We start from the raw sequence: 144,179 nt of genomic DNA on the forward strand, positions 1-144,179 counted from the left end.
TTTTGCTACCAGACTTGAAAAGAATGTCTCTCCAGTTGCTAACCATTGAGAATACACCATAGATCTAGCTGCAGAAATTCAGTGCCACAGTAATAACTCTTACAGTATTTTCATAGGTCAACCAAACAGAGAAGAGAAAGTGTCATAATGTTCACATACCAAAGAAAAGGTAATTTTCAGAGATAGCGTTTCTCTTCTCTGGCTCAGTTAAGTGCCTGAATCTACAACTTCACGCTCACTTTCAACATTTTTCATTGTTTTCATGCACAGTAAAGGAAAAATAACATGCAAAGGTGCATTGTGATTGGCAGAAGCAAATGAACTTCTTGTTACTGACTTTGTGATACAGGAAAAGGAAACAATCTACAAAATGAACTTTTATTAAATGAAAGAAAATCTGTTTTGCAGGTCAAATATGAAATAGAATATACAAAAACTTTACATCAAATCTCTTTTCAAAGAAATTAAATCCTATCTAGACTGAAGCAGCACTCGTTCTTTCCAAGAACACAAATGGGTGAATATGCTTCTTATGGCAGTACAGGATCACACAGTATGCTGTGCTAAATTTCTGGTTACAGAGAAGAGAAGTTAAAAAACTAAAGTGTTTCCCTAATGAACCCAACTATTCCACAAAGTAACTTAAAAACATGAGTTCTGATCATTATGTACTCTTTTAGAAGCAAATGACAGGTGGGTCAAGTGTAGAGTTCACAAAGCTTGCATATCACATTCTCTGTTTCTATACAAATATAAATTGTTCTTTCTTTTTTTTTTTCTTTTAAAAATCCTTTTATATTTGATAGCATTTATTCATGGAAAATGATGATCAGTTCATCAGGTTCCTGCTGTATTACTCAGACAATTCCATCTACTTTCTCTCTTAACCCCCCCCTTTTTTTTTTTTTGAATATTGTTACCAATAAACCACAAACTGCAATATTTTGAAAAGTTGTTGCATGTTAAATCACAAATCTTTGTATTACTTTTTTGTAACTGTCCTGTACATGAAGGTTCTGCAGAGCTCATAACATGTCTTTGGCATAGCACACCAAGTCCCATTTAATACTTTTTTTTTTGTCTAAAAAAAAGGATATTTTCCTTTAGTAAAACATCTTAAAAACATCTATTTCTGATTTTGTAAAATAATGTGTCAACTCTCGTGTTGCTTTGCAAAATATACACACATTTTGGAAAAACATTGAGTACTGACATAAGGGACTCATCTGAAGTCTTATCTGCTTATGAGAAGTAAAATATAAATACAAATTCCATCTTCTGCATGAATGTCACATGAAGTCATTCAATTCAGCTTCAAGTGCTGCTGCCATTTCATCTGCTTCAGAACTGCTTCCTTCCTCATCTTCATTGCTAGACTCTTTACTGGATTCACTGGCAGCATCATCTTCATCCAGTTTGCGCTTGTGACCCCTGTAAGGGTAAACAGAGATAAAGTCTGTGAATTGAGAAATCTGATTGCTTTTTCAGACCATTATTATTTGACAGGAGGACAAAAAAAAAGGGACTAAAGGACTCAACTTCTTTTCCAGGTCTAGACAAAAACATAAAGCAATTACTTTTAAGAGGTCTAACTACTACCTCCACAATTGATTTTCTAATTGCTGCTAGTTACTGTCTGATGGGGGTGCAAACGAAGTTTTGTTAATTTTATTTCTCCCATTTCTCCAAACAAGGAATGAAAACAAAGTATAATGCTTTGAAAAAAAAACAAACCGCAAAACACAGTTGATTTACTTTCCCCTCACTTACCAAAAGAAAGAAGAAATATACCATGTGAATGAGAGAATACCAAAATACATCTTTTAAAATCATATGACTAAATATAACTGTCTTCTTTTCAAAAACAAACAAACAAAAAACTTAACTGATCAACCATTCTCACTGCACTAGCATCTAAACTTGCATGCTTGCAAACTTGGGGTCTGATTCTTCCCTTTTATGTCTCTTTGAATTAGCACTGCTGGTCTGAACAACACATTTCTTTGCATCTCCAGAGAACTAACCAGATTAAACAGGAACCTTATGTGCACCATACTCTGTTGAAAGAATCATATTCCTGGTTGTGAAAGATCTCTGAGGAAGATCTAATGCTTTAACTGGGACATAGCCATAAGCAAAAGAATTTGGATTTGTGGAATCCTAAAATCTCTTTTCTTTGCCAAAAGGGAATTTTATATCAGACATACTTCTGAGGCAAAAATAAAAGTTGAGACTTTCTACAGAATTCATAACGAAATGTAGAAATACCTTCAAAAATCCTTCCTTGGTCATTTGATCAAATTTCAAACAGAGAAATATGTGCAACGTGGGTCTCTCCTAAATAATTGTCCTTTTCAACACCACGTAGGGTTTCATTAAAAACAATGCATTCACTTGCAGTAACAAAAAATTAATAAAGTATCTTTTTGTAAAAAACAATTTAACCATTGTACCTTTACTTCTAAGAGCATAGAAATGTATCATTACAGCAAGAAATACCTTTGATAAATACCAAGTTGAACCTCATATACCCAAAGGAAACAAATACAAATATTGTAAGTCAAATATGAGTTTCTAAGCAAAACTGAAATACAAAACAATTTCTATTTATACAAAGACATTCTTACTGCCACTTTTCCAGAAACGTTAATTCTCAGAAGCCCGGACTACTTGACTTGTTGGCTGGTTCAGCCTGACCTTCCCTTTCTCAGCTTTTCAAGGAAACTGACACAACAGGTTGTGAGGCCAGGAGGGAAGTCTGAATCAAAATGCTAAGAGAACAGTACTGTGGCACCCTGCTTCTCCATTGTGCTGCACCAGTGGGACCAAAAGATACACAGCTGCTGCTTTACTGACTACCTCCTCACAGTGATGTTAGATTTATTTTTCCTTCAGTACAGGGTGGTAGGAGCAAGTTTGCAGATGATATAAAGTGGGAGGAGTGGCTGAGGCACCGGAGGGCCGTGCTGCTATCCAGAGGGATCTGGCCAGGCTGGCCAGCATGACAAGAACCTCATGCAGTTCAGCAATGAGAGGTGCAAAGTCCTGCACCTGAGGAGGAACAACCCTAGGCACCAGCATGTGATGGGGGCTGCCCAGATGGAAAAAAGTTTGCAGAAATTGACTCGGGGGTCTTGATGGACACCAAGCTGAACATGAGCCAGCAGTGTGCACTTGCCACAAAGAAGACTGCAAGGATATCCTGGACAGCAGTAGGTAAAGTATTGCCTGCCAGTTGAGAGAGGCCTACTTGGCCCTGGTGAGGCCACACTGGGAATAGTGTATCCAGCCCTGGGCTCCCAATGGCCCTAATACAACAAAGGGCCATAAAGATGGTAAGGGACTAGAGCATCTCTCCTATGAGGAAAGGCTGGGAGAGCCTGGATTATTTAGCTCAGAGAAGGCTCAGGGGGTCAATGTATATATCAATGTATATAAATCCCTGAAGGGAGGATAAATGAGAATGGAGCCAACGGTGCCCACTGACAGAACAAGGAACAGTGGGCACATACTGAAACGCGTGAGGTTCCTTCTGAACCTGTGCACAAGCACAGGTATCCCAGAGAGGTTGTGGAGTCTCCATCCTTGGAGATCTCCAAAAAGCCATCAGGGCATGGTCCTGGGTAGCTTGCTGTACGTGCCTCTGCTCGGCCAGCGGGGTTGGACCATTTGACTTCTGGAAAGCCCTTCCACCCTCAGCCATTCTGTGATTCAGTTATTTTGTGAGTAACAATCCAGTAAGTTAGGGCTGAAGCCCTGGGATTCAATCTGGGGCGCAAATTCTTAATAAGGAAAAATGGGGTGAGGTAAAAGCATTTCCCACAGGTTTTGCTACCTCAACTCAAATGCAACCTGATGAGGGAATCACAGTGCACAAAAATCAAGCCTAGTACAGAATAAAAATCAGCTTCTCAGGCATATTGGTGCCTTTTATGCAGCCTACATTAGCACACAGTTCAGATGAAGAAGTGCCTAGACTAAAAATGCCTGGTCAGAAGAAATCTTAGCACATTTCCATTAAAAGTTATATAAATGTATGGAGCTTGAGTTTCACTTGCTCAGTTCACAATGATTTCAACCTTCAGAGATACAGCACTATTTTAGTCATCGATGATACTATTAGCTGGAAAAAAGCTGATTGCGTATTAAAGAAGAAAAAGAAGGAAAAAGTTGCTTAACAAGTAGTGGACCAGATGCATACACGTAGTGCTACCCAAGCAATAAGATAAATAAAGACATGGGGGGAAACTATAGCACAACGTTCACAGTTCAAAATATTCATCTGTTTACAATATTATAGAACACCGTCAGTTTCCGTAGCTATCAACCGAAAAACAAAATGTAGTCTGACAGAATATACTGCAAATGCTGAGAGTTTGTTCATTCCTAACTCAATAGCAAAGATTCCGTAGAAAAATATCTGTGAAGAAACCAGTATTTCATTGCCAGTTGACTATTTCCTAAAAATACGAAACTGTTTATTTACTGAATAATTAAGGGAAAAGCATTTGGAATTACTAGTCTTTGCAGCAAACCCTCCTTTTTATTTAAATCCACGCCATAGCAACTACACTTTGTTGAGGACAATCAGCAAAATACAGGGACCTGAAATACTGTTGTGGTTTAACCTGGCCGGCAGCTAAACACCACGCAGCCATTCGCTCACCCTCTCCCCTCCCTCTCTGGGATGGGGGAGAGAAACGGGAAAGTGAAGCCTGTGAGTTGAGATAAAGACAGTTTATTAAGACAGGAAAATAATAACAACAACAACAATAATGCTAATAGTATTACTAATAATAACATGTACGAAATAAGTGATGCACAATGCAATTGCTCACCACCCGTTGACCGATGCCCAGCCTATCCCCGAGCAGCCGGCCCCCCCCTCCACCCCGGCTAGCCACCCAAAAGGGGCGGCGGTAGCCCAGTGGCCAGACACCCCTATATATTGTTCAGCATGACGTCAGATGGTATGGAATACCCCTTTGGCCAGTTTGGGTCAGCTGTCCTGGGTCTGTCCCCTCCCAGCTCCTGCTGCATCCCTAGCCTGCTCGCTAGCAGGACAGAGCGAGAAGCTGAAAAGTCCTTGGCTTGGTGTAAGCACTGCTCTACAACAATTAAAACATCAGCATGTTATCAGCGCTCTTCTCATCCTAATCCAAAACATAGCATCCTGCCAGCTACTAGGAGGAAAACTCTGTTCTAACTGAAACCAGGACAAATACTCAATGTAACCAGTTAATTTAAGAATGGTGTACAAGTCTACAGAAAGACTTTCCAGAAAACTCTAAGTCCTGACATACTTCCATCCCTCATTCAGCTGTATTAAACATTACCTTTGGAAATGCAAAAAATGAATGCTATCTATTTTGTCAGTCCTTGTTCTTTTGAAAATGTAGAATGACAACTCTATTCAGTCTAGATATGAAAACTTCCTCACTGTCTGGGAGGAAAAAAATAATAAAGAAGAAACAAAACAACAACAACAAAAAAACACAGCTAAGAGTTAATCCTCTGCTATAAGAAAGGAAAAATCTCTCCAGAATGATTGCTCTTATTAAGATATAAACACCTTTCACTACTTGTGTACTGTAAACTGCAGCTGTATAGTTATTCCAAAAGTATTTAAATACATTTTTTGAAATAAAACACAAAGCTAACTCTGATAAAAATATGGAGGAATAACATCAATAAAATAATGCTGCTTTTTTTATTTTTGAATTCGGTAAAGAGCAATAACATCATATTAACGATTACTGTCTTCAGAGTAAAGCAGTATATCCCCATGGCAGCATATCTGTTAAGAGAACAAACAATATAAAATGTATATTTTCCTCATTATTTTGTGCCCACTCCTTGTTATTTCAAGCATCCAAGACAGACTGCATAACACTTTTGTGTGGAAAAAGTTATGCACATAAAGAATTCCTTCTTAATATTCAGGAAGAATGATTCAGCTCTACATTACAGGTTTCCATTAGCCTGATTTGTATTTTTAAATGTAATTTTGCTTGATTGCTATTAAACAACAACAACAAAATAACTAAGTATTATTAACTTCACAAACAATTAAATTTTCCAAAAGACTAAACTTGGAACTTTAAATACCTGACAGCTCTGTGAAAAACCTGTACAAGTCATATTTCCATTGCCTATGCGTTAAATATTTTTCCATTGTATAATCAGTCCTAGGAAGCCCACCAGTTATACAATTCTAGACTACAGCTTTCCTTCTTATGGTCCAGTTCATCTCAAACTCTCTGAAGCCAGAATTCTCAAGTCTCACCCCCTTTCTTTAAATCATAGAAAGAGAGGCATTATTTTATTTTTCTTATCTTGGATGGAGAAATCATTTTAAAAGAGAACTGCATTTTCAGAAAAGTATTTAAATGAATTATCAACGTATTTAAATAAACATCAAGTAGAATCCGTGATGATATTAAAATATAAAACACTTAATTCTAAATGCAAAAAGGTTATTTTTAGGAAAATTTAATCTACAGAATGCTACTGAGCACTAAATACACTTAGTGGTACTCCAAAGGTAGAGAGAGGAATAGAAGAAACTACGAAGTTGCAATTGAACATCGTGTACGCATGTGAAAAATAAACCATGAAAAAATGCTTAAAATAAAAATGCATTGTTAGAACTGTTAGAATGATCACTAAAATATGGTTGCCAAGTACAACTATAGGTCAAATGAAAATTCCATTCTTTTAGTTTTCACTCAAATTTAGTTCTCTGGAAGAGTCATAAGTAACGAAGCAGTGAAAGGAAGTTCAGTATTTGTTGCTTCTATCACCCTTAGTTTGTAGTTAGCTGAAAATAAATAGTGTTGGATTTTTTTCTCTCTACTAATTGAAAGGCAGATTCTGTCAAGTCTGTTCAACATCTTAATGGAACCCTTTTAAGAAATACAATGTTACATTAAAATAGAAACATCTAATAAGCAAAGCAACTAGAAGGACAACACAACTCTTGTTTTCAACCAAAGCAAAACTTTTTTCCTTGTTTCAAACAGCTGCAAAAGAAAACTATAGAAAGTATTTAAATAAATCATCACTTTAAACTCCAAACACTCACATCTCCCACCCCTACTCTGTTAAGCAATAAACTTCTAAATCATTGCAAATCGACCTTTTTTTTTTTTTTTTTTTTAAATTCAGTAGCTCCTAAAACAGGTACAGTAACAAATAAGAGCCTGCAGACTAAACTTCTTTAGTCTTTAAAACCAATCAGCTCATAGCACTGACATCGTAAATGAGAACTTAAATTTGGTAATAAATATAGTCAAGCTACTCCGACGAAAATACATAGCACCTATAAGCAGTTTGGAAGGCAATTGTTTGAAGAGGGCATTTTACACCAGCTGCCACCTTCCAACAGCATGCAATTCCAGCACAGGCAATACCACTACAAGACAAAGCCCATGCACACTTCTGAAATCCAGTGTGGAATGCCTGTCCTGGTTTCCACATGTATTTAGTCCACAGCTTTCTGTAAACTCCTTCTGTAACAGAAAGAAGGGTGATGCTGAGTTTTACAAAGCAACAGGAATTTGACTGCCTTCCATAGGACTTGGAGTATGAGAAGAACGGTTTCTTTAGATAAACTAGTTCTGTTGCAATATCCTTTGGTTGCCATGAATCAGACCTCAATCAGCAAAACTACTGTTTAACCAATTTTAAAGATGCTGGCGCAGTACCTGCCTGACAAGATTTAAGGATGTGGGAACTGAGAACATATTAATTGAAAAATCAATGTTGTGGGAATTAATGCACTATATAGGACAGACAAGATGATTAAACTTCCACAGAGACATTCCAAGTTTTGCTTGAAATACTTAATATATTTCTTGATGTGAGACACGAGACAACATCTTTTATGTATGGTTAACACAATCGTAAGCAATTGTCTATAACAGACCTGTAAAATAGAAAGCTCATGTGTGTACCTGAGGCAATTTATGTCATCCATCTGTGCAGGAATATTCATTTGTCTGTCCTGGCGCTCCTCCCTGGCCCTGGCATAGCATGCTGCCAAGCACATGGCTTGAGAGCAATGAATAGTCTTAACCCTCTTTTTACAAACCAGAGTGCATGTTTTTACCTTGCCCTAATGCTATCACAACCAGAACAATGTTTAGCGTCACAGAAAAATGACATACGCCTCACACACTTTTTTGTGAACTTGTCCAACATTCTTTGCAGGATTACACAATAATCCAGAAATCAAATATGGAGAAAAATGCACAGAGCATGTTTACTGCATAGCACCAGTATGAAGAAAGAAATCCTGCAGTTGGATGTCACTGAACAGCATGCTTTTAATGTCCTTCATGGAAACGTCTTAGTTGGAATTGGTGGATTTCCTCTAACAGCTCAAGAACGTATTTTAACTAACACAACGGTAAAGTGTGATCTAATTCATTTCTATTGTGGCTATACATTTTCAGTGCCTTCCTGCTTTAAAATTTAGCACACCTACATATTATTCCAATGGTAAACAGCTATTCTGAAAACTTTAAAAAATGTTTTAAAGGCAGTTTATACATCTCTGAATATGCATGCTAACGTGTATCTAAACTGAAAGGAAGATTTTAAAGTCAGCAAATCATAGAAAGTTTAAAAGAAAATCAAAAATTACTATTATGTATCAATAAGAATATTTCACTAAATTTCCTGGTATTTAGACTAAAAGGAAAAATTAATAACCCTCTCCCTTCACCGAAAATTTTTACTTCTTAAGAATTAAAAATTTACTTGCGTTATTTCAAAAACAGTGTAGCAATAAAGCTTTGAAATGAGACTCCATTCATTTTCTGTGCATTTAACTAGTAATAATTAGATTGGATAAAGCAAAACCAAAAAGCTACACCTACAGTTTTGCTTATACCACTAAGTCACAGGTAAGTAAACTACACCTGCAAAATATTGCCTATTATTTCATTAACTTCAAGTTGTTTGAAAATAATTCATGTAGTAGTTAGAAGAAAACATTTAAATCTCATAACATGAAATATTTTTTCCAAAGGTAAATATCACGTAACAAATACTCTTGTCACTGATTTACAGAAGACAACAGAAAATTAAATATCTTTTTCAGTATGTGAAGCACCAGACTGTTAACTGACACTTTCATGATGGTAACTACAGAAGCATTCTGTCATATAATCTCTTAATCCTATTATAAACTAACAGAAACACCATGATCTATTCACTTTTCATCAGCAACCTCACCCTCTTCCTAGACTTCTGCATTTGAAATAACCTCTCAACAGGGGAAAGAAAATACACGTCAATTAACATATCAATATTTTAAATGCTAAAACAGGCCTTCATTGTTTGAATCAAGTTCTCTCTCCAGCTTTATCTAGTTTACAGATGTTACCCATTCTGACAACAAATGTCATTAACTTGTGCTGCTAAACAAGTGCTGGAAATAGTCTATATACATATATAAATATATAAGGCCAAGAGAATTTAACCACAGTTTTGAAGACATAGTTTTGTGTTTGGGCAAAACTGCTATCATCCCTACTAATATACAATTTAACAAATGCCATTTAAATAACAACAAGCAAAGATTGTGTAATTTGCATCAGAAGAGATACATTTAGAGAAAGTTACTTGCCGATCAAAGAATGAGGGAGCAATGGTATTGCAATCCGTGGTTCTGAAATAGTTTCATCTTCCTTCAAGTTGCTTACCATTTCTAGCTGCTTGCACGACATCACAACCTATAGTGCTCCTAGCGTAAACCTGTGAAAATCTATGTTCTTGTCTGGCACATGTTGATTGTGAATAGGATGGTAGATACACAAGTTTGTGGAGATTCTAGGTAGGTCTGGGAGGCTACAATAGGAGGCACCAAGGATCATCAGAGAGCAAAGGATGTTTCAAGCCTTCCTTCAACAGTGCTTAACAGATACCATACAGCAACTCTATCTGATTATTAAATCTGAATCTCTATGCTACTGGGTCACTTAGCACCACAAATTCAATTTGAATCAAAATGGCACATCAGCATATTTGCCAAATCAAATCAGGCTGCAGAGAATTCACTGTACCTGTTGTTTTTATGCCGGCTGCCATATGACAAACTACCCAGTAGAACAGACCACAGCTCTGCTGGCTAATAATACTTGAGCCCATATACAGTTTGCTCTACAACTTTTTTCTGTCAATATTTCTGGAAATTTTTGAATTGGCTAAGGCAGTTCATACTTATCTGTACTTTATGTTGTGTAGTTGCAACTTTTTTTTTTATTGTGCTGTCCAAAACCAAGATTCTTTATACTGTTCAGCTACAGCCTTTCCTGTACCTCTAGTAAAGATGCTTCATAACTATTATCAATACAGAGTAACAGATTGCTACTGAGCCTCATCTTACCTGACGTAGTAGTACCAGTCACAGGCATGTATAAAGTACAATTAGCAAGTTATGTAGATAATATGATACACACAAGAGGAACGTGTAAAAAGTTATTTCTCTGTGCTCCAAATGCTACTTACACTTCTGAGAGAGCCACAGAACTTCAAACAAGTTAACAAAAATTAGGGCTGCAACAAATTTTCTCTTTCTTAGAATAAGAAAATCACACTAGTACAGACAGGAGCAAGATGTCAAGCAGGACTGGACCAGAGGAAAGTTGCCTTACTTACCTCTGTGTGACTTAGGGAATAAAATCACTTTGTAGACACTCTCCCAGTTGGGAGAGACTGTGAGCACACTACATAGCTGAACTGTCTGAAGCAGGACTCACTCATGTATACTACTGATCCCTTCTTGGTAGTGCATGTGTAGCAGTAGAGGTGGAGAGGCCTGTCCATGCACCAAGGTTTTATAGGCAGTCCTAGTTCCTCCAGCTCAGGTGCAGTTTTTCCACTCTTTGTAAAACTTGGAACCCTAAAAATCTTCTTGTAACACTCTGAGGTATTACCATTCAAGGTTAAAGACAGACAAAGACGTCTGAAGTGAACTACAGTGTCAGCAGATATATTTATCTTTTGATTGCTGTTGGTCGTGTCTGCAAGCTCTACAGCTTGCCTGCCTAGCATGAATGTATTTTTATGAACATTCAACTTCAGTAACTCAAGGGCTATTTCCTTGTAACCAGCAAATCAAATACTGTCATCTATTAAATTCAATTTCTCAGTGGATATTTCCTGGGATAGCTAAAGGCACGCACAAGCCACACCAGCAGTTTAAAAGTGGCAAAATGAGAAAGGGAGACGCTCCCTTCAATGAAGAGGAAATCCTTCTGTACAACGTGGTTGCAATATGCATGAAGCACATAGCAAAAGACACTTCTGCCATTGTGACATTACTGTGGAGTGGGGACTTAAATCACGGGTATTTTACTTTTCACATGCTTGGCTGATAACAATGCAGGGACGATTCCGTGCAATCAGCATATTTCAGAAGTATATTATGTCAAGCTCAAGTTTTCTGCAAAATCTGACTTTGCTTTTCCAAATGGAAAAATCTAGTAGGAGTTCATATGATCAAGAAACTACTCACAAATGGGGTGATCTGTCCATTTTAATTTCTAGTTTTTATCCTCTGTATTAAGAAACAGCACTGCTTTTCTTCTCCCAGTGTTTTCAGAACAGCTTTAAGTAATCATTTTAATTGTTGATATATACTGCTGTTTAACAGCCATTACAGTCTGTCAGGGGTCAAGATTAATGTACATTAATTATTATGTGAAATATAAAGTACTTTTAGAACTCTTTAGGGAAACTAGAGGGTTGTAACATATTAGCTATTTTTCCTGATTGGAACAACATTGCCTTCACAATATTCATGTTAATATTCCAAGGTTTTAATAGTGTCATGGAATGAACGATTAAAACCCTTTGCTAATAGTTGTTAATGTACTTCTTGGTTTCCTTATTCTCAAGAGATATTTAAATATCCATATATTTTACTAAGGAAAAATCTTAATTGTTTAATAGCTTATATATTGCAGTGAAGCACTCAGCTTCACTAAAGGGAAAAATGCTGGCTAAATTATTTTATGGCCAGGCAATTCTTCAGAGGCTTCACGTCAACTTTCTCACTGGTATGTAAATTAAAGCGGTATGTTACCAGTTTTCCTTACTGCGAATTTCATGTCCTTCTTATCTCTCACCACTCCTTTCAAGTCACAGTTACAAACGACTGAAGTGGGGGTGGTGCTAATAATAAGTGCTTAAATATTTGCCCAGTGCTTGGGGAGCTGTTTCACTGACAAGGGGGAACAGGATACCAGAGATTGGTAGAGCTGATTGCTCCTGTGGAGAAACAGAAATAACTCCAACTCCAAAACCATCTGATACTTAGAGGCTTTTTACCATCAGACAGAGGAACTGGAACAGTGCACTATTTTGTGGCACAAGTGCTCTGAACTGTAAGATAGAGTGAAATGGTTTTCCCACTGCTCCCCTCATATGAAAAGGGACCAAACACTAAGAGCTCAGGGTGGATTATGAGAAATGGTCAGAAATTAACACTTTTTCAAAAAAAATTAACATATCTTGAGGGTAGAATACAAAAGATTGTCACTTCCCTTGCCCTCCTCCCCAGCACATCTAATTGGCTGGCTTTAGCTGTTCACCACCAAGCAGGGTGGTTTCCACCCCCCTGCCCCCCCCCCCCCAAATTAACTCAGATTTCCAGTCCTCCCCCTCTTACTATGGCAATCTGGCAAGCCAAGGTAGAGCCGTGGGTAATACCAGATGGCAGAACAGTAACACAATAAAACCTTGAGCAGATAAAGCTAGGAACTCCCAACTCACTTCCTTGTTTCTTGCAGCCTTCATTTATTCAAACATAAATAGTACTTTTGGCAAATTTTTGATCTAGGGAATATATCAGTAGCACCTCTCCCAGACTGGCTACAGAGCCAGTATCATCTAACTGCTCTTTGTGTATTGTTCTGAAAACTCTCCACTTGTACCTGCAAGATTGTTTTGAACAATCCCACAGACAGGAATATCAAGGGGTAGTGTTACATGTCAAGGATTCCACCTATCTGGGAGCTCCTCATTTCTCTGGGTTGATCCCAGAGATGGGAGATCCCATTTCTCTGGGTTGGGGTTACGCTGGGATCTCATCAGCACTGATTCTACTCCTTCATCTCATGCACCCCGTTGCAGGCTTCTAAGTCCTTGTCTTGGGCTCTTCTGACTCCCAGGTAGCTTATGCATACCCTTTCCTTCAACTCTGACCCCAAAGATGCTTATTTTACAGTTCATTTAACAGTGATATGCTAATTAAAGTAAACAAAAGACTTGCTCTTGATTCTAAGACAAACTCATTGTTACTGCAGAAGCAAAAGAAAAACTGAGCTAGATAAAAATCAGGCATGTTCATCTGATTTTTTTTCTCTCATTAGTCTAGGATGCTCCTTAAGCTCAATGTTGGGGTCCTCTAAGGTGGCTCAGATCCTCCTCTCTGTGCACGGACTCTTCTCCAAACTGAAGAAGTGGTGCTTTCAATGCTTTGCACTTTCTTCTTCAGCTGGCTCCATAGTTAAAAATGAATCCTCTGCTGAAAAGCACATCTCTTTTCTCTGTCCTTTTTCTCTGATTTTGTGAACGTCTCATCACTTTTCAGGCCTCACTGTTTCTATCTAAAAGGACAATAACATACTTGATTTCTATAGTCTGCTTCTACAAAATTCAGCTGTTGTGGACTGGTGCTTCTTGCAGATGCATTATAAAAATTATTTTTCCTCAGGCTCTAGCCACTCCATTGTCCCAGGGTAGAAGCTATTAGTTAATGGCTCTGCAGTGATAAAAGGCAATGACTACAGAAAGACTTCTACTTCAAATGCATTGAAGCATTAATGATAAATCAATTTCATTACTTCACCCAGAACTCAAGTTACACAGATTCACCAAATCATTACAGATGGTAAGAGTTAGAAAAAAGAAAATGTAAGAATAACAGCAATTCCTGTATATGCTTTAGCATTTATTAGAACATTTCATGAGAAAAGGAGAACAAGGTAAATACTCTTAATTCTTGACAACCTACATTACAGTTCCAAACTTCTGCTGCCGTATAAACTAGAAAAAATGAATATTTTAGATTCAGTTCATTTTGCAAATACTAGCACGCTTCCTACGGGATGTCTAAGTGAAGCCTATTTAGTACTGAAGTAATCAAGAAAATAAGGATCTCTTGTAACAGCACTTCCCTAACTCTAGTAACAGGTAGAAGACTTCAAATCACCTAGCCTTCCCCTAAGCATTAGGGCGGTTAGTACTTATGTGGCATGTAGACTTACAAGGTTAAGACATAGTACTGAAGTAGGAAAACCCATAAAGAAAAAATGGCATTGATGTCTTAGTTCATTTTAATGAATTCTCTATATAGTAAGATGACACACTAGTTTTAAAATGTTACTGCAAACACTAAGTATAAGAGAGGTTTATGCTATTTTTCACATTTCCAAAGAAACTTCTCTTCCCAATCTCAAGTGCTTAATCATTATCTATTAACAGGTGTAACCTCAGTGATATTATCTGCAGACAAACAGACGTTTGCTGGATAATACTGCATTATTGTATAATATATCTAAACAAGTATGTATCAACACAGAACAAAATGTATCTACTCAACTTCTGGGCATTACAACATGGAATAAAAGAAGCCAAAGGCAAATGGTCACTCTAACCAGACTATTTCAAAGGATTTCAGACTTTCTACCTGATGTGATCTAATACAAAACACAAAGCAATGACTGATAATTACTTGCACTGCAAGAAAAGCAGTGCTGTATAGTTTACATGCCTTTTAGCAATTTGCAGTGACGTAAACCCTTCATATTGTGGAGAGAAACGTGAAGATAGCATAGAATTATGTTAAAATGCCTTGCACAAGTTGAAAGTATCACTGTTCAGCTTTTTACTGACTAGTGAATAAAATATTTAGGGAACTGTAACAGCATACTTTGTTCTTGATGTAAAATTAACCATGTTTAGGTTATAGTTAAAGTGAAGAACACCTTGCTTATTAAACCACCAAATTCTAGAGGAACTTGGCAAAAGTAGTATCATACCCAGATGGAGAGAGAATTGCTTTGGAAAAGAATATTCCCGGCAAAATGAAAAAGTTTTTAAAAAATCCTGCTGCTATTTAAATTTGATAGTTTTGAATTGAAAAAAACCACACATGTTTTAAGGATATGAATTCTACTGAGAAGCAACATATATTCAATTGTTTAAGAATACTATTCAACAAAAGTAGTTCAGATGTTCTCTCCAAAAAGAATAATCTTGGGAGAAGCCAGCAAAACCCAGTGACATACAGCCAGTTCATTTGAAATTCAGCTATGGCACCTGTCACGTAAGATTTCAGGGGGAAAGAGAAAAGAACTAGTGATGATACTGAAGTTTATAAGGATGAGAACATTGTCACTGCCCACACAATAATAATCACCAGCATACTCCCATGCTAACTTCATTCTTTGGCTGCAATTATGAGCAGGCTGCTCTTGGAGGCCAAGGAAGCGTTGACATCACAGGCTAGAGAGCACAGCCAGCTCTCTGAGGACAAGTGCCAGGGATAAGATGTGTGAACTACAACACTGGGCACATTTGTCACTTACAGTTGCTGGAGTGGCCCTTCTACACTTTAAAAAACTGTCTTGAGGCTAACCTAGGCAGTAGGGCAGTCGCCAGTATAATAAAGCTAGTTGCTTTGTGCATTAATTCTGTACCAAGGCTTGCTTGGAAGGGACAGAGAGTTTTAAGATTGTATAATTAGTCTGTCTAAAAGACTTGAGGATAAGGATCTCTATTTTAGAGGAAAAAAAAATTGCAATAGAAACTTATCAGCTTGACACTTTTAGCAAGCATGCAGAAGCTGTGCACTTCCTCCTTGTAGGAAACAGAGAAATAGAAGACCCATTTCAGTCTCATGATCTAAATGTGAACCAGCACCTCAGTTAATTTTAGCTCTAGCTAATAGTCTAAATGTGTGAAAGTTTACACTCTCGCTGTTCTCTCCTGTAACTTTTTTTCTTATCCAGTTAATGATCCGATGCTTTCCAAAATGCATGTTTCTCTTTAATTAACAGATATTGCGTTAGGCCTTTGTAATACCTCATCGATTAGCAGCTCAAAGCATTTAGAATCCTAGAATGGTTTTGGTTGGAGGGGGCCTTAAAGATCATCTGGTTCCAACCCTCCCCCTGCAATGGATAAGGACACATCCACTAAGACCAGGTTGCTCAAAGTCCCATCTAACCTGGCCTTGAATGCTTCCAGGGAGGGGGTGTCCACTTCTCTACGCAACTTATTCCAATGCCTCACCACCCTCATAGTAAAGAATTTCTTCCTTATATCCAATGTAAATCTCTTTTAGTTAAAACTCTTTGTCCTATCACTACACTTGCTGGTAGAGTCCCTCTCCAGCTTCCCTGTAGGCCTCTTCTAAGTACTGGAGTGCCACTGAAAGGTGTCTCCAGAGCCTTCTCTTCTTCAGGCTGAACAACCCCAACTCTCTCAGACTGACTTCACTGGAGAGGTGTTCCAGCCCTCTGATCATTCAGAATCTATAAGCAGCAGCTACAAAGTAAATGGCATCCTTCTGTGATTTCTCCTGAGATTATCTCTCATGCTACATATCAGTGATGTGTGCTTGCAGCCTTAGAACAAAGACTTTCAGCTTAAACAACTGAATAAGCACACCTTTGTTTCCCTATTGATTTATGCATCTCTCAACATACAACGAGGTATACTTGCATTTCTCAGTAATTTTTCAGGATAATTTTGAGAGGTTGATTTTGTTGTAAGTGGGAATAGAACACCAATTTGAGTATCGGAACATCCCCCAGCACAATGGATTTCCATTATCTTTCCTTGGGCATTGATTAAATTTCTACACTACTAAATTTCTTAACTATTTTACAAAGGAGAAAAAAATCAGGATACAGCCCTGACAAACATTATATTATGTATATTATATATACGTGTGTGTGTATATATATATATATATATTTAAAACAAAAGGGGATTTGAGAAAAAAATACTAAATCTAAGAGCCGTATTGATCCCTGAAAACTAGCTTATTCTGAACCTAAGCCCTTTCCATCACAGCACAGACAGTGGCATTTTAGAGGATTAATCATGCACCTGCATCATTTACAATACTTCACTGGCACCTTACTTTCTGGTTAAATAAAAATCCACATTTAAAGAGTTGCCTACTTTAAACAGCCTTTTCCTCATCCACCAGGCAGGTCACCTGGTCACAGAAGGCGATGAGGTTGGTCAGGCAGGACTTGCCTTTCATGAACCCAGGCTGGCTAGGCCTGATCCCCTGGTTGTCCTGCGTATGCTGTGTGATTGCATTCAAGATGACCTGTTCCTGCACCTTTCCTGGCACCGAGGCAAGGCTGACAGGCCTGTGGTTCCCCGGATCCTCCTTATGACCCTTCTTATAGATGGGCATCACATTAGCAAGTCTTCAGTCATCTGGCACCTCTCTGGTTGACCATGACTGCTGGTAAATGGTGGAAAGTGGCTCGACAATCACATCCACCAACTCCCTCAGCACCCTCATGAAACAATTACCAGAAATCTTATGATCAAGTGAAAAGTCTGATGCCAAACAAGTGTTAGATTAGACCTGCAGAGATATGAAATCATTCACAATTTCCCTGTTATGGGATCCAAGTGCTGAGTACCTTTGGACACATCTGAGGGCCAGCAGACTGAGTATTCACCTGTGGTGCTTCCTCGTCCTTACCTCTTCTCCACCCAAATACATTTCAAATCATTTGGAAAAAAACAGCTGCATGCTGGACCAGTGTTTACAACAGTACTAGAGCACAACGATGGGCAGACAGTTAAATGACTTGCTATAATATTTACTTTTCCCATCCTTTTCATCACCCATTATCTTAGATATCACTCAAAATAATTTGGTGCTCCCTATTGTTTTCCAGATCTTTCTAGTAACCCCTTCATTTTCCCCAGCTACCATAGCTTCCTTCTGGAAGAAGGAAGCAGCTTTTGTGATATATGGCATTTGTAACATGTTCCTAGTCCGTAGCTCATTTCTTCCAGTGACAGCAACCACAGAGAGAAGCAAAACTATCTTTTCAACTGGACGTGGAACAGCACAAGGTAAACCAATTACATGCTTCCCAGGTGTTGCGATACCAATCATAATCAATCATCACACAGTCTCTAGCGTTTTACAGACCGATGCATCAGCTCTCACAGTAAAAAAAAAAAAAAAAGAAGACCAAAGCTAAACAAACATGGGCTATTCATTAAGATGTGATACTAACAGATCAATCTTTGTAACCCTCCTGAAAATTTGAACCAGTTCTCCCTGCACAACTATACATGCCAGAAGAGCACGGAAAAGACAGAAAACAAGAAATGCTTCATGCAGTCTGAAAAAGCTTCTGAAGTCTTATCTGTCCTCGATCTGAATTTGGGAGGTCGGAGGGAGGAGTGTTCCTTGCAGAATTCTGGAAGGCAGAGAGTTTTCTCAAGGGCTGATTAAAGTTTCAGATCAAAGTCCTACAGAAATCAAGGAACACAAACATCCACTGGCTTTCTTTCCAGGTGAAACATTCTTTTTGTTCATCTCGACTTCTCTAGCACCTTTCTAGTTTCAGGCCCATATTTTTGTATGTGGATAAAAGTAAATTTCAAAGAACATACAGCACTGAAAACACTGAGATTATTGTAATAAATGAATCTATGACACTACAGTAAGACAAGTGAATAAATGAATCACTATACTTCCAGCTTTCCAATTTTTTCAGTGTAGCTGCAGCTCACCTACCTAAAACTGAAGATAATTATGAACTGCTTTGTTCTTGGTTCCTGTGTGAACGTTCACATAGTATTCCTGCTGTCCATGAAATCATAAGTCACAGTAACAGTCGTCTGAGAGATATATAGCCAGATAAAAGGCACTCACTGTAAATTTGTTACTAGCAAGAAGTACCGTCCTTCCAAAAACCAAACCTATCATTTCTTGGAACAATCTAAATTCTAGCTGATTCAGGGCTAGAAATAAAATGCAGCTTTGCCACAGTCAGATGGGTTTTTAAGATTACATTATCATCAAGCCTAATATATATGAAATATTGTAGTCAACATTTGACTTACCTACATAAAACAATATTGTAAGTAAGAAAATATTTGTAGTTTACAGATTAACTCAGCTTTGTTCAAAATTAAAACTGAAAACAAAAGCATGCTTTTATACTTCAAAATTCTGCTGGGCTTCTTGTTTTCCCAGACAACCATCCTAAACAAGAACTTAGTTTACTGAGAACTGACTTTTGAATCTGCATTTTTCTGAATAATTGAGAACCGATTGGGTCACCTTTAAGTCTTCCTGAAGGCTGCAAATATAACTATTACAGATAGCCAAGAGAAAGCTTTCTAACATAAACGTTATCTGTTCAGTGTAATTGGATGCTTTGAGGTTAATACTGTCATTGCTTTCTAAGAACAACAGAAACAGTATGATTTTATCTACGACAAATCCAAACCTTTTTAAAAAAAGGCAAGTAATGTGCTCACATGCTTGACAAATGTCATGTAAAAAAGTAATTTCTGCCTCTCCATCAAAATATTTTTTTTACCAAAAAGTTTCTATTTTTCATTACTTTAAGAGCTGCTAAAGAAAACAAATATGCTTTTTTATTCAACAACCTCAAAGCACTTAAGCTCAAATTCAGTCAACTAAAAGGTTAAAAAAAAGATAAACTATGGCATATTTTCAAGTACAAAGATCTACTATGGCATATTTTCAAGTACAAAGATCTAGGGTGTCTCTACTTTTTGGTATAACAAAATTCTTACAAACAACATATTATAGGGGTAAAGCTAACTGTAGCACTGCTCAGAAAAAAGCCATGAGGCCAACTGCAACCACTTGTAACTCCAACTTACTGATCATTTCAGATTCACTTTCTGAAATATTTCTCTCACTATTTACTTGATATCCACACACACACTGTGTACCAACAAGACTAATCAGCAGCTGGAAACACAACTGTAATTTAACCTGGAAATTAACAGAACTTGCAGGAGATATATTTTTAGTAACAGCTTGAAAATTTAGGCCATTAAATTCATTAACAAGCTTGCAGATATGAATATCTCATCTACTTAATTGAGTGCTCATATAAAAAACTAACCCATGTGCATATTTCATTATATAGCTGATTTTACCATTCAGTGATGCTCTCATAATTTAAGTAATTTCCCACTAGAAATTTTAAAATATAGCAAGGTACTGCAATGTACCAACATTTAAATTATCAAAAAGAAACACAAAAATGTGGTTACTGTATACTTCTGATAGAGACTATCAGAAATGATAAAACTAGGACACAACACTGAACACATAGCTAAGTTTAAATGGAGTATCTGAGTTGACTTACTGTTGCCCTATTGACATTGTATGTAGGGAAGAAATACATTTGGCATTGATGCATATGAACCTTACAGCTGATTAAAGACAGAAAATACAGAAATAGAGTTTTACTTTGGACTATTATTCAATCCACATTCTCATCTTGTGGATTAAATGTACATTTGCAACTGGAGCACAGCAGGCAAGATCTTGCAGCTAAATCCCAGCTTACATTCACCTAAAGGAACTTGTTTGTGCATGGGACAAACCCTTTGAGATACACACCAAAGCACGGTAAGCAGTGACAACCACTTGCTTCAAAGGCACACTACTCCTGACCTGAGCTAAAATATCAAAGTAGATAGGACCTTTAAGTACCAAAGCGCACTCTTGCCACCACTGTTTGCTCCTCCTGAGAGCTGTGTGCCTACCATATACAAAGAGATTGTTACTTCACTTCTTACTACTACTTTCAAACATTTGCTATAGTTTCTTCTCTGATTTATTTTTGAAGAAATTTGAATGAAAGAAATACATCCGCACAACTCTGGCATCACTGCTTTAATTCACCAAGAATCCCTACTCCCCATCCAGTCACGTCATCATCATTAATCCGTCTTTGGACTACACCAACTCGGAAGAGTGACCATAGAAAAATCGCTACATCTGAGACTACCCAAGCATGAAATGAAAAACAACCAACACCTCCACAGAGAAAAGAACCTACATTTTGTAATGTCCCTTACAAACAGAAAGCTATTATAATTTTCTGAACAAAGCAAAATTTTTATATTATACTTGATTATAATGCTGGCTTGTCATGGTGTTAGTACATTTGGAATATGGATTATTATATTAATGAAATCACAGTTGAAAATGTGATTTGATAGCATATAAAGGAGCCTAATTCTGCACAGCTCAAGTGATAACATCAAGCAGCAGTGGTACAAAACTTTCCTTTTCTTTTTGGAGCTGAATGGCATATAGAAATAAACCAGAAGATTCTTCAAAACCAACTGTGGATTGAGTTATAGCCCCATTACTGATATTTATTTTATGCTTTGCTTTTTTTTTCTTCCTCTGAACAGCTGGATATTTTAATCTATGATTTATTAATTTTTAGACTTGCCCACAAAAACTTTTCCATGCAAGTTTAAAAAACTTAATTCCTTTAATTTAGGAATAGAATGAAAACCTTATTTACCACAGCAGCAGAAGTAAATTAAACACAAAAGCTAAAAAATAAAGATGGGGGGGGGGGAGAATCACACAAACCAGCTCTGAAGATTTTAAGATATTAATAGCAAGATAACTTCTCTTTAAGAAACAAGCAAATAAGTATATATCTCAATCTCATATCTCAAATATCTCCCTGCAGAACAGTTTTCTCACAGTATATAAGAGCAAATGAAGAAGAAAAATATTTTTCACTGATAATAAAAAAAGAAAATACAAAACTCAAATTTAATTTTTATTAGCGTTTTCTACTCAGCCTTCCTGAAAATAAATGTTCAGTGCCAAGAACCTTTTATAACACTATTTGTGGCAGGTCTCCAAGATAATTTCTTTCAAATTTTGATAGCTTTTTACTTCCTTATTTTAAGAAATTTAACACTCCTTAAGAAATCAGTTTAGTCAGACATGCCTGACTTTTTCTTGATGGGTAGCTTTAATATCAAATAAAACAGCACCACACATTTATGTTCCTTACACCACATCTACCTCAACATCGACCTACCAATAACTTTCAGCATCTTTTCACCTACCTGTGGGGTTACAAAGGCATAGAAAACCCAATCCTCTGCACCCTCACTTAATACTGGTAAAACAGGGATGCAAACACCTCACAAAAGTAGGTTGTACTCACTTCTCAACCCGGCATTTTTGTATGATTTAGTTAGCCCCCTAAATATGACATACCATAGCTATACCTCATAGTTTTGAAGAAGGAAAAAAACCCTCTAGTTTTATAGCAGATTTGTGACCTAATTTAATATTGAGAAAAATTTGAAAAAAATCAAGCATTTGCCACAGAAGGACCTACAGAGACTATCACCTTTCTGCTAGCAAAAACTTTCTAGGAAGGTTATGTGGAACACAGCACAGCAAATTTGGTATAAACTTTTCACAGAAATCAATTCTGAATTCTTCTATGAAAGGAAATTTATAAAGCATTACAACTCCTTCTGTGCATCTAACGAAGAAAAGACAAATAAATGAGTTAGCCAAAAGACATATTTCAGGCACAGCAAAGTAGAAAGAATATTGTTATTCTTCAGGGTAAAACTAATGTTGGATCTTCCATATGGTTATGGTACTTAAATAGACACAGACTGAAAGATTAACTGTTTTATAAGAGACAAATGACAAGTAAAACCAAGGAAAGCTTTAAATGATGTAAATCATTTCATAAGAGGAAATTCTTGATTTGTTAAGAAGTCTGTACATTTGCTGTTACAATGACTCAAGTCTACTGAGCAATATATTGCAAAATTGAAATGCAAAAGTCTTTCAGGCAGTTAATATGATTATTTTTCTGTTTTACACAGGTATGATGTAACCCTTCATATCATCAAAATGGGATTTTAACAGACATATTTTATGGCAAACATGCATACAAATTTAGACTTATGACATTCAAATAGTCATTTTTTCTGCACTAGAAGTCTTCAAATAGATCTGCAAAAGGAGCACTGGGTTAGCCAACTGCAACATTGCTTACACTTGCAAATGAAACAATCTATTCTCTATATTTTTTTGTAAGAATGGAACACAAGAATTATTATTTTTTTTTAAAGTATGTTTGTGGTCAAATGGCATCCTTAAAAAGAAAAAGAAATCTAGTTTAAAGATAGTAAAATGGATGATGAACAGAAGCATGTATGCAGGTGGATGCAATTTTAAGAGTAAGACTTCCAGCTTTCTTTTGATTCTTTCTTCTACTTTTTAAGTTCTCCACCAATGATTATAAAATGAATCCAATATAACAGCCAAGTTTGTCAGTGGCTTATCTAGACATTTGCAATTATATTCTAATATTGTTGAAGCTTTCCCGCTACAAAAATAATTCATTTTTAAAATAAATGAGTAAAGATACCATTAAAATAACTTGTCAGTATATACTGTATCATAAAGATTGCTCTGGGAAGGAAATCACTTAAAAAGTTGGGAGAGCATTTCACTCTGATCAAATCTATTTTTCATAACCAAGAGACAAAACGAAGCATGGGCTGTAACTACATTTTTCATAGCTACGTTTTTCAAGTATAGCTACCCTATGCACGGTTTTCTTGTAAAAATAATTTTTTGTGCCTTGAAGCAGAGAAGTATTAAGGAGTGAGATTTACCCTAGTACATGTAAACATTCAAATTAGGTCAGAATCACTAGAATCCTAGTCTATTCTCCATTAGAGTACTTGTAAGTTTTTCCAGCAGGAAATACTGGGTATGAAATACTTTACTGATCATATGAAGTGTTAGTAAGGATGGCCTAACACATGCCTAACAAACTTTTTGGAGAAACACACATACTTGGAACTTAGATGTATTTGGTCAACTTTCATCAGGGACTGAAAAAAGCACAGACTTGGTCCATAGGCTACCTGTTACCTGAGATCCAACACTCCAAAATCAAGGGTTAACAAGCCACAAGCAGTTCTTTCCAAATAATGAAGAGTTGTGTTTTTTTTTAAAAATAGAATTTTCTCCCCTCAACTCAAGAGGCTGAACCATTTTTACTAAATTTTTCCAAAAGCAATGAAGTGTGAAACAGAGAAAATCTAGAAGTGTTTTAGCTCTACCAGTTTATGACTGGCAAAGACACAAGCCACTGAAGTGGAGTTATGTAAGAAAAAAGTGTTGGGCAACTGAATGTGACTGATCCCACCTATTAAAATGTTTATCTGAAGACCATTTCTGGAAATACAAATGTCTTCAATTGTAATTATCATCTTCCAAAATTTCCCTTCTCTCCGGTTTGCTTTTTAGATCTTTAAGCTAAATGCATCTAAGAAGGACTGGGAGTCTAACAGGCTTTTAGGCATGACTGCATTGTGTATCTAATTAGTACAACAGCAAAAAATTTGGGTAGATAAGTATTTTAGATCTTTGACCCATGTGAAAAAGCTTTTTTTTTTTTTAAACAGGTTGCAATTTAATAATTCTGCAGCAACTCTTTGCTACCTACCTCCTCACACTACTAGACATGGTTACAAGACATAACTGCATGTATATCAGGAAATATTTTGGCAGTTTTATAGCCATATGTATTTTATTACAAGCCTAAATAAGGACAATTAGGACTATTATTCTGAGAACACTAGTACAAAAGAACGCGAATACTTGGGGTGAAGATGGGGATATGGCATAGATCCTTGAATTGAAAGTTTTCTTTATGAGAAAGTATGTATAAAAACACAAAAGATTTCTGGGCTAAGAAAAAAAAAGGATAACGATAGCTTTCAAGTAAGTGTTCTTAAATAGAAATATATACTTAATGTTTACAATGGAAATTCATTCAATAATGGTAGTTCCCTGATAGTTAAGTACAGAAACAAATTATGTTTTGCATGCCCAGAGGCCTCTTCCTTCTTAGAGCCTTCAAAATCACTTCCAAACAGAAGTGACATTAACGTTCTGCAGAACATCCTGCTCATGTGAAAACAGCAAGTTGTGCTGCCAACAGAAGCACTTGTCTTTAGAAGCTGGTCCTGGATTTCAGTCTGGAATGTTTCACCGTTATTTCTGGGAAAAAAACCTAGCTGAAGCTGCAGTAATTTTTTAGTTGCCTATGTACGCTACATACAAAGAATGTTTACTTTCAAAGTGTTAGAAATGCAAGGAATTTCAGCCATTTAAACATACTCTTAGCTTGTCTGAACTATAGTTATATTCAGATTAAGTTGTACCACCAGGGAACACAAAAATTTTCCAGTTTGGAATACACATACTGAAATGCACACGTTTGGCAAAAAGGAAAGTGGTAGAAGTTTCAAGTCTTGATGTTTTTTGAAAATTTATTTTTATTTTATAGACTTTGGACACATTAATAGCTAAAATGTGAACGTGAGGATGATTAAAGCAAGTTGTGAAACAATGATTTAAATCCAAGGGTAGATTTACATAATTAATAGTTGGGGTGGGCCTTTGCAATAGGCCTGTTTTTTCAATGTGGCAAGAGGTGATGGTGTTCATGGTAACAAATAAATTGCAACTCCAGACTATATGACAGAGCAGAAATAACTGAAAATTACTAAATATAATTTCAGCCTTGTTATGCTCCTAACACCTCAAGGATGCCAAATTTCAGAACAGAAACTTCTGATCTTGCTGTATGCTTGTATAGCACTTAGTTTTTAGAAACGTGGCCCCCAGAAACTGTAACTATTATTTGTGTTGGAATGGACGAAGCTCCTGGTTATTTCAATCCTGCTGTTTAACGACTGTTCTTACATCTTCTCTCTGGTACCATTACCACATATAACACTGATTGACCATAAAAAAATCAATTGAAGACTTCAAACTTAAAATGGAATTACGATGACAGACTCCTTTCTATCAAGCAGAATTTCCTGCCTAGGAAGCATACAACATCAACACCTGTATCAGCACTTTTTGAGCTGAATTCCTGTTTAGTTAGATCTTATTGTTCAGAAGGCAGTAACTTCTAACTTGGACTGTGGTACTTGCTTTAATCTTTAAGCAGATGGCTCCAACTTATCAAATGAATAGCCCACAAAAGTCAAAAAAATGTAAATAAATCACTTAAATCCTACTACATACATTACCCACTACTAAGGAAAAACTATTAGTCCATTTAAGCTACTGAGCTTAGATTCTTACAACAGAAAACAGTATGTTTTCATACAGATAAGTGAGCAGAAAAGCTACAGTGCATGTCTTTGTATTTTTAATGCTTGGTGGTACAGGATGATGATCCCAGCAATTCTAAATTAAAACTGATACGATCTTCATCTTATATTGTCTTCTATATATTGTCAGGCTTAAAAACTTAAGGAGTTGCAGATTGAGAACCTTTCCGCAATGTATTTAAAATAGGCATTTATTTCATCAAGTTCTAGTTTACCAGCAAATTGGTTTCATAGCCATTGTTCAAACAATCAACAGTGGGACATTAAGATCATTTTTGCAGAAGAGACTAGTAAGTTTAAATGAGTTTCTAACCTCATTTTTATGAATTTCCCACCAAAAACTCTCAAAAATTCAGAATTAAAAAAAAAAACAATAGCTTCTCAAAACTGTACTTAATATTTCACTTAAAGTAACTCTACAGAGGACATTGTCCCAAATCTGATTAAAGATCAAGACTACTTTAAAATAAGCACAGGTTAGTGATCTTCAGTTCTTTCAAAACAGATGAGATCCTGGTTCTCAGTAGATATTTATTACAACCATTTCTTTAAAACAATCTCCAAATATTGCAGAGATAAGCAGGGCAATTTCAACTAGCTACCAAAAAAGTTACCTGCACACTTAACAACAACAAAGATTGCATTGTCAAAAAACACAATAAATAGTGCAGGAACACAGTGAAACATCATTAACACTTCTTTTTACATTTGAAAAAAACTCATACCTGGGTACACTGCTTGTTAAGCTTTTCTCACTTGATGACGACGATGATGACGATGATGATCCAGGTCTCTGATCTGTTTTCATTCCTATAGTCTCTGTTGCACTAATCTGAGGTTTTTCACCTTCCTTCTCTGGCTTTTTTTTTTCACTATCACTTTCATCACTGCCTTCTCCTAAGATGTCATCAACCTGCCAAAGAGTAAAGAGTCAATGTATCCTCTAACAGACTATAATTCTTCTGTAATTACTAGATAGCTCTTAAGTAATCATTAAAAATATGCTTCAAATTTTCTTGACTTTCTCTTCAAAATTCATATTAAACACCAATAGCTTGAATGAAGTTTCTGTAACAGCTCTAGCAACATTCTATTCAAATTAAGTATTTTTAGTCTGCTTAACTTGATAAGTATATATATATACACACTCACATACATGATACAGTTACATTTGAAGGCATTTGCACTTAACTATAGTAATACTCAAGCTGTAAACAATAAACTATATTAATTTCTAAATGGACAGCATTTGTAACATAAAGGGATAGATATTTTATACTAAAATTTATAATATAACATATATAAGCAACCACTTGTGCAAGGCAAATTAAAGTCTCTAGCTAGTAACTATTCTTATATTTTCAGATATTTCTAGATAGATATGTAACTTTAAAGAAGTGTATTCCTAAATACTACAGTACTAATGGAACTGAACATAATGAATCCTGCTGTAACCAATTTGTCTGCTTATGCTAATTAATAAATGCAAATTTATGAAAATGTTTTATGTATTTCATTAAGCAATTATTTGGCCTTTGTTTCTAAAAAGTTAGCATTGGATTTCATACTCTTCCAAAAACATGTTACTTTGCTCTGTCAGGTCCAGAACTGCTGAAACTAACACTAAAAGCAAATCATACTCATGATCCACCCTGCTGAGTTTCAAAGGCTTGTATCCTTTTAGTTAGCATTCAACTTTCAGAAAAACAAGAAATCATGAGAAAATATAGGCGAAGATCCCACAGGAGGATATGGAAAGAAGCTAACTGTGAGCAGTCCATTATGGATATTTTTTTTTTCCTAAAAGCAGCTTTTCTCAGCATAAATTGAAATACATCTCATTAGTCTCAATTCTCACTAGTGCCACATCTGCTTTTTGAAGACAAAGAAAACCTCTGTGCATGAACACTGACCAAAAGATTTTACCCTGTTTAAAATAGATTAATTCCAAAAGGCAAACAAAAGCCATGAAATAAGAAGGGTCGCTTTATATCTAGTGCTTCATAAATGCACCTCCATTTTTTATTTTTATTTTTTGTTTTGTTTGTTTACCTTGATATGCATGGCAGGAAACTCAGAGCTACTCTGTTTCTCAAACTAAGTGCAAAATTCAACACCTTTCCAGTATTCCATCGCAAATATGGTAGAGGTAAATGATATACCATTTTTTCCACAAAGAGAACTCAAGGGAGAGTTTGCAAGCAAGGCAGGAGAGGAAACAGAAAATACAGAGTTTTGTTATCACCAGAAGACCTATTCAATTTTTTTTTTTTTTATGATGTCCTATGAGAGAGACAAGACACATGACTCAAGATAATGAAGTTGCTCCACAGGGCAACTTCACACATGTAGGTGACTCCCACCATACTTCCTCTGTTGACTTCAGAAAGATAAAATACGTAGCATTTGTCTTCAGTCCTCTGCTAAACAGACAGATTTGAGGGATTTATTAATCTTTCTAATAGCCAGTAGTAGTCAGCTGCTCCTGTTTGACCGAACATTTTTCTTCCTTGTGCTACTTTCCACTGAGGATTCTAACCATCTATATAGATGCAAGTTAGAAATGATGTAGAATGATGATTTTGAGACTCACCAGCATAAGAGAAAGCAAAGACATTTTGTTATAAAGTATAGTCATCAAAACTTTATTTTTAAAGCATTTAATTATTTCAGGGATATGCAGCTCAAGCTTTACAAAGTGGTTTTAAAAATCAATGCTATACTATCCTGGGATGGAATGATTGTTAAACAAAACGAAAAGTAACCTGCTAGGTTCTTAGAGCTACGGTATAATCCAGTTTTCCATTGGCCTTTGTCTTGATACATTTTTATTACATGAAATATTGCTAATACCCAGCTCTCTCATTGTGAGGGCTGTGGAGAAGCCATAATCAAAAAGAACCACCTACGAGCTTAGTGCATCTGAACACAGATGACATTTTCAGGTAGAAACTGCAAGAATTACTGTGTCAAATTAACAGATCTCATTATTGATGAGATACAGCTCATCAGTATTCACATATTAGACAAGATGCAGCTCATCTAATCCAAACTGCTTTTCCCATGACCAGAAGTTGTCACACATGTGGAAAATAAGAACCATGGAATGCAAATTGATGGTCAAAGAGACTGAAGAGACTGCTAGAGATAAGTGGACAGTGAATCCTGCAGAAGTGTGTAAACTATATTTTGGTGTGTACAGAAAACACAAAATCTGAAGTGTTCTAGTACTACAGTTCCGAGATGGGATGGCAGGAACACAATGTTTGTATATCTTTATTAAAATAATACTCACCATAACTAACATGTCCAGGAATTAATTGACAGTCAAATGATGGAAGAAATCTACAGCTATAACAACTCCTTTCCAGCAAGTCTTGTGTTTAAAATCGCATACCCTCATTGCTAAAGCAATACTTCTCCAAGAAGTTGTATTTTACAGATGTCTCTCACAAGCAAATATTCTATTTTTTTTCTGAATAGTGAGTCCCATCTATGTAAATCTTTTAAAAAACACAGAGTTCTACATTCAGGTTACAGATTAGAGTAGCAGTTGTAAAAGAATGCAAATTTATGCACTAAAAAAAAAGAAGACTTCCTCAGTTTATTTTCTACCAGTGTTTAACTGGCTATAGAATTAAAACAATTGTTTCAAAATAAATTTGCAAGTTAATTCACAGCAAGAAACGTATCAGATGCCGAAGACCAAACAGAACCACATATGAAGTGTAAATACCAAATCACAAAGGAAAATTGGAAAAATAAGGACAGATTAATAAGAACATAGGGGAAAAGGTTAAAGAAAGAAGTTACAATATCTATAGACTAGTAAAAGGACTGGATGAAGAGGAAAATAATTATGAGAAATGACCGATTAAAATTATCAGAACAGTCTTCATTATAATTTGTACAGAATAAAATTCATACATTTTGAAAAAGGAACTAAGTAAACTCTGCAACATTAATAGAGATAATGCTGAAAGCTAACAAGAGCTCTAGACTATATGCATCTATCTATATAAAAATATTTTCATAAGTATACTTGATATGAATATATTTTATTTGAATATAAAATAACTATATTAAGAACACTTCTATAGATCTACTTCTGTAGAGCTAAATACATAAAAATAATATATTCTATATATAATAAATATATAAAACATTTAAATATTTTAATATAAAATATAAGCTGATCCTTTTTTTTTTGGGGGGGGGGGTGTTTAACTACTTGAAGCTTGTATGTATGAATAATATCACTGCAAGTAGAAAAAAAATCTGGGCAACAAAAAATTGAAATGTAGGTTTAAATAAACTAATTTTGTCATAACCTATTGAGTGCTGGATCAAACAACACCTTGTCCAAAATATTCAACATAATAAGGAAGGGATTGGGGGAGGGAAAAAAAAAAAGACCAGTGAGGACAGGCTCTGGATACTAAAGCTATGATTAGTCTTCTAGATAGCTTCCAGCTTTCTGGGTTTTCTAGCAGAACACTGCCTACCAGAAGTATTGCTTCCCTAAAATACTGAAAGAAAAAAAAAATGGACAGACTTACACACCCGAATTCTGAAAAATAAGCACATAAAGTCATTTTATAAGAGGATAAAAAAACCTCAAACACTAGGTCAAAAGTCTTTAAATTTCCAAGTGAAAACTTGTGGCCCACAGTGGCCCACATAGGTTAAGTATTGAACCATGGCTAAAACCAAATAAATGCAAAGGAAAAAAAAACAGTAATAGTTATTGAATATTAGGGTGTTGACATTCTGGCTTTTTATACAGAATGGTATAAAATTAAGAAATAGAACTGTGGTGTATTTATACTTTTTTCTTGATATTAATTGTGTTTAATTATTCCTGCTCCTGGTTCTTATATTTATGTATAAATACACCTTTTGTTCTTTTTCTTTCAAATATTTGTCAGGTCACCTTTGTATGCTGAGATTCAGACTCTCTACCTTTCAGAAAAAACCCACAGCACAAAACAACACAAAAACAGCCCCAGAATGAATTTCTTCATTAACAATCATGGAGCTATTAAAACATTTTACTGTGCTTTTTGAATACAACGATATGAACTAAGTAATCAAGTCTCCATCCATCACTATCTTGTTCTTCAGTGGCAGAAATCTCTGAATAAAAGCAATCTTCTTTCTCAAAACGTGTTATTTAAAATATCTTATTTTTCTAAATATCCTATTGTATATACAGACAGAAGTTGGATGCAATGATCCTTGTGGGTCTCTTCCAACTCAGGACATTGTATGATTCTATAATATTTTTGTGTTGCAGTTGTTGCCTTTCTTCTCTGTGAAGGGGTATTGCATATGGATAGATAGCTCTCTTGGTTTAAGTGGCAAAGAGATTTCTGAGTTACTTTAAGAGCCAGGCCTTTACAATGAGAGCAAAAGAATCCATGACATGTGCTTCCCAACCATTGTGGTGTGGAATTCCTTTCATCTAAAGTTATTGAACTGCACACTTAAAAACCAGCAGCCTTTAGTAAAAGACATACCAGTTTTAGGATGAAAAGCAATTATGTGGGAAAAGAAGCTTTAAGCTTTCGCTCTACACTGAGAACATCTACTGCTACGATAAAATTTGAAAAACAACTTAGAAGCACTATGGAAAAGTTACTTAGAGGAGCTCTCATTGGCAGTCACCAGAGATTATACTTGGACCTTGCTAGGGAATGAACAGTGGCAACAGCAGTCCCAACGGATGTAGCTCACAGTACTGATGCACAGCACTGGCTATAAAGCCTGCATACATTTTAATTGCAACCTTGGGCAATAATGTATACTCTTAAACGGCAGATACCGCTAGGAAAAAAACCTAATGAAACAAACAGGTTGCATATATTAATCGGACAACTTAATGTTTGCAAATGAAAAGGTAATGTAACTGTGACTAGAACTGTACAATTCACTGCATGGTTTTCACTCCACAATTAACACTTAAACTGGAAAGGAAATATTACCTAGAGGTTACACAACAGCACTATTAGTAAAATGCAAGGCTAATAACAATTCTGCATCCTAGTTTATGATAAGCAAGACTGTTAGCCTTTTAAAGAATGCCATTCAGAAGTCCTGAATGTCTTTGAATTTCCCAGCTGGAAAGCAATGTCTAGATTTGAGTAGAAAGTTTGCAAAAATTCAAGATCTTAAGGACAAACACTTGAAACCACTAAAAAGAAGCACAAGCTTGAGTCTTTCCTTGGTAATTAGGGTGCCTCAAGAGCTGATTTAAGCATTCTGTGCAGTTCTTCTACACACCAACATTATTATTAGCATAATGAAATTGCTTTGAAGCAGCAACACTTCATGATGTTGGAAAGAAAAGAGCCCATTCCTAACTACAAATTTTGGGAACATAAATTCCCATGGACTAAGAGTTACTAATTGTAAAAGTCACAATGATCTTTTAATTCAGTCTCCAAAGAGAAAACGTCTCAAGAGAGATGGCGTAATAGCTTCTCCAAAGTCTCCTGAGTCAGCAACACATCTGCAGCCTGGAAACTACTGCTTTATCTGATTACAAGGCCATTCATACCTGTAATCTCCCTTTCCCTTACTCTATTTTCAGAAGAAATCCTCTGACAAAAGATTGTTAAATTGCAATAAACTACATCATTGCAGTAAACTACATCATTTTTTTTTAAATGGTGCAGTCTAAGAATAAAATAAAAGTGACTGCAGTACCTATGGCCAGAATACAGCTGTTTATCTATCCTAGCAGGATATTCTTGTCAGGAATCACTGATATACAAGACCAGCATTTCAGTTCAGCTCTGACTGCACATTATCTTATGATTGTGATGGAGAGGAAGGATAGATTGAGTCTACCAGAGGCAGAAAGGATAGAGCCCTCTATTTCTTTGGTTGCAGCACTTCCAAAACAACAATACCTTAACAGAGATAAGAGATCTCTGACTTCTAAATGCAATAATTCTTCAATTTAGACTCCTGAATATATCCAGGCTAAAATTCCAGAAAGTAATCTTCTCCAACATGAATTAAAAGCCAATAAAGTGATCTACAACTATACTTCAAAGAAAGAATTGTTTTTAGCCTGTTGCTGACCTTTACTCATGAAAAGTTTTGGCTTTCTGTTAAAAAAAAAAAAGTGACTAGTATGAAGAGGGCTGTCCTTGAGTTCTTTGAAAGGAACCATTCCTCACATAAAACACGGGAGGAACACTGCCTCCTCAGTAGGAAACACACTTTCATTTTAGTAACATTGTTCGACTCTCCTATACTGTCATGCTTAGTTTTGCAACACCACCTTCATTGCTTCCCCATCACTACTTTACCCAGTCATTAAGCAAAATGAAGTTAAGAGTCAAGTAAGACACATTCCTCCTCTCCAAGTTCAGTCAAGTGACCACAGAAAGCATGCTAGAAGAGACTGAGACCTCAGGACTAGAATACTTTGACATACTCTGCACCACTTGTATCATTTAGCCACAAGACATTGAAAAATTTTGACATTGGAACTCCCCCCCCCCCAATATGGTAGCTAATCTAATAAGTTACCCTTGATCTTAACTGTTTTGTTTATGAAAACTTTTGATATTGCACTTTGTCTCAATGAACTGAATAGATTTTATATATTTTTCTGAACTCTTATGCTTAGGAACAGTTATCTGAGAAGCATATCTTCAAGAAAAGATAGGAATTTAAGATGCTTTTAGAGGTGATATTTAACTGTGTGTGTGAATGATTAAACTTTCCTACAATTTAATGAAAGTCTATATTAAGAGATCTGGACTTACGGTATTTTTAAATAAAATATTTCCTTCTATAAAGATGTCACTGGAAGGTTAAACTGTTGGAAGTAGATTTGGACTTGATTTTTTACAATCATGTATATTTATGCATGTGATTAAACACCCCTTTCTTTTTTCATGTGCAGATTTTCCTGTTGTCCAACACAATTACTACCGGCTCATTCAGAAGGTGGTCAATCAGTAAAATCACAAACACAAAAAGAGCCTTATTATTATTTTTTTTCACCCTGATAAAATCTTTTCCATTAGATCAAAACTGTCTTAGTACTACCCTGTTTTTGACAAAGCATGTTGGCACGCTTCAGGTTTGAAGATAAAGCCTGGCAATGCTGTTAAACAGTCTAATTTGATAGACTGAAAAACAAATTTCATGTAAACATTTTAAGGAATATCACCAAACCTTAGAAAAAATCTTTTAAGATATTTCACAGGTCGTTTATTTAGATATTGACTTTCATGTCTTGGATCACTACATTTAATTTCAATGCACTCTGCTGGAATAGTTGGCAAAATCAAAACAGGTTAGAGAAAAGGCTATACACTTACATACACGGTCATGAACTGCATAGTCTTCTCTATTGGCTTCCCTACTGAAAATCATAGGATTTGACTGGTAAACAATCTCAAGAGTTTGAAAGAAAAAAGTTGGAAATGGTAGTCTTAAATTCATACTCCTCTTCCTTTCAGGTTAATATGCTTTTTATTTTCTGCTTATCAGCTGTTGTCTACGGTGTAACACACAAGTACCAAATATTTTTTTTTGCATTCAAAAGTTTCTAGTATTTGCCTCGTGATACTACAAAACACTTAAAAAACCAGACACGTGGTCTGAAAAGCAGAAGAATTACACTGAAGTCATACAAGGCTTTTTTGTTTGTTTTAAACATAAATGGCTTATCTGAAAAAAAAAAACAAAATCTAGTCAAAGATTTTTCTTCAACTCTCTCACCCAGAAGTCTCATTATTAATAAAAAACAAGTTTGTTTAAACACTCCAGTTACAGTTTACATATAGCAATTACATGTTATCAAGTGCAAACATCAAAAAGCTTTTGCCTTGAACACCACAATGTTTATGATAGATGGAACAAAAATAAATGGTAGACATTTATCCATAAAACCTCCAAGAACTATTTCTTTTCATAGACTTCACTGTATTCCCATAGAAATTAGGTTAATTGGGCAGCAAGGCAGACTGTCTACAGAATCTACAGTTTTGTCACTTCCAAACACTGTGTCTCTCCCTCCCCCTTCCAAAAAAGGCCTTTTTCCCCTTCTTAGAACAGTTAATATTAAAGGGTGGAAACTCATTGTACGCCTGGTTGTATTAGGAGAATAAACACATAAGCCCCTGCCCCAATGTTCTCTTGTACAGTTATTTCAGAAACAGTTTCATTTTATCAAGGAGTTGCTATTCTGCATTCCTAAGTTTGCATATGTATTTTTTTGATTACATCCAAAACAACAGTGATTACACTGACAATTAAACCCCCCCAAACTCCAGATGGGCATTGAGAACTGGTCAGACAGAACAGGCTGTCCACGTTATGTTTAAAGGTTAGGGGAGCTCGTACATGCAGAGTGAGCAGAAGACCAAAGATCAGTATTTCCTTCTTAAACAGATACTGAAGCCTCTTGCAGTGCATGGAACAAACTATCCCTTAGCAACTGTACAGATGAGGAGCTGAATGGCTAGGGAGCAGCTCTACTCGAAAGGACCTATAGGATCTTGGTGGACAGCAAGCTGACCTGGGGTGGGGGGGTGGGGGTCAGCAATGTGCCCTGGAAGCAAGGAAGGATAATGACATACCGGGCTGTACTAACAAATGTGTAGCTGGCAAATTAAGGGAAGTGATTAATTATCTTGTCCCTATTCCTCTTCGGCACTTGTTAGATAACAGCTAGAGTGCTGCATTCAGTTTTGCAAACTCCCCGATACAGGAAAAACAGTGACTGTACCAGAGCAATTTCAGCTGAAGGCCACCAAGACAAGCACTTGCTGAGGAACTGGAGCCTGTTAATCCTGAAGAAGTGAAAACGTGGAGGGGATGAGAAGAGGGACCAACCTTATAGTACCAAAGACAACATTTGTTGAGAAAACTAAGTCAGGCTCCTTAGGGAGGAAAGCACATCACAGCAAGAGCCAACATTTGCCAGCTGAAACAGGGGTGTTCCAGCATGACGTGAAGAAAATGTTTTCATCATGAGATCAATCAGGCATCTGATCAAGCTATGCAGAGAGAAGCAGAGTCTGTCTTTCAAGGCTTTCGAGACCCAGCTGGACAAAGCACTAAGCAACCTGGTCTTAACCTGCACTCTGAGCAGAAGGTTGCGCTAGATGATTTCTTGAGATCCCTTCCAATCTTAATACTACTATACTGGAATCAGTGTGCAAGAAGAAAGGAGCTCAGAAGATGAGAAGATACTTTGTTGTTTGACTTAGAGCATGCTCTCAACAGGACAGAAAATACATGCTTTTCAAATTAATGACTGGAAGCTTTTTTGGAAGTATTTACACCATAAATACCATTTCAGTGTTTGATATAGTGTTTGTGAGAGAGCCAAATAAAGAAAAATTACTGAACGAAAACTGCATCAAAAGGGAGGAGGAATTTAGTTTGCTTTATCCCAATTTTTTTCCTGCTCCCCTGTGTAACACTACCTAGCATCAAAGTGAAATAATCACTACACATTCAACAACTAGATAATCAGTTTAAATTTAAGTACAGATTTTCTGATCTTGCAAGATGACCTCTAGAAGCAATCAGAGCTGTCACCTTCAGCATCCTGCTGCTGGACTGGATTATCTCATTGCTTGATAAGCTACATCTCAGTGGTATTAACAGCTTAATTACCTCTGAGTACCTTTTTAAGGTGGGTTATTGCCTACACAAGTTGCCTGTCCCATTTCACAATTATGTTATGTCTACACAAGCATCCATGCCATAACGATACGTGACACCAGCAACAAACAACTGTTTACAGACTTTGGATAAGCATCTATGTTACATGCATAGCCAGAACTTGAATAGTGGAAATCTGCAACAGGAAGCAGACCAATATCTTGGAAAACCCACGTTAAAAGCATTAGAATCATAGGATCAATAGGGTTGGAAAAGACCTTCAAGATCATCTGGTCCAACCATGCCCCAACCACCAATAGCACTCTCTAAATCATGTCCCTGAGTACCATGTCCAACCTTTACTTAAAGGCCTCCAGGGATGGTGACTCCACCACCACTCCTTAGGCAACCTGTTCTAATGCCTAACCACTGCTTCTGAGAAGGAATTTATCCTAATTTCCAACCTGAACCTCCTCAGTGCAACATGAGGCCATTCCCTCTTGTCCTATCGCTAGCTATCTGCGAGAAGAGGCCACATGCTCTCTCAAACAACTTAGAATTTAATGAACTCGTGGACCAAACCATCTGCTCCTTTTGCAGCTTACTGACATTATCAGCTGATTATGATGTTATGGATAGTAAAATCTGTGCCATTGGGTAATCTTTCAAATTTTCCCATATCTACAGATCTTAAACAAACCCAAAAAACCTGCAAAGGAACAGAAGCCTTAGCTGCATGCCCTTAAGAACCATACTTTGCCAAGCTTCCTGACTTTACTTTAGACTAATCCACATCTTAGAGGAATGAGCTGGTGAGGGAATCTACAGGTAAAGTCTTTGGAGAAAATTCCATTGCACTTTTTTTGTAAAGAAAAAAAAAAAGAAAAAAGCATTATCTAAACATCCAGAGACTAGAAAATCTACAGAAATGTCTACTGATGCTGTCAAACACCTGTTGATAGTTTGTTCTCAGAGCTACCATTCCTACTTAAACTGTATTTTGCAGACATACAGTATGAAGCTTTGATAAGACAAACTTGCAAAATTTTAAAACAATCTAGTTATTACCTAAGGCATAGCTCTGCCATAAGTCTTAATATTTTTCTTGTTCGTAAACTTTTACGAAGCGTCATGCAAAACTAGTCTAGGGATCATGACTTTATTAACATAAATCAATCTAATTTGCTAATGAAAGAACACTTGCAAAAGGAGTTTAAATACAATCAAAACATGACACAAAGGTGGAAATCATAACATACGAAAACGACATAACATACGAAACGACACAATTGCAATTTGAGGGGACACGGCTTCTCAGCTCTGAGTGATCTTTTCTGACACATTTCACTGCCAATGGGAGCCACTTGTAGTAAGATGCTAACGAAGTGCTGAAGGCAGTACAGTAACGGGACTTTAGTATTAATGGAGCATACTGTTTCTGAGCTCCTATTCTGGTTTTATGTTATAAAAAAACAGAAAAAATCAATGTAAAATTATTTATTCTACTTGTCTTGCTTCCAATCATTCCCTCAAAACATTTCTTCTTTGAATATAAGCTTCATTGTACAACAATTTTTTGATCAACAAAATATGTTCAAGTGCCTTCTGACAGCGTTTATTCTCATGAAATTCCACCAAGAAATAAAACAAAAATGACAAAATCGATAGACAATGACTACATCTATTATGGTGCTTACGTCCACAAGCATTTTGTAGAGGACAACATATTGATTACTCAAATTAAAAACAAACAAACATACAATAGGATTCCTAGATAACAAAGACTAGAATTAAGTATAATCTATTGCTGAAACTCACTCCCATTCTAGTCCAATTGATATCATGTTCCTCAACACAGGCAGTTTTGTAGAAGTGTGGGTAGAATTCTACCATCAATCCATCTTGTTGTCTGTCCAATTGGTTTTAAAAACAGAACAGGACAGTCTTCTACAACCTTCTCTATGCACTCACTGGTTTATTTTATCTAGCAAAATCTACTGAACTTGTGGAAGAGTTTTTTTTTTTTTTTTAATGTGGAAAATGAAGTTGTTTTTGCAGCTTGTACTTCTAAACATAAATTCTCAGCTGTTGTGAAAAAAGCACCAGAACACTAACCTACATATTCTCTTTCAATTCATCAGCAAAGGCATTATTTAATACTGCAATAAAGCTGCAGGTACACTTACTACCTAGCACATTATCCTTGAAAGCTTCTGAGAGAATCATTTTTTTTTGTTATTTTAAGAAATCAAAGGGTGGCAGGGAGCTTGATTAGTACTAATTTACTTTAATCTGAATTACAGATTATTTAGATTACATTTAAGGCTCTAATGTGCTTCAGCACAGGAGACAAACACTTCCTGAAATGCTGCGACCAAAGAAACAGTTCATTATTAAACAGTATCATAACCAGAAAACTTTGCTTTTGTAGAAGAATGCAAGTACAGATTTTCTGTATCACAGCTGCAAACGAACCTAAATTACCACTGTGTAAATCCACCAGGACACAGTAGGACTTATGGGCTCCAAAACTTTGTGCTACATAAATGCAGATATGCTGTCTTCAGTGTAAGTTTTTTTTCCACATACTATGAACAAACCAGTAAACCCTCCCTGATCCAAGCTATCTGTAAGCATAACCAGCTTGGATGTGTCAGGACTTCATTTTACCTGAGGTTAGCATTACCATTACCAGACATCAGCTGGCTTCATGAAGCACTGCCTGGTCGTCAGTGAACTTCCCTCTTCAGCATACCTTATTAGATTGGTCTCATTATCATAATAGCCAACAGACATTTATTACTGCATTCAAGCTAATAAAGCCATTGAAATAATGAACATGGAGGAAAACTATTTCTAAATTGGCTTTAATGGAAGCTTAAAGAAGATAGTGAAGCCAAGTTGGTTTTGAAATGGTTCCTGCTGACCTGGGCAATGTGACTGTTGAGTCTGTATAATCAAAGCATGGGGTTTTTAAACAAAGCAGTAAAGTGATATGGGCACTGCGTCTGCAAAAAGTGCCTTGCATAGCTAGACCACTCATTCCATGCTTAGTTCTGGATATTTATAAAAAAACACCAAACAAAAAAAAAAAACAACCCACCAAACACAGACACAAAGAAGATAAGTTCAGGCACTAAGCAGTGGTCAGTTTCAAAAGTGGTGGGCTCAATATGAAGGTGATGCATGCTATACAAGTTTTGAGATGATCATTGTGTCGTGGTATGCCAGCTGTATCCAGTTCTCAATACCTCTGATGAAAGAAGTTTGATGTCAGAGCACTAAAATATCTGAGATAGGCAGCTGTCTGTGCTCATCTCAAGGAAAGCAATATTATACTTGCTATGCGGAGTGACAGAGAACATAGTCTACAGTTGACTGTAACCCCTGTTATGAAAAGGTGCAAGCTCATATATAAAAAACAGAACAATATAAGAATACCAATTACATTCTCTCAATCTAAAATTAATACCACTATGGTACACCAAAAACTTAGAGCAACATGGTTATTCTGGTAATTATTGATTTTGTGACTGCCTCACATCATGGAATTTTTTGCATCAGTAGGGGCCTCTAGTTCTGCATTTTTTTTATAGTCTATGTTAAAGTTGTACACAGAGTGGAAATATTCCTGATAATGTTGACAAAGTAGCTAGAACACTTGCAACTGCAAGACTAGCACACAGAGAGAGAGCTGAGTGGCTATATTCACTGCTGTCTGATGCCAGCAGCTGACAAAAGACTCCACGAAAGCAAAGAAAAGCTATTTTACCTCAAATATGCACATTTCTAAAAGTATTCCATAACACCTAGCATATATTATGCTATACTGCCTAATATTTTTTCTTAGGTTGAAATACCAATATCGGAGCATCTTTATAAAATAACAGGCATGAAAAAATAGTTCAGACCTGGACCAAGAATTCAACAGAAGAGTTTAAATTTTATTCACAGAGAAAAACAACTAAAATTTTAGTGTAAAAATAAGCTCAGATATGTGATGAGGCTCAGTTAGATCCTATATACAGAATGCTCAGAATTATGTTAGTGATCAGCTTCCAAATTGTTTTATATTGCTCAGACTACTCACTTTTAACTAAGTCCAAGTAGCGTTGACAGCCTAGCTGAGTTTGATTTAGAATATGGAGTTAGATGCATATGTTCAAGCGAAGTTATTGAGCTACATTTAGAGAAATTTAGCCCCATTTTCAGTGAACAAGCAGACAGTTGAAAAAGACTTATGGCTTCTCTTTACTAAGGCAAAACACAGAAGGCTGCAGATACATAAAATCCTATTCAGCATTGCCCAGAAAAATCAAACACAGAATGTATGGAAATGTTTTCTTCTCTACAGAATATTCAACCTTCACTTTAACACCCTGTAAATATATTCTATAGGTGGATGTTTATAGATCCAGTTTCTATTTCAGTTAGAGTAACTTTAGAATAAAATATTTGCTACACAGCAGGCAAACTTTAAAGGACAACAAAAGTTGTTTACATCCGCAAAAACATGAAGAGCTTAGATTTAATCTTATTTGCATAATAATTTCTACTCTATGCTTCGCAGAAGTGCTAGAATGATAGTGATATATAAAAAGAAGCTACTATTCTCAATACTTTGAGAAAATCCTCTGAAACGCCAAGACTCCTTACAAAAACAATTTTGAGAACAGCTTTGAAAGAATGGCAGAGGATCTGAATAATATTTTGATTGCATCAGAGAAGTATGAAAAACATACAAGATGGCAGGAACGTCTTTTATTACAAGTAAATCTAGTCAATCATTGACTGATTGTTAATAGAATAAACAGGGAAATCCAGACAGAACTCAGGCAATCAAAATCTTATTACTATACATACAGTTCATCAGATTCCTCAGAGGTCAACTTTGAAGTAAGCACAGCTGCCTCTTCAGTTAATATTTGTTTAGTACAGCCCATTAATAACTGTTGTTGTAGCATAACCATTTGTACTTATCTCCTGATTAAATTACCTGTTAAGACATCTGAGCATGAGAGAAGTGAATCAGCCTCAATCATACATTACATTTTCTCTTAACAATGGCCTGACCTGCCAAGAATTTGAGTAATCATATTACACAGAATCTTGTGCAAAATGAATAGCACCTAATTATCAACTTTTTTATGAGTGCCATCTAACTATTCCTTACATATAGGTAGGTCCAGTTTTTAGCTACAAGACTAAAGTATTAATAGTATGCTGTCTGAATGTGCCAAAAGGTTCCAGTATTTTTTTTTTTTTATGAATTTTTATTTGTATGGAGGAATAAATGTAAGATGTCCAAGTACACCAGAGACTGTGAAAGCGAGCTTAAATTATGTTTTCTAAGCAACCTCTGGAAGCAAAAGCAGTCCAAAATCAATTGCCTACTTGAGTTAATATCAAAGTAGATAATAATCCTTCTTCCTATTTCAGTAACCAGTTATCTCCATGTAAAACATTACATCAAAAAAACCCAGAACTATTTACAAACACTTAAAGCTGCTACATTTAGAACAAGTTTGGACCATGATGTCCTCCTAATAACCATAAAAAGTATCAGACAGCCAGCTCTATGCAATTAGTGGGCAAACTAAGGCTCTGCAGACAAATATCAAACTGAGAAAAGATAAATAAGTGTTTCACTTGCTGATAATTTAAATTTCACTAGCTTTAGCTAAACTACATTTTCAGAGTTCTTTCAACTGCCTGAATAACAGTCAATCTCAATGCTTCTGATAAGGATGACATACCTACAACTTGACCATTACCTATACTGACTTAAAATAAATATTACATCTTCTGAAAATTAAAATAAAGAAAAAAATTGCAGAGATACTTTTTAGAATTGCTTCTGTTTTCAATGGAAAATAAGTTCTTTAAAGCAAAACACAAAATAGCAGAAGCAAACAACTGATATCCAGCTTCCTTTAAATGTTTGACTTTCCTTCTTTCTTCTCTCCTTTCCACTGTAGCAAACTGCACACAGTACTCAAAGGAAGATTTCTAAAAGAACACCAAATAAGCAAGTTGGAAAGAATGATACATGGACGTGTTTCAGGATTTACCCTATTTGAATCAAGGAAATGGAGGTGAGACCGTGGCTGCAAAAATTTGCCCAAGATATGCTTGGCAAAGAGCTGTCTGAGGTAGCCTATCAAACAAACCACACGGTGTGATGTGAAAGGAAGAGGAGATGTGGGATAGACACTGATTTAGAAATGAGAAAACACAGTGGCCTCCAGTCTTCCCTAAAGTGTTGAGAAAACAGAATGCTGACATTATTTTTCATGATCATTTCATCTAGTAAGGTGATGAGGCTTAGGGACACAGTAGACTTATGTCCTTTGCTGCAATAACTTATTGATCTTTTCTCATCAATGCATATAAATATCTGAAGGGAGGGTGATTCCGTCAAGAGGATGGAATCAGACTCTTCAGTTGTGCCCAGTGACAGGCTGAGAAGCAATGGATACAAACTGAATATGAGAGGGCACTTCTTTACTGTGAGGGTGACAGAGCACTGGAACAGGTTGCCCGAAGAGGTTGCGGAGTCCCCTTCTCTGGAGATACTCAAAACCTGCCTGGATGCCATCCTGCACAACATGCTCTAGGTGATACTGCTTGGCATGGGGGTTTGGACTAGATGATCTTCAGAGGTCCCTTCCAATCTTGGCCATTCTGTGATTCTGTGAATCTCTTTCAATTCCACACTGATGATTTCACTGCTGAGTTATTAGAAGTAGCACTGGACAAATTTCTTCAGCTTTCTCTACTAATCACATAAGATAACGGATAAAATAATTGCTTTAACGTAATATTTTAACATTTAATTATTTCTATGTTATTTAACCTCTTAGAGATGAGTGAATGTCAAAATCTTAAACAACAAAAAGCAGCAAGATTACCTTCCTTATTTTACAATGGCTTTGGGCTATGTTCTTTACAAAACCAAGTAACTTTTCTTGTTGCATCTGCCAGCCACTTCACAACAGCAAGTGCTCCATGAACATAAACAGCACCAGCACACTGATTCCTAGCATAACAGCATCATCATTTCTCTACAGAAAACTAACCTCAGAGTGAAGAAACCCAGCAAGACTAAATTTGTCACTTGCTTTAAGCCACTTGAAAACAAACGCTTCACACTGAAAATGAAAAACTGATTAGACTGGAGAATTCTTTCCAGCTTCCACACTGCCTTGTATAAGCTTTTTTTTTTTTTTTTTTTTTTTTACATTTTGCAGACTACATTACCACACATATTCCTCCTTTTTCATAAGCATACTCCCACATGACACCATTAAATCCCATTTTATTACTTAAATTACATTTCTTGTTCATGAACACATCTTCAGCAGGATGAAGGTAACAGTCACAAGACTACTCTGGAAAGGTTAGTGATGACACTACTACTTCCAGCTCAACCTCCATGTTATACATCTTCCATGCACTTTTCTCCATGTCAATGCTAACGTTTGCTCCCTGATCAAACCATGCTGGGGAGGTAAAATACCAGAAACACGCCACCACCCACCAGACAAACCCAAAACATACACCCTCAACAACAACAAAAAAAGTTTCTTCTGATTCAGCTGCCTGAGGATCAGAGAAATATAAATGTTACCATAAAGACACTGCTGGTGGGAACAGAGACCATTGGAAGGAAAACCTTTTGGCAGCAACTGTAACCTCAAATCACATTCTTGGAATCCACGCTAAGTCAACTATGAAAACAATGCCCTGGAAATCAGGCTTAATTTGTTCTGTAGTTCACCTAGTCTAGTTTTCCAAATATGCAAGCTAAATAAAATGAGAATTTAAGATAAATCATAATTTAAGATATTTATATTTGTAGGATAGGTTGAAAAACTTTCATTTCTTTGGTCTGTAGCAACATAAAGAGTAATGAATCACGAAACAAACAGTACCAGAAGCTCTGGGTTTTAGCAAGATTCCTGAATAGCATCTTGAAAAAAACCAAAACTTTTTGCAGCACTTATGAAAAACATGCACACTCTTTTGGCTAAGCGCATACACCGCAACAGCAATTCATTAATGTTTTCCAAAAGCCACACCATTACAAAACATTAGTACTCAGACATAAAAACTACCCACAATAACAAATTGCTTTAGGTGCCACTGAAAGCACCGAAGGAAGAAACAGTTGGGTTCAGGAACTGGCACCATGATAAGAAGAAATACTTTTTCTTGTGAAAGTCTTAGATAAAATGGGCAACAAATAAACAAGAGAAATCAAAGTTGTCAACTCCAAGAGTTACTAGGCAAAGTTAACAGCACTGATGTGAAATTCATGTTAGATTATTGCAGTAGTTAAAAGTTATTGGACTTTCCCCTAAAATATCAGCTTGAAGTTCCTCCAGGATCTCTCTAACAATAGCACATCTCGAAATTATGGTATGTTATATACATAAAAGTTTTCCTTGACAAAGCGTGCCGTTTCCTTCTCATGTTTTTACTATATTTTCTGAAGATAACTCTGAAGGCCTGTTATGGCTGGAACCTCATAAGCAACTTACTGCCAGAAACCAGCAAGTTATCCACTCCTGTCTCCAGCCCTAGTTAATGATCTAGGCTCACAGATGAATTAAAGTTCCAGGATCACTAGATTTTACAGTAGAGTCATGTACACTGTAATCACTTCATGAAAACACAGCATGCAATGATAGGATTTTTTCCCTTCTACGTATCGTTTGGTATTATACAGGAAGGCAGTTCATTTGAAGAAAGTGCATATGAAAATAACTGAAAAAAACAGCTAGTAGAGGACCAAAATCATTTTCAAACAGTGTGGTAGTGAAAAAAAATACAGTTCTTTCTGTAACAGAAAGCTCCCATCATCTGCAGAACTATGACACTGTGACTTAACAGCATTGCAATTACACATTTATGGATAATGAGGCCCCATTCTCTTCTTTGGCTCTTTGATACTCCCTATAGCCCGCGCCCTTTATATGCAGACCTCTCTTCTCCCGTCCTGCCACTGACTTGGTCCAAATTATTTGCAGATTTATTTTGAAGTGAGACCTAGCAAAACTTACCACACAGCAACTCTGCTAAGATGTTTCTTGATACAAAGCTATACTAAAATGAAGTTCTGCTTTCAAGGCCTACTTAAACATATGAGTACTCCAATTCCTGAATTTATGTTTGCTTTGTAGAACCTAGTTGTGTTTTAAACCAAACTGTACTTCTTAGTCAGCTACAGCTTTTGTTTCAGGTTACTACAGTGGCATATAAGGTTGGTTCACATATATGCATAATTTAACAGAAACTAAACTATTATGCGTAACTAACAATCATTATATTAGAAACCTGTCACAATTAGTTATGCTCACCTCTTTATCCATACTCTCTAAATCCTCTTTACATAGGGTGTACAGGGGCATCGTCTCAGACATACTTGGCTGGCGTTTCCGCTTAGATGGACCAGGCTGCTCTTCATTTCCACTCGCTGGTAGGTCATCTTCAAAAATCTGCTGCTGGTGTGGTTGAACAACTCTGAAAAATTTCAGGGGTCCCACATAAGAAAGATTTACTTGATTTATAGCTTTCCTAGAAATAAAATCCTACACACATTTTATGGCTACTGACTATTGGTGACTTTACTTAACAGGCTTCAGTGTTCTTCAACAGAAAAAGTCTTCCAATGACACAGCTTTTATTTTCAGTCTTATAGCTCAAGGTCTTATTTTACCATTGACAAAACACTCTCCTGTCTCTTGTTGTTCTTTTAAGCATCAAACAATTCATGAAGCTAAGAGCTTCATTAGCTGCAGAGGTGTTTCCCATAAAATACTTCAAAGTTTGTCCATCTGACACATTTATCATTTATAAAACAATCCCTATATTCTAATAAGGTTTTCCTGATCTATGTTATGCGTGTATTCTTCAGTCTTAAAGTATACCTTTCTAATTCTCAACCTCTCAAACAAGAGGTTTGCAGGTAGAAAGCTCATATCTGCAGCCTCAGTCTTCAAACGTTTCCTAGATGCTAAGTCTAGATGAGATACAAAGCAGACCATATTTCTTTTTGGCTCGTCTATTTAGACATGGTAGCATTTTCTTTTGATTTGAGTTTTATCATCTCATTAGTTACTGTACTTAAAACCATACACTTAAGTACAAAAAGAAATCTCAAAATATTCTTCAGAATAGATAAAATAATCATAACTTCATGGGAATTGCTATGTAGTAGTAACAAAAAGCTTGACAATATCTAGAACAACAGAAGACTTCCACCTTTCTCATGTAATAATGGCAGGGGGGAAGTTACCTAACTAATAAAGACTGATAGAAGCTAAAACTGCTATGCAGTACATTTAACTAAGAATATTGGACTTAACATCACACTAATATTTTCAAACACATTACAGCAGCTCAGCACCACCCAGGGTCCTATTCAAAGATCTCAAGGTCATAAAAAACTCATGGGTCATTAATTCTTTATGCTGGCCACAAGATTTTGTGTGTGGAGAATGATTAGCACAAGCAAGTATAAGAGTAGCTGTGTATCTGAAATGAGAAGCTGTTTCAAGTTGTAGCAACCAGGTGAGATACCACTATCAAGCTGCTTCTGACAGTGGTGGCAATTCAGAAAAGAGACAGCATAGTGTCTGCTGACAAGTCTCAGTGCAGCATGGCTGCTTCTTATTGAGTTTGCATTGCCAAGAAGCAGCTTTAGAGCACAGGTACAAGCTCCATCCAAATAAAAACAACCATGTACTAAAGATTCATTAAGACTGTAAATCCAGTCACATGTAATTTTCTACAGCATCATTTTTTCTGTCATGAACTTAACAACTTCTTGAGAAGGCTAAGTATCCTAAGTAACAAGACTTCTTTCAGATCAGTATTTCAATCCCAGAATGCATGAAATCCGAAAGCCAGATGAAGCTGTTAATAGAGCTCATTTTGAGGACTCTTATTTCCTAAATAGGAGTCTGATTCCTGCCAGATCCCATGGACAGATACTTGAGATGTGAATTAATTTTTTAAATTATGGGTGGGGGTATGAAACTCAAGTCAATTGACATATTGCCAAGAATTGCATTGCATGTTACAGAAGGTTCACATCAGCTCAACACTGCTCAGCAACACATCAGAAGTCAGATCCCTCACCTTCTTTCATTTCTATATACTAGAATTTTCTATGAAGGGAAAAAAAAAACAACTTGGATGTTGTGGAAATGAATTATCCAAACCTGTTTTACTCTTATTTTAATTTTAATCACAGCTGAACAGTTTTTTCCTCCCCCCACCATCCAGAAAATGTTTTCTGTTTTACAAGACTACTTTTCCCTTGGTATTAAACTCCTCTTGGGCAATACTCTTCATTAAAGAAAAAATACAATATTCCACTGTATTTTCCAAAAGGGTCTTTAATATGATTTCCATGTCTTTTTAACAGGTACTCTAGCCAAGAGAAAGGTGGTGATGCTATTTACATTCTTAGTAAAACAGCAAATGACAAAACAAAAAGGTATAAGCATTTTACACAACTGTATAAAAAAGCTTGACTATGCCAAGTATTATACACCTTAATTATATGTAGCAGGCAGGCAGCCAAGCAGATTTTCTTATACTAGAAGAAAAATCTAGTCTATTTTTAAGGAACATATCATACTGATGACAGAAAGAACTTCTTTTGCAGTTTTTGCATCATTGTATTCTTATGTATATACTTTGAGTACTTTAGAGAACATTACCTTCACCTCAAATGCTGGCAAGACAGGAATTATTTTGCATCATTATTAAATGAAAACTATTTTGGACAGTTTAATAACGGAACTATTGCATTCAAGAGAGTTGGCATGTCTATGAAGTTCTTTATTCTGAAGCAATAATATGCCGAAATATTAATAGTCTCAGGTTAGTCTTGGAAGACTCCACCATTGGTTAAAAAAATAAATCAAGAATACAGGGTGAGGTCAAGCTTGATCACATTATTTTACACACAAATATTAACTGTGTATAACTATAACAGCTTCTAAAGGTTTCTGACAGATTTTTTCCAGTATTTTCCAACAGCTACTAGGTAAGCAAGCACTCCAAAAAGCAATATAAAACAGACTTCTCTGAGGTTTGTGACAATTTTTTTTTTTATTAAAAACATTTTTCAGGCTTTACATTTTCATCTGTTATGTAGACTAAAATTTAAGGACATACAAATGCAGGAATTTACATTTATTTCTTATGAGATGAGATTCACGAGGACTTTTTCAGAAGTGACACAATATTCAACCCAGTATAGGTTGGTTGATACTTGTTAGTCTTACAGGCACAATTACAAAAACATGTTAGCCCCCTGCGTGCTGGCTGGGTTCAACATCTGTGGAAGTAACAAACATTTTCATTCTTCAATTGACAGAGTACCAGGGCCAAAAGATACAATATTATCATAAAAATGTTTTTAAAAAGTTCTATTCATCATTCAAATTTTGTACTTTGTATTTTTGCTGTCAAAAGTAATAAGAAAACATGTAATACTGAGCATGTAAATTAGACATGAAATTTTAAAAGTGAAGTTTACATGAACCCCCCCAAAATTACTTCAGCCATCAGTATCTACTTGAGCCACCATTTCAAATCAAACATTTGGTGGATCTTCGCATTTTTTTGATATCAGAATGATGATTTTAACTTCTCATATGTAAGTTACACCTATTTTTTCAAAGCCTTGCCTTACCTGTGAATGTATTATTATTGTTCACTAGAAAAACTTTGACAATAATAAAGAAAAGATATTACAAGATGTCAATTGCATTTCTTCTCTAGGACAACACTAAATTATTTATCTCACAAACTGTTACAACTATAGTGGTTCCTATGTTTTTTTGTAGAACACTTCCCATTATGGAAGTGCAAGTTGTTGAGATACATAAGCACCATCAAAGCTCTTTGTCTATTTTTTAAAGAGGTATCCTTACTGTTCTCAGACAGGAAGAAAGGTATTGCTAGCTTTCAGAAACAATCAATAAGCGTTCCGATCCTTTCCAGTACAGCCACAAATTCTTTTTCTATCCTTCTATTTAGACTGCAACAACTACAACAAAAAGCAGGTGTTCCTGACTCTCACAGAACCAAGCACAATGTCAAGATCTATACCTATCAGAGATGACTTTGACTAAAAGAACCACGTGAAGTTCACTGTAAATTGCTTGTAGATACTTAAAGCAATCATGTCCTACTTCAAATTAGTTTCTTTACAGAATTAAACTTAAAACAAGAACATTAAAATCCAAATAGAAAAAGTGAGAATTGAAAGAATTAGGAAATTGTTTTCAGATAACTCATAGCGCTTTTCAGTAAGTAGCCTTGCAACAGGTTATCTTCTAAGCATAACAAGGTCTATTCTTGAAGAATAGAGAATATGACCAAGTATCGCTGCCATACTGTATGTGGCTAACTCCTCAATGGTTTCATTACACATCAGAGCAACCTTGTTACCCATTGTCCAGAATTCAGAATCAGATAAGATTTTTAGAAATTAACAGAAAACATTACTGCAGGCTTTAACTACTCCCTCACAACAGTAGCAGCTGCAAGGGATAACAATTTTATCTGTGCTTAAACTCAATGGCTTAGTTACAAATACTCTTATATTTCTGTAGGATGTGAACATACTAATACATGAAGTCTGTAAGGACACAAAATGCATTGCCCTCTACCAAGAAATTGCTGCACTAAAGTAATATTCTCTGAAGTCAAGTATTACAACAATTTTTAATTTGCCTCTGAAGCATTTTTCTTAAATTATCATTGATGTGTTCAAAAAGAAAGGTGATGATATAGTTAGTACTTCTGCTTCAGCTCTCACTCAGTTAAAACACAGTATAGCTGTTCACACAGCCTTCTGTTACTTACAGCCTTTGTGTTTGGTCTGCATTGTACATTCTATACATTAAAAGTACTTAAAGTAGTATTTGGTGACACTCTCCTCTCAGCTTTTATCAAGGTAATCCTTATAGTCATAATCGAAGATAGATGAACTGCGCTGAGGAATACAGACATGCCCTAATTCAGGGATCGGTGTTTACAAGTCAGTAATTTTACCACTAGAACTAAATCACCAGGAAATTATGAAAATACTGTGGTGGTGTTTTTTTTCCCCAGCACACATCTTAACACTAATCTTTCTTACAGCTGCTTAGTTTTGTGGAAAAGTTGCAGTAGTGACTAACTTGATCCACTTCCTTTAATTAAGCCATGTCAGCCCCAAGCACTGGCAGTCAAAAAATGCTGAAATGAAATTAAATAAGGGCATGGGAAGGAGATACAGTCTCATTCCACCCCCACAATCTATCTGGGTCCCTGAAAAACTCGGCTAAGATGACAGCTGATCTTTAAGGTCCCTTCCAACCCAAACCATTATGTGATTCTATGATTCCATTTCTCTCCTCTTCCATAAAATGATTAAATGAAAAATCTCTGCATTAAAGAGAAAAGGGTTTAGTCGTGGACAAAACTACTCATTAAGTTGTTGATGGACAAATGTAGAACATGCATCAAGAACTACACTTTTTAAAGCATTTAATGATTAAGATCAACATAAACCATCATGGTGAAGCATCTTAGGTTGTGTGTATACAACTGTCATGATACTTCTTGGCAATATTTCTAGACAAACCCCTCTTTCCACAAGAGCTGACAAAAAAAAAAAAACAAAAGCTTTTGCTTCTCTGGATGCATGTTTTGTCTTGACTATTTAAAGTGTTTCACTATGACAGGTTAAATGAATGGGAAAAAATATACTTTAAAGACAGTTAAAAAGAACTGAAAACACAAGAGACTCAAACTCCTGTGTTGACAGAAACAATGAAGCTGAAATAAGTAAAAATCTACAAAAAAAACTTGAAAACTGAAAAATACACAAGTAGGCCAAAATCATTTAGCAACAAGAAAGTGGAAATATAACAAGCTATGATAATATACAAAATATTTACAAGTGAAACACCTCAAAGGCAGGAGATAGGATAGAAAATTTGCATTTACAATTACAATTTGTATTTTTGTAGCTGTTAATGATAAACTGTTTTATAGTAACTGTGTTATTCTGATTACATTGTACAAAAAGAATTTTGATCAAGGTTTACAAAACAAAGCGTTTGGCCTACAGCTGGATACTTTGGTACCACTGGAGTCCACAAGACCTGCTAAGAGCGCTGTTAGTATTTCAGAAAATTGAGTGTCTTACACAAGTACTTAGGAGGGGGTTTTAGATATTTTATGCATCCGTAAGAGCTAACCATTACCTTTGTAGCTTAACCAAATCCACAAGTTTTGACAAAGTCCAGATGCTAGCCTCATACTTCAAAAAACAGGCCTCCACCTGTTAGATTTAATGCTCTAAGGATTACTAACTAGTACCCAATAATATGGTCTTATTAAATAATACTATTAGCTACACTCCTCTTCCACCACTGCTTATATTCCTCAAAACAAAACAGGACTAATGCCATAACTGAAGAAATTATTAGTCAAGAGGAAAATTTTACAAACACAAGCCAAATGCTATCAGATATATTTTAGACAAAACACAAATTCAGAATACAAAAACTTGTTAAAAATGAGGATGCCTCATTTTAGATTTGAGTTATTCTAATATTCTTTTTGAGCACACAAGTTACACACTACACACTACATTTATCTTTTTTTTTTTTTTTTTTTTGAAGTTTCTACTCACACCTAGGTGAAGCGCAAAAAGCATCTGGAATTCTAGGATCCCAATTTCACTGCAGCTGACTATTCAGTTTCACTCATTTCCTTTTGCTAATTATTTACACTCTTTTTAGAAAACAAACAAAAAAACTTAGGCAAAGATGACAATTTGATCAAAAGCAAAGATAATGACTTAAATTTACTACATCATCTGAAAATACAGTTGATGTGACTCTTAGCTATGCTTTATGTACCTGAAGGACGAGTGTTCACCATGGACTGGCAAGGTGATGGGAGGAGCTGGAGACTGGATGTACATAGACTGGCCAGAGGTTTGAGAACCTTTCCTGATTAGCTTTCCTGTGTTAGGATCATAAAGTCGAACTTCAGGACCAGGTTGAGACTTGGGATGGATGGGTGTTGGGTGAAACAGAGCTGTCTGAAATGTGCTGTGTGTATCAGGAAACGTGGCAGGGCTATTTTCTCTGTTGGATGAAGTTCAGAAAAAATTGTTTTAGAAATTGAAACGGACTATCTAAAAAGAACATAAGAAGTAGGTATTCTTTTATTTTAGTGAAAGGAATAAAAAATGCTTTGGAAGATTTCTGAGATTCCCTTTCTCCCCCCATTAAAGTCTCATTAAGATTAAAACAAAAATGCAAAGAAAGACAAAGTCATACTTACATTATTTAAAAAAATATTATATGTACCTTAGAAATGTTTTAAAATTACTGAAATTGCCTCCTGGTAGGAGCAACTACACAACCAGAACAGCACAATAACCTGCATATATATCACAAAGAGAAGAGCATGCTATTGTATCATATCCTAATATTTGCTCTTCAACTTGGCCCTGAGACAAGATAAACACACAGCATTAATTTGCAAGTCATCCAAACTCATTTGTTAAAATACTACATCACATTTGATCACCCTGTTGCATTCTAAAACAATTTTAGAAGCATTAGCAGGAACATTTCTGGAGACTAAAACAACTACTATGGCAAACTATCCAATTATGATTAAGTGCCACAAGAAAAGGAAGCAAATAGAAGCATTAAAGAAAAAAATCAGATGAAGTAGCATACTATATACTATGAAACCAATGCTATAGAAAAAAATTACATTACATAGTAACAAATATTAGCAGTGCCACACAGGAGCTTTTAACATAGACTTTCATCGACAACATTTCTGAAGTCGTCTGGTTGTAGAAACAATATTTAAGGTCAACCAATTCCTAGTTTGCTTCATCTTTCTCCTATTCTTAAACACATTTATATTCAAATATTTTCTCTGAGTATATCCCTTACTTAGTTTATAGCTCTTGGTCAGTAATTACTATTTCAGACAGCTTCATTAAGGAGAAAATCTTTTCCAATGAAGTTGTACAATTTGGGTTAATAAAGTATTTGCTTTAAGACAGATTTCCCTAAATCTTCAATGAGCTAGACAAAGTAGGATATTAAAGTATATTTAATTTGAAACAAAAGCGGAAAAAATTATCATCATGTTTCAATGAAATAAAAGAGTAAGTTTAGATAGGTTAGAAAGTCCTACATTCACCTAGACATCAAAAAATGATGCTTGCAAGTTACTGCCCACTGCCAGACACCAAGTTTTCTAGTAGAATCAGGCCTCTGTGACAAGTTAAACATCTCATATAAACATTCCAAAGTGTTATTTAAAAAAAAATCTGATAGCAATTTTTAAAAACAAGTGTTCTAGTCAAGCCACAAGTGAGCTATGTCTCTTTACTAATTTTTAGGGATCCTGGGTTTCCACCCAATCTCCCGTTCGATAAGAGACTTTCAATGTTTCTATTTCTGCTGTCTTTGGCATTTGACATTACACAGGCACATTTTGCCCTCAGAAAGCAAATCTGTAGCCTGTTCAGTCATTTAATCGCACTAGCATTGTTTTAATACAGAAAATATAATATGCTATGCCCCTTCCTGCTTAAACCTAGAAGGGAAAGTCCTCTGATAGGCTTGCAAGGTGCTATTAATGCAAGTCTATCTAAACTGATCAAGCCAAGAAGCAGAGACTGGCTCTACAGTATGTTATTGGAAATTACTTTAGTCATGGCACTTTCCTAAAGAGGACTGCCCTTAACAGTTTTTTGACTTCCCATGTTAATATAGTTTTTGGCTGTTTCTTCCTTCTATTTGCTGACATCCTAATGCACTGATTATTTATAACACCTTCTCCTTCAACACATTTTGTCATCCCCAAAACTCGTTCTCTTGCTACTCCCTTTCTTCAAGTTTCTGCTTCTATCTTTACACTTTCCAGCCAGCACTAGATTCTTCTGCTCTAGCTTTCTGTTCCTCCATTCCTCCTGAACAAGCCTTAGAAAAAAACAAATGCAACACTTCGATTTCTCATGTTGTGGGAGTGTATGGTATATTTTAATTCTCCTTTTCTTCATTTGTTGGTATTATTGCTCCTGCATCTTGGTGGCATTCCCTTCATTAGCATGTAGATGAACTGACAAAGTCAACTGCTCCAACTGAAGATGGCTAACGAAGACAACTGCCAAAGAAACTAAGTACCACAGGTTTCTTCTAATTCTGTTAATTGCTGAACTGCCTCTCAGTCCCTTAACGGTCTTCAGTTTAAGCATCATAGAAATAAACAAAAAACAGTTTTCATTGCACATGACACTGAGCTTATCAGAATCTAGTTTTATAGCTGCATTAACAAATTCAAGTAACTGTATGAATAATCTATTTTCATGGTCTCTACTTCCCCAGGCTTCCATTTACCTGTGTGTTTTGATGTAATCATCCTTCAAAGGAAAAAGCTGTTCCTCAACCTTGTCCCAGCGCTCCAGGCAGCTCCACAGCCAGTCAGGGTTTACAACATGGAGGTCTTTGCAATCCTGAGCTTGTCGTACTTTTTCTGTGCCTATTACAAAGTCAAACATAACAGTGTTCCCAGATATATACACAAAACAGTTTTAAGTACACACTGGTTTAAGAAAAAGCATTTTTGTCACTAAACTTAAAATATAAAAACCACCAAAACAATTCCAACTGATAAAAGTGAGACTACATAACACGTGATACTGTCCCACTCAAGCTAGATGAGGAACTGGCACCATGGAAGTACTCCACTAAAATTAATCTTTATGGAAAGCCTCTACATGTCTACTTTAAATAAATAACACAAAGTTTTGTATTTCATCTTCTTCATTTATATTTGTCAGAGTCTAAGCAGCGATAACTCTTCAATGCTGTTATAGCCTAGGACTAACTTGCCATACTATCTTTCTTATGCACAGTCTGAATACTGGAGTACACTATCATTTGACAGCCAGCCACTCACTCAAACTGTTTGACAGATGCACATTCAAAGTAGACAAATGGATTATTTATCGCCAAATGGGAACAATGAAGGTAAAGTTAAACATGGCAGGCTACAACACAGTCCATATGAAGCCATCAGCAACACAGTATATAAGTAACAGGTGTTCTCAAATTCCACCATTTAGAAGTAGAACATCATCTTATTTAAAATACACATCAATTCCATCATTTGTACATACTGTCTTGGTGCAAGGGCGTTTATAAATACATTATTGCACTACTTTTAGTTCCTATTTCTAAAACAAACAAAAAAACCAACACAGCCCCTTCCCCACTAAAAACTCTAATTGAAGCCTGCCAATTCTGCATGAAGGCCTTGGGATTTTCACCTGCAGGTACTTAAGAAAACTACAACATACTAGTCTCAGTAACTTATCTTTTTTTTTTTTTTTTTTTTTTAAAAAAAACGATGTGAAATGTTTATTTTTTTTTTTTACATTTAAAATTTGAATTTATGAGCCCTTGAGCTATTTGATATGTGCCTTCAGGAATGAAACCTCCAGAAAAAAATCACAACAATTATGACAAGGAAGAAAGAGCATTGATTTGATGGTTTCAACATAGTTCCCTAGAATTTTATCTGTATGACTCTCATCTAACACGACTTTACTTGGTTCAGTTAAAAATGAGTCTAGAAGTATCTCAATTCTGCACGTCATTTGAAAATGAGAATGAACAGTTAAGTGCAAATATCTAAAGGTCTGTGTACAACCTGAAATAGAATCTACCAGCACAGACAGATGCATTTGAGGACTAACCTACAGCTGCACAAATTTCATATTTCATACTGAATGTACAATGAAGCTCTAAAAGTATTATTCTTCCAGTGGTGCATTAACACAAAATTAAAGTTGGTAATATGAAGAGCACCATGTAACCAAAACCACTTCCCTAGACGCAGACGTCTTACCTCTCTCAAAACTGCAACTCCCAGTCTTTCTGCTTTATCCCCATTTCTAAAGTGCAACTGCCTATTGCATGATCTAGCATACTGTAAATAGCATGAATTAATACAGTTGTGTCATCTCAGAGGCTACCTTCTATTTCTAACTGATATCTTGACAAAACAAAATTTCGTACATATGAGGTTCTTTGAGCAAGATTTGGCAGACCACTACAGTTTAACTGGATAGGAGAAATAGTACTGCAATGCTGAATATCCTTGCCTTCTTTTCTCTCTCTCATTGGTGCAACTTTACCATTCAGAAGCATACTTAAGAAACCATTAAACAATTAATGGTTTTATTATTTATTTTATTTTACAATTAATATTAACCAAGAAAAAATTAGTGTAGCAAAAAGGATTTTGATCTATCCAAACAACAGTACTTCCAACACAGGTAGGAATATCTGAATCACCCTGCTAAAAGTCACTAGAGAAATTGTGTGTTTTTTTCTTTCTGGAACCCCCCTCCCGCCCCAGTTCTTTACTTCAAATTCCAGTCTAAAATTGTTTCAAAAAGTTAAGAAGGCATACATGCCTTTCCATATGAAACAGCTAGGCACGGTTACAACTGGAAACACACAACATTGGCAGATTATTTTGAAGCAAGGGTTTGACCAATTCTACTACTGAACTTGCAAACAGAAGGTAGAAAAAAACCAAAAGCCTACTACTAACCTTAACAATTTGTTACTAAAAAGCAACTAAAATTGACAATGTAAAAATAAACTCTTACAGATGTTCTTCAGGAGATAGTTTTATTACAACAGTTTACTTTCTCTTACCTGAGGTATGAAGATGCTTCTGAAGTATGAAGGCACTTGAGCAACAAAGATAAATGAGACTTAAGCTGTACGTTTATGAAGTGTTATACTGCATACTTGGATATGTTCTCATTACCAAATAGCCTATCCCAACAGGGAGATCTGCAGATCAAAACAGGTGCTGAAGGACTGATGTCCGCCTCATAACAATTTCAGGTTGTTTTGCCTTAAATTAACCCCTCCTGGTCCTGTGGACTGAATGCTGGCAAGCGCTCACTGGCTGCATCTTCCAATTCACTTTCATTCAAAAGGAATCCAGTCTGCATGCTCGAGACTGCTTCAGGATGAGCCAAAACACACTAAAGGGAGCGACCAGATCTGCTCTCACAACTCCCCTGATTCCAAAACCATGAAGTCAACATACACTTGTTACAACTTGTAACCAGATTACTAAACATTACTCTGAAAACCTGACTGCTAGAAGTTTCTCTTCAGACTTATTTAAAAAATATAAATCTGCCTGATTTATGATCAAATCAGGGTGTTCATCTTCAACAACATCGACTTAAGACATGCCATACAGACATCAGGGCTTTGTCCTATGAGGATTAAGTGACTACAAAATGGTGATAGATACACTGTTAGGAGAACAGGCCTAGAGTTACAGACTTAACACTGTACTGTGCTTTGCCAGTGAAAGGAACAGCTCTTAACTGGTTTGTGCCCAAATTTAGAGCAGTGCAGCAATTTTATTTTTATATTAGTGACACGGCATTTGAAAGATATTCTTCAGAAAAAAAATCTGCAGACATTACTGCTATGTTGGGTGAGTTCTTGCACCAATTCATAAGACAGCATTACTGAAGTCTTGTTAGCCTAACAGCTGGCAGCTTTCTCTTCCCTCTCAGCATCTCAGAGCCAGACTCCGGCATAAGCATTAAGTACAGAAATAAGGGTGAATAATGGGAGCTGTAGTTCATAGGGCAATGGCATTTTAAGCAACCTGATATTTAATAAAATTGACATATACTAAGTCACCAAGAGTAAGGCAATGATGCCGATATAGCTTTCAAAGTATGGGAAAAGACGCAGAATGAAATATTTTGAAAAATAATAGAAAAATTGATGGTCTAGACTGAAAACTTTCCCTTTCTATCCAACTAGAAAGAATTTTAAAAGACCTGAACAGCTTTATCTTTGCTTTCCAAGAGCAAAAATTTAGTAAAAACAAATACACACACACAAAACCACAATCAACTACAGTATCTTTCATTAGTTTGGGAAGGAATATAACAAGGTTTATGAAATATTGTGGCAACTGTTCAGTCAAGTGTGTATATGGCTAAAACAAGTCATCATTCAGTGTAGTTTACTGTTGCTTAAAGCAAAGAGCAGATGTTTTAAAAAATGAAATAAGACTTGTGCATCATATAGGTAGGGTGGGAAGGATTACATGGTAGCCTTTTCTCAGTCACTCATCATTTAAACAGCTTTCTTAAATCTGAGTATTCCAGGCAAATAGTATTTTTCTCTATATATAATGAAAATTAAAATCTTAATTTTCTCTAAGAACAAGGATTTATTTTAGAGTTCAAAGTATCTGTATTTTCAGAAAAACTAAGTGCCTGTTTGCAGAGAAACAGACAAGTGTATACACACTAAAAGAAATTTAAATTATTTACTGCAATAGGCTGCAAGGATGCTGTAAATACAATCCCAAATGGTACTAATTAACTGTTCATTCCATACACCATGCTATGATGTGTTCACTTGGGGGCAGGGGGAACCTTCTCCCCCATCCCTCCAAGTCTGAGGGGATGCTCTGTTTTCACATTATCAAAGGAGGTGAAAGGGAGGAAGTCAAATTCTCTTCAAAACTCAAAAGCTAGCACTATTCACCCCCCACAACTGCTGCACATTAGGAACATGTCATTTTACTACAGCGCAACTAACGAACAGTAATCTTGTAAGTTAACTTACTTGGTCTGAGTCCTAAGTCTGCTATTCTTAGTGGCACCATCCAGAAGCACCCTACTGACAGCTAAACACCATACTGATGGCATAGGGTGGGCCCCACAACTGTTCTGGTTTCACTACCTAAGAAATTTATTTGTGAATAAAACTCAAAACTTCCCTCCACCCTTTCACAAGCAATTTGACATCAAGCAGTACTTCACATGTTCACCATGGGAGCCAGAAACTTAACATCTGTGTGGCTTACATGCAATAACAGACTTGCAGAATTTACCTTCTAACACCACAAGAATCGCTATGAAAATCACGTTGACAGTTGAATTATCACAAATCCAGCTGCGACATAATTTATATCCTTAAAATCTCTGATTAAACAGAGATTCTCTCTTGAAATTAGAATGATACAGCAAAATTATTCCCATCTAACCAAATGTCTGAGAGGTCTTCAGTTGAAACAAACAAAACACATCACTCCTTTGCAAAACCAAAACCACATGCAATCCATGAAAATCTTACAAGGAAAGGGAATCAAGAAACATAGCTTTTTCACTCTAAATATTCCTATTTCACTGCCATTGTTACAGAAATAATTGCAGAGTGCTGATGAAAGATGACGACAGTCTCTCTCATTAGGCAGAAAAAACTGCCAAGTTACTTTTTTTTTTTTTTTTTATATTGGTGCAATTCTTTTCTCACAAAAGACAAGTCAGCTTCTCCATACTAAGTTTTTTCACCCCCCACAACTCAAGAACAGCAGTATTCTGGTGATTTTTAGCTTTAGTTATCTTGCAATATTTGAATGGATTTTCCAGTGTTAAGTTTCAAGTGCAAGACCAACATTACATGAACATCCTTAAAAAGAGTACGGGTCTTGGCGAAAAACTTGGAAAAATATAAGCCACCCCACAATTCATTTATTATTCAAAAGAGCACTGAAAAATAGTTTTCCATATATTAATGAACTAGATTCAAATACTGTAAAACATGAATATAATCAAAATCTAAAGTTAAAACAGTTTTTCATACTAAGATCTGTATCAGTGGACAATCCACTAAGAATGTTCAAGGCAGTGAGGAATTTGCTTAAAAAAAAAAATAGAAGCCAGGATATGTTCATACATACACATACTGCTCCCCAACCCTAACCAGTTGGTCATTCTGAAGACAAGCAAAAAAGCCTTAACTACTTCTCATTTTCACTTGCTATGCACCTTAACCTAATCTTGAATAACACTTTTTTCCCCTCCAGAAAAGCATAGGGTGAGGGACAGAGTCCAATTCACCTACATTTATCCTAACAACTTGCCACACCATATAATAGTTGCATCCAATGTACAACTACATTCAAGAACCATCTAATGCAAACTATACCAAGCAACCTTGAAACAAAGCATCTTATGATTTGAAACTGGAAAAGCCTGAGTTGTACTGAGTCATTTCTCCGATGAAGTACGGCAAATTTGTGTAATTCTTTGCTGGTAAGTTTTGCTATTACTGCAGTTTTAAAAGAGCTGTTCAGCAACTTTAGTAAAACTGCAGAGTCCCCAGCTAATGCACCCAATTGTCATCTTCCTTGACAAATACACACACAACTCCCAGATGACTGGAGACTTGCTAATATGACGGCCATCTATAAGAAGGGTCATAAGGAGGATGTGGGGAACTACAGGCCTGTCAGCTTGACCTCAGTGCCAGGAAAGGTGACAGAACAGATCATCTTGAATGCAATCACACAGCATATGTGGAACGACTGGGGGATCAGGGCCAGCCAGTACGGGTTCATGAAAGGCAGGTCCTGCCTGACCAACTCCTTCTATGACCAGGTGACCTGCCTGGTGGATGAGGGAAAGGCTGTTGACATAGTCTGCCTAGACTTCAGGAAAGCCTTTGACACTGTCTCCCACAGTATGCTCCTGAAAGAGCTGGCAGCTCATGGCTTGGGCAGGTACACTCTTTTCCAGGGATAGGTGTTGGGGCCCATCCTCTTTACTATCTTTATTGATGATTTGGATGAGGGAATTGAGTGCACCCTCAGTAAGTTTGCAGATGACACCAAGTTGGGGGGAATCTGTCAATCTGTTGAAGGGTAGGAAGGCCCTGCAGAGGGACCTGGACAGGATGGGTTGATGGGCAGAGACCAGTGGGATGAGGTTCAACACGGCCGAGTGCCGGGTCCTGCACTTTGGTCATAACTCCACGCAGCGCTACAGACTTGGGGGAGAGTGGCTGGAAAGCTGTGCAGAGAAGAGGGATCCGGGGGTGCTGACTGACGCTTGCCTGAACATGAGCCGGCAGCGTGCCCAGGTGGCCAAGAAAGCCAACAGCATCCTGGCTTGCAACAGGAATAGTGTAGCCAGCAGGACCAGGGAGCCGATCGCTCCCTTTTATTCTGCTCTGGTGAGGCCGTACCTTGAGTCCTGTGTTCAGCTTTGGGCCCCTCACCACACAAAGGACATTAAGGCCCTGGAGCATGTCCAGAGGAGGGCTATGAAGCTGGTGAAGGGGCTGGAACACAAGTCCTGTGAGGATCGGCTGAGGGAATTGGGGTTGTTTAGTCTGCAGAAGAGGAGGCTCAGGGGAACCAACCATATTGTTCTCTACAACTACCTGAAAGAAAGCTGTGGGGAGCTGGGGGTCAGCCTCTTCTTGCAGATAACCACTGACAGAACTAGAGGGAATGGCCTCAAGTAGTGCCAAATGAAGTTCAGGGTGGAAACTAGGAGACATTTCTTCTTAGAAAGAGCAGTCAGGCACTGGAACAGGTTGCCAAGGGAGGTGGTAGTCACCATCCCTGGGGGTGTTTAAGGAAAGGTTGGACGTGGTGCTTAGGGACATGGTTTAGTGGGTGACATTGGTGGTAGGGGGGATGGTTGGACCAAATGATCTTGAGGGTTTTTTCCAACCCTAATGATTCTATGATACAGAGAGTGTCAGGATATCATCAGATCCCTGACTCAAGATAAATTGTATTCCATACAAAACAAAACCGAATCATTACAGGTGAAATCTGAAAAACTAAGAAAGAAATCACTTCTACAGCTCTATAGCAAGACCACTAATAGTTGTAACAGAAAAGTTTGTAGTTTTATATAATGTACATAACAGTCAAGATCCTGATATCAACAATTCTTAACCAAGAATAGATATGCTACAGAGATAATTTAGACTGTCTACCTTTCAACAATTAAAAGTCACACTTGGTCAAAAAGCAGCAAAAAAAAAACCTTTAAAGGATTTTTAAGCCAACTTAAGATCTATTCTTTAATTTAAAATTTAATCAGTTAAAGTTTGTAGCTTACACAAAAAAGAACACACAGCATGAACGGATTCTCACAGGAAAAAAGCTGATGGAAAATCTGAGTCTCATTTACTTACCTGTCCTTGCTGCAATGAGATGTGTTGCTTTGTCAGGATCATCAGCACTTAGTACTAGATTCTTCACAATTTTAGCTCCAAGTGCTGTAGCATGGTAGTGTTCCCGTGTTTTCTCAATAGGAAAGTTTGTTGGGTACAGTCCACTAAATATTATGGTTACATCTGCCAAAACTTTGCTTTTCAGCTCTGGTACTATTTTTCTGATGTCTGGAATTTCCTCAATCTCTTTTTTCAGGTATTTATCATACTTGGTATAATAATCAGTGTGAACCCGCACAAGGATTTCTTCGAGGTATATTAAATGATCATCGTCATCAGTATCGTCCTCCTCCTCCTCTTCCTCCATACTCTGGTCTAAGGACTCACCCATTGTAATTCCAGACTGTTCACTATTCTGAGACTCTGTTTCAGCTTCTTTCTTGTCTGCACACCCATTTCCTAAATCAGAAATGCTTTCCTGTTCACTTTCTTCTTGTGCTTCAAGATCAGTTTTGTCATGAATATTTTCACTAGGTAGAGATTGTGTCCCCCCAGAGTGGTTCACCTGACCATCCTTTTTCTCAGTTGCATCAGGGCAACTTCCTTGCTGTAAATTTTCATCCTGCAGAGGTTTTTTGGATTTCTTCCAACTTCTCTTTTCCTCGTTCTCACTATCTGATACAGAAATGGGCGACTTTCTGGTATCCAATCCACCATCACTTTCACTGTCACTAGAAAGTTCAAAGTCTAAATCACTTGTTGTCTTCTCTTGGGTTTGCTGTTTTTCTAACACTGTCATATCAACTTGTTCAGAAAAATTCTGAGATTCCTTAGTACTTGACAAATTGTTAGTAACCTCACAGTCTATTTTGTGATCAGTGCTATCATTTAAGGAGTCCTGAGCATTAACTTTATCACAAGAACTCAAATCCCACACAGATGTTTCACTGCTTACAGAAGTATTTCCATTTGCAGTGCAAGTGTCCTTTGTAGCTTTCTTGAGACCATTGCTTTGTTCTTCTATACATGTTACATTCTTCACTTCTTCAGCATCTTTTGCTGATGTCACTGTTGAATCCTGTGCCTCTGGTTTAGTAGAGTGGTTTACTAAGACAAAAAAAAGGACATACATATTTTCTCAGTTTTTTTTTTTAATCTTGACTAAGCTTTTATTTAAATTTCCTTCTGCCTTCAGGCCATTGACATACAGTTGACACACAAAGTTAAGACTTCGCTAAGCTCAGTAATGACAACTGACAACTAGGCTTCTCAACGCTGTTAAGGTATTTCATATACCAACTATTACTAGAACCAGCAAGCCTAACAAACTTCACCTTTGCAAGGTAGCTGTTTAAGGAGATTATTGTTTTTAACCACAGAGGTCATAAGTCAGTTGTCAACCTTGCAAACATTAAAGACATGTTCTTGTAGCATGACTTTGGACTACATTTCATGGGAAATCAAACTACTGCAGAGGAGATAAACAACAAAAAACAGGGCAGAATTCACTTGAGATGGCCCTGGTCCAGAAACTCAACTACAAGAACTTCTATAAAAATTCCATGGCTTTCATTATTTCCTGTTTTCATAACTAAAGTAACTGCATTTTTAGAGCTGAAAAGATATATTTTGCCTAGACAAGGATACTACTCAAAGTTCATTTGAGATTCTGATAGAATGCAAGTAAGGTATAATGAACTCAAAACAGAAAAGTAGTTCAGGTTGTCTTCATCAGATGTCTGAAGACAGAGATAATTAAAGAAGCCGCAGACATCCAAACCGTTGCACTCATACATTCATCAGGAATGCTGGATGAAGTCATCCCACTTTGTCCCTCTTTTCTGTGTGTGTCCCTGCCCTTTAAATAATGATACCAGTCAAGGACAGAAGTTCCACGCCTTGATTCAGCTGGATTACATTATTATTGTTTCCATACTGGATATTTCTAGTTCACAAGGGAAAAAATGGTATCATATATTAAATTAAATTAAACAAAAACACACAAAAACTTGACTAAACTGGACAAAAAACAATTATTTCTTAGACATCACCTTTCAAATACATTTTCCCCCAGAACAAATGCTAATTCAACTCTTTGTCCATAATACTACTGCCAACATCCAAAATACTACTGCCAAAACTCTACTTTAGCTGCAATGCCTCACCAAAAGGAAAGCTATTAACAATAGTCCAGTTCTACTGAGCTGTTTGCGTATGTGCTGCATGAGCACTCTGTCAACTACAATAAGCCTAGAATCATTCACCTGAGTGAAACAGTGACACTATGAAGACTACCACCACGAGTTATATTAATCATGTTTGAAAAGTGAAAAAAACATTAAGATTTACAAATTGTTTCATTACTTTTCTTCTTCACTTGAATTTCTCTTGATCCAGGAGGTGCATTAATATCTCCTATCCCCTGAAAGTAAACGTATTTCTTCACGGTTATCAAATTGGGTGCAAACTTCCAAACATCCTCTCTGTCATCAATGATACAAACCATGGAATCCCCACACGGGAAGAGATCTCTAAGAGACAAAATAGTTGAAATTACAGTTTAGAAATAAATACCATTGCTGAAAACAACTACTGCTGCTATTTTGGTTTATTATGGGTGTGTCTGCAGGATGTGCAGATATATGAACCTACCAAAACAAATCAGCTACATTAAAATTACAGAAGTCAAAATACAATAGTCAAGCTAATTAAAGTTAATAAAAAACAGCTGTTTTTAAACCCTCACCCCACAGGCCAGAAGCAAGAACCAACAAGCTTGAGCAAAACATTACGTTTCAGTCTAGTTTTCACAGTTTACATTGACAAACAGCCCCAAGCCAACTATCACACAAATAATACAATATCTATATAAGTAGGAAAAAGACAAGAACAGTTTTAAAAGAGTAGACTCATTCAATCCAAGACAAAAGAAGCAAGAAGTACTAATATTTATATCAACCACAAGGAGTAGCGATCAAGATATGTAAATGCATATGAAAAAACATAGCAAGAAAAGAAAAAAGCTTCTCATCCGCTACAGTCTGATGAGGAGTGCACAACTGTTTTTAATCTAGCTTCATGAATTAACAAATGTTTGTCTTTTAGGAAATGTCTTTATCCTATAATAAAGATAATAATCTATGATCAGAACCTGAGTTTAGGCTAGAATATGAATTCAAAGGGTCTAGATGACCTAAGTTCAAAGAAAGTAACAAACAAGAAAACACCACTGCAGAACAGACGCTTCTAGATGTACAGCACATTTGAAAGCCAAAAAAACTAGATACGCATATTTGAACTAACAAACTGAGAATTTTGAGGTAATTAAAAACATGCAATATACAAGTCATTACACAAGTCCACAAGCAATAAAATGGCAATATAATTATTACAAGAATAAGAACCGTAAGTGAAAAATAACATGCAATTGCTTCACATACTTGTTGTTCCAGTGCCAGAGAATACATTAAATAGATGAAATGCTGCAAGGCATAACATCTCGGTTTTACTGAGGCAATGTTGATATTTAAGAGGCAGAAAAGGAAGCACTATAAATGAGCTAAGTACAGAGGGAGTAAATTTCATTAAACTGATAGTATTCTCTCTTTGTTCTGTTTAAAATATAAGACCCATATACATACCTAAGATTCCCAGTTTTAGAAAATGGATCAATACATTCATCCCTTGACAATATCCGATGGGAAAATAGCTTCTTTTCAGGGTCCAGAAATCCTTTTGGAAGAAGATGGCACAAGGTCAATACTCAAGACACTTGTTCCTTTGTAACTGTTCTATATAATTCACCTACTTTAATATGTGCAAAGGCAGTTTAACAATCAGACAATTTTAAGGTAATAGATTATATATTGTGTAAAAGGTAAGTACAGTGCATCAAATATTCCCAACTAATGCAGTGGGATTCATTTTTAAAAATCCCATCATTTTCTTTCAACATAGCAACAAATTTGATATTAAAATAACTAATTTGTGACATCCAAACAGATTAGGCTGAAAGATACAGCAGGTGATAGATACACACTATTTTCGTAACTTACATTTATACCTCAATAGTACTTTTTTTTTTTTGCTTGTTTTTAAAGCTAAATGCTCTCCCTAGCTCATTATGCCTAGGGACTGCAGAGAAGTCTCACAAGATTTGGCAGTGTGCTGCAATACTTAAGCACAATAGGCAAGTTAAGGGACGGTTTTAGCTGGAGCTCTAGCATTTGTAGGTTTTAAGTTGTACCTCTAACGCTACTTTAATACATTCACATATAATGAATATATCTCAGAATTCTTTGAAATATTTAGGCTTGGTTGTAGTTACTTGTCTGACTATACTCTAAAAAAAAAGGAAAAAAGAAACAAGAGAAGCTGTGCTAGCTGACTTTAAAGCAAAGTAAAACGCCATTATTTAGGAAAATGGTGACAGGTGTACAAACACATGCACATGCTTCTGAACCTATCCTCAAATAATGAAGTTTATCTTCATGAACAGATGTCACAGCTACATAATTGCATGCTAACCTGGATCTGTAATTTCACCAAATTTGCTCTGAAGCAAGCACCAACTTCTCACTATTCTTATGAAAAATACAAGGCAGTCAATACTTACTTAGGAACAATTTTTAAGTTTTTATTTTATTAAATGGTGGCCATCTTATAGCCAGAAGCAGAGTTCAAAATGACTACTGACTTTAAGGACCCACATTTTCTTTCAAGGAGCTTTGGTATTTTCCACACGCATACAACTCCTTTTCAGAAGTCCAGCTCCCAAGGGGTATGTTAAGTTGGGTCTTCAGAAACAGAAGGTATAAATGAAAAATAAAAAGTAGTCACTTCTGCAAGGTTGATCCTGTACGTATTTAATATTACTATGGAATTGGAATAACTTAAAACCCATAAAAGCAAGAAAATTCCGAGTTAAGGACAGAGGTTCAACCTTAACTCACCCGACTATGCTTAAGAATTGCTGCAAACTCGTAGAATCATCCCCTGTAGTGAGACCCTTGCAGTACCTAGGCATAATGAATTGAGAGAATTAGCTACAAAGATTTATTGCCGTAAACACATATTTTGACAAACTACATTAGCTGTCATACAAGTTGCTGTTCTCCCCAGTCAGATTCTCTTCTGCTAACTATCTAAATACAGAGGGACTCCCTACAGTAAAGTGGACTGGAGGGTACTGATTAAATGGCAAAACCAAAATGAGGCATTTAACTGCAGTGTTGTCTAGCAAAAACTGTGTAAAAAAAATGGAAATTAAATAAGAAAATCCAAACACAGAAGCCCTTCTTACTGCTAGGGATTACAGATGAAGTAGTGTTCTAGAGCTATCCAAGTTGGCTTTAGTACAGACTTACAAAACGTAATAATTCCTCTGCCTCCCCTCACCCCCCCCATTCACTGAAAATACACTGAGGATATGGGTAACCAGAGACCCACAAACATCTAAGCCCATCTTAAAAGCGTTGGGTCTTTCAAAACTAACATATTTGAATACCAGTATGAAAACACAGTACTGGTCTTGTAAATAACTTCTTTAAATGTCTTAAATTGTTTTCTTTTGGATGTTGCTTAACAAATCAAATCAATAAACAAATATGTTTATGTTTTCATGTTTCATGGAAATGGCAAATAACATTTCATTTATCACACGATTTTTATTTTTTTTTCCAATGGAATGTTAATATCTTTTTAAAATCTTTGAACAGGCTACGTTAGCTATTCACTATTGCTATTCTATGCAAGGGTAAATTATGCCTAGTGGCTAGATCACATACTGTCATTTAAAACATTAACTTCTATTTGCAATCATAAGCCAATAAAACACAAGTCTGAACAAATAAAAGCTTTAGATTAAAAATAAGTAGATGTGGATGTGCCCTGTAAGATAAAACAATAGCTAAGACTTAAGTTCTTTATTAAAAAAAATTGCTATACTGCTTTCAGTAACAAAAAGAACTGGGAAACCCTCATTATGAAAAACTAGCACCCTTAAAATAAGTCTTTTCACACCAAAATATTGAAAGATTTAGAATTTGATGATACCATACTGGGTGTTAACCTTATTATTAAAGCTGCAAGTTTCAAATGTATACCTTCCAAAGTATTGGTGGTTTTCTTTAAGAAATGTTAATACAGACCGTCAAAAATTTTTTTATTTGCCACTTTTTTGTGGGGGCATTTTGCCGCAAATTTCTATGACTTGGGAAAGATGAAAAGTCAAATACACAGAAATAGCAGAAGTGTTTCCAAGATGTGCTATTAACTTTATTTCATTTATTACCATCCTTTTCCCACCACCACATCCTAAAAAAAAAATTTATAGTCACAGCTTGCTGCTTTAGTGTCAGTTCTGAATTTTATTTAATTGGAGAAGCATCAGTTTGCTCAATTCATTCCAGCAGAAGGATAAATGTTAATTAATTTCACAGTTCGTAAGCATGCTTAGAAGATCAAAAGCTTTTGCAGAAGTCAAAATGATTGGTCGAAGCTTGCTCTTTCAAATCAAAACTGACCTTCTACTTATTCTCATAAATTAGAGTAAGTGTGCTTTTAAATAGTTTCAGGTTTCCTGAAAACAAACTGAAGACCCTATCGTTATCCTGTGACTACCATATTACTAGGGACTATTCAGTGGACTTACCTAGCGAAGACTATTCCCCCCCAATGGTTTGTTTTCGAGTACCTCAGACTTTGTACATGCAGACTTATCAAGCTGCATTACCTGATTTTGTATAAACCCTCAGAAAACCACACTTGTAAACAAGTTAAAAACAAAAACAAAACCCAACACACTACAAGACAATGTTCAAAATTAAGTAACTCATTCTGGGGAAGTATCAAATCTTAGAGAAAGGTTGAGATGAATAGTAATTCCAAATAGAAATGATGTAACACTAAGATCCAATCTGAATCTGAAGAAGTCTTTTTAAAAATTCATCTGATTTAAAACTTTTGAAGAAACTAGTCACTTTCAGTTCTATTTAGGTCCTGTGTTAGAACCAGGAAGGAACCAACCGTTGATCTTTCAACAGCATTTGAGATCTTCAGATACTAGCAAGTACATATACATACATTCTGTGAATTATATGAGAAAAGAAGACTGAGGGGGGATCTTGTCAATGTTTATAAATACCTGAAGTGTGGGAGACAGTGAGATTTGGCCAACCTCTTTTCAGTGGTTTGTGGGGACAGGACAAGGGGCAATGGCCACAAAATGGATCACAAGAAGTTCCGCACCAACATGCGAAAGAACTTCTTCAATGTGAGGGTGACGGAGCACTGGAACAGGCTGCCCAGGGAGGTTGTGGAGTCTCCTTCTCTGGAGATATTCAAGGCCTGTCTGGATGCCTACCTGGGCAACCTGCTCTGGGGAACCTGCTTTGGCAGGGGGGTGGAACCGATGATCTCTGGAGGTCCCTTCCAACCCCTACAATTCTGTGATTTCTTGAAATACATACTGTAATGAAGCATATTTATTATGTAATATAAATACCCTCAATTTAGCTGTACTTTCTATATGCCACTATAAATCTTCAGAGTGATCTCACGTTGCATTATTGTTGATTAGCAGCCTCCGAGGCCGTATTGGGTTAACTTGTCAAGGTTTTGGTAGCAGAGGGCTGCAGGTGCAGCTTCTGTGAGAAGAGCCCAGAAGCTGCCTCATGTCAGAAAGCGCCAGTTCTAGGCAGCTCCAAAAGGGACCCACCAGTAGTCAAAGCTGAGACAGTGAAAGATGTTGGTTGTGCCTCTATGAGAGCAGATTTAAGAAAGGGAAAAAAAAACTGCTGTGCAACAGCAGCTGGGAGAGAGGAGTGAGAAAGCCCTGCAAACACCAAAGTCAGTGCAGAAGGAAAGGAGGAGCACCAGAGCAGGAATCGCCCTGCAGGCCATAGATGAGACAACAGTGGAACAGGTTGACCCCTGCAGCCCATGGTGTATAACGGCAGAACAAATATCCACACTGCAGCTCATGGAGAAGCCCATGACGAAGCAGGTGGATCTGGCCTAAAGGAGGTTAAAGCCCATGGAGAGCCCCCGCAGGAACAGACTCCGGACTGGAGCTGCAGGCTATGGAGAGGAACCTACACGGAGGGAGGGGATCAAGGGGAGCTGCTGCCCGTAGGGAACCTGTGCTGGAGCAGTTTGCTCCTGATGGATGGACGCCGTGGTACAGACTCATACTGGAGCAGTTCTTGAAGAGCTGCAGCCTGGGGGAAGCTCATGGAGGATCAGCTTGGGAAGGACGGCATCCCGTGGGAGGGACCCTTTAGGGGAAAAGGGTGAGGAAAAAGGAGTAGCAGTCAAAACATTATGGACTGACTGCAACCCCATTCCTCGTTCCTCTCTGCTACTTGGGGGGAGAAGCTAAAAGCAGGTGACAGGGGGTGAAGGTGTTTTTAATTTGCTTTTACTTTCTTACTGCTCTAGTCTGTTAGTAATACGCAATAAATTATATTAAATCTCCTTACGTTGAGTGGTTTGCCCATGACAGGAATTTGTGAGTGATCTCTCTGTCTCAACCCTTGAGCTCTCTTTTTCATCAGATTTTCTCCCCCTCTTCCTTGTTGGGGGGGAAGTAATGAGAGAGCAGTTGTAGTGTAGTTTAGCAACCCATTAGGGTGTTGGGGTGAAACCACCACAGAACTCAAAATTCAGTGGCATAAACTTTTACATGCTGCTGATGTTGGTATTAAAAGATCATTAACTTCTCATATGCAGAAGAAAAAAATTAAATTGGTCAAAATAATCATATAGAAGAGAAATACTACAGGAAGTTCTAGACTTGAAAATCTAAAGCTTCATAGATGTACAAGATACCCCTTTGCAAGTATGTCAAATTAAGAAAGGGCTTATGATAAATGACTTCATCAGACAAATGGTATTTACAAATATCTTCTAACCCCACTTAACAGCTGACAGGAGTCAATTGGGGTGGCAGAAAAGGACTGATTCGATGTCATCTAGTTTCAAAATGAGGGAAAAGCATTCCAGAACATGGAAGCAGCAGCTCAGAGTTCACAGATTTCACAGAAAAATATAGACTGTATATAGAAGTGCTGAGAAAACAAGTAGGGACCTCACAAAAAGATTCCTGGCATTTTATTACAAGTCCTTCCTTTATGTAGCATGGGGATAATTTTAAAGTATCAAGCCTACAGCTTCCTGTGAGAAATCATTTAACCGATACTGCCATCAGGTGGTCTGTATATGTATTAACACATATATTTCTCTTAATGCATCTTGGTTATGCAGGTGAGCATGTGGACCCAAGGACGTATCAACTGTCTCTCCATGCCATCATATTTCAGCAGAAACTATCATTATCACTGTAAAAAAAGTAATCGACTTGTGTTTCAAATGCATCTGATGAGGTTAGACAACTTTAGGAAAACATGCAGAAGTCCCGAGATGTCAGGAAGCTGCAATAGCCTGATGTGCTCACGTTTTGGCTACTTCCTCTATTAAACAGATGGAGCAGGTCAAGTATGATGCCCCCAAAGAGGCCTGTCATGCAATAAGTATCAATCTGCCAGCACGGGGACTGTAGGATAAACAAAACTTTAGCTCAGAGATTAGAATAAGCAAACAGAACCAAATCACACATTCAGAGAACAGCAATCATTAGCTAATAGTAAGTGCTTTCTTATCTTTACAGTTCATTCTTCCCCCTGACTCTGAAGCATATGTGGTATGCATCTTTGGACTTTAGGCCACAGGCGTATTTTGGCAAGCAAGTCCATTTCAAGAAGACTGGCCATCCACTTTCTTAATATCAGGTATTTAGATCTATTATATAAGAAAAACTAAGTCCAGTTTTGCTAAAAGAAATAACCATGCTCCACATTAAGGAAGACACTAAGGTACAACAGTGCTGTGCATTAGCAGTACACAATGTATAGTCCACCAGTGAGAATGACAAAGCTTTAGGAAGAACTTCAAACAGCTCAGTCAATATTGAATAACGTAGAAACATTCACTTGGATGGGCAGGAGAGGACATGACTCTCCCAAACTTTGTTTTGAGAAGGAGAACTAGTTGGAGACCACAAATAGGTATCACTTTCTGACTGTAATAATCTCTTATATTTGTCATTATAAGCATTTTTTGTGGCATATTTAATGTGCATGAAGAATTCTCTAATTATACAATTCCTTACTAAGACCACCTAACTAGGATAGTTAGCTCTCTTTTGAAAGTTTGCTTTCTTGCCAAGAAGTGGCTATTTTTCATTGTGATAGTATTGCTCACTGCACTCATGGCAAAATGACACCAAAAATCAGATGTTAAAGACAACTGAAGTAGATGGGTAGGGTGAGCTAGGTGAAATGGAAGAGCAGCAAGTATAGTTTGACATGCAGAGCCACAACCTAAAAACATTGTTAATGATATTGTCTTAAGACTTACAGGCTATTAATAAAGAGAAATCTGAGGTGAAAATGATGTTCTACCAAGAAGACTAAGATAGAGTGAAAGTTTCTTTTTTTTTTTCTTTTTTTTTTTTTTAAAAAAAAAGAGAAAAAGGAAGTTTAAACATGTGGTCACACCCCTAACATTACCTTGATCCATATACTTGCTTAACAGGGTAGCTTTCTTTTATGTATGGTGGAAAAGCAAAACATTTCAGGCAATGATCCACATCATAGACTGTTATTGCTATAAGCTTTAGAATTTAAATGCAAATTTTCAGTTGCAAGGAGAAAAGATGAGTTTTTGAGAAGAATACATGAAAATACCTTTAGATCCCTCCCTTAGCCCTCCATTAAGTGCATCACAACTCCAGGACACAAACAAAACTTCTTTAAATTGATACAGAGCAACCAAACTTCCTCTAGTGAAGGGAAACAGTAGGTTTCCCCCCTGCTCCCCCTCTCCCCCGAAGGAGATAGTTCCATAAAAATCTGCAACACAGAACTGTAGTTTTAGATCTCTAAGATCAGTAATGTTGCACATTATTATTAGAGTCCATCAACAAAACATCTTACTTAATTCAATAGGAAGGCAGTAATCGTCATGCTACAATCTGATTCTTTAACTAATCAGGGAAGCAATAAAAAGCATGCCTGGTTAAAAAAATGACTATTACAGGCCATACATGCATAGTGCCTAAATTCCAAGACAAGAATTCTGCTTAGAGACAGACTATTTCGGAAATGTTTTCACAAAACCAAAGAACAAATACTTGAAAACAAACACTGAGGGACAATGAATTGTGTGAGTATAAAAGGCAGACTACTGAGCTACTGCTAAATATAATATACTACTCACCTGCAATTGTATGTGCATAAAGTCTGCTGCCAAACGTAAAAACATGCAATTCATACAGCTTGGCAATTTTTTCCAGGAATTCCTTACAATGTGGACGCAAACGAGTATGTAACATAGGCTCACCTCGACCTAACTGGAAGTGAAATATTCCCTAAAAGAAAAAGCATGTTTAATATCATCAAAATACCAAACAAAAATGCCAACATTACAGAAGCGCCCCCATCTCATCACTTCCATTTTTATTCAGTTTGATTAGGCTAAAGCAAGTTTCCGCCACAAAGATTATGTGGATAAAATCCAAACCACATTTTTGTTCTGTGCAAGGCAGCCCAATATAAAATTTTGCAAAATCAGAAAGCTGCACTGTTGAAATGTTTATGATCAAAATAACTTTCATTTAGAAGTTTTAGTTATACCACATCAGTCTCAAAAATGTACCTTGAAAAATTTCTCAGAAAGTTCACAATCTCACTCTAACTAGTACTAGTCCATGGACTTCACTCAGATTAATTAAATTTAGAGCTCAGGAAAGACTTAGCTAGATGACAAATACTACATCTATGAAATTATACCATTAGATAGCAAACCACGGAGGAACTTCACAGAAAAAGTCTCAAATAAAAGTCTCAACATCTTTTTAAAGATGCTTTTCTTAAGACCAAACACTTGTATATGTGAAGGCCCAACCTTTCAAATACACAACGGTTTTGAGTTATTAAACTGAATGCTCACTATTCTCTTTCATATCAATTATATTTAAGTACATTTACAGTTTGGTTTTGCTAGCAGGTATGAATGCTTGCTTAACCTACTGGACATGAGAGAATGACAGGAGAAAAGAAAGATGAACTAAGCAACCCCAGGTTGCATAACACTGAATTGGAATTTGGATTGGCATCTTTCTGTACAAGACACTGAAAACACATTCCAACATGCTTCTTGCTTTAAAGTTTCCACATTGGAAATACTATAAACAATAAGAGTCCCTATCAATTCAATGATAGGTGTTTAATGAAATTAGACAGTAACATGCAAGAAAACAAGCAAACAAAAGAAACAGAAGAAAAAAGTGTTAATACACATTCAGGGAGGAATGACAGACCTAGTAAGACACAGAATTACCCCAAAAGGGACTTCCCATGGTAATTCACTATATACACCTCACACTTGGAGGAAAAAAAAAAGTCTTATTACTAGGTATTCAGTCTGATCTGTACAGGAAGGAAAGCTGAGATTAAAAATAGCTACCTGAATATTTTTTGCTTTAAGAAAGTAGAATGGAAAAGCGAAAAGTAACACAAATGGAAGAAAAACCTATCAATTTAAACAGGGGTGGGGGGGAGAACAGAATGTATTTCGGAAGACGTTTTTAATTTTCTGTTATTCTTCAGATAGCAAATACATACCTTATTAGACATTTGTTGACAGTGCTGTTCAGTGGTATGGATCAATGTTTGGTCCAAATCAACCATAAGCACCAGTTTTCGATTTCGGTGTAGTCGCTGTTGATCTTCTCTTCCTAATTGTTCAGCTTGCTAAAATGAAATATTCGTAGACTAAGCTTGATTTTGAAGAAATAAACTAGGATTATTGGTGTCTGTACATTGTGAACTTGAGAAGAAATGTTGCTACAAACTAACTACATAAGAAATAATGCTTCAATGTAAATGAAGCGAAGGCAGCCACGTCAGCAATTTTTCCTATAAAAATAATATTCCAAAGGTCTATACTAATCTATACGATACTAACAACTTTTAAAATTGATTTACTCAATAAATAACTTTCTATATATAATAAGTAATCACCAAATTCATTTAAGGCCAAGGTTCTTGAGACTAGCAGCTTTGGGGTAAAACATGTTCGTCATTAGTTCTGAAAACTTTTGTTATGAAATGACTGAACATAGTATCCATTAAGCATTATACTGTTGATGTCATTAGGTTGAGTTTTAAACTGAAGGTGCTGATGATAGATATTGTAACTCTAAACCTAAACCTAAAGTCTATATAAAATATATCTTCATATATTTTAATCATGTAGTTCTATGCAGGCATTGATTAAAAAACATTTTCTTGTAAATTTGAGTTGATTGGTTTTTTTTTGAAACTTTCAAAGTACTGCATTAAGCTCTGTGTTCACTTTAGTCACTTCTAATTGCAAGCTGCAGTACTAGCCACCAGACAGCTAAACTTAAAAGTTAAGTGGAACATTCTAAAGAAGCAGGGGTCAAGCACTAACTGCCCTTTGAAACACTCCTCTACAATGGGAATGGCTTCTAGCTACTTCTATCTACACATTTATTCCCACTGGCATGCTTTGAAGAGTTACAAGAAAAAAAACAACAAGCAACAAAATAAAAAGTAAAAACAAAAACAAAACACCACAAAAAAGTCCCTATCATGTTGGTAAGAAAGATGAATAGGATGCCCATCTTAAAAATAAACACGCTTTTTCCTCTAAATAATTTGACATGAATATTTTGGTAACTCATCTAAATGAAATCTTTAAAAAATAATGAAATAAAATTAAAATAGAGGTAAACTGTAAACAAAGTATCTTGACTGTATTTCATAGGACCAATTTCAAGGTTCCTGACTAATCAGGGTGAACACAAGTTTCAAAGACATTGCAAACTTTGAACATATTTCAGATAGTGGAAACTGAATTTTCCACAAACTGTCCATTCTTCAAGACAGAAATATGGAAGTTATAAGTTTTCTACCTACTGTCACAGAGGTACCATCTTTTCACTGCACAGCCCTAAAAAAAAAAACACTGTAAAACCTGATACAATCAATCTGCATTAGGGTAAACACACAAAAACCCTGGGCTACAGACATTCATCACCAAATTTCTCTTCAAAAGGAAGCCAAATATTTTATATAAATATATACAACATTGAAGAAACTCCTATAACTAAGCTTTTCAACTGTGGAGCTACAATGAAAGGTATGAATAAAGGAAAGCATGACGGTACTTACCTCAGAGCTCACTTTCAGTTCTGGGACACTATGAACCATAGACACAGTTGCTGTGGATAACGGTACATTCTGTTTTCCATTCTTGCTTTGTATCCTAATCACAAAGGGAAAACAGACATCAAAAGAGCAAAACTTTGGTGAAGGAAAAGTTCAACACACTAAAAACTGTAGTACCCAACCAGTCACCACCAAAAAAAAAAAGATTAAAAAGAGCTACTTTGACTAATATGCTCTTTCAAATTCTTGTTAACGCAGGTTATTGGATTAAAAAAAAAAAAAAGGATAAAAAGACCAAAGAAGCTCTCCATAAAAACCTTGCCAAAAAATTGTAATTAGTTATGCTTCCATATAACCTTGTATAATGACACTAAGGTAAAAAAAAAAAAAAGGCATCTATGTATTGAGTATTTGAAAAGTCATAAATTAAGTATAACTACGAAAGTTAAAACTTATTTTCCTTTTTTTTTTTTTGTAATCATTCAGCATACAATTGCCTACACTTCTCCAAGCCAGACTATGAAATAAATCTATGCAAATGATAGGCAAAGTTACTCTTTATGTGTAGCAGAGTGACTTACATGCAACTGGCTGCTTCAAGAAAAGCAGCCAAAAAACCTTATACATATACCTCCCTTTGGCACAGAATGGTGTACTATGTGTGAATTATAAATATCATTCAGATGTGCATATGAGTGTGTATATAAGTGGATATGTATTCATACACATAGAATTATATCCTCTCATATACTTGATTATGTCTATCTATATGCATATGTACGTGCAAATATAAAGTTACTTGAAAATGGACCAAGTAACTCCATATAGCTTCAGTATTACTAGCTTCCAAGTAACACAAAAATTTGTTGCAAACTAATACCCAATTCAAGACATTGTTTCTGGTTCATCTACACTAAAAATACTACTGTACAAATTTTGCAGCATGTGACATGTACTTTTTAATTTTTCCATGTACCTGTCCAACCAAGGACAAAATTTCTTTTAATCTCTGGCTGTTGATCCGATATAAAAGCCAGAGAAAACAGTTTTCACTTACAGAATCATAGAATCATTAAGGTTGGGAAAGACCTCCAAGATCATCTGGCCTAACCATCACCCTACTACCAATGTCACCCACTAATGCATGTCCCTGAGCACCACATCCAACCTTTCTTTAAACACCCCCAGGGACGGTGACTCCTCCACCTCCCTGGGGAGCCCACCATTCCAATGCCTCACTACTCTTTCTAAGAAGAAATTTCTCCTGATTTCCAATGTAAAACTCCCCTGGCACAACTTGAGGCCATTCCCTCTAGTCCTATCACTAGCTACCTGTGAGAAGAGGCCAATCCCCAGCTCCCCACACCTTCCTTTCAGGTAGTTGTAGAGAGCAATAAGGTCTCCCCTGAGCCTCCTCTTCCCCAGACTAAACAACCCCAGTTCCCTCAGCCACTCCTCACTGGACTTGTGTTCCAGGCCCTTTACCAGCCTCACAGTCCTCTGGACATGCTCCAGGGCCTCGATGTCTTTCTTGTAGTGAGGGACGCAAAACTGAACACAGTATTCAATGTCAGCCAGGACGTGCCTTTCATAAACCCATGTTGACTGCACCTGATTCCCAGGTTGTCCCGCATATGCTGTGCAATTGCATTCAAGATGACCTGTTCCATCACCTTTCCTGGTACTGAGGTCAGGCCTGAATCGTCCCCACCTGAATCGTGGGGAATTTATTCTGCTCCCCGTCCCAGATTTCCAAGTCAGAAGGCTGAGTACCCCAAGGATAAGTGGCCTGACTAGTAAAGACAGATGTAAAGAAGGCATTGAGAACCTCAACCTTTTCCTTATCCTCAGTAGTCATGTTCCCCACCACATCCAGTAAAGGATGGATGGAGGTTGTCCTTGGCCCTCCTCTTATTGTTAATATATTCATAAAAACTTTTTTTTTTTTTAAAACCACAGGGGCCAGGTTGAGCTCATGCTGGGCTTTAGCCTTTCTGATTTTCACCCTGCATATGCTGGTAACTTCCTTGTACTCTGCCCAAGTTGCCTGTCCTTTCTTCCACCGGACATAAACTCTCTTTTTCTCCTGAAGACTCAGCAAACGTTCCCTGTTCAGCCATGCAAGCCTTCTTCCCCGCCGGCTCATCTTACGGCACATGGGGACAGCCTGCTCCTGCACCTTGAAGACTTCCTTCTTGAGGAGCATCTAGCCTTCCTGTACCCCTCTGTCCTTCAGGACTAACTCCCAAGGGACCCTCCCTACCAGTGCCCTGAACAGCTCAAAGCCTGCCCTCTGGAAGTCCAAGGTAGTAGTTTTACTGACCCCCCTCCCAACTTCACCAAGAATAGAGAACTCTACCATTGCATGGTCACTCTGCTCAAGACAGCTCCAACCACATCTCCCACTGGTCCTTTCCTTCTCTGTTTGTGAACAGCAGGCCTAGCGGTGCAACCCTCCAGTAGGCTCACTAACCAGCTGAGTCAGGAAGCTATCCTCCACACACTCCAAGAACCTCCTAGACTGCTTTCTCTGGGCTGTATTGTATTTCCAGCATGTATCACTTCATGAAAACAGTGGCAAATAATTTACAAACAAGATCCTGAGGAAAAAAGTATTTTTCAGCCATGTTGGGGCTGTGAAAAAGTCACAGAAAGATATGCTTCTACTGTACTGTAGTGTTTGGAAGCACTACTTGTGTCCAGAAATGAGAAGTATTTCACTTGGCCCATTTGAATGAACCTAAGAATGGTGTAATGGAAAGGATGCCCCATTGGTTAACCCCTGGCATGCTGGGAGCGAACTGTCTATACTCGCTTTTCTTCAAGCAAGAAAAGCATTGATGCTTTTCAACTGCCCTCTGATGTATTAGGTCTGCTGAACCTACACATTATACCAAATATATCACAGAATCATCTAGGTTGGAACAGACCTCCAAGATCACCCAGTCCAACCTCTGACCTAACACTAACAAGTCCTCCACTAAACCATATCACTAAGCTCTACATCTAAACGTCTTTTAAAGACCTCCAGGGATGGTGACTCAACCTCTTCCCTGGGCAGCCTATTTTGTATAAAATGAGGATGCTCTCTGAAACAAAGTAGCATTAAACTGAGAAAATTGAATACACTGCAAATCCCGAATTCATGTAGATTTTTATGAAGTAATAGCATTACTCCAATATTTAGATATGACAATATCCATTCAGGACGGGCAAAGCCCTATTTTGCAATTATCCTACCTTTTTGTTAGGTTTGTTGTTTTGACAAATGCTCGTCTATAAAATATTAACAATCAACTTTTCATTAGAAGTTACACCCTACCATTAACTGGGCTATGCAATGCATAAAAATTCAAATATTTGGTCCACTTTATCTCGTTTATGGTATGCTGTTCACAAAATAATTCCTAATAATGACTATGAATTAAAAAGAAACCAAAAGTACTTCCTTCCAAATGGAACGATCATGCAACATTAATTTTTAAAATCCATTCTATCATTCAGTCTATTTTAGAAAACAGATATTGAATTAGTAATTTGATATGCATAAGAAAATTCTCTTTACCAACTGTACTAACAGCGAGAGCAAAAGAAAAATAAAATCATCCTTCGAATTTGCTTTTTCGGCCTAAGACTTAAATTCTTTTAGATCCATGGCAGAATATTTCACAAAAAATCGAAAACAGTTCTGAAGCCTTAAATTGAAAACAGTAGACACAAGCTAGCTCCCACTCAGACACATTATAAATGAGGAAAGGTCACATGAATGATACCGATACTTCCTCACAGCTACTTACACCTGCACAGATAAAACTCTCAGGCTTAAGTCACTGTTGACACAACTTCCAACTCTCAACCTCAGTTATAAACACACAAAAAGCAAATTTGACTATAGTGTGATGAGAATTCATGTCTGTATGCACACTCTTTACTTTTTCTATCTGAGATAGTAAGTTATCCTAAGGTTATCTCCTCAGAAAGAGTATGCAGTTAATAGAGTTGTAAATTTGTAATGTGAACTGTAATTCAAGCGCCCACATGGCATTTTATTCATCCATATTCCTAGTTATTAATCTCTGTAATAGCTAAAAGTAAATATAGTTCTAAACAATGCGTCTGCAAACAGTGACATATACGGAGAAAGAGGTCACATTTGAAAGTCTATTTCAGGATGACAGAAGAAGTGCCTTGTGTAAACAGTAAATTACAGCAGCTTGCAACAATGGCATATATCTTGCCAATTTCTTTTTGCATTGGTTTTATCCACAAGGAACACTGATTCCCGCTTACATGTATCAATTTTCCAGTTAAAAATACATTATATGATTATACTATTAATAATGTGATCATGACTTAATATATTCAGGACACTAAGCAAGAATTTCACAAGATACTCTCAACAGTTTTTTTTTTTTTTTTTAAATCAAATGAGGAAGAATGCTTTGTGCTAAAATTTAACTTCTGGAGCAAACTCCTTCTCAGCTTTCCTTACAGGAGCACTCTGAGTAGACCTGCTTATATTAGGCAGTATGAATACTGTCCTCCCTCCCTACTATTACCTATACCTTCACAATTACATTTATAGGTATGATTCACAATTACTAAGTCTCAGAACAGAAAAGCAAAGTAAATGAGAAAAGGAAGAGCTTGAAGCCCTAATCACAAACAATGATAATCTGGACAAAAAAGCTGGAACACTTACTGAGTCAAGTCTTGGCCACATTCTGCACACAAGCCTTTCATAACAACTGGATGGCTACATCCTTCCAGTTTCACCAAGACACCCCTAGGGAAAAAAATAAAAAGATACATTCATTCTATTGTTGATTTCAGACACTTAGATTACTGACTGAAAACTGAGAGTTCAAAGAATAATTTTGGTTATGATTTGAGTGCTGTCCCCTTAACATTCATGCCCCCTACAGAGAGAGGAAAAAAATATGACACTAAGTATTTGATTTGAATTACTCATTTTACTACCTTTTAAAGTCTCAAAAATGTTTATTAATGTCAGTTTCTAACCTTAATTTAGCAAAGAAATTCAGTGCATTAACAAAACAAGCATTGCTTAACCAGCACAGAAACAGATTACATTCAGTTAGACTAAATTCCCATTAACATGCTACTGACTATCAAATATGGAAACTCTTCTGTTCCACACTGATTTCATCGTGGTTTATCTCTTTTTTGTATCATGGCAGAAACATATTACTTTAGACTTCTCACAGAAATATTTTAATTTTGTTATGCTTAAGCTTCAGATTGCCACATTTTATATAGACAGGCAAAATTATATTTTATTTTCTTCCAATGTCTAAAACAAACCAGAAATTAGAACTCAAAATGCTTCAGATAAGTGTGATATTTACTATTCCAAACTGCTTAGAAGATAATAAGTCTGCTTGTCAGTAGTATGATCCAACTGAGTACTCTTTTGTTCAAATTTAGTTCTCAAAATTCAGTCTTGAAAATACCATTACCTCTCCCCTCTCAAGTACTTGAATAGTCATTGAGAGAGACTCCTCCCATTTTCTTCAACACAGTTAAAAGAATTAATCTTTCAGACAGTTTTAAAAAGAAAAAAAAAAAGGTAGATATAGTTCAGCCACCACAAAGTTTTCCCAACTCCAAGACCACAAGCTGCAGCATCTCATTTTTCAGAAATACAAAAAAACAGAGTAGAAAAAAATATCTAAGTTCTTTCATTCAGAAGTTAGTTGTAGTGTTCTCTTAGATTTTAAATCTACACTACAATAAAAAGAACGCCAGGAAAGAAACTTCCACATTTGTTCAAGTCTCTCATTTATAGATTTGACTACCAGGCATTTGAAAATTCCAACAAGAAATCCACTCTCCAGATGACACACGTAGCTGCTTGCTTCCAGTACTTCACAAATTTCTTAGTGACCAGAAGTCTGATGAGATTACTTACTAACAGCACTGCAGTTAATGCATATGCTGGGATTATTTTTGTCTTTGACAGTGAAAGCTAGATTCGGATCAGGCGTATTTAAATAAACATTTTCATAAGTCACCATACTGCTAGTACTTTCATTACAAAAGGGCAGCTTCAGTCCTTTTGCACTGACAGTCATCAACTTCTTGTCAATTACACCTTCTCTTCCTCTGTAAGCATTTTACTTTTTTTTTTTTTTTTAAATAGAGTATGTATGGTATATATAAGTATTTATAAAACGTAAAAATATTATCGAAATCAAATATATAAACAAGTATAAATAAGGTATATGTGTTCATAGATCTCAAATAATAATAAATAGTTGATCTGCACAAGAGACAAGCAATTTTTGTGGTCCTTAACTACTAGCAATTTTCTGTTTGTTTACTTAGTTCCCCTCTAATCCCCCCAAGTCTACATTACTTCATCATTTGACTCATCCTTCTTTCTCCCCATTTTACAAACATTCCTGTCTTGCTCTCCTTTGCCTTAGTTCATCCCTAAATTCCTTCTTCACCTACCCTAGGCTTCCAGCTCACACTACGGAGCATGCCAGAATTGCTCATCCTTAACCTGTGTTCAGTGCATGAACCTGAAATTATACAGACACGTGAAAAGCCAAAAAACCCAAAGCGAACCAAACCAAAACACAATGGAAGCCACAGGAATGCGTGTAAAAGCTTACAATGACTGAGTATTGCTGCTTACCCCAATTTAATTAGTTTTCAGTAACTCAGGAATAAAAAAACACTCTTGATGACACCTTAGAAAGCAAAAATCTCTTCAGGCATTCTCTACCTGGCATCTGAAGTAACATCACACTCCAAGCCTACTACCAGAGGGGCTGGTATAACCCTCAACTGAGACAAGAGTTAAATTAGGACATGCAAGAAATTCTGTTCACATGCTTGTGAACTTTTGATCTCAACAGAGCAGAGATTCTTATAAGAAAATGAGAGTTCTAAGTTATTCACTGATATTTTTTCTAAACAGCACCTCTATAAATTGTCACATACTCAAACCCACTGCTAAATAACAGTTCTGACCCTGCACATTTAAATATGAGCAGAACACCTAATTTGCTGATGCTTGCTAGAGCAAAGAAGTCTCTGATACCAAACCCTCCCTAATTCCATTTCCACTATAATGTTTAAGTCGAATGACAGAGGAAGAACTCTGTCCTTGTGAACTTGTGAGCACTGTACAACTGAGATTGTCACGTTTCAACGACAACTGCCAGGCCTCCACTTTCTCCTCAAGGCTTAAGCACATCCAAATATTTTACCCATAAGTTTTAGCACATATGTTTTAAATGTATTCTAACAAAGCAGATTTACTAGAAGTATACTGCATAAGAATAACCACGGAACTCAAGAAAAATGGCTTTTGTGAATTTCAGAACTGAAAACATTCCCTTCACCATTGAAGTGATGGATTTCCAAAATATAATGACCAAGATCAAAGATGATTAACAGATAAAATTGGGGGATGGATATGGAGGAGGCAGATCATTGCAACATCCAAACTGAAATAGGAAGGATTGCAACAGGACAGCAGTATGCACTGCTCACATTGATACTTTTAATTGAAAAAAATAAAACACGATTGAAGTAAAACTTGAATAAGTACATAAGGAAACCTGCTTTAAGATCTTATTCGCATTCTTTCCAGATGCGCTTGTAAATAAGAAACAGACATTAGGTGTGCCATTATAGCAAAATTTTATTTTGTTGCAACAATCACGATTGGGTACAACCATTTACTAATGGCCTCAGTATGCACCGGATGACCTCAAGCCCATCACTGCTCTCCCAGCACTTCCACACTACTACATTTTGTCTGTTTCTAAAACAAGCCTTTTAACTGTATCTGCTTTCAATCAGAAGCATGAGGAAGAAAAAAAAAAAAAAGGCTTTCATGAAATCTGATATGAGCATTTTGCTTTCATTAACAGAGGAAGTCGATGCCTTTGCTAATTGTAAAACCTGGTCATTAGCGCTCACTCGTAAACGTAGGAAGTCTGTAACAAATGCAGTGGTGGCTACAGTTCCAGATAGGTTAATTTCAATGGGAAAGCTAGCACAAGTTACAAGGTTCTTGTATCTGTTCTTTCATCAGTTTGCTACTCCTCAGTTGCAACAGTTCACTAGATCACTGAAGCAGGCCCACTACAAAGAAAAAGCAAACCCCAAAAGGTTTTATTAGCTTTGTGTTTTGTTGTTGTTTTACATCTTTTCCTTTTTTTCTTTCCCCCCCAGCATGATCTTACACTTCCAGCAATGAAAACTGAAGGCAGCAATGTGGGGTGTGGAGGTGTCATCCAATACCAGCACAGGAGGACAAAGGCCATGACAGCTTTCCTAAGGAAAAACTTATAAAGCCCTGTCCTTTAAGGGTCTGTCCACACAGCATGATGTGGTAACAGATGGGTTATCCTAAGTTATTCAAAACCACTCTAACTTGAGAGTAAGTTAGCCATGGCCTTTCATTATACCAGGGCACCATTTTCACAGGCAACTGATCTAATGGCTTTCTGCCAAAGAAAGGTAATGCCTTACTTCCCCATGCCCTCGAGTTTACTCTGAAAGCACATCCCTTCGCTTTGGCACTTCCAGAAATGGCTACTTCACTAACTTGGGAGGTGGGAGACCAGCCAACCCTGTCCAGGTTTGCTGCTGGGTTTAGCATCAAGGCAGCCAACAGAGTAATCCGGCAAGGGCCACTGATGGGGAAAAGATGCAAATGTTTGTAAACAAACCAAAACCAAAACACATGGCTAAGATGCAGGCAGTTTCAGCATCTCACTTCCTGGAACTGTCCCCCCACAGTGACCAGGCCACTGCTGCTAGCATTTATCTCACCTATTTGTTCAGGACTAGCTGGAACACCTCCATGCTCCGCAGACTGTGCCATGCCTTTAACGAGGTCTTTTTTAAATGAACGAAGCACTGGCATAAAAAATAGAGGGCAATTTATCAAGTGTGTAAGTTGGAAAATAGACAATTACAGGTCCTAAAGTTACCGCCTTATACCTGCTTGTATTTCACTAGCGTCTGTCAAAAGCCAAGGAATTCATGAGTTTCCTTCGATCGGTATGGTATAAAGAAATACCACAAGTGTCACATACTCCTCGGTTGTCACTACGGTAACTTAAAGCTGCTGTCCTCCACCTGATGCCATATGATTTTGCAATCAGTATCAGATGTAAAACTGTACTAACACATCAAAAGAAGACTCCAATGAACAACTAGAACTCTTCCCCCACCCCATCCCCCATTCTGCAGCATGCTCAAGAGGTTGTTATCAACAAATTGTGAGCAAGTCAAAATAGCAAATACACACCAGACTCATGATTATTAATACCAGGTATTAATCATTCAACTGATCTAGACCACATAGTAATACACAATATTTTAGCTGTTGTAAGACTAGAATGGCAGATAACTGAAATCTCATTTAACTTGAAGCCTGCTTCTACATTTTAATTTACGCAAATTTGTGAAAAAATGATGTTCTTGTTAGCTTACATCAGAACAGTGTTCAGCGGCATGTGGCTGCAGCATCTAGAACCACCTCAAAGAGCCCTCAAGACCAACTTACTGTAACATCCAACCACAGCTTCTATTATATAGGACTCCAGTTTCAAAGCAAGGATTTTTCAAGTATTTAATCACCTTGAAACAACCATAAAAGATTAATTCCTTAGATATTTAACCATCAGATTTTATTTTTGTTAACTCTCAAAAATATCTGCCAAGAAGCAAAGTCCTTGAACAATCAATTAAAAATACCTTGGATGACAAGTACAGGGTTTTCTTGAACCACACATCGATTGACTTTCATGTCAGTTACAAGACAATGGTAAGTCACAGCTAAACTGCTGCAAAGCCAAGTTGCAACTGTCTTGGACTTACCCCATCTCCAATCACCTTTCGTTCTTTTGAGACACACACCTTCTAATGTTCCCCAGCCCTCCAGCTAAATGCACATAAGCTGACCTGAGATGTGGGGAAGTTATCACTGTATTCCTCCTGCCCCTCACCAAAGATCACCTGTGGTTACCTGAACAGGTTTACCTTCTGCACCTGTAGGCCCACATCTAGAGAAACAGCTACAGTTGAAAAGGTTCTTATCACCAAAACAACCTTGACACCAAAGCACAGGGAGATGACTTAGAAAGAGAGAGCTTAACACACACAGCTGGCAGCAAAGCTGTGCTTTTTCCTTTTTTTTTTTTTTTTAATTAAAAAAGGCTTCCTCCTGTGCACAGGATGCCCCCAGATTTTTTCTGATCCCTCTCCCCCACTTTAGAAAGCTGTGTCTATTAAAAGGAAACATTACATCACCCCCGAACTTTTGACCACTTTCTCCCTTCTCAAGAAGATCACACTTAAGCTATCATGGTCCTTTCATACATTATTCCCAAACAACAAACAAAATAGGAAAAGGCTTATTACAGGATGCAGAATCCTCAAGTCTAAAAGCTTCCTCCTTTCCATTTTTTTTTGGTCACTCTTTTATCTCGATACAACCTTCTGCACACGCACACACACCTATACAGGAAAATTTAATTACTCTTAACACCCTTAAAAAAGGTTTACAAACAAAACTGCCATTGGTTACATAGCACTGTTCAAGGCAAGGAGCAGCAGTTCCAAAGTTGACGATACCCGTGTGACTTACTATGCTGTAGGGATAACCAACAGCATCATGGAAGTGCCAAATTCTGACAAATACCCCAAAACCAGAGTGCAACAGTTTAAAAGGCTGTTCAGCATGGAAAGGGGAAAGTATTACATATAACTACAGATATAAGTTACCTAGAAGGTTAAGTTCCCTTCCTGTTTTAAAAATCTCTTCTTTGGCTAGGACTGCTCATCTACTCCCTCTCCTGAGAACGGGAATTCATGTAGTTTACTTCACTAACCTTGGACCAAGAAGTTTTGCCTTACACACTAGCTGAATGATACAAATTTTTGGATGCAACTTTTAAATAAGGAAGCACTACAATGCAAACATTCGCATTATTTTGAATTGAATAATTTGCATTATTCAGTTCTACTCTGCAAGTCTTCTGCCACTACTGTATTCTACTGCATTTCTCAAAGCACTTGCAGGAAGGCAAGAAAAAGTTACCTATTTTTAAGATTAGTAGCAAAGTAATATCTTGGCAGTATCCCATCTTTCCTTTAAAAAACATACTAAGAAAAACGTTTTCATGCATCTATAAGTAGAAATCTATGTGGTATACTGCAAGCTTTTTACACAGTATGTGCAGAGAGAAAAATGTCCTTCTGGATGCAGATGATGCTGATGAATGACATCTTATGCAAATCAACCAACGTCAGCCAAGTTACCCTACACCTGTTATTTAAGTAACATCAGATGACTAAAGTAAAAGTCCCTTCCCATTGCACTGGTATGGTGTTAAAGGTTAAAGTAATTGGGGGTGATGCCCAATTAGTCCAAGTGCCCAATTAACCAAGTGTTTGAATCTTACCTAAAGGTGTCCTGATGGGGGCGGGGGGGGGAAAGAGAGGCTCAACCCATCGACTGATCCCAAAAGTCAGAAGGTATCTTTCACAATGGTATCTTCCCTTACACGACAGTATCTTCCCTAACATCCTCTCTCCCTTAAGCTAATTTATATCACTTTTCATCTATCAGGTGGAGCTTGAGTGACTCTAGTCATACATACCTTTGTTATGACTGGTGTGAAATTTTCTCGCTTTGCTTTTAAAGGTATAGACTAGAAAAATTTTAAGCTCAAGCACAGTGAGGTGTGGTTACACCTTGGAGGTGGGCAGCCTTTGGGATAGAGGTGTGTTTTGGTATTATAATGGGCAAAGTTCATCAAAAGGACAGCATTTTGTCAAAAACATGACAGGCTGTTGGCCCGAGATAGCAAATACGCAGCTTATCAGTTCTGATGGACTTTCAAGTTCCCATCTTATCACAGAGCCTGGCTGTGGTGTCTCCACTCCGCTCCGCTCCACCCTCCGTATAGCTCTTCTTAGAGTCAGCACACCAAGTACCCCCGGTGTGGGCAACATCTAAGGTTGGAGGCCTAGAGAGCTTCTACAGAATGCAGCTACACTCCACCTCAAAAGATTATTGAATGTTGTCCCTTTTCTTAAAAATGTGAATATAAGTTTAATTTCTAAGTCACCTCTGGCAATTATTCCAGAACTGGAAAGATCATAAAAACCTTCACTGGTTTTGAAGATATGTTGTTTTTTATTTCTTTAATATTGCCTTCTTACTCTCTGTCTTTCTTTCCTCACCCTCCCTCCCCCCTCTTTCTTTTTAATAGGATCAGTGATGGAGAAAGCACCCGAAAAGATACAATATGCTCTCACAAATGGCTTATTTATTTCACTCAGGCTAATTCCTTCCCACCAAAAGGCTAGTCTAAGGCCAACAGAAGTAGTTTCTACTGACTGGAAAGAGTTCATCTTTTTGGATAACAAGCACTTCTTCGTTAGATACATAAATATAGATTCTGGAAAAAAAAAAACCACACATCATTGTTGAGTATCATTTAACCATACGAGGTGATGCAGCGAGAAATTCTCACCCCACGTTTCACATGTTACACACACAGTACTTAACTGATCCACACCAAAAGAAGTGATCACCCTTCTACTTTCCAACATCCTTTGTAGACCAGCAAATGTCTCCTGTTAGCAAGAATATCCTTTCCCCACGGTCCAATGGTGAGATTTCCAATTCCGTAGGTCTAGGATCAGCCAAACAATACCTGAACAAAATGTGCAATCAAGATCCTTCAACTGTAACCTGTAATGCAATACCACTTTCTTTTCAGGAAGTTCCACTATGCTCCCCTACACTTTAAGGCATTCTCTCCAAATTTCACTACCCACATGTGCTAGAAGATGTGAGACTAACCTTTAAAATTTTTAACTACACAAAACAAAGAACACTTCTCATAAGGATATTTTATTGACAACTTGCTATGAAATATCTTTCATTCTTCTGAAAAAGAGATCCCATAATGAAAGGCTGGTAGTTCTTTCCTGAACCTTCAGGCTATGAAGTCCCAACTGGAAATATTTATGTACGCTTTTGGTAGTGTTTAAGAATTTGCAACACCATCAACCCATATTTATTTTTATTTATGGACTTCAAATCTTGGCTTATCAAATTAGCTAAGAAGAGTCTTTCACTGGGTAATACTGACTTACAAAAATCTGAACAGCTAGGATCCCTGCTAGGGTCAGACCTTAAGTTAACACCAAACGTGCAGTCATCAAATCAGAAAGTTCCAGGCATGCACACAAGTTGTACTACTAAGATTTCTCAAGAAAAAACAAACAAACAAAAGAAAAAAACAACACAAGAAAACTTTAAAGTCAAGACAAACTTTTGAGACCATTCAAAGCACAAGTCTCATCTGACTTCTTTCCTCCACTCCCTTCCAGTTCGAAAACTGAGGTATTGCACAGCACAAACATTAAAGTCTCATTCCAGTCTTCGAGTCAGAATTTTTGTACAGACATTTTCTCTTTAGGAGATTATTTGTTTTGCAATTAAGAAAGAAACAACATGTAGGCTTGCCTTTGAAAAGACCATGGTTTTCTAAAGAAATACAGTATTGAAGCAAAGCTCAAAAATACAGCTATGAAACTACCTAGACAGTAGTTGAATAGAAATCTACCGCAGTCCGGGAAAAAGCAAAACAGATTTCCAGCACAGACATCTACAAACACATACTATTAAAAAAAAAAAAGCTACAGTCATCTTATAGATCTACAACGAAATGCATAAAATAGCCCAAAGAGCTATGTCACTCTGCTGACCCACAGGATTTGCATATGCTCACACACACTGGCAAAGTCCTTGAGCCCAATGAAGATGGCCAACTTGCAATAAGAACTCTGAGAACAGACATTTCCCTGGTCTGGGAGAAACCCTGTAAGCATAAAAGCAACATGTTACTAAAGACTATCATACGAAATGCAGTATTGGACGTACACAACCTCAGTAACATTATTTCTTGATTTCAAAGTATTATTAAACCCCTTAAGGACTGCAATGGCTTCTACAAAACCAGTTTGACGTGACCTAAATGCTGGCTACTGCTTGAGAAGTTAATTCTGCCCTCCCTTTCCCCACACTACACTCCTACTGCAGCTACTGAGCTAAATGCGGGTATTGACGAGTACAGATTATTTAGCAGGAGGCTGGGTGGGAAGGCTGAAAAGCAAAAAGGGAGGCCAAGCCAGCTTCAGCTACATGATTTCCAGCACACAATTCGGTGCGAGCCGGAGGCACACACAAGCGTGAGCATGCCTACCAGCCACCTCTCCTATCAGCCAGAAGAAATCCTGAAACCATGGCTGAAGAAAGCCACGCTGAAGAGAACTACATGCACAAGACTGCTACAACCACACTGCGCATTGTCCTGCCTCTTTCCTGGTGACTTCTGAGCCTGAGGTCTGACTCCAACCAAACCTTGTTGAGCAGGTTGATTCTCTGAGATAATGAAGGTCCTACAAGTTTTGTGAAAATAGATGGTAACAACAAAAAAAAGGAACTCAACCCTCCTGCAGGGTACTCAGCCCTCCCCATGGGGTTAGCTATAATGTGAGCTCCCATCTTGTTGGGCACCAGAGAAATAGGAATAGAAGAAAGAAAACAACGAAGTAAGGAAACCCCTGGCTTTGAGCTTGGGCCTTTTTCAATATCAATTTCACCTAAACACCAGACAGATGCATTAAAAGCAGCTTCCTTATTATCAGCATTCACAGTATAAGAAAGAAATAATAAAAGATACACAGAACACAGGTTGGAAGGAATGCATACCATAATGTATTATATAAAAAAAAAAGAATGAATCCAAATTAGAAAAAGGAACTAGGTAAAAAATATAGTAAATATACTAAATATTATTCAACTATACTCAGTAATGAGATTTTCTTCAGGCTCTAATAAGCTCATTAGATGTTTGACAGGATATTGTGAAAAACTTTGCATCTGACCAAAACTATAAGAAAAACAATTTGCTGTTTATTACAAGTGTCATCACTTCAAAAAGTATTATTCATCAGTATTTTACTCCTCTTGAAGACTAAAGAATGAAAGGTATTGAGGTCCAGGGTTAAAAGCCCTTCTCATCTTGGGTGGTAAATGAAGCCCTGAAGCTTTGTAACATTAGATAACCAAAGATTTATGTTTTTTTTAATCTTAAAACTGTAGATTATTGTGCTGTTACTTGGCTTTTTTTTTTTTTTTTTAAGAGAACATATTCCCACCTCTTTCCTGCTATCTTCTCCAAAAAGATAAAAGCTTTGCTTGATCAGAATCCAGATGCATTTAAACAAGACTTTGATACTCTCATATACTTTACTTGTAAAAGAACACATTTTACCTACTACGGGTATACAGCAAGACAGAAAAATGTCCAACTTAAATGTACTGGTAATAAATGTTTTGGAAGATTCTGCTACTATAAACCATACAAGAGAATTTCAGTAGTCTATCCCATCATTAGGGCCAGAAAGGGGACAAGTGTTTCACATTACAAACATTTACATAAATACTCACGTAAAATACTGACCCAGCCCAGAATCCTGACATGCCAGTGGCAGCTCCAAAATGGTTAACTTTGACAGGTAACTAGCACTAACTATACACAGAGCAGTGCAGCACTTTTTGACATTTTATTTGTTGCTTCTGCCACTGGTGGAAATTATGCTGTTAACATCAAAGACCTTTCATTAAGTGCTTGCTGTCATGCTATTTACAGTCCTCCAACAGGTCATACTTAGTCTCTCAAGCCTGGCTTGGTGTTTGACGCACGCCTAGCTACGCTTGTATAAGCACCAGCCACCTCCTGCCTGCCTCAGGCTGTTGTCCTCACCCCGCACCATCCCCTTTCTCTGTGGTGACGCCTCTTTGCATGCCAGTACAGTAGACTTTCAGCAGGATCTATTCCTTGATCCAAACTGATGAAGAAGCTTCCTCCTAAGTTCAAGATATCAGTCATTTTAACTATTTCTTCCAAGACAACGCACACTACAAACGCTAAGAGAGGACGACATAGACTGAAGGAGAAGACTGCTAGAGTCACAGCCTATTCCAACAAGTAGTAAACCAAGTGACAAGAAAATTAAGTGCTATACGTGGTGTGCTCTTTTCATATGCTGAAAGATTTTATCTTGTGCCTGACAGGTTAAAAAAGCCACAAACCAAACATTAGAAATGCATCTTCTTAAGAGAACTGTGCTATAAGACATAATTATTTTCATAAATAAAGATGGCTAAACCGACATGGTAAGAACTTAGTCACATCATTTAACCTCAAATAAAAAGATCAATTTACATTCTCATGTTTTAACTAAAAGTATTTGGACTAGAAAGAGGATGCCTACAGCGTTTAAGTGAGTGACAAATATTTGCACGTATCTTTGGTTTGCAGAGAATTCAGGGCTAAACCGGCCAAACCCACTTGTCTGAAAGCAGCAAATGGCACCTGCAAAGCCAGAGAGCTTGGGTTGGGAAGGACAAAAAAGCGTATCCTCTAGAAATAATGAAAAAGTTTCAGCTACGTTGCCTACCTTAATCACTAAGGTATTTTAATAACGAACTTTAACATACATCTAAATATTGCTGATAGTTTGATGTTATTACTTATATTCCACAAAATGACAAGTCACAAGCAAGAGATCAAATATTCACCAAACAAAACCTTTTAAGTTAGCGAACAAAAGCAGTTGTGTCTCCAATTGCTGACCAGCTCTCCTCCCTTCAGGTCACGCTTTTTCTACCTCTTCACTTCAAGTTTTCTTTTATATTTCCTCAGTAGCTAACAGCATGTAAGAAAGAAACAATGCTGAAAACTCAGACTTCCAGAAGAGTAAAGGCTGACAATAGCCAATACTAAAACCTAACTTTTATCAGCTTCAGACAAGCATTTTGGGAAACCAGGAACAACAGTAATAAAGAACAGTAATTTATTTTCTAACAGTTTCAAAGGAAGCGCTTGCTAATTATAGTCAAGTGAATCAAAATTGAACAAATCAATACAAGTAGCGCATAAAAATCGGCATCCTGAAAGTCCTGAAGCTTACACTGCACAAAGCCAAAGCGCTGCTATATCAGACCCAGCGTATTTTAAATCGTTTACATTAACCATCTTCTTGGTCCCATTTTTCCCCACTTCAAGCGCTTAGCTAACGTAACAAACACACAAGCCAACTTTATATCCCCCTCCACTCAGCGTTATCAAGATGAATTTCATCACACATACACTACTTTAAAATTTTGGCCTGTGCTTTTCCAGATGCTTTTATTCTGACCTAGCATTTACGGCACCTTTGTGCTAAACCAAACGTTAAAAGGTCATCCGTCTTGCACCAGGTGCGGTAGCTGAACACTGATGCAGCACAAAGGGAAAGCCACAGCGCTCATCTCTGAAAGAATAGCGCTCTCTGTAGCGAGTAAAACGCAGCTTATCACAGAATCACAGAATTGTAGGGGTTGGAAGGGACCTCAAGAGATCATCGGGTCCAACCCCCCTGCCAAAGCAGGTTCCCTAGAGCAGGTTGCCCAGGTAGACGTCCAGACGGGCCTTGGGTATCTCCAGAGAAGGAGACTCCACAACCTCCCTGGGCAGCCTGCTGTATCTCCTCTGCAACTTCTGTTACTGATAATAAAATAATTGCTTCTTCCTGACCCTTTGAAAATGCCTGTATGCACAGAGGTTTAGAATAATGATTTTTTGGTCACGAAAGTTTGGGTTTGGGTGCAGCCACCCACCAGCCGAGAGACCTGCAATAAAAGAAAACAGCCTGCTGCCATAAAACAGAGGAAGTGCAGGCTTTCGAGGGCTTCCTGTTGAGGAAAATAATAAGATGAATGTGCTTGAAGTGCAGGGCAGCAAGCTACCAACCCGACTTAACCTAGAAACCTGCGAGGCCCTGGCTAACAAAGCGTTTTGCTGCGGCGCTGATAGCCGGCACAACTTGTTATATTAAGGAGTTAATGGTCCTGTCGGTGCTTTCGGTTTGCGCTGAGGCAGCAGCGCGGCAGAAGCGGTGTTGGGCAGCCCTGCCCGCCCCTCTCTCCCGCGGGGCCGCCGGCACTCACCCGGGCGCGACGACCTGCCCGGGCCTGGCGCACAGCTCCCTCACCACGCCGGGCCGCTCGGCTTTCAGCTTGCGCTCGGCTCCGGCCCGCTGCGGCCTGGGGCTGCCGGCGGCGCCGGGCGGGGCGGCGGGGCGCGGGGCGGGCGGCAGCGGGGCGCACAGCGCCAGCACCGAGCCGATCTGCACGGCCGCCCCCACCGACACCTTCCACTCCAGCAGCCGCAGCGGCCGCGGGCCCGGAGCGCGGATCTCCGTGACCAGCCCCGCGGGGCCCTCCGCGCCGCCGCCGCCGCCGCCGCCCCCGGCCCCTCCGCCGCCGCCGGCCGGGCCCTCCATCCTCGCGGTCGCTATGGCAACGCCCGCGCCCGGCGGGGGAGCCGCGGCCGCAGCGGGGCACGGCCGCCCCGACACACACCGGCGGCGCCGACACGCAGCGAGGTCGCGGCCCCCGTGCGCAGGCGCGGGACGCCGAGAGCCCCGCCGGGCTTAAAGGCACAGCCGCGCCGCGCTGCCCGCGCCCGCCCCTTCCTGCGACGGGCACCTCCCTTGGATTTTCAAGACGCCTCCGGCCTACATGCCCCAGCATGCACCTGCGGACTGCGGGGCTTTCGTTGAGGGGCGGTGTGCGCGGGGCACGCTGGGAGCTGCAGTCCTCCTGCCTCAGGGTGAGGGGGACGGGGAACATGGCGTCCCACCCGTGGGGTGGTCGGTGTTCTAGGGAGTTACAAGAAAACTTGAACCCAGGGAACTAAGTAGAGAATAAGGCCACACATTGGGCACTGGGGTTAAAAGTGAACACTGAATGTTAGCTGTGAAAGCCCCACCTCTTCTTTTTATTTGGATTAGTAGCCTTACTTCTTTCCTAATTCCTAGGTGCTCAACTTCTAATTAATATTATTTTAGTGTTGTCACGTGCATGCAGTAAAGCTACATCATAAAAGATGAGCTGTTTCCTTTTTGCCTACCACTCCTTCCTCTACAAGACCAAACAATTCTTAACTGGAGGGTCTGGTAGTCTCCCTCTACAACCTATGTTGTTTCTATTTGCTACTTCTTAATCTAAAATTAAATTAATCAGCCCTGAAGAAACATATCATTGTCCTTTTGCACATAAAAACTGGAGTTTATACCACCACTGGTGACTGCTGATGAGGCTGGTGGCAGTCACTGGAGCTCACCTGGGAGCTCCACCTGGAAGTGCTGACTTGCAGCATTTCTCCTCAACTCTCACCTGGCCAACGTTTATAGCTTGCATCCAGGCTTCTTCCTTTTGGGGGGTGGATTGTTAACGTCCTGTTTAGGGGTAGCAGGGTGAGGTCTGCTGTTGCGTTAAAGGTTAGTGTTGCCCAATTCGTCGTTGTAAGTCTGTTGTGTTCAGGGTACTGAACTATCACAATTACAGATGCACAAATAACATAATACACCCTCAGTTTATCACGCTTCGTGAATTACCACAGCCACACATAAAGAATTTGGTCACGTTCAATGAGAACTACCACAGCTAGATTAATGAGTAGTGCAATTTATTGAAGGAACAGGTACACAGGTTCTTTGGATTGCCGGTGATAAATTCACCGTCTGCAAAGCACGTGCAAATACCAAAAATATGAGTAACACAGCCTGGCTACAAATGCATTAAAAGATACAAAGCGAGTCTGTAGAGATTTCTAAGTTTCTGGGGGAGGTACTTGGCATAACCAAGTGTTCAAATCTTACCCAAAGGTGTCCTGATGGCGGCGGGGGGGGGGGGGGGGGAAGAGAGGCTTAACCCATCAACTGATTCCAGAAGTCAGAAGGTATCTTTAATTATGGTATCTTCCCTTACACAATAGTATCTTCCCTAACATCCTCTCTCCCTTAAGCTAATTTATATCACTTTTCATCTATCAGGTGGAGCTTGAGTGACTCTAGTCATACATACCTTTGTTATGATTGGTGTGAAATTTTCTCGCTTTGCTTTTAAAGGTATAGACTAGAAAAATTTTAAGCTCAGGCACAGTGAGGTGTGGTTACACCTTGGAGGTGGGCAGCCTTTGGGACAGAGGTGTGTTTTGGTATTATATTGAAATTGGCAAAGTTCACCAAAAGGACAGCATTTTGTCAAAACCATGAAAGGCTGTTGGCCCAGGGTAATAAATATAGAGCTTACTGGATTCAGTGTGCACAAGAACAATCAAGTTCCCATCTTATCACAGAGCCTGGCTCCGCTCCTCACTCCGCTCCACCCTCTTTATAGTTCTTCTCAGAGTCAGCGCACCAAGTTCCTCTGGCGTGGTCAACTTCTAAGGTTGGCAGCCTGGCAAACTTCTATGGAATGCAACTACACTCCACCCTGGAAGCTTCTTGAATGTTGTCCCTTTTCTTAAAAATGTGAATATAAGTTTAATTTCTAAGTCAGCTCTGGCAATTATTCCACACCTGCCTCATGGGACCACTCCTATTAAGGAGTGCAAAGGAAGAGGGGGAGTCTCAAGAGCAGGAGAATTGATCAGGTATTTCCCTATTCTTAAAACCTTTATAGACTTTCAAGTCTAGCAAAAAAACTTGTTCCATCAAGAGTGGTAGGCATGATAGTCAAAGAAAGACTGAAACGGTATCTGAGGTGGAAAGGGACCTCCAGAGATCAATAGCCTCATCCCTCAGCTCAAAGCAGGGTAACTAGCAGGTTGCTCACGGGTGTCCAGTTGGACTTTCAGTATCTCCAAGGATGGAGATCTCCACAGCCTCTCTGAGCAACCTGTTCTGGTGTTGAAACACCATCATAGTGAAAAAAGCTGGAATGTCCTGTATTTCAGTTTGTGTTCATTGCATCTTTTCCTGTCAGTGGGCAACACTGACAAGAGTCTGGCTCTGGTCTCTTTATCAGCGTTCCTTTCCACCCTCAAACACAATCCCAATGTATTTATACACATTGATCCCTCGAGTCTTCTCTTCTCCATGCTGAGCAGTCCCAGCTCTCTCAGCCGATTTTCACGTGACAGATGCTCCAAGTCCTCTAATAATGTTTGTGGCCCTTTGCTGCACTTTCTCTAGTATGCCCATGCCTCTCTTGTACTGCACACAGCACAGCCCTTGTGGTGTCACCAGTGCTGAGGGGAACGATCACCTCCCTTGACCTGCTGGCAAGCACTCTTTCTAATGCAACCCAGGATACTGTTGCCTTCTTTGCTGGAAGAGCACGTTTGCTGGTTCATGGTCAGCTTGGTGTCCATCAGGGTACTCAGGGCCTTTACTGCAGATCTGCTTTCCAGAGCTGGCCCCCAACCTGTCCTGGTACATGGGGTTGTTCTGCCCCAAGGGCAGGACTTGGCATTTCCTTGGCTTGAACTTGATGAGGTTCCTATCTGCTGATTTCTGCAGCCCAACAAAGTCCTTCTGGACCGTCACCCACTCCTCCCAGCTTTGTATCATCTGCAAAGTTGCTGAATGTGCACTCTGTCCCATCACTGACATCAATATTGGCCCCAGTGTCGACCCCTGGACAAACCACCAGTGAATGGGTAACTATTGGCAGGACCCTCCTAAAATAGTATGAAGCATCAGGGACCAACTTCATATTCATGCAATACATATATTTATTTTTCTATTTCTGTCATAGGAAGTAACCTCTTTAGAGAAACCAGAAAAGACTGCAGATTATCTCCAGACTTACTAAGCATAATCATCTTTGCCGTTTGTTTGAAGGTGACCTCAGTTAAAAACAAGCAAACAAACAAACAAAGCAAAAAAAAAAGAAAAACATTAAAACAACAACAACAAAAAACTGTATTTATCGGTACTGAATGTCCCGTTATTGTATGTGGAGATGTGAGTATTGGCAGCAGAGAAGAGCCATGTCATAAAAATGATGTCGCTGTGTTTGCCCTACAAATATCTCAGACCTATGGTTACTCTGCTTTCCTTTTGCCTGCTAATCTCCCTCACCCAATATTCACATTTAAGCTCATGCAGCTTTCTGAACACCTGTCATTTTTTGAAAGGTGGCCTACCACACAGCTTCTTTGTATTTCAGCATCGTATCTATCCAGTCAGACCTCCTTGGATGCACAGGGATAGAAAATATTTGATCCCTTACTGACAGGCTTGATGCATGTAAGAATTTAGTGATTTGAAGTCTAACAGTGCAAAGCCACACAGGGCTAGAATAGGTGATGTTATAGGCAGGGAATGAAGTAAGAAGAACTTACTTCGCCTTACCAACACTGATCCATTAACTTATCTCTGGAAAAAAGCAAGGGTGTACTGCAGCTTCTACGGTAATGTTAATCTCAGAAAGCCTCTGCAGGCTCTCCTTCCACAGAAACTATTTTGTGATTTTCTTTTCACCTGTAGTTGTGCAGACAAAAATCTCAGCTGGGAGAGTAACAAGTGAAATCTACATAATAATTATTGTTTCTGATTACTTTGAATGCACTGAGGCAAAGCTTTACAAAATAATTGCACTGATCAATCCTAGCTAGGTGCAAAAGAAAGTTTCTGAGATGGTGCATAATGAGAACATTAGGGGAAGAATCTGTAATTCTCTTAAGTACAATGCTAAGGAATACACTGTGTTAAATGCTTGACTTCACGTCTGGTAATACTAGATGACTTCCATCAAGAGGCAGATGTTTTTCCCAGACTTCCCTTCAAAAAGGACATCAGAATTTTAACATGCCTATGCATTTGAATATATTGTGTGAACAAAAGCATATGCTGTAGATATCAGCTTCATATAACTGCCAAGTGAAAGCACTGGGGTTGTAGATAAAGCCTTGTGGGGAAGCATTTCTTGAAAGTGATAGATGGGCAATTTTAAAAATACATGCACTCAGTACGGCTGACTTCTAAGGAGGTAAAGGAGATATTCGGTAGTTTGTTTACTTAAGTATCTACCTGGACTTGTGCAAAGCATTTGACACTGCCCCACATGATATCCTTGTCTCTAAATTGGAGAGACGTGGATTTGATGGATGGACCACTTGGTGGTAAGGAATTGGCTGGATGGTCCCACTCAAAGAGTTGCAGATAACAGCTCAACGTCCAAGTAGAGATCAGTGACGAGTGGTGTTCCTCAGGGGTTGCTATTGTGACCTGAGGAACAGGTCAACATCTTTGTCAGTGACATGGACAGTGGGATCGAGTGCACCCTCAGCGTATTTGCCAATGACAACAAGCTGTGTGGTGTGGCTGACATGCTAGAGGGAAGGGATGCAATCCAGAGGGACCTGGGCAGGCTTGAGAGGTGGGCCTGTTTGAACCTCATGAAGTTCTAGAAGACCAAGTACGAGGTCCTGCATCTGGTTCAGGGCAATCCCAAGCACAAATAGAGGCTAGGTGGAGAATGGATTGAGAGCAGCCCTGATGAGAAGGACCTGGGAGTTGTTGCTTTATGAGAAGCTCAACATGAGCTGGCAACGTGTGCTTGGAGTCCAGAAAGCCAACCATATCCTGGGCTGCATCAAAAGAAGCCTGGCCAGCAAGTCAAGGGATGTGATTCTCCCCCGCTACTCTGCTCTTGTGAGATCCCCCCTGGAGCACTGCATTGAGCTCTGTGGCCCCCAGCAAAAGAAGGACATGGACCTATTAGAGTGAGTCCAGAGGAGGGCCATGAGCATGATCAGAAGGCTGGAGCACCTCTCCTCTGAAGACAGGCTGAGGGACTTGGGGTTGTTCAGCCTGGAGAAGAGAAGGCTCCAGGTAGACCTTATTGCCACCTTCCAGTGCCGAAAGGGGGCCTACAGGAAACTGTTGAGGGACTCTTTACCCGGCAGGGTAGTGACCTATCACAAGGGGTAGTGGTTTTAAACTAAAAGAGGGGAGATTTATATTACAGGTTAGGAGGAAATTCTTCTCTCAGAGGGTGGTGAGGCACTGGAACAGGTTGCCCAGAGAAGCTGTGGATGCCCCATCCTTGAAGGTGTTCAAGACCAAGTTAGATGAAGCCTTGAGCAACCTTGTCTAGTGGGTGGCATCCCTGCCTGTGGCAAGGGGCTTGGAACTGGATGATCTTTAAGGTCCCTTCCACCCCAAACCATTCTATGATTCCATGTTTGAAACATGCTTAGCTAAATTTCTCTTAAAATACATGTAACTTTAGTTTGGGTGTTCTTGATGTAATAAATATTCAAAATGCATTATGATGAGTTGGCTGAGTATTTTCATATTCAAATTTTGATGCTGTAATCCTGTCACAGCATCTTTAAACCACCCTGATATCTGTTATGTACTAATTTTGGGAGGATGTAAAGTACAAATTGGCCAACCTCCTGAAGTCTACAAGCAACTTGTACCAATTTTCACGAAGGGCAAGAAAGAGGACCCTGGCAACTACAGGCCTGTCAATCTCACGTCAGTGCCCGGTAAAATTATGGAGAAGATTATCCTTGAAGTTATTGAAGCACACCTGGGGGACAATGTGGTCACTGGTCCCAGCCAACAGGGGTTCATGAGGGGTAGGGCCTGTTTGACTAACTTGATTTCCTTTCATGATAAGATCACCCATCTAGTGGATCAAGGGAAACCAGCTGATGTGATCTTTTTGGATTTCAGTAAAGCTTTTGACACAGCTTCCCATAGGATCCTAATGGACAAAATGTCCAGCACACAGCTAAACAAAAACATCATATGATGGGTGAACAATTGGCTGACGGGCAGGGCTCAAAGGTTTGTGGTAAATGGGGCCACATCTGGCTGGCGGCCAGTCACCAGTGGGGTCCCCCAAGGCTCCATTTTAGGGCCAGTCCTCTTCAATGTTTTTATAAACGATTTGGATGTAGGACTGGAAGGTGTTTTGAGCAAATTTGCTGATGACACTAAACTTGGAGGAGTTGTTGACTCCGTTGAGGGTGGAAAGGCCTTGCAGAGAGATCTGGACAGATTGGAGGTTTGGGCAATCACCAACCACATGAAGTTTAAAAAAAGCAACTGCCGGGTCCTGCACCTGGGACGGGGCAACCCTGGCTATACGTACAGACTGGGCAACGAGACGCTGGAGAGCAGCCCCACAGAGAGGGATCTGGGGGTTGTGGCTGACAGCAAGCTGAATATGAGCCAGCAGTGTGCCCTGGCAGCCAGGAGGGCCAACCGTACCCTGGGGTGCATCAAGCACGGCATTGCTAGTCGGTCGAGGGAAGTGATTGTCCCACTCTACTCTGCGCTGGTGCAGCCTTACCTCGAGTAATGTGTCCAGTTCTGGGCACCACATTACAAAAAGGACGTAAAACTGTTGGAGAGTGTCCAGAGGAGGGCGACAAAGATGGTGAAGGGCCTAGAGGGGATGGTGAGGACCTATGAGGAGCGGCTGAGGTCACTTGGCCTGTTCAGCCTGGAAAAGAGGAGGCTGAGGGGAGGCCTCATTGTGGTCTACAGCTTCCTCACAAGGGGGAGTGGAGGGGCAGGCGCTGATCTCTTCTCTTTAGTGACCAGCGATAGGACCTGAGGGAATGGAGTCAAGCTGCAGCAGGGGAGGTTCAGGCTAGATATCAGGAAGAGGTTCCTCACTGAGAGGGTTGTCGCACACTGGAACAGGCTCCCCAGGGACGTAGTCACGGCACCAAGACTGTCAGAGTTTAAGAAGCGTTTGGACTGTGCACTTAGTCATATGGTGTAAATTTTTGGGTAGACCTGTGTGGTGCTAGGAGTTGGACTCGATGATCCTTGTGGGTCCCTTCCAACTCGGGATATTCCATGATTCTATGATTCTATGAACTTACTGAAATCTGCAAATGGGAAAGAGCCACAAAGCACACGGTGTATACCTCACTGTTCCCAGGAGAGCTGAGGCTTGCTTTGCAGAGGGATGTGACGGCAGCTTGCCACCAATCCGAGGACCCCACTCCATCCCAAAGCCTGGGTATGCAGCTGCGCTGCAGGGTGTCTGAGCAAAGTCACTCTCCTCAAACGAGGATTTGCATGAACCAGCTACCCTGGTGCTAGACAATCCCATTGCCAATTACATGATGTGATGCATCTGGACTACTCAGGTGCTACACAGAAATTGTTCAAGAGTCACAGATCAGCCAATCCCTATGGCAGGGAGCTTATAGTCATTCACATCCAGTTCCTAAGTGCAAGAAGTTTGTAAGGTGGTATTACGTTTTGATATATTTCAAGAAATTATGGAGATATTTAAAAGCTCTCACAGCTCTTCTGTGCTATATACATCCAGACACCTCATTGCAGCCACTGTGATAACCAGTGGCAGATTTCACTTGGGGAAGTGAAATAACATCATCCTATTTTTTGAGTTTCCAGTAGAAAGTTAAGCTTTAACCTCCTGAAAAGCCTGCAGGACTTATCATTAGAAGCCACAGCAGCTTTTGTTCCATGTGAACACCCTGTGTAAAAGAGGTTTGGGTTGCTTCCATTGTGGCAATCCTTTCCTGTTTCTAGTTTCTTGACTGCTCAGCCAAGGACCTTCTGCCAGGTTTTCTGCTGGCTTTTGCAGATGCAACTAAAGGAATGAATTTAACACAGAGAATACAATAAAATGCACATCTGTGGCTTGATCTCACTCACACTGAACTATCATGAATATTGTTAATTTCCTTCAAAAGGAGAAAATACAAATTCTTAGCACCACAATAATCAATTAGCAGGCAGCTTAAATGTGTGCTTTCACTGACTTTTACATCACCTCACTCTTTTTCAAAAAATGCAATCTTCATGCTCGGATATTTCTGGCAAATACATTTGGCAAAACTCTATGCTCTTCAGTGGAAATATAGCAGAGGCTAATTTAACTTCTCAATTTTTGTTTTTCTTGGGCAGCCTGAAAGAAAAGGATATAAAAAAAGAAAAGTTTGTTATTTTCCTCCCCCTCTGCCCCTTCTCTACAACAGGATTTAGTTTTACACTGATGAATCTGCATAGGTATATTTTTAGGAGTGCAGAAAATTTTTGTATGGGCCTATATGTCAGTATATGAACTGGCTCAGGCCAGCTCATCCATACAAGAGATTATCATATACACACCTACATGAGTGTGGCTACCCATACATACCTCAGTACAGACACATCCTTTTGGTCCTGCCCTTGAAAACCCTCCAGGTAGTTGTCCTTACTCATACTATAAACCATAATTTACTTTGTTGAGGCTACTCCCATGGTACCTTGACAGTCAGGCTTCACATCTTGGAGCTCACAGATTTTTGAAATGTGTGACTTGGAAGCACTTCTCCCTGTCCTTAGGGAGACAGGGAGAAGTGCTCAACATCCCTTCCCTCCTCTGCAGGAGGACAATATATCAAGGCATTTTCTCGTTGATTCATTTGGGACAAAAGTGAATAGAAGCTAATAGCAGAAATTCTTGTGCTGTAAGAGCAAAAATTAATTCAAGCTCTGGAGCAGACCATCAGCCAGAAAGGACAGATAAATTGTCAGGCAGTTGAAGCTGTTTGTGACTGCAAAACTTTAGAACAGCTATTTCCAGCCTGTGTTCAGCAGACTCCTGCGACCTGTTGAGGTCCATTGGTGGTGGTTAAGAAAGACACTTTGCTGCCTAATAATCTACAGGTATGAATGTCCTAGGGGGTCCCCACCTCCACTGGAAAATGTACAGAGATGAAAACCAGCAAATAGTTGAAAAGCCCTGAGATGAAGAAAAATGTGCTCTTCTCAACAGATGTGATAAATGTTTATTCAAATCCAAACCTTTTAATTTTCCCTTCACTTTAAAACCACTGCCACGAGTCTTCAGCCCATGAAAAAAGGCTTTGAACATCCTTTGGAGACGGGCAGGTGGCAGCAATGAGGCTGGATAGCGCGGCTTGTGCTGTGCACCGTGCCCACAAGGTGGCACAGCCGGACCGCTTTCTGCAGCGGTGTTGGCATACATTTGTCTGTGCTTTCCCTTAAGCGAAATGCCGCCGTGTTCTTTAAGAGAAATAAAGTTGAAAATACTGAGTGTAACAGTTCTTATTTCTGCGAGAAAAAATCTCCACAACCCTATTTAGAACACTAGGGAAGAATTCACTCAGCTGGGAAATAAGAAGTGTATTTTTTCTTCTGCATAGGAGCAGGTAAAATGGATCAGGTAGAATTCAAACCAGTTCAGAAGAGAATTGAAGGTAACACATTCGTGCTTATGGTGGATCAAGCAAAGTTCCAAAAAAAGCAAGAAGGGATAAAGGAGAAAAAAAAGAAGCTGTATGCAGTGGTCTTTGATCAAAGAAAAAAATCATAGCACGGCAGAGGAGATATGCCAAATCAAAAGTGACCTAGAACAGAGCTGCCGATAGAAGTGATAACAAAAAATCATTTGGTCCAGTGCATTGCTGAGGAAAGATGTGCCTGGCAACCGAACAGCCACAAACAGGTGAGAACAGGGTGAGGCAAGCACCACTTTTTTTTTTTTTTTTTTTCATAGCAGGGATGAAAACAAGTACACATGAAATGGAAGGGGAAAGATGGTACAGCCACATAAACAATCAAAGAAGACATACCATATGCTGCATTAGCATAAGAGACAAGCGTGGTAGCTTAACCAACCATAAATTATGGCAGTAACATTAGGTGTAAGTACCTGGATTGGTGGAAGTGCAGTTCCATGCTCATTGCTAAGGAACCCATAATCATATGTTGAGACACTCAGAAACAATGTGGGTTTGTGCAAAATGAGGGTTAAGTCCTTCTTCCCTCTTTATCTGAAAACTTTCTACATAGTGCTGAGATTTTTCTTTTCCATTATTTCGGGAATATCTTGTGGGAGAGATATTCTGTCCTCTTTATGGCAAAATCTGGACTCACCTTGATGCTGCTGATAGACAGTTTTTAAATAGAAAAAAAAAGGTCTTAGTGATCCAGGCAGGAGCCTCAGTCAGCATACGTTGCTCTATGGGCCAATTTCTTATAGCTTTTGATACATAACACAGATGGAGAAGCCAGCTCTGAATTAACACAGTCCTGGCTCATGGAGTCTTTTACAAGACTCCTATGTGTTTCCTAAAGGAGACATACTGAGAGCTAAGAACCCACAGTATCCCAGGGTACCCTGTCACTGGTTTTTAGACAAATGTATGTATTGTATGCATCTCAGTCTGACAAAAATGCCTCTGTCTTAGAGATGCAAGTGAATAGGGTATGTGTCTGCCAAGGGTGAAGACAATGCTCAGTATACCAAATTCACATTTTTTTTTATTGTAGTGAAATCACAGTCTAGTAGAAAGAGCAAGCCTCAAATGTGAAAGCACCTGTCAGAACCATCCTCATGCAGAGTTCAGGTACAATCAAGACTTTCTAGCAAACAGTTTACTTTTCAACTGCATATTTTGCACACTATTTGCATGAAATCTCTCTCTTTCCCTTGTTGGCTGACTTCATGCCCTTTTGGCTTGTCCATTTTTTCCTTTTTAAGCCTAGTGATGATTCACTGGAAAAAAATCTATTTAGCCAGTGAGCAGGAATTTATGACCTATTTACAAGTGAACTTCACTATACTTTTCATAGGCCCAAATCAACATCAGGAGAGTCCCCAAACTGTCTTTTAGCTGACCGTTAGTTCCAAGCAATTCCCAAGGACTCAGCTCTAGGCTATCTGTACTTTCCTCACCTGGCCTGCCATGCCACAGCTACTATTATTCACCATTTGACCACCCAGATTATTTTCCCTTTCTTTTGATTAAGAACCTACATTCCTGGGGATGGACAATGTGTCTTCTGAAAGGTCTCTAGAAGGTACTGCATGCAAAAGAAATAATGAGCCATAACAGTATTTGAGATTCTACTCTCTGCTTCTTGGGGCAATTCCTGGCATAACTCTGAGAAAGCCAGCAGACTTCTGGCACAACAGGGAGAAGAGGGTGTCAGCAAAAGCCTGCGGTATATGGAAGGTGCTCACAGAAATCTCCCTGAGATCAGAAAATCTGTAATCCTAGCAAAGAGGTGGAAAGGCCTGGGAGGCACTGCTTGTGAGGAACACAACCATCAAACTAAGGGTGCCATCTTTACAGCATTTTCTACCTCTCCTAGAAAGTGAGACACCGAGTACCATTACCGCAGAGCTGGTACTTGAGCTGTTGCCAGCTCTGCTGCACAGCCGTCAAATTTCACAGAAGATAACATGCTATCCACGAGCTGGACAAATTCATGTTCTCCTAACTTTCAACACAGGGTGGCAGTGCAAGATTTTAATTTTCAGCCTCTGTTATGTTGTGTGTGTGCATGCCTTGTGCGTGTGACAGCATAGTTAGGCAGAAAATTAAAAACAGTAGTGCTTTTTTCCATTTTGAAAACAAAGATGTAGTAGTTTCCTGTCAACTAGAACTGGATTATGAAAACACAGAGCCAATATGAAAACAATGCTGTGCGTGAGGTATTGCCATAAATGCCACATTTCATAAATGCACATCAGCTTTGTTTCTACGCTATTCATTTAATCAATTTACACTTTTTTTTTTTTTTTTTTACTTTTCAGTATACAACTTGTATTGCAAAGATGATGTATCCTGAGTGTCTTCTGAATTCAGGGACCTAGTGTCCTAAAATTGCATCGTTAGCCTGTGTGCTAATGTACACTCTGCCAGTAAGACTCCAAAGCACGTGGAGCTGACAGAGCTGCAAGCGGTTGCCAGAAGGTTAGTCCAGCCTTCCTCCTCTGCACATAGCTTTACGTTCCCATTTTTCTTTTTGCAAGGCAAATCAGGGACTTTGATTTGTCTGAAAACACACCTGACAAAATGAAACAGTTAATTTTCAACCTGATTAGTGTCCTCCAGCTTGTGGCATGGGCAGCAGCATGGGCACAGGAAGGCAGCAGGAAGCCTGGGCTCACCTGTCCCAGCTGCACCTGGTGTGCTGCTTGGTTCATTGTGGCTGCAGAGATAAAGAAAGCTTTCAGGTCTGGGTTCCCCTGGTCGGTCACTGATTCAACTGGTGTGCCAGCACAGGTGCTATTTTCTGGTATGGTGTTCACAGCAAAATGCATAGCTTTCCCTGTGACATTTTTGTCAGGATGCAATGCAACAAAATATCATCAGGACTGTATTAATGCTAAGGACAATGCAGGGTTTAAACAATATGTTTTGCTTTGAACTGCTGCTGCTTAAACATACCGATGTACTCAATTTCTTGGTGATAAATGTATCCAGACTAGTGAATCACAATGATTGCACAGCTAAGTCTGTACAAAAAGACTAGGCAGGTGGGCTCCAACAGTTTGAATGTCATATTGACAACTTTCATAATATCTAGCTACTATGATTATGTGACAATCATGATTGTCACTAAAAAAAATCACAGATTAGTGGAAGAGTTGAAAATAATAACTTGCTCAAAAACATGAAAACACATTTAGTTTTCAAATCCATCATCTTTAGGGTAAAGTTTTGAATGCTGAGGACCTGATTTTTAATCCTTGGCACTGGCAACCCTGTGTTTTTTTCCCTTTTACAGCATCCCAGTGGCTGAGGGATGAGGCATAGAATCATAGAATCATAGAATATCCCGAGTTGGAAGGGACCCACAAGGATCATCGAGTCCAACTCCTGGCACCACACAGGTCTACCCAAAAATTTAGACCATGTGACTAAGTGCACAGTCCAAATGCTTCTTAAACTCTGACAGTCTTGGTGCCGTGACTACGTCCCTGGGGAGCCTGTTCAGGTGCACAACAACCCTCTCAGTGAAGAACCTCTTCCTGATATCTAGCCTGAACCTCCCCTGCTGCAGCTTGACTCCATTCCCTCGGGTCTTATCGCTGGTAACTAAAGAGAAGAGATCAGCGCCTGCCCCTCCACTCCCCCTTGTGAGGAAGCTGTAGACCACAATGAGGCCTCCCCTCAGCCTCCTCTTTTCCAGGCTGAACAGGCCAAGTGACCTCAGCTGCTCCTCATATGTCTTCCCCTCTAGGCCCTTCACCATCTTTGTCGCCCTCCTCTGGACACTCTCCAACAGTTTTACGTCCTTTTTGTACTGTGGTGCCCAGAACTGCACACAGTACTCGAGGTAAGGCCGCACCAGCGCAGAGTAGAGTGGGACAATCACTTCCCTCGACCGACTAGCAATGCCGTGCTTGATGCACCCCAGGGTACGGTTGGCCCTCCTGGCTGCCAGGGCACACTGCTGGCTCATGTTCAGCTTGCTGTCAACCACAACCCCCAGATCCCTCTCTGTGGGGCTGCTCTCCAGCGTCTCGTTGCCCAGTCTGTACGTATAGCCAGGGTTGCCCCGTCCCAGGTGCAGGACCCGGCAGTTGCTTTTTTTAAACTTCATGTGGTTGGTGATTGCCCAAACCTCCAATCTGTCCAGATCTCTCTGCAAGGCCTTTCCACCCTCAACGGAGTCAACAACTCCTCCAAGTTTAGTGTCATCAGCAAATTTGCTCAAAACACCTTCCAGTCCTACATCCAAATTGTTTATAAAAACATTGAAGAGGACTGGCCCTAAAATGGAGCCTTGGGGGACCCCACTGGTGACTGGCCGCCAGCCAGATGTGGCCCCATTTACCACAAACCTTTGAGCCCTGCCCGTCAGCCAATTGTTCACCCATCATATAATGTTTTTGTTTAGCTGTGTGCTGGACATTTTGTCCATTAGGATCCTATGGGAAACTGTGTCAAAAGCTTTACTGAAATCCAAAAAGATCACATCAGCTGGTTTCCCTTGATCCACTAGATGGGTGATCTTATCATGAAAGGAAATCAAGTTAGTCAAACAGGCCCTACCCCTCATGAACCCCTGTTGGCTGGGACCAGTGACCACATTGTCCCCCAGGTGTGCTTCAATAACTTCAAGGATAATCTTCTCCATAATTTTACCGGGCACTGACGTGAGATTGACAGGCCTGTAGTTGCCAGGGTCTTCTTTCTTGCCCTTGGCATGTTTGGATCTCAGTTTGAACATAGACAAATGAAGGCTGGGCACTCTCAACTCTGGTCTCTATTGAGCAAAAGCTCTGAAAGGCACAAGTGGGGGAATGGGCAGTTGTCACCTATTTGCTCAGACTGTTGCTGGAGGCAGACAGTTTGAGCTTTTGTTTTGATGTTAAGGGTCTCTTCAAGTGCCAATGTTGCTACTTTTTTAAAGCCTATGTACATGTGTTTAGTGGTCCCAATAGTCCCCTGAAAGATAAACAAAACGTACAGTTCAGCAGTGCTGTTTGAAGTGTAATAACGTCTCCACAAAACTGCAGCAGGGCAGCACTTACTTCTGCTTTCTCCCCTTCTCAGTAATTGGCAGTTTTATGTTTCAGACAGTTTCTGGGATGACTGATATGATCTTGCTGTCTCCTGTACCAGGCTGTATGCAGTGGGAGTGTACACTGGAAGCCTTTATGGAGGAAAAATACATTTTCTATAGCTAGTAGCTCCCAGCACTCTTAGCTATATCTGAGAGAAGAGCTACTCTTACACTGTCAGTCTTACACTTTATCTCATATCAGAAACATCTCTGAAATACAGTATTTTTCTCTGCAGGGTAACTTCAAGTAAAATCTCAGTTATGTCTATAAAGAAGATTTTTTTCCCCAGGACCTTTCTCTCCATCTCTTCTAATGGTGTAGAGATAACTGAAAGAAACCTTTGGTGGTACAGCTAATACTCTCATATGTTTCAAGATGCAGTTTCCCAAAACAGAGACACTGCAGTTTCACAACTATACAGACCCTCAACATGTCACACAGCCTGTAAGGAATTATGTTTCATGAAAAACCTGTGGCACATGGAAATATTTTGACTCCTGCTGGCGATGATTTGTATTTCCATAGCAGCCGAACAAGGATGGCTGCAGGCACAAATAGGAGCAGGGAAGCAGGGAGCTGTTCTGCAGCATGTGCCCCACTGCACGTATACCCACCACTGCAGGATGTGTGGAGGTGTGGGTTGCTGCATAGAAGAGTGGGGGGCAGCAGGGGAATGGGGCAGCCTCCTTGTAAATCACTGTTAGGATAAGGGGTCCCCCTAGGCTTGGTGTCCTGCAAACGTATGTGCAAGTAGTTATTCTACCTCTGGAGAATTTGAAATATAAAAGAGCCCAGATCAGTAGTGCAGGTGAGGGCTGCAACATAGGTATGAGCAGTACAGATGAGCCAACAGCACCAGGACAGAAAGGTGCAGATAGTAAGCAGTGAAGATGGAGACAGACCACGACTATGGGCAAACACTGCCAGTTGCCTCTAATGCTTTTAATTACTTGAGCTGGAGCCGAGTTGTCCCCTTTTGGAAGGGAGGGTGCTACAGAAGAAGGTAGCAGTGCCTATCTCCTGATGTTTTCCTTTGGCAGCTGCAGCTAGGGGCTGAATAGGGGAGTGGAAGAGATGGTTGAAAGTAAAACTGAAAATGGGCAAAGGGCAGAGGAAAATAGAAAGGAGGAAGAAAGAGAAGGGAGGAAAGCAGGAAATATAGATGGTATGGAGACAAGATATTGACTGAAGAGCTATAGTGATGGGGGTGGGTCTTGAAGAGAAACAATCATCAAAGAGCATCAGACCAAGTGATATTGCCTGTACACAAGCACATGCTCACACACATCTCAGAATTAATGGAAAATGGATGTAAGAAGGAGGGAGGCTATCTCACTGAGTAGGAGGCAGGGTTAAAATGTCTGTGGCCATCCTGGTTACAAGAAGGCCCCAAATACCTTGTGTTCTGCACCCAGTGGAGATGATGCTTTAACACAGAGGCTCTGGAGGTGTCCACAGCTGCACTCCCGGAGCTTCCTTCAGCTGCAGCACCAATGCAGAGCAGCAGGAGGGTGGCTGCTGGTGAGGATCTCTGTGGCTGATGGCAAGCAGGTGAGCTGGGCAGCTCATCTGCAGGAGCCAGGCAGAGCTGAGAATAAAACCAAGGTTTCCTGTGCTGAGCTCTATCCACAAGCCCATCACTTCCCCATGCAATAATCTGACATTACAGAACGTATGGCAATGCAAAGCCACAAAGAAACTAAATTCAGAGAGTAGTGGGCGTATGACTTGCGTGTAATGTTTCCCTTTTCACTGCAAATTTCTCATTTACTGTTATTTTTGCATAGACCCGTGTGACTGAATTCCCATAAAGTGGTCTCTCACACTTCAGGCAGTTATTAGAGAAAGGTAGTCGCCAGGCTGATCTGTGCCTGGAAATTAGAGAGAGGCAGACACAGAACAGGCATTTGAGAAAGAGACTGCTTCACGGGAAGGGATATATGAACCACTCCGGCACAATTCGGCTGTTAGGCAAATGATTAAAGCTAAAAAGGAGAAAAAATGAACTGCTTCCCTGGTTGTATATATAAGCTGGACATTTGTGGAGAGTGAGTAAGTGGAGTGGTTATCAACAATAAAGGAGTAATAAAAAGATAAGATCTTTGCATTCCAATTAAAAGAAAAATCATTGCAACAGGATCAGATGTTTTCCCTGGCAAAGAGGCAAAGAATTTCTCTCCAGGCAAGAGACAAATACCTACCTCTTCCATTTTGTCAAGTATTAACCCATAGGCCTCAGATAGTGAAAGGCAGAGAACCAACATAGGAATTTCTGTTGCAGATGAGAAAATGTATTATTTTTTTCTTTGTACAAATCTGAAGAAAGATTGGACCAATGAATTAATGGGGGGGAGGGAAACCAAGCTATTAGGAGATTAACATCAGGGGAAACTTTAGAGCAAGATGGCTTTTCTGATGGAGCTGTGTTAGAATTTAAAGAAACCAATATCAGCTTTGCTTCCCCTTCCTGCCACCCCCACATTAGCCACATTTTTGCAAAACATGCCATGCAACATGTACTGATTCAATGGTAAGGCTTACTTCTGCGATAATGATTTTTCTCACTGAGACTTTCAAAGCTCCAAGTCATGAAAAACAAGTATAAGTTTAAATGATCCAATGGCAAGTTTATGATATTAAACATCTAGGTGACATATATACAAATGCTTCAGTTAATGAAAGAAAAGTAGGTGTGCCTTTTCTTTACCGTTTCTTTCATAATTGCTCCAAAGTATTTAGAGTGATGCTTAGGAGTTAAGCACACAATTTAAAGAAGAACTTAAAAGGACAGATTCTGGATTGTCCTCTGTGCCAGGCAGAAAGATAATCAGAAAGTGAAAAGTTGGTTTCACTGACTAATCTGAAGGAGTCATTATGAAGATTGTTGCTTTTTACGACATCAAGAAATGTCACTGATTCAACTCCTGAGGAGGTTTTCTGACTGTGTAACCAAAATTTCACATTATCTGAAAAATAGAAGTACTTCATAATTTCTTATCAAGTTTAATTTTTGGACCTGATTGTTGGTTGAAAATTTTCAAGTGTGTTTTCAGTGGAAAATTGTTTTTTATTTTGTGTATATGCTGCATAGACCTGAAAAAAGGATCTGCTTGCCATGGAAAATGTTGATTAGAATTGAAAAAGTGGTAGTTCTGGCCTGCAATGAGTTTCTGCAGTCACATTTATAGACCACAATTTTGAAGTTGTCACTCTGCTGAAAGATGACAATTTTCCTCTGGGAAATCCCTTCTCCAAATTTTCTGACCAGAATTTATGTTTATCAGTCTCCTAATTCCAAAACCTCTTCTCCAGCACTTCCTTTCCTTTGACAATCCACTAATAGCTTCATTCTCTTCCCTATCATTGGCTCATCTTTCTTCTTATGTGCAAGCGTAGATCAGCTGAAACATGTATATCTCTTGTCTCCTTCCAATAGCAATCTGATTCTTTACATTAACCTTAAATTTCAAACACATTGAGAAGAAAGGTGAGAGGTTTTTTTAGCTATCTTTTTTTTCAGTACTGGGATTGAACAGAAATTTATTACATCACCCTCTTTTACATTTACATTTAAAAAAAAATATTTTAACAGAAGAACACTGACTGACAACTGAACAGACCTTCCTGATAGATATTCACAGGTTAAAATCTGCAAGCAGTTGTCTGAATTTTTGCATATATTAAGTACAGTGTCTTGGAAGTACTTCAGTAGGTGTTTATTCTCTAATCACTGCGAAAAAAGTATACACACACATGTGCATGCACGTATATACACACACACAGACACATATATATATACAGTTGTTGTTCCAGACAAAGATTCCTTATGAAGGTACCCAAGTGATGTCTAACTCTTATTTCTGTGGTCAGTGAGGATGATGAATACATCCTTAGTAGCAAGATGACAGTTATATCCTCATGCCAGGGGAATACCCAGAACAGCATTAATAGATGTCAGTTGCAGGAAAATTGGCTGACCCATTGAACCTCTTTTTTTTTTTTTGCAGAGTAGTTAGTAGCTATTTAACTTTCATTTTAACATTTTTAATGTCGCATATGTTTCATGAGGTATGTGTTTTAAAAAGTGGGTTTCTAGTATGCACAGTGTATTTGTCTAAGTAACCTTTTACTTAGTTGCTAAGGGTCTAGTATAACACCAAGACCCATCTTAAACCAAGCCAACAGCTGAGCTTCTCAATGGTGCCTGCTAATCTAGGTACTTCTTATTTAGTCTTAACTTAGAGCCCTTAGATCCTAACTTAGGTAACTGAAGTCAGGTGAATGTGGATCCTCTCACCCACACAGTCTCATATCTTTGGCCTCAGATAGGGCATTGAACTTGATCTCTTGTAGTGTAGGTGACTGCCTGGATGCACAGGCTACTGGCTAATAGGGTATAAATGTCCCATCATCTCCTGTGAAGGGTGTTCCACTTAATATCAATAATTAAGTACTTATTTGAGAAGGTATTTGAACTCTGAACTATGCTGTATTTCCCAACTAATGGGCTAGAGAGTCAGGGCGTCTTGTCTCTCCCTGCTCTCTTCCCTCTACTTCCATTTCTGGACCAGTGGTAGTTAATAATTTATATGAAATGGAACATTTCCAAAGGAACGATGGAAAGAAGCCACCATCCTTGTACTCATATTACCCCCAAGTTATGCCACTAATTAGAGTTTTGGGAGAAAGTTTGGATGTAAGAGCCATCTTTAGACAGACAAGAGTTGGATCACACAATTTTTCCTTGAGTTGAACTAAATACAGGGCCAATCTTCATCTGTCAGCTCCCTTGCACTACCCAGACTAATCTCCTTCTGGTGGATGTGGGGAAAATGAGAGAGCCTGAGTTATAATAAAACCTATTAGAACAGAATTACCCCCAAAATGCCATGCTGAGATACATACTGCAACTCTGTTGACTTTCCAGAGTCTTTGAAAGATACCATTAAATCTGCAGTCTTTAGATAATTCTAAATGCTATGGTTATTTTCATTGACTGTGTTTTCCTAATTTTGCTTTTAAAATATTGCTTTTTAAATATTAAAAGGTTAAGGTTTCCCTTTTCTGCTTCCATATCCCCAGCTTTTCTGATTTAGCATAAATGCCAGCAGAAGAAAATGCACTCTCAGACTATACTCGTCCACTGGCTGTAAATATTCTGGACTAAATTAAGGACAAAAACAGCCAGATACCTGGTACTCTGGAAATACAGCTTTAACTAACAGAACTGTGATACCTCAGGAAACTGTGCACTAATGATCAGCAAGAGCTCTTTCCTGATGAGTAACGGGAGAGATTTGTCATTGTGTTCTCCCACTGAAGTGTTTACAGATGAACTCCACTTTCAGAAACAATTAGGCATCATATACTTTTGCACCCAGGCGTGTTTTCCTGAACAATAAGGGAAGGACAAACTTTTGAATTAAAAAAAAAAGAGAAGTTCAGATCAATCATGCTTATTTGCAGCTTGCTTTAAACGTGCTGTTTCCTTTTTTTCTTTAAATAGCTTTCTATGTGGTTGCTGAAACATCTTTGTAAAAGAAGAAACAATACTCAGACAAGGAAAGTCCCTGGTGGTTTTTAAACACCCTTTAATTATTATTATTATTTTTTATTTAAAAAAAAGAGAAAGATCTAATGACTACATAGATGTCACATGTTAGTCTAGTCTATGGAGGTGTGTAAAGTGGTTTGCGAATCTACATTCTAAAGGAAACATTTTTACATGGAGCTGAGTTATCTGAAACCATATTAATCAGGCAAGGAGATCAGCTATGCAGGTGATTATTTGGGTGTGTAATTTTACATTTTTTGGTGTGCACAATCACAGGAAATGAAGACATATATAAGCCAGCAGATGCATTGATCGTTTGCAAGAAACACGCCTTTCTTAAAAATATTTTCCCCAATTATATTAATTTTCTCTAGATAATGTTTTAATGACTAAAGCTAACAGCATTAAAGACTGATCTTTTGCCTATGCACAGTACAGTACAATGTTGATAATGCTATTGGGAGATCTCTCTACAGCACCATCTAATTTTCTCACAAATTTCTGACAGGTCCTTGAAAAGGACTTTGGAAGTACCAGAAAAGAGATTTTTCCAAGGACATGTATTCACAGTATTGCACCAAACCCTACATAACTTTTGATAGGGCCACAAGATGTTAGTCATGGTAGGCAAATACTCCAACAGTGCAAATACGCACTTTAAAGATCACAGTCAGGAACCTTTTACAAAGTCTTTACAAAGACTTTACAAAGTCTCTGTAATGTTCCAATATTTTGGAAATTTAAAATCTATCAAACCATGTTTTCTTTAGATGGGACAAAATGTCAGATTATCTAAAGCATGCTAATTGTCACTTATTACTATAGAATCCATGACCACGTTTGAAAGTGGTAACTATTTCTTACTTTTGCAATCAAGTGGCAGAAGGTAAATAATTTCAGAAGTATGTGAACAATGCACTGGGTGTAGAGCTGTCTTTGCAGACCATGGGTAGTGCAGAGCATGGCTGGGTGATGATGTGCAGCACATTGGCCATGAATCAGCAATGCCAACACTGCTTGGAAAGCTGTGCTAACTGGCTGCTGTCGATAGTGTTGCCAGCCAACACAATTCACGACCATTTTAGCATGTAAAACCAAAAATAATGTCCAGTGAATCTGCGGTGTTGCCATTGACCTACTTCTTGCTGTGATGATTAAGATCAGCTATCTTGAAAGATGAACTAGCCCTGGCACCTTGTCACCGTGAGAAGACAGGAGGCTGAAGCCACACGGTTGACTTCCAGTGATTTTTAACTGTGCATGTACAAGCATGTACGAGCATGAGATTCCTTTCTCCTTCCCTGTGAACCATTTGGAGCTAGAGATGTAGGGTATTTATGAGTAGTAAGGCTACTAGGGTTTTATTTTAAGCATACCCAGATACTCTGGAAAAGTTTTGTCTACCTAGATGTACAGAATAAATTTGTGATTGTTCTGCTTACTGGACTAGACTGTTTTTTTTTCCTTTAAATTTTTGTTTTTAATAATATTTGAGCTAAGCACTCAGAGGCCTTTAGGCATGAATCTCTTCATTCTTAGCAGTAATAATTAGCCCAGATTGATACTTTTTGTGTCTGTTTTGAGCAGGAAGCACAGAGGCTCAGAGCACGGATTGCTACATGGTCATTATACAGGGTCTTTGCAACACTGGGAAAAAGCATAGACTCCTTATAGGACAGCTTATTTCTATATACAGTATTATACCACCAGAAGATAACCCTTATTTATTATTAAAAGGCAGCAACTAGGCTGTCTAGGTATTAATTTCATATTCCCCATAATTACCGAGTGCTTGCCTCTGCTCACAAACAAGGTAGTGAGTCACCTTTCAAACCTTCCTCTTCCTGTCACTCAGGCCCTATGCTACATATGCCTGTGGTTCAGCAACAAAAAAATCACTAGGTGAAGCTGACTGTCAGCAGTGACTTCTTAAGCTTCTTTTACAATGAGGCTGTGAAATGAAATCAGAGTGTTTTGTTTTCTTGATTTCCCCTCAGTCCCTACTCAGTTGTCTCCTTCAGCGCGCAAATTAAGCCTGGCTTTTGTGGTTCAGCCTCTTTTTAGCGTGGCTGTAGTTAGCAGTTGGCTGAACATCCAGCATTGTCACTTTGCTTCATAGCTTTCACATCAGCAAATGACAACTATAAAACAGTTTTATTAGTTTTTTTTTTTCACCAGGTGTCTGCGTGACACTGGAAACCTGGCATTTGAATCAGTAAGAATTTTTTTTTCTAAATAACCAAAAAAACAACCAATGAACCAAACAGAAACTCCACACATCAAAACCACCACCAAAAAACACAACATTTCTGGGCATGGCTGTCCCAGCATCCATGCTCTGGACAAGAAGTGCACCCTCTTGGGACATGGGCAATTCAATAGACTGAGCTGAGCAATCAACATCAACATATGGCAGCAACGGGAGGTGTGTGTTACTTCATGTGCATTAAACAGAGTCTTCATGACAAATCAATCTCTTAAAGCATTTCTAGGGACTTGAAAAATTTTACAGTTCATAGATTTTTGAAGGGTAAATGGAACAATCATCATCATCTCATCTCAGATTTCATCTACGCTCCATGTTGTCGAGTCAAACCTGAGTATCCATTTACGGTTAGGACTTCATCTCTAGTATATAGAGATCTCCAAGCATCAGCAGGAGAACAGATCATGCTCCAGATCACACTCTGCCAGCTTCTGCCACCTCAACATCAGAAGACAGTTGCAGACATAAACTTCTCCTGTGTATAAGTAGGCCTTGGACTGGGACAGTGGTTTCAGTTGGGTACATGCTAACCGTATTCTAACCCACCTTCATGTGGAAAACTCAGCTTTTTTCACACAGTTTAAGTGTATGTACTTTACCAGCTGAGCAGTTTAAGTTAACCTCTCCTCCCTGCTTCACCTGTTTGTTACTTCTACACCCATTTGCTCCTCATCTGAGTATCATCACTGGCAATATGAGGACTCTGAGTCTTCTTCAGTGTGAAAGAAAAAAAACAAAAACAAACAAACAAACAAAAACCCAAAAAACAAAAACCACCACAGCTGAACAAAATCATAACATTAATAATTTCCAGGCAGTGCTTTCCAAAAATGGAGTATACATGACTCACTTACTGGACCATCAAAGTTACCTAGAGAGGTTAGATTAGAAGAGCAAAATAAAAAACATAAGCAAAGTTGCATCAGCATTAGATAATTTGATAAATTATGGTTACCAAATTAATGAAAGTATTGATTCCCTGAAACACACACATATGCTGATGATGGACACACATCAGACTTCATGCATCTTCTATTCTACATAATCTTGTACATGCATGGGATTCTTCCTTGCACTGTCTGTGATATCTGTGGGGGTAGGGAAGGGGAAATGTTCAACTTGCTCTTCCTTGAAGCCCTAGTATGTGTAGACATAAGATGTTGTAAAGGGAAAACAACAGCAACAAAACCAAAAACAAACCCCACAAAGCCCACTGCACATTCAAGCACTCCTATGATAATAGGAAATTAAGATGCCTCTTCTAGAATGTCACCATCTTGTTTTTTTCTCCCCTCACAGCTTCTACACAAAGCACACACACTTACCATTTCTCTTATTAGGACTCCTTCCTTCTTTTTCCTGGAGAGGCCCTGCCCTGTTCTTCTTTAACAAAGCACAATGTCAGGGCTTTTCTTCTGGGCCTGTCTGTACAGTCCCTGTGGAGTGTCTGACCTACTACCTCACTCCTCTTCTTATTCTCTCATCTTCAGCAGACAGATTGCCCTCTCCTCTTCTTCCTGATGTTTTTCTAATATTCTTGGTTTTACTGTTCAAGACTATGCTTCATAATATGAAATCTCAGTGTATGAGGATAGCAGCTCTTTCATATGTATTTCTGAGTGTCCTTGCACTGAAAAAGTGAATCTCATTTGTGAGTGTTGGTGTAAGAAACATGAATGCAATTTCCTGAAGTTTTACATGAGATGTGTGGGAGCAACAATGTACCTTTCATATGCTGCCAACTTGATTTCATAAGGTCTTGGAGAATGTAGACTCTAGGGACAGTCGATAGCCAACTTGTTATTTTGTATAGCTAATATTTGTTATTTGACCTTTCCATGACCAGGTCTTTCTGCATATTGAAATATCTATGTGTCTATCCCTCTGCCCATGGGATATCTTAGACCCTTCATAGAGGCAGATCCACCATACAACCTTTTTTTGGAGACAGTCATTTCTGTAGGAGCTGTGCAGCAGGGTGAAAATGCTAATTCTTAAATGGATTGCCCCTCATTTAGAGAGCCTAATAAGATTAAGCACAGCTCTTCCCCTTCACCTAATATTGGAAAACAAAACTTATTGGGTGTAGGCAGGAAGGGATGCTATTAGCATACTTATAAGCAATGCCAAAGTTTAATGAAAAGCAATAATTTCTACTTGATGTTGTACCTACCTGCCATGTGGGTTGTCCCCCTCTCCTCCCCACATGGTTTACCCTTAATAAGAGTACAAATTCCTACAGCATCCTTGTTAGGTAGACAAACAATATCATTCATAAGTTACAGAATGAATGAAGTGAGACAGAATGGGCTCTGAGGCTATGCTTATGCTAATTATTTGATTAATATAGACATAGAATAACTAGTATACAATAATACTAATACTAATAGAAAATGATGACAAAATGTGCCATTGCCCATTTCTTGGCCCCAGGATGACTGGCACAACATATCTTGCATCCATACAGATGGTAAGAGACTTGAGCCAAAACAAGGTGGACAATTTCAAATTACCTACTAAGAACTGTTCCTAGTCTTTTATATCCAAAACATGCTTACAAATTGCTTGGGAGAGTGTTAGTTGGCACAGGTCCAAAAGTGCCACAGATGATTTTGCATTATGCCTTGCCCCATAGTTTATGAGCACAGACATAACCAAAGGATCTTGCCTAAGGCCATGCAACAGCTACATTGCAGAGCTTGGCTTATAAAGCTGTACTTCATTTTTGGCATCAACTTTTGCTTTTGTGAAAACTTCCGCTTTCCTTTTTTGCCTCTGATCCTCTCCCTTTCCAACTCAGCTAGGATATGTTGCCACTGGGGCAGGTCTTGAGAGCAAACAAACATGTTACTATCCCGCCATCTCATTTCTAACAAGACAAAGAGCACTGGCAATGGCATTTTGCCAATTTTTCTAACAACATTTAAGTTATGATTAACTGGAGTTCCTATTTAAGGACTACATTCTGTCACCAATGCAGTCTTCAAGTGATAGCTGTGTGTAATGCTCTGTTGAAAGCAGTAAGGCAAGACACTGCTCATTGTTAGAAAGAATAGCAGATTCTGGCCATAAAGTATTATGTTATAGTGGAAAATAAAATCATAGACAAAATTCAATACAAAGCAAAATTGATGTGCCATACCTCTGCTGTGAGCTCTGCAAAAGGCTCAAGTTTGAGCAAATGGAAACTGGTGCAGCTGTATATTGAATGTGTAGGAATCCTACATCACTGTATTTTAAGGGATTTTAATGTCCTTCGTTACACAAAGTATGCACACTTCATTTGTGTAACGTTGGCTGTATTAATCTCTGGCTTAGTTCTACCCAATGTATTCAAATCCCTTGGTTTATTAGTTAGTCCCAGAGCTAAATATTTTTCCACCACTCTTTCTACCACTGCTGAAGCAAGTGGCAGTGAAATTTTCATTAATTTTCATGCAACACAGCAAATTGCTTCCTACAATTTAAATCCCCATTTATCTTGTAAAAGTCAGGGGCCTTTGATGAATATGGGAGTTGAGCCAACATCAGTGGGATATTATATTCCAAAAAAGCTGCGTGTAACATAAGATGCACATTTTTATACACAACTCATCTACTGCTGTGAGAAATATGAAAGACTATTACAGTGGACTTAATACGTTTTCTGAGCATCTATTCTAACTAGCTGGAACAATAGCAGCAGTCTGCTGTTGGGATACAAACAAAATCTCTGTATACCCATCTTGCAGACAGGAAAGATGAAACAATACATTCACAAATCCTGAGCATGAATCAGAATCTCTTTGACACTGAATCAAAAAGTAAGAGGAAGAAACTGTAGACACATACAGTCAGAGCTAACTTGTACGGGTTATAGAAAAATGAAAGGACTAAAGGCTACTCATTTCATCCACAGCATGTCTAGCATCAGACCACTTCAACGCACAAAAGCAGCCATCACACATGCCGCAGGTCAAAAGGTGTGTGCATATTTTAATTTCCACCCCACAATTTGTGATACAACTGGAATATTAAAAATCCTTCTAAACAGAACTTGCTATGCTTCTTCACCATCTTGTCACCTCAAGACGAGGTTTCCGTAATATGCTTTACTTTAGGCTGTGTCTTGAGATTATTCAGAATCTGAAGCAAGCCCAGAATGCAACAGCCACATTTTAATCAGAGCTTATCTGGCTGCACGTAACGCCAGCACTCTGAGCTGTGGTGGCTGCCAGCAGGATCCAAGGCATTGGTTCTGACATTTAAAGCTCTGGATGCAGGCTTTCTCTGTAAAGCATGCTACCAGGCAGCCATCAGCAGAGGCATTTGGGTGGGAGCTCAATGGACGCCAAAGACGGACAGCAGGGCATGGTTTGCCAATTTCACCCTGGCTCAGCAGTTCACTGAGATAAATTGCCAGACGTGCTGCTAAGGTCGTATTTTTTTTTTTCTTGAGAATTTGAAGAAAGGTGATCCGAGGGATGGACTGCCTTTCTCTTTTATGAGCTAATTCCAAAGCTTAGTATAGGTGTGCCTCATTTCCCCATGTTTAATAAATAACCTTGCAATAGTTGAAAGAGATTAGAATACGCCTGCAGTCAACACCTGAAATGCAGGCTCAGTGTACTTGGAGGCTTGACACATTAATTTAAGTGGAACCTCTGTTTTACCTTACAAAGTACTAAAAAGCAAATCTAATTACTGTGCTTCAGTGAGAAATGTCTGTATCAAGTCAACAGGACACAAGAGACAAGCACTGAGTGCTTGTTCCAAACCTGGCCTGTGGAAAAACAGAACCTAAGCTAGTTAACGTAAAGTCCAGTAATAATGTTGTGTTTTCTCCTGGGTACGAGAAATGGCTGAACACTCAAGCATCTGTATGTTGGCAGTAAAGTGACCCAAGCTATACTACTAGATTTTACCATCCACAGTGCTAATAGAAAATGCACTGATGCATACTACTGAAGGAAAATCCTGAATATGAAGTAGCGACAGAGTTAAAAACAATTCTTAGGCCATTGTACAGGACAGGAACTGACAGCAATAATGGGGATTTCTACCCCCTAAAAGTTGCTTTTCTTCAACGACAGGCAAAGTGCAGTTGCAGTTGCATGCTGCAGCATGCAGTAGCACCTAGTTATGATGGTGCAGCTTGTTGTGGTTTAACCCAGCAGGCAGTTAAACACCACACAGCTGCTTGCTCACCATCATTCCCCCCAAAAAAGGGATGGGGGAGAGAATCATGGAAAAAAAAAAAAAAGGTAAAGGCTTGTGGGCTGAGGTACAGACAGCTTAATAGGACATAAAAGGAGAGATAATAATAATAATAATTATTAATAATAATAATAAAAGAATATACAAAGCAAGTGAAAATTAAATCTAGTCCAGCTTAAACCAGGACACAGCAGCAACAAAATCCTATTTTTAATGAAGCAGAATTGAAGAGTGAAAAAATTTCATAAGATGTATGGATTGTTTGAAGGAGATGAGTTGCGTTGTCTCAGGCTCTGTGTTGAGAAGACTCAGGAGATACGCAGTCCTTGTTCTGTCTCTTACCTAAGTGACCATCATGTCTGTGAAAAAATAATCGTGAATTTTCTATAAAGAGAAAAAACTGCTGTTCTTTACATTGCTCTGATGCTTAGTGAAGGTGCAATAAATTGACAAATAATCAAAGTTCTTTTTAAATATTCACAGAAGTTTATATAAGTATGTTAAAGACAAGCTTTAAAACACTAGAATGTGTTAATTGCTTAAAAAAAATCTGCTTAACAAATAACTATATATTCACATGCAAGAATGTATTCATAAAGTTATTTTTTTAGAGTGGATAAGTTCAATATCTGAAAATAAAGCCACACAGAGGTAGTTTTACCAATGATTACCTACTATCAGAAGTTACATTATTCAAAAGAAATTGATGGCAGTGATACTAGTGCCTGGCAGATCTCCTTTTCTTTTACTGTATTGATCTACTAAATATTTTTCCACATTATAATACTCAGCATTAAAGACTGCTTGTCTTGTAAATAGTCTCTCCATTACAGAAAATAACAAGCAGATATTACTGACTGCATCCCCTGGTCCTTAGTGTTTGTAAGAATGACTCTCCTATTTAGTTACGACTATGTCAAAAATATAAATCCATCACTACAGATTTTACTCTGTTACCTGGTTGTTCTGTGGCATTATTCAGGTAGGTGAGGAAGGCAGAAGCAACTCCAAAATATAGATCCTTCTCACATAAAAAGAAGAATAACAAAATGAATAAATGCAAAAAAAAAGGGGGGGTTGTGTGAACTCACTTCGCCCTAACACCACTGGGAGCTGAGAGCCCTCTGCATCTTGCAGGATTAGGTACTCTGATACAATGTGCTTCTGCAGTAACTCATGTGAAAACTGCCTGCCTGCACATCTCAAATCTGATCAAGAGGAAAAAATGTCTTTCAAAGAGCACAACACCTTACAGCAAACACAAGCAGGTTCTCCGTGTGGAGATCAAATCCCTATTTAACTATGGGAAATTGTGAAATTTCTCGATTTTAAACTGCAGCATGATTTTTTTTTCCAGAAATGTTTCCCTATTTTTGTAGCTATAGAAACAGCATTTCGTTTCTTTAAAAATAAGGTAAGAATTAGGGGCCAGGCCACAAAGTATTTTATTACAAAACCACTGAAACATGATTAGGTGGTGGTGTCACCGTCCCTGGGGGTGTTTAAGGAAAGGTTGGATGCGGCGCTTAGGGACATGGTTTAGTGGGTGACATTGGTGGTAGGGGGATGGTTGGACCACATGTTCTTGAAGGTCTCTTCCACCTTAATGATTCTATGATTCTGTGATTTCTCACCAATGTAACTGTCAGTGAGAGTATTTCACATAGCAGTACCATGTCCTGATGCTCTCCTGGGGAAGCTAAGCAACAGTAACTTTTGTCAGGAGTTAGGACCATTTTTAGAAACTTCAAAAGTATCTAGGGAAAGTGCTTTTTACTTTTATTCATATAAAGATTATATCTATCTCTTTAAAAAAAAAAAAGAGAGATGTCTTCTCTTCAACTTTAAATGGCTTTGACAATAAAATTCTGCTTACAAGGTCTTAGGAGACGCATGAAACCTTTTGATAAATGGGGGTGTTTGGGTGATAACGAGATGACAAAGACTCAGGATGTTTTGGATTCCTGCCCCTGGAGCACAGTGAAATAAAGGTGAGTTCACTCTAGATCCTAGCTCTGTGTCACCTACCAGTTTAATCTCTTGCATGCCCACGTGGGGATGGACTGTGATAATCATACAGCCTTTTCCATCTTAAATTGCTAAAAGGTACATCAGTCTTTCCTGCTATGAGAGAAGGAAAAACCTATCTAAATGTCTAGGTTCATAGGTGGCTACTTAAATATCATTGAAGTCCATAGAATTTAAAGAACGTGTTTAAATGTTTTGCTGAAGACAGACACATTGCTGAATCATGGCCACAACTTATAAATTGATGTACTGATTCCCATGAAATTAGTAATACATTCAGTATCAATCCTGTACTTAAATGCTTTGTTTAGGAGGAATAGATTATTTTTTTTCAGGACTTACAGTTTGTTGTCTACAAGAACATCTGTCTGGATCAGGGATTCAGAATAAAGTTGATAAATAAATATGTCAGGGGAAAAAAAAAGCCCAACCAGAGAAGGAAATAGTGGGATGAGCCAGAGCAAGACTTCTAGACAACTAAACTGCTATTGACAACCTCAAAGTTCAATACACTCTCCTGTGGAGAGTGTAAACACCTCTCATTTTGAAGTTTGCTTTCCAGTCAACAGAAAACAAGATGCAGATTATATATTTATTGGAAATGTATAATCTTCATTGGTACAAACTGTCTGATCTCTGTCCTTTTTTGTCCTTCACCTGGGGATAAGTCCAAATGTTTACACTGGTAGCAGTTAAAGCTCATGGTACGAACAGGAAACAAAATAGTTTAACACTGTCTCTCACTGCATAATAATTTCCAGTACCTTTTTCTAGCTTTCTTTTCCTGTCTTTCACCACTTCTGCAATAAGCCCGCTGATGCACCAATGTGTCAAACCTGCAGTGTGCTCTGAAACTCTTGCTGCCAACTGTGGGTCAGTGTATGTGCCTGCAGTTAAGCATATATACGCTCACAGGATTTGCTGGTTCTGGCTGCAGCGATCAGCAGCTGATGAGATTAAACCAAACTTTTTGAACAAAACATCAGCGAGGCTTCAGACATCAAAGATGGGCTTTAACTGGCCGCTTCTTAACTTCAGGGAAGATCGGCTTCGGGTTCAAACGTTGTACCCTTTGGCTGTTCAAAAACTGTTGAAATGAAGAGCTATGAGGTTTTGTGTCTGTCGTTGCCTATCAGAAGCACGTCTCGGCTGGGTGGCAGTGAATTTTACTGTTTTGCTGGGGACTGCGTTACCTTCTGCTCTTAGTTTCCCTCATTTTCGGCTTTGATGTCTTTCTGCAGATCAGACCTAACGAAAAAAAATAATAAAAACCAAACTGTCGGGAGGTGATTTCTGAATTTCTGAATTCCCGCAGCAGAGATACGGCGGCCGCCGGGGCGGTGGCAGCGGCGGGGGGCGGCCGCCAGGGGCCCTGCGCGCACCGCGGCCCCGCTCCGCTCCGCGACACTCCTTCGGCAGCCAACGGGTAGCAGGCTTCAGAGGTAGGAAAGCGGTAAAATGATGCGAGGAGAGCAGCGATCAGTACGCAAAGATAAAGACTTTCGGCTGCCAGTCCTATAGCATATATAACTGGAGTGTCGTGGGGGAAAGCAGGAACAGAAACTGTGAGCGCGTATCCAGGAAGGGATGGATAGTGGGAAGACTCCTGGCAGGACTTTGGGAAAGCCCACGCTGTTCAAGAATGCTGGAGCCACAAATAGTTTAGGCAGGAGAGCCTACTACGCCCAAATGCCACATCACCGCGCGTCCTTCTGGCTTCCCAGTGCTGAAAATTGAGCTACAGGGTTAATGTGCTAAGTCTAACATCCAGGGAGCAAGGGTGGAACATGTGCCATAAAGCTCTCTGAGAGCAAAAGAGGGGGAAAAAATTCTCCCTGTGCTATTGAGGTCTGGTCTACAAAGAGAATAAAATGCTTTGTCTTTGCACAGAAAGGGGAGCTTTGCTATGTACCTGCTAGAAATATTTTTCACCAGCTACTGTTCATTTTGTGACAGCAGGTCTTAAATTTGACATTCTCCATACAGTTTTAGTGCTGCCCAACACAAATCACAAATTGCTGTTATTTTGATGAAGAAAATTTTAAATACAGAGAAGAAGGACACTTCTTGCAACAGACTGATTGGAGGAAAGAAGAAGAACGTGCTGTCCAATGCTGTTCTGAAGTCTTGGAAGTTAAAAGTGGTGCAGCAGAAGGTGAACATGATGGGTTGAGTGTAGGTGGGGTGATGAGGAGCACACACTGAATTCAGTCTGCATGAACTGCTCTGTGAGTGCAGCTCAGATGACCACTGCATTCACAAGCAGAATATCCTTGCCAATTCTCTTCCTTCCTTCCTTCCTTCCTTCCTTCCTTCCTTCCTTCCTTCCTTCCATTTTTTTCCCTTTACCTGCTGACACTGACACACAATTTGGCAGCTGTGGAAAATTTCAGCTTAACTTTATACACATAGGAAGTGGTGGCTGGCAACAGATATTCTCTGTAGTACAAAACCCCCACAATGATAGCTCTCTGAAGTATAAGTTTAAAAAAAATGGAGTTTCAGCTGCTTCCCTGCAATTTAAAGCGATGAGCCCTCAGCTTCTAATACTGCCCTGCCCTGCTTTGCTTCAGAGTAGCAACCTCTACACTGTACTACCATTTTGCAACTGTCCAAGACAGGTGAATTTGTTAAATGGATTATGAGAGGTTAATACTGCAGCAAGAGGTGATTGGATTTGTCATGCAAGGAGCTCCTTTCTGGGCAGACACAGGGCTGATGACACTGGTAAGGCAGTATTGCTGCACAGGTCAGCCACGTTCAACCCTGTTGCCCTCAAACATGCCAGTTAGATAAATCCTATCTTCCTTGCATCTGTGAAGCTCGAAGGAAAACATGAACCATCATCCATATGACAGGAGATTAATCATGTGCAGAATTCGGCTGAAGGTACAAGTTTCATGGAACAGCAGGAGGGGTTCATCTGATTCAAGGAATCATGTGCTATGGAAAAGTGTTATAGGTTGCCCAAGTCAGAGCAGCCCTTCCCCAGCTCCAATTATTGCTTTGATAAATAGGGATGGATATAGAGTATAGAACAAACAAGACCCACCATTGATTTTGAAAGAAAACAAGTAAACGGGGTGTGTGTGGGGGAAACTGCCTGAATAAATTCAGCATCTGTCATAAGGAGAAACATTTTCATCTTTGATCAAAAGAAATGGTACCTTTTAGTGCTTGAGACATACACAACTAAGCTTACACAGCATCAAACTGGGTAGCAGCTTTAAAATAATTTCAAGAAATTATTATGGTGTACAGAACTCCTTTTAATGCATGTCTCAAATGAGGGTTTCATCAATTCTTTTTTACTAGCAGATAGCTCATGTAAGTGTTTTGCTTAGGTACACGTAATAGATCAGTGGAAGAGATGAAAAAAGACACATCTTGATCCACTGATCTCCAAGCCTAAGCTGCTCTGTCCTGTTTTCTCTTTCATGGTGTTACATCCTTAAAGCTAGTATATTTTGCCCATTTTTCTCCAACAAGATTACAAGTAACATTACAAGTATTCTCCTCATTATTTTAAGCACTGAGGGACAGCAACAGAGGTTATTTCACATACTGATTTTCTTTTTAAACTGGAAATTGCTTTACTCAACTGTTCAGTGACTTTTGTTTCTTTTTTAGTCTATTGACAAAATTTTTCATCTAACCCAGTGTCCTGGTTTTAGCAGAAACCAGTGGCCAACACAATACCAGTGTTAAATGGATTGTTACAGACTGCAGGATGCAGTTCTCTTCCTGCATGAAAAGCTGCCAGCCGCTTAACCTCTCTATGGATGTCTGGTGTAACACAGCAACACCTGAGATAGCTTTAAATTAGATAGGTGTGACAGCATTAGCACTTGAACTGCAGCAGCATGGGGCTCAGCACTGGCTGGGAAGCTTATGTCCAGTATTGAACAGAGCCCTCAATACTCGTGGTGAAAGAAATATAAAAGTAGCCTTTCTTTATTATGAAGCACTGTCCTTAAAATCTCATCATACTTTAAACTGTTAGATGAAACTGCTTGATACATGTCACATGCAATTCTTGTTTTACTCTGGAAATGCAGAAGTTAGTACAATGGAAAAACGTCCATTAAACCAGTAGTCTGATGCTTCAGAAAGCCAACATACACCACCTTACCCCTTCTTCCAGTTCATCATTAGTACAAGGCTCTAGGACAAGACGTTGCTGAGTAATGCACTTGTTAGGATGCTGGAAAGACTCAGCACTGCCTCATCCTCTGCCTTGCATCAATGTTGGGTGTAATTCAGCATAGCCATACAGAGTCTGGTCTGGGGAACTTTATTGCTAGGCATCAGGAATGACCCACGCACAAAGAATGATGGTAAAGTTTTCAATGATCAGATTAACATTAAATTTCCTTTGGCTTCATTTTGCAGTTTGTTTTCTCCTTCAGAGAGAGGCAAGATGTCCATAAGCAGGCATAGTCCACTAACAAGAACCATGATAAACCAACACAAGGTTTATGAGACACCTCAAAAAAAAAGACAGTAGCTCATGCTTGATAGTCTCCTGGAACACTCTAGCATGTCATCTATGGTGTGTTAGGATGATTCATGAAATTTAAGCAGGACCATTTGTCAATAGACCATTTGTAAACAAGTTACAAGAGTTTTAATTTTCCTAAATGAACATTTTGATAAATGACTCCTACTACTGAAATAAGTAAAGAAGCAAGAAAATAAACAAACTGAACTTAGAATAGATGTCCTTCTGAAACACAAAAGGAAAAGAGGATTAAATATTTGTCAGATACACTCTTTGCCACTGGAAGAAAAAGGCAGAATCTCTCTCTGCCAAAGTGTACTGTGTAAATATTCAGCTGGAAAGCTGCTGCGATACATGACTTAACAAAGCTGTTTTATCCTCATCAGGGAAAACTCTTATCTCTACTCTAGGCCAAACCAACTCCTTGAAAAGAAAATAAACATAATGTTTTCAAGCTGTGAGAAAAAATGTTGAATAATTTTTACTTGATAATCAAGATAGTTTGATACAGAAGTGATAACAAAATGACTTCATAATTCTTTGCACTTGGGTTATTCTAATAAACAGAATTTTCAAAAGCTAATTCTAATAAATGAGGCCATTCTAATAAATGAAATAGTTCTACTCTCACATGTGAAACAATTCCCACTTTATACTAACTGTAAAGAAACATTACTATCACTGTTCAAAATAGCCGCAGTTCTACAGCAATGAGTGTAGCTCCAGCCATAATGCTTTCCAGCAGAAGATGCAGCCTTGTTGAGTCCCTCCCTCTGGCCTTCTAGGTGGTCTTTCCTACAAATCTAATGATAGGCCTGTCAGAGTGATTTATGGCATTTGTCCATGCTTTTGTGTGTTTTGCTCCTCAGCTTTGGGGAAGTTCTGCTCTCCAGCGCTCTGTGGTTGTTCTTAATGCACATTCAGTCATCTCACAGACCAGGACTTTATTTTTCTACATTTGTGTTTTCTTTCATTCCGCCTTTATTTTTCTACATTTGTGTTTTCTTTCATTCCGCCTGTCTTGGAGTTTTGAACAACCTTCACCACCACAGGACCACACTTCTGTATTTCATGTGTCAGTGAAGACTGAACTAATCTGCTACGACTAAAAGTCGTCTCTGCTGTCTTATATCTATACACATGCACAAAACCACAAAAATAGTGTATGGTCATATTACTGCTAGTTCTAGGTCCTTGTGCCTCTGATACTTGATCCATATCCCATAAAATCAGTATGAAGTTTACTATAAATATTAGCAGGAATTTTAATAAGCCCACTTTATCCAAAGTGGGGAGGGACTGAATTCTCCTATATGGTGTGCAGAAGGAAATAATATATCATGGAAAGCCCCCTTCCATACTCCTTGCATACAGTCATGCTAATAAGAAGTGCTAGTTAGTAATTTTTGAGAGAAAAACAATCTGAGCAGGGCTGTGGCAGAAAGAAACTCTCTACTCCACATTCCTGGGGCACTTTGGTCACGTCATCATGGTGCAAGCAAAATGACTACAGGACTTGAGGCTGCACACCCCTTCAGAACATGAAAGAAGCAACAAATAAAGCTCATGACAGAGACTTTGGCCTGAGAGTATTTGGGATGACAGTCTCCTCTTGTCTTGTTAATAATAAACCATATATCACTTACTGCACGGATACCAAACAGGGTACTACCCATTCTTTTTTATTTAGCAACTGTTTCTGTACAGTGTTGTTTTATCTGATTATAGTTCTAACAACCAAAACATCTTTGAGATACTTTTCATAGCATCAGTAAAATATTGGAGGTTTATCTAGAGTAGTTTCAAGTATTTCAGTTGAAAAATGTACAAAAACTGACCTTCAGTGAGGGAACAGACGGATAAAAGGAACTTAGACTACTATAATAATTTTAATTAAATAAGAGGAAGAAGGGGCTTTTAAAGTATTTTACATAGAAAATAAAACCCTACCGCTTCTCTGTAGGTGAAAATCATCTCAGACAAATATTAGTTTTGTCCTAAATGGAGAATTGAGTCCATGCTTACAGTAGAGACACATTTCTTTGCAGGCCTGATCCTATATTTCATGATTAAATGAAGTTCCATCAAATATGAAGAACAGGAACTCTGTCCAAGTAAGAAGCTTCCAGCCCTCAGTGGTTATATAAGTTGTCATTTTATCCCATCATTTTAGAATAATAATCGTTTTGGAAAATAGCAGCCACGAAAACAAAGAAATAAAATAGGTTAAAAAGCAACCACTTCTTTGGCATTTAATTAAAGATGTTTCACCACCACCTGAGAGTCATGGTCTAGAAGAAATGACATTGAAGTAGCCAGTGGAGGACACAGTGCAGCTTAAATACAGGCTAAAATTTCCAGGAAGCGTCCGACTTGTTTCATATTTTAACTTGGGTTGTAGAAGAAACAGCAGGAAGCCTAGTTAATTTGCAGCAGAAGAAATACATTTTTTTATCAGTGGAAAACCTAGAAAATGCTGTATTTTCTAAAATCTCTAAGGTATTGAAAGAGACAAGGGACAAACCAGGGCATGCCACCTCACGCCCAAGACATGGGCAAATGTAGCTGGCTGAGGTAGCCTGATGTGAAATGTTGATTTGGGACAAGAAGGATGGTGGGATGTTCTCCTAGTCTTCACTTGACTAACAATGGACACCAAACCTTCTCACTGAGTGATCACACTTTAGTTTTTGTCTATTTCTTACTTATTCCTGTTCTTGAGCTACAAATAGGAAATGCAAATCCTTCCCTCCTATGAAGTCTCAGTGGCTCTGGAGAGTCGTCCTGAAAATGTAAAACACTGACATAATTAGATTCTCCCTCATCCCAACTCTTCCCACATCTCATACTGAACTTCTCCTGGTTGGACCCAGGAAGGGAAATGACCAGATAAATAGGGGGTTCCTCTGCACAGGATCAGCCAAGTCTGAGTATGGTCACTAACAGCTGGGAGAACATTATAAAAGGGTCCTGTGTTTTCAGGTAAACCTGTTCAGGTGCCATATTAAGCCCTAAGGTCTAACTCCAATTTTGCAATTTTTTTTCCAATTTTTTTTTTCCAATTTTTTCCAAAGGAGTGGAATTTCTCTAAGGTAGGGGCAGCAGGCTGAAAGATCAAAGAAACTTAACTCAGAATTTCTTGCTAGCTTTCCCTTTGGTAGAGGCAACAGGTTTAGAGACTCCAAAGGGGTGACCTTCATCAAATAATGTGCTGTGAACACATTACACATTACAGATTTACCAGCCTTTGCTAGCTGCTGAGACTGTCTCTCAGCACTGATAGAATATCAGTGACTTCCTCCATAATTTTAGGAGAATTGCTTCTTCAGGGTGGTGGGAAGAAGCACAACAAGGAGGTAACAGCCTCTCTCTATCAAGGATCATCAGGAAGAATATCATCTTGACATCTTGACTTACCAAAGTTCTGGACTATATGATTATTTTTTTTTCCTGTAACTGACTATGACAGCCATCTAGCTCAGACGCCAACCTTGAACATCACAGGATCACAGATGAGAGACTGCCTCAACCCCGTGGTTGGGACTGATTCTTCGGAACAGCTGCCTCTAAGGGCAGCCCCAGAGAGACACGATCTGAATAACCCTACTGGACTGATCACTATTTACTGTGCTACCTAGAAGGCCTAAACACTAAAAAGGGACAGATTGCAGAGTAACATTATTTGACTTTTCACTTTATGTCACTGTCTCTTGGAAATCTTACTTCACTGAGTATTAAATAATAACTTTTAATTAATTAATTAATTAATTTTGCAGGGCATTCATGTGATTTAAAAAAATAAATAAAATTGACCTCAGGCTGTCACAGAAAGTGACATAGTACAGTGGCAGAGTATAGGATTTCCTCTAGCAAAATGTTAAAATGCTTGAAACACCTGAGCAGCATCAGTTCTGCAGCCAGTGAAACACTGTGGGAAGTCTTTTCTGGTTCCACAGCCTTGGCAACATATATGGCCAAACCTGCCATCCAGGAGTGCATGAGTGAAGAGAGGTTAAAAAAGCTCTGCTGGTCCCTCCCAGCCGCTATCACAGTGGAAACCACTGGCTCCAAGCAGGATTTGAGAAGGTTAAAATAGCAGAGGTGAGAACAACAGTGAAGAGCAGCCTACAGGAAAGTTTGGAAAGGGTGCAAGAGATCAGATGATCTCGATCGAGGTGAGGACAGACTGAAACTGTGCATGAATTGTCCAACTGCATTGGTCCATAGAGAGAGGTTTGATCACATATCCCTAGTGACATTACTAAAATCATGGGTCTTTTTCTGAGCATCTCATTTTCAGATAATTGCAATCCAGATGTACTTGGTGCTGCTTATTACCTTTTATTTGGCTGCCTTTTTGAGAAGCTATGCCACATCAGTGACACCCACACCAAACATCCTGTGTAGCACTACTGGACTTGGGGCTCTGTGCCTCACTGGTGCTCACATATATGACATTATACCAACACCCACCTTCATAGCTCTTTCCATTTTCTGGTTTTGCTGAGCCCTGCACCAGAAGAGCTACATGTATCCACCACTACTCCTGCCACTAGTTACTGCATGATACAGACACCCACAATTAGAGAGACGCTCATTCTCCTCTACTTGCCTCCTCTTACGTTTTTGCCACAGCAGTAGCTCTTACTAGCCCTCACTGGCATCTTGTGGTTCAGACTCTGAACTTAACTGCTTCTACTTTTTACTTCCTAAATGTGAATCAGATGTATTCCATCCCTGTGGGCTGGATTCAGAAGGAGCATTATTCAGGTGACATACTACTTCTAAAACCCAGTAACGTTGCTAGGCAGATGGAAAGCTGAATGTGGTTTGAAAATATGAACCTACTTTGTTTCCCTGTATATCAATGGCAAAACTGCCATTGACTTTTGCATTTGCAGCATCAGAACCTAAACAACCTGCTGAACTCTGCGTCATCAGCTTGTGGCAATGAAAGTCTCATTCAGCACATCTGGAAAACACTTCATTGGAAGAGTTTGGTAGCACTCCGTAATCTCACTGGGCCTGTTGCTTTCATTTGCTCCTGCGGTCAGTTGGAAAACATCTGATGTGGGGTAAAAGACATGTGCGTGTGTGTGTGTGTGTGTGTGTCTAATACACAGTGCATTACACTTATCACCTCGTTTTAAGGAGACTTGTGCTCCAGATGACATTGACTCTTGGGACTGTAAGTCCCTTCTTAGTGGCTGTAGAGCTTCATAAAACCACCACAGAGGCTAAATTACCTGCTATTTTTCAGAGAAGCAGGTGCTGTGTGCGCTCCTCTGTGCACAAGAGGGAGAGGTTACTGAGAGGACAACTAATAATAAAAGGCGTACTTGTGGACTACATCTGCCATATGTAGACATATATATTTTTTTGTTGTTCTATGCCTTTCTGATCAGCACTAATATCTTCTCTCAAAAACAACAACAACAGAAAAACCAAAACAACAAAACAAAACAAAACAAAACAACAACAAAAACCAAACAAATTTTCAGTACAATAGAGATGTTACTTTTCTGCTTTTACAACAGACAGAGCTATGAATGCACAGCGTGCATCAGGTCACAAATAAACAAGCTGTATGAGTCCACAGAAGTGCTCTCTCTCATGGCCTGAGAGAAAGTTGCCAGGTATTTATCTTCCTTCACCTGACACTTCCACTCCAAGAAAAGACTGGAAGGCATACAACAGTTACAGTGGAATAGGGGAAGAAAATGCATTTGCCATTTGTAGAAAGTGTCACAGACTGGCCACAAAAGGTGTCCCAATGAGAGGGAGCTTCCGTAGCTTGTAACAAGTTATCAGATTTCCATTGAACTCATATGCTCTGTTAAAAAAAATGAAAAAAGTACAGAGCTATGGCTATGCAAGACGTCTGCTCTGGAATAATTTTAGTCCTTCTGGAATATCAAAATTTCAGTTGGAACTAAAACTCTCAAGTCCAAGTTCCTTTCTGTGATGTTCTCTTTGGGCTGAGTAGTAAAGGATAATTTACAATTCATTCCAAAACTAGTGAGTCTAGACCATGACTTAAGGAAACTGCATGGAAACACTAGTCAGCCCTGGCTATGTTCCTATTCAGAATGGAAGAAAGGAAAGCTACACAAGTCCAAGAGACTGAATAACTAAATAAAGGTTTCCCTCTAATGTGCATTTTTGCAGTGTTGGGCTGGGGGTGGGGAGCACGGACCAAGTGACTCATACCATTCAGCATCTGCCATACCAGCAGTTAAGCTGGGCTGTTTTTCACCCAGACCTTAAACATGAACTGTGGGGGTCCTAAACACTATCTGTGTGCCTTGCATGAGCATTTCCATAGGTCAGAAAGCACTGAACTTAGTCTGATCTCATTAAGTATTGAATTGCTGTGACTCCATCCATTCACTGAAGTTTCCTTGGAGTGCATAGTGTTTGAGAAAGCAACTTTACATATTACTCTAAAATTTCATCTTTGCTATGCATTGCTTTTTCTGACTTTGGTAATGGTTACACGAACAATTAATAAGACCAGAAATATAAGGTTAAGTGAGGATGTGAACAGAGGCTCAAAGTGAGGGGGGAAGTGTTGGTTTTTGTGGCTTGTCACAACGTGATGATGGGTCAGAATGAGTCACCTTATTGTCTGTGGACAATAACAAGTGCAATAGGAGAACTGCCCTGGGACAGTACTACGAGAGACAGTAAGAAACAAGGAGAAGACAGCAAGATCAAAGGCAAGGAAGATATCAAAGTAGAGATGGAGTGAATGTTTATGAAACACCAGAAGTAAAGAAGAAAGTGGAAAAATGAAGTGGAAGCACTGCAGAAGCAGTAAATTAAGGGCAGGATTTTCACAAATGCCTCACTGCCACAGAAAGTTGTAGTTACTTTCCCATTGATGATGGCAACAAGATTAGGTAGAAATGGCAGAGTTAGGCTAGTAATGATAAGTTTAAAAAAAATAAAAATCTCACCTCAGAATTGCATTGCTTTCTTATAACTTCTCCTGGAACAATGATGTCAAGCAATACTTGTGGCTACCAAATTATAGTGATAGTCTACTTGGATGTCCTGGAAATCTTCACGTCTGTGGCAATAGGGCACCCAGTGACAATTACAACACAGAAAGTTTTTGAGGCCTGGTTAGAAGACTTACTTGTTTTAAATATTGTAAAACAACAACAACAAACCCACAAAACTTTATTGTGGAGCTTAGAAAAAATTGGTTTCTGAGAATAATTCAAATGAAATCACTAAAAGTCAAATTGCACTTGCAAACAGCTTAAGCTTATATGCACCCTTCTATTATTCTGGTTTCCTAAGTGCATCCAAATTTGTGTCTCTGCAGACTGGGCTTCTCCTTGTTTTTCAGAGGCTGATCAGAGAGGAGGGAGTGGCGACGTGTGCTTCCCGTGCTGCCCTGCCAGCCAGCCCCAGCCCTGAACTGGAGGGGCCATTGCTGGGCGTGAGAAGGCAGCTCAGGCTCCACACCTCTGAAAACTTTGGCATCTTTGCTGAATCGAATAAAAAAGAAGCCAGTGCTGCTGGTGGGGAGTATCCAGGGTAGGGTGTATCCAGGGGAGACTATCACCATTAATTTCGTTTCACGTTTTGCATACGTTATTGAATAACTTCCTAATGGCGACTCTTTCAGTCACTACTGCCTTGGACTGAGTCCATCCCCGCAGTTTAATATCTCACTTTTAATCCCTCAACTCAAACATTCAGCAAGGCTATGCCTTCAGGTGGTTATGCCTGGTGTAAGGAGAAGAGGAGAGTTTTTGTCAGTGTCAAACTTGTTTTGTCTGTTTAGGGTCCTAAGACATAATTTATCTGCATTTCCATTTGGGTCAAATTTTAAGTCTCACAAATGAAATATTTACCACTTGAACATGTTGGAAAGCTCAGATCCCTATGTTTATTAGTTTAGAGTGCAATAATTATTAGCTGGAGAGAAACTTAACTGCAATCAAAAAGAAAACTAAATAAAACCCACCTACACAGATTTCTCACACTGGGCTCCGGGCATGACTCACTGGTTATGCATTAAGCGCTGTGGGTGGGTACTCTAATTTGTATGTGTTCCATTGTTCAGATGTGTTTTGTATGCACTAATTCTGACTCTGTGTTCTGGCAAAATCTTAGGAAAAAAAAACACAACACAACAACAACAACAAAAACCAACTGACTAACCTTTGTGGGTCAGTCACGAAATGCAGCTGCATCATCTCACCTGACTATCTCGGAACCAGGGTGGGCTCTGAAGTAGAAAGTGATCAGCACTTGCTCAGGTTGCCGGGCAGAAGCATGCCACCAGTGAGCTTTTACATCTTTCCTGCTCCGTGGAGGAACATTTTGCACCCTTTTCAGGCCAGATTTTCAAGATCAGAAAAATATTTTTTTTTGTGCTGTAAAGCACTAATGGGAGAAATAATAATGGGAGAAATTGGCTTGAAGGTTGCACCCAGAGAGTGGTGGTCAATGGTTCCAGGTCCAAACGGAGGTCAGTGACGAGTTGTGTCCCTCATGGGTCTGTCCTGGGACCAGTACTGTTTAATATCTTTATCAGTGACATAGACAGTGGGATCAGTGCATCCTCAGCAAATTTGCAGATGACACCAAGCTGAGTGGTGCAGTCAGTACAACAGAAGGAAGGGATGCCATCCAAAGGGACCTGGACAAGCTTGAGAAGTGGGTCCACATGAACCTAATGGGGTTCAACAAGCTCAAGTGCAAGGTGGTGCACCTGGGCCGGGGCAATCCCGGACATGAGCACAGACTGGGAGAAGAACTCATTGAGAGCAGCCCTGCAGAGGACTTGGGAGTTCTGGTGGACAAAAAGCTTGGCACAAGCCAGCAGCGTGCGTTTGCAGCCCAGAAGGCCAACTGCGTCCTGGGGTGCATCAACAGAGGGGTGGCCTACAGGGTGAGGGAGGTGATTGTCCCCCTCTGCTCTGCCCTTGTGAGGCCCCACCTGGAGTGCTGGCTGGTCTGGGGCCCCCAGCACAAGAAGGATGTGGAGCTGTTAGAGCGGGTCCAAAGGAGGGCCACAAAGATGATCAGAGGGCTGGAGCACCTCTCCTGTGAAGACAGGCTGAGAGAGCTGGGGCTGTTCAGCCTGGAGGCAAGAAGGCTCTGGGGTGGCCTCATTGCGGCCTTTCAGCACTTAAAGGGGGCTTGTAAAAAAGATGGAGAGCAACTCTTTGCTCAATCATATAATGACAGGACAAGGGGGAATGGTTTTAATCTAAAAGAGGGGAGGTTTAGATTAGATGTTAGGAGGAAATTCTTCACTCAGAGGGTGGTGAGGTACAGGCACAGGTTGCTCAGAGAGGCTGTGGATGCCCATCCCTGGAGGTGTTCAAAGCCAGGTTGGATGAGGCCCTGGGCAACCTGATCTAGTGGGTGGCATCCCTGCCTATGGCAGGGGGTTTGGAACTGGATGGTCTTTAAGGTCCCTTCCAACCCAAGCCATTCTGTGATTCTATGACTCTATGTTTCTATGATTCTATGAAATATCTCAGCCTGTAGTTTGCAATGCATTTCTGAACTCAGACTAACATGGTAGAAGTCAAGAGATAATACATGAAATGTCAAACGAATACTTTTAAGGCAGAAGAAAAATGGCATACTTCCAAAATATCATAATGACATGCATGCCCAAGTGCAAAAGGCAATGATTAGAAAAAAAAATAGAATTGATTAGAATTGAAATTATTTTCTTGGCATTGAACCATCAATAACCATCTTCATTTGTGGAGCTTAAATTATAAATAGAAGTTTATATGCAATATATATAAATTATATAATATGTGCATTATAAAAATACATATATATATTTCTATTAATAGTAAGATAGCTTACATGGCAATTGCCAGCATGAAGTGACAGAGGCAAATAAGGAGATTATGAAGAATGGATTATGATGACAACTTGAAAAATGTTGTGATATATCTTGGAAACTGACTAGAACTGCTAGCCATGCTGGTTGCTTGGGAAAAATGTAAGGCTGTTTCCCACTTTGACCTTAAAAATATGCCTCCGTGATAGCCTAGTGCATGTCTTCAGATACGTTCTTAGAAGAACTGCAAGTTCGGCAGATGCCATCAGCAGTGTGAAATACTGTGACCATCACTGTCAAGGAGTAAGCATACAGCTTTGACTCTGAGGCTGAACACCACACCCTGGGATAGTTCTGTACTCTGACAGCTGAAAGAGAGCGAGAAAAGGCAGCACCACACATCACAAAGGTGTTCAGCCTGTCTGATGCCTGAGTGTTACGCTTGCCCCTTTGCCAGCAGTGCAGCAAGCTACATAACTGTTCTGCCTCTTCCAACCCAATTTCATGGGAATTGCTCTGGCAGTTGTTTCAGCGGTTTCTGTCCACCAAGAGAAGTATTGCTTTGCGAGTGACTGCGCATGGACTGGGGACTGGAACGGCAGCAGGCTACAGCTCTCCAGGGAGTCCCCACAGCCCAAGAGCTGCTGGTACCACTGGAGTAGCTATCACACCATCACTGGAAACGGAGAAGGAAATGGTCTGCTTTCTCCCAAGACTTCATGCACTTTTTACAGATGGACGACCTATCAAAATGTAAGGAAAGAGGCCAGAGGAGTCAAAAACCTCCTGAAGAACAGAAAGAGCAGGCACAAAAACCAGATGTGAAGCGATGCCCTACCAGAACATTTGAAGGCCCAAACGACCCCTACCCACAGTCCCTTCGGCTGCATCTCTGAGCTTCCTAACTCCTGTAACCTGGCATCTCAGCAGCTGCCGCAGACTTTCTGCAGACATCACAGCTGTAGCTGATCTTGCTGGGAGATCCTGCTGGCATCCTTCATGATACCTGTACCCAGCTTTGCAGGAGAGAGAGGCTAAACCAAAATCTTGAGCTTTAGCCTTACAAAGCCAATATAAATGAGGTACCTAACAAACCACCATTGCTTTCCTTGTTTAGTTCACTTGCAAAATATGCAACTTTCTTGACCTTAAGTACACTCCTTAGGAGTGTTCAGGCTGAAAAGGGTTCCACATCAGCCAAAAATAAGCATAGCTGACTTTAAGTACTTGCCTTCAATCACAAGGGAAACACTACTGCTACACCATTGTGTGCAGCACTTTTCCTTAACGCCTACATTTGCAGTGAAAATGCTGCACGAGTTAACCCTTTCACTGCTGTTACCAGTGCAAAAGCTCCATCAATTTACAGATTGGAGCAGGTCCTTAACAGCCCCTCAGGCTTGTTTTCAAGGGGATACTTGTGAGATATGCTAGCCATTCAAATTTTCCACTACATCACAAAATGACACCCATGCCTGTTCCTACTAGTTGTTTAAATATGAAACAGTGCTCAACTTTCCAGCAGCAGTTTCCTGTTTAACAAGTATTTAAATGAATGGCTCCGTAGGTTCTACCAAGCACATTTGGCAGCACTAGAGGTGTGCAACTCAGAGACCGAACAGCAAACAGCACTTATGGTGCTGATGAGGGAAACAGCAGGTAGAGAGGCAGGATGACCCTGCAGTCCCAGATGTGCTGGGCTTTTTGGCACATGGTCTGCAAGAAAACAGAGGAAAGTGCAGAAGCATAAAGCCAGGAAGATTATATGGCCCAAAATGAATTTAGGAGAGGAACAGCAGGCTTCCTTTTTTTTTTTTTTTTTTTTTTTTTTTTTTTGAAACAGTTAAAGAAAGAAGCTGGTTCATTGCTCAGACACCCTGAAGTAGCTTAGTGGGAATATGCTGTCCTTTTATCCTGCTGCTCAGTGTGAACTTGCGGCATTGGCTTCTGCAACAGACCCTGAACTGCACTAAATAGGCAGGGTGTGGTGGGCTTTAGGTCAAAAGAGATGATACGTTTTGGCTTGAATGTCTGAGAGTCTTCTGTGTTCCTCACATATATACAGTGTGATTTCTGTGAAGTCTTAGAAATTATGCTAGATTTAAGGAAGTGCGACTCATGGCAGAGTTTCATCTTTTTTACTTAATGCTGATTCTTCCTAATTAATTCATTATGCCAGGACCAAAAGCATGCTAGGTGCCTGTAACATCCTCATTTACTTCTCTATTTCTTATAATTTTATTTCATACTGCAAAATCATTTCCTGTAATTGGACCTCTAGATATCTATTGACTTTCTGTAAAACTGCTGAAAACTACCATTCTGTTCTTCTTATATTTCCACTGATATTTATTCAACTGTAGACTCCTTAATCTTTTAATTGGTTGTAACAGCTCACAGACAGAAAAGATGCTTCCAATGATATTTCACATAAAGAAGGTTACTGCACTGGGATGAGATCAGCAACCTTGTTAGAGGTATATGAAAGTATGCAGATATAGCACTGCATTAATTGTTTATATTGCAGTGTCTACCTGATGTAAATAATAAGTAGTAAAGTGGCAAAAACAAACAAACAAACAAAAAACCCCAAACAGTCCAAATTGAGACAAATTGTCAGGATTTCTGGAAGTGAAATAATCAGATGCAGTACAATACTAACACTAAATGGTTGATCATTGGCTTTTACACTGCATTCATCAGTGCAGTCTGCCCAGCTCACCAGCTAAATGATTTGCCATTCAACTTCCCAGAAAGCAGAGCAAGATTTTTATTCCATATCACCACGATGAACTCTAGCTGCTGGGGGAAAAAAAAATAAGGCAATATTTGGGAAAGCAGCCATTGGATTCTGATCATCTTTGGGTTGGTTTGATGCTTTTTTGTTCTGATTAGCAGATTGTTCTGATTAGCAGATTTAGGTGGCAAGAAACCCTCTTTAATCTGCTGGGAGCAAATCCCTGGAGCAAATACCAAAAAGCAACTGACACTCCAGAACTTGGTTGCATGGTTTAAACTTGCAAGATAGTAGATACTACGCGTGTACTTGTCTTTAGATAATTTTGCAGTCAGAGGGGATTGGATGCTGTCTATAATTGAGCTGCAGAGAGTTCTTTATCACTGGTTGCACAGACCTAGAAATAAAGTTCTGATTGCCTGGAGTCTTAACACATCACTCAAACTTTTTGTGGGGCTAAAGTGTCCATGCAGATGTCTGATTAAAATACATTAGAAACTTTGTGCAAGGGGAAAACAAAAATCTTTAAAAGTGTATATTTAAAACCACTCTTTCCCTCTTAAGTTTCCACGGGATGAGGCATTGTTGATGTGCTGCTCCAAGTCTGGCTTTCTTCATCACGGGAAGCCTCTCATGACAACTCGTAGCCCTGACAGTTCAGAAGATGGAAACTATGTAACAGGCCACCAGAATTCATATTTCACAGAGGATTTTGCTGGAAGACTGATTGACGTATATGGCATCGCTGCCTTGTGCCTCTCAATCAAGAGGGACTTGCTCCCAAGCAGTAAAACACAAATAAAGTGCTTGGTTGCCAATTAAATTGTTTTGTTGATTCATGCATGACAGGTAACTTGTATTAGATTGCTCATTATGATCTGAGGGTTATATTGTGGTAATACCTTTAAGCGTGCTGAATGTTTGATAAACTTTGAGGTTAAAAAGTTCACTATTAGCTCATGCACTATGAGGAGGGAGAAAGTGCACTGATGGAGACCTGCTGGCCTCATTACGGTGCCATGGGGTGAGCCTGCTTTCCCTAGAGTGTTGTTGAGGCTGGCGTGCACTTGCCTTATGTGGAAGCCACAGCAGAAACAGTGTCCCATGCCATGCTTGCAGCTGCTGGGGATGAGGAGGCCTGGTTCAGCATTATGCTACAAGTTGCAGCAGTGAAGTCGGCAGAGGTACCCTACTGTAGAAGGGATGATGGGTGCATGCATGCATGCATGTGTGTGTGAAAGAGCTTTGAAAGATTTACTGTCTGTGGTTAAAAAATATAGAAGTATTTGTATTTGGAGCTCTGGCAATGAGTGCCGAGTTATACTCTTTTTGAAGTCTTAACCAGTAAGTGATGATACCTAAAAGAGAGAGACGAAAACCACACAATTTTGGTAATGAACCCTTCTCTCTCCTGCTTTCAGATTATCCCTTTTGGAAATTGTGTCGTGGGGTTCTTGGCTGCCTGTTGAAACTGACCATTTTTAACAAAGCCATTTCCTTGCATGAGGCACTAGCAACTCATACCAGAAGCTGGTAGGCTTGTAATTTGAGTCTATAATTGAGAGCGCCTTGGTCACAGTTCCTGGGCTAACTTCACCTCTTATCCTTT

At 38.8% G+C, this 144,179-nt stretch overlaps 1 protein-coding gene across 1 annotated transcript; it reads right to left on the bottom strand.

Annotated features, from left to right (window-relative positions):
- Positions 1–374: 374 nt before the first annotated feature.
- Positions 375–95,572, bottom strand: CTDP1 (CTD phosphatase subunit 1). Its single transcript, XM_035549845.2, has 13 exons — positions 95,307–95,572; positions 81,942–82,025; positions 77,243–77,336; positions 75,668–75,796; positions 74,262–74,412; positions 66,626–66,716; positions 65,349–65,515; positions 63,006–64,091; positions 55,347–55,488; positions 52,833–53,063; positions 46,257–46,419; positions 26,982–27,169; positions 375–1,431 (listed from the first exon to the last, which is right to left on the bottom strand). Exons 2-13 carry the CDS (start codon positions 81,980–81,982, stop codon positions 1,290–1,292), a joined length of 2,625 nt encoding a protein of 874 aa, XP_035405738.1. The 5' UTR covers positions 81,983–82,025; positions 95,307–95,572; the 3' UTR covers positions 375–1,289.
- Between the last annotated feature and the right edge of the window lie 48,607 nt (positions 95,573–144,179).

The sequence above is a fragment of the Cygnus atratus genome, chromosome 2, assembly GCF_013377495.2.
Source record: "Cygnus atratus isolate AKBS03 ecotype Queensland, Australia chromosome 2, CAtr_DNAZoo_HiC_assembly, whole genome shotgun sequence".
Classification (NCBI taxonomy): Eukaryota; Metazoa; Chordata; class Aves; order Anseriformes; family Anatidae; genus Cygnus; species Cygnus atratus.

Bases quoted from the DNA above. Each gene is read 5' to 3' on its own strand.
- CTDP1 (XM_035549845.2), bottom strand. From the start codon at position 81,982: ATGAAAGGCTTGTGTGCAGAATGTGGCCAAGACTTGACTCA. The intron at 74,413-75,667 runs GTATGTATTTGC...TTTTTCTTTTAG, and splicing joins GTCAACAAATGTCTAATAAG to GGAATATTTCACTTCCAGTT. The intron at 27,170-46,256 runs GTGAGCATAACT...ACTCTTTGGCAG, and splicing joins TAGAGAGTATGGATAAAGAG to GTTGATGACATCTTAGGAGA.